This window comes from Copidosoma floridanum, unplaced genomic scaffold (assembly GCF_036245765.1).
Source record: "Copidosoma floridanum isolate Cflo_tuat_1 unplaced genomic scaffold, Cflo_Japanese_pri ptg000013l, whole genome shotgun sequence".
Taxonomy (NCBI): domain Eukaryota; kingdom Metazoa; phylum Arthropoda; class Insecta; order Hymenoptera; family Encyrtidae; genus Copidosoma; species Copidosoma floridanum.
The window spans coordinates 35,249,513-35,393,691 of record NW_028321890.1 but is presented as its reverse complement, the minus strand read 5'-3'; the positions used below and the strand labels follow the sequence as shown (position 1 = coordinate 35,393,691).

At 43.2% G+C, this 144,179-nt stretch overlaps 4 protein-coding genes across 5 annotated transcripts; 2 read left to right on the top strand and 2 right to left on the bottom strand.

Moving 5' to 3' along the window:
• Nucleotides 1–37,226: 37,226 nt before the first annotated feature.
• LOC106646908 (Sodium/solute co-transporter-like 5A11) lies at nt 37,227–42,181 on the bottom strand. 2 transcript variants are annotated; one of them, XM_014363121.3, is made up of 15 exons: nt 41,748–42,181; nt 40,454–40,675; nt 40,047–40,206; nt 39,894–39,959; nt 39,611–39,662; nt 39,467–39,534; nt 39,244–39,398; nt 39,017–39,157; nt 38,725–38,949; nt 38,467–38,650; nt 38,257–38,343; nt 37,918–38,087; nt 37,679–37,837; nt 37,481–37,619; nt 37,227–37,402 (listed from the first exon to the last, which is right to left on the bottom strand). In XM_014363121.3, exons 2-15 carry the CDS (start codon nt 40,642–40,644, stop codon nt 37,373–37,375), a joined length of 1,827 nt encoding a protein of 608 aa, XP_014218607.2. In that variant the 5' UTR covers nt 40,645–40,675; nt 41,748–42,181; the 3' UTR covers nt 37,227–37,372. The 2 variants fall into 2 exon arrangements, with proteins under 2 accessions (XP_014218607.2, XP_089446828.1); XM_089590702.1 differs by having other exon boundaries at nt 40,454–40,647.
• Nucleotides 42,182–43,152: 971 nt separating this feature from the next.
• LOC106646907 (endoplasmic reticulum transmembrane helix translocase) lies at nt 43,153–49,228 on the bottom strand. Its single transcript, XM_014363120.2, has 17 exons — nt 48,619–49,228; nt 48,217–48,482; nt 47,913–48,141; nt 47,696–47,849; nt 47,461–47,625; nt 47,207–47,389; nt 46,858–47,116; nt 46,626–46,783; nt 46,378–46,553; nt 46,062–46,301; nt 45,786–45,992; nt 45,516–45,705; nt 45,197–45,445; nt 44,788–45,124; nt 44,514–44,676; nt 44,289–44,432; nt 43,153–44,207 (listed from the first exon to the last, which is right to left on the bottom strand). The coding sequence occupies exons 1-17, from the start codon at nt 48,889–48,891 to the stop codon at nt 44,100–44,102; spliced, it is 3,501 nt and encodes a 1,166-aa protein (XP_014218606.2). The 5' UTR covers nt 48,892–49,228; the 3' UTR covers nt 43,153–44,099.
• Nucleotides 49,229–52,384: 3,156 nt separating this feature from the next.
• Nucleotides 52,385–57,173, top strand: spz5 (spatzle 5 Toll-1 receptor). The gene is made up of 7 exons (XM_089590840.1): nt 52,385–52,462; nt 53,869–54,029; nt 55,838–55,921; nt 56,145–56,291; nt 56,452–56,610; nt 56,686–56,922; nt 57,002–57,173. Exons 1-7 carry the CDS (start codon nt 52,427–52,429, stop codon nt 57,171–57,173), a joined length of 996 nt encoding a protein of 331 aa, XP_089446966.1. The 5' UTR covers nt 52,385–52,426.
• Nucleotides 57,174–78,930: 21,757 nt separating this feature from the next.
• Tet (tet methylcytosine dioxygenase-like) lies at nt 78,931–142,003 on the top strand. Its single transcript, XM_089591588.1, has 13 exons — nt 78,931–78,973; nt 85,782–88,241; nt 120,353–120,427; nt 126,268–126,600; nt 132,865–133,102; nt 133,180–133,442; nt 134,553–137,094; nt 137,331–137,506; nt 137,598–137,951; nt 138,035–138,262; nt 138,339–138,493; nt 138,583–140,333; nt 140,414–142,003. The coding sequence occupies exons 2-13, from the start codon at nt 86,730–86,732 to the stop codon at nt 141,397–141,399; spliced, it is 8,613 nt and encodes a 2,870-aa protein (XP_089447714.1). The 5' UTR covers nt 78,931–78,973; nt 85,782–86,729; the 3' UTR covers nt 141,400–142,003.
• The last annotated feature ends 2,176 nt before the right edge of the window (nt 142,004–144,179 follow it).

Below are 144,179 nucleotides of genomic sequence, written 5' to 3'. Positions count from 1 at the left end.
CTAATCCTGGCGTTCTTTCAGGGCTTGGAAAACCTGTAGGAATCGTGTATAGAAGTGATAAAAACATATTTCATCAATTTCCAAGGTGGCACCAAAGCCCAAAAAAAAGGTATAAATTTTTTTCTGATTTTTTTCGTACACGCGTATTCGCGTATACACGGAAAACTGACTGTTTTCCGATTCTTGCGGCCTTTCAAGGCTTGGAAAACTAATTGGGATTATGTATAGTAGTAATAGAAATATATTTTATTAATTTTTGAGGTGGCACAAAGGCCCAAAAAAAAGTTATAAATTTTTTACTGATTTTTTTCGTTTACCCGTACTTGCGTATAGGCGGGAAATTTACTGTTTTCTAATCCAGGCGTTCTTTCAGGGCTTGGAAAACCTGTAGGAATCGTGTATAGAAGTGATAAAAACATATTTCATCAATTTCCAAGATGGCTCAAAAGCCCAAACAAAGTTATAAATTTTTTTCGGATTCTTTTCGTATACGCGTATTTGCGTATAGGCGGAAAACTCTTTGTTTTCCAAGTATGGCGACTTTTCACGGCTTTAAATAGTTGCAAGGATTGTGAATGGGAGAATCGCAACTCCATATAGCGTTTTTCTAATGGATCAGGAAAAAAAAATTTTAAGCCACGGGGCCCCTTAAGTCTGATTCGTCTCTTATCTAGTGAGGCTACTCCGGCGTGGGGCTAGTTTCAGCTACATCGTACGAACGAGCATGTGATAAACGGAAAGACACATAAAACGAAATAACAAATTTTTTAAGCACCAAAGTCTACAAGAGCAATAATATGTACGTATGTACATATATGTGTTATAAAAGTATACTTATTTTACGTAAATACATAGAAATGGTATTAATTACGTATACATAAAAAATGTTGCATCTTAAAAAAAAATATTACTATGTTTTTAATTGTAAAATCCTTTTTTTACGTAAGCTTACTCGCGCCACCTGAACAAACACAAGCACAGTGCATTTAATATACTTAGATTTTATTACATTTTTACATGATTATTCAGCCGCGCTGATGAACTTTTAAACCACGGAACTACTTTCAAAAAAAATTTTTCATACATTAATAATTTAACGGTACTAACATTTTTTTCCCAAACTCAAAAAGGTGTTACATCGTATTTGCAAAAAATAAACGTATTTACAAAAATCGACACCAGTACACCAAGACTCTTCAATGATTGCTTATGACATAAATTGATTAATATAATTACAATAATAAGTAAAAAATGTCTATAAGTATGGGATTAAAAAATAATTAAAGATAGTGAAATTCTGAGGCTATAGAACATTTTACTTTATTTTAATACAAATAAAAAAATTAAATACTTCTTTGTCATTCCGTATTTTAACATAATATGAATCGTAAATATTTACATCCCGTGGATAGCTGGGTGATGTTTTACATAAACAATAATCTTTGGTCTAACTTTCAGGCTTTTGTGCACTTCTACTTCAGCACTGCGGAGGTCATCGTACAACACCCATTTATTACCTCGAAGACATACGGCCTGATAATGCCCAATTTCTTCAAATACTGTATTTTCAGAACCCTTATAAACAACCAACCCAGACAAGTTGAAAATTGTGGTCCCATCCATCAATTTCTTGGGCAGGCTTTTTAACGTGCATGAGGAAGACTGCTTTCCTACAGCATGTAACTCGAGGTTTACCAAATTACCTATAATATTTTTAAAAATGTTGTGAATTAATTTCTTCATTTTTATACAAAATATACTTGCTCACTTGGATATAAATACTTTTTCAATTATTGTACAATATTATTATTATTTTTTTTTTTTTTCATGAAATATTTATGTGAAATAATTTTTTTTCAGTTTCAACGCATACCACTATGCGTTCCTTTTTTTCGTAGCAATATTTAATCGTCGTAATTAACGACTAAAAAAAGTTACAATAATTGAAGAAGTATTAAATTTTATCGCTTCAAATAATCAACAATCCACTTTAATATCAATAACTGATTGTACTTATGCAATAAACAAAAAAATTTTTCTAAAAAATATTATTAGTAGTATGCACAAAATTTTTTTCAGCAAGCACAATAAAATCCATACAGAAATATAATTATCTTTTCAAGTAATAAAAACTCATCCAAGTAAGTCATGAGAAAATAACATGTATAAAACTATTACGTTTTCAAGTTTACTACTTACCAAATTGTATGTTCACCTTCCCAGAGCATGCAGCACATTTTTTATTTAATTGGTCCTTAATAAAATTTAACAAATGCCTGTTGTGAAGCATGTTCAACTGAACGATGTGTGCAGGAAAATTTGTTATGTCACTACAACTTATACATGTTTTAATGAAACTCGGCATATCGCTGAAAATGTACTGCTGGACATCATTTATAGCAGTGTGACATTGTACTTGTATAGTTGTATTTGATTGGACAGTTTCTATTTTTTTATATTTCAGAAAAAATGATCCCCTCAAAATATAAGCATATGATGTTACTCCATTGGTTAAAATGTGAGTAACTAATTCAAAAATTCATTCCTGCTTGAAAGGTGTTCAAATTTCTTTCTCAATAAAGGATTGTCTGTGGCTGCAGCCATACATATTTGTAGGAGGCTATCCACTCCACATGTCAATGTGAATTGAAACCGAACATTTTTTATAGTAATGTACGGTGGAATCATCCCTGTTCCATTTCTCATGACTGGTAGTTGTAAAGGTTCTGTAAAAATTGGTAAAAATGAAACCATATTGTTTTGTACAATACGGCAACCACAGTTACAATCTCAAAAATATGACAATATTGTGTAATGCTAAATATTATAGAATTGACTGATTTTTTCGTTGATGGAGCTGGAACTAGCCTCACGCCGAAGTAGCCTTACCAGGGACGAATCGGGCCTAGGGGGGCCCTGGGGTTAAAAATTGTTTTTATAAGCGTATCTCAGCGAAAATAAAATAGATATTGCTGCACTTCTTGCACAGATAACTTCTATACTTTTTTTGAGCCGCGAAAGGCCGCTAGATTCTGCTTCTATCTTAGCAGCAAGAGTATGGTCGATGAATTGATAATAAATGAAACTAAAATTACCGTAGGTAACACAATATTGCCAATAAGGCCTCTAAATTCTAAATCTGTAAGAATAGTTATTTCAAATGTTCAACTCTGTATACCAAATTCAGCGATTGAAAATGAACTGAAAAGGTTAAACATCAAAACTGTTTCAAACCTCCAGCATGTAAATCCGGTATCAATATTCCAGGATTTTCACACTGGCTAAGTTGTTAATGTTAGCAATAACATAGCTCTTAATGTTAAAAATAATTACAATTTATACTGGTACGACTATCCAGTAGTTTACTCTTCTATTCCAATAAATACTTCTATAGGGTGTACAATTAAAAAATCGAAAACGCCAGACCAAGACTTATTAAACTTTATACTCGAGACAAACTCTATTGACATTTACACGGATGGGAGAAAAGTCAAAGATTCTCCCTATGTGGGATATGCCTTTTTCTGCCCCTCCACTATTACATGCAAAAAATGAACAGCCTAGTAAAACAGACATCTGTATCTACGGCAGAATGTGCAGCTATCAATGATGCCCTAGACTATATTTTGGAATTTAGAGGCCAAAACTTCACAACTCTATGCGACTCTCTCAGCGTTTTGTTAAGTTTAAACTCAATAAAATCAAACATCAAGACCAACCAATTTATATATGATAGAAAAAAAAAATATCTTCTATACATAGATAATAATCCAAACAACTTCATCAATTTTGTTTGGATTCCATCGCATATTGGAATATACGGCAATGAACATGTAGACTCCGTCGCAAAACAAGCTACAATTATCCTTCCCAGTTGTCCTCTTGTATCTTTCACTGACTTATTTGAAATGTTCAAATCAGCATCTTCTGTGGATACAGATTTAAGGAACAAATTGGCTGGACTGTCTAAAGGCAAAATTTATTTCAATTTATATTATAACGATAACAAACATCCATGGTTCCATTGTAAGAATCTTTTAAGGGAGGTGATAGTCACCATCAATAGGATGCGATCAAACCATTTCAGCTTAGCTGAATCCTTGCATCGCAATAATATGATAAATGATCCTAAATGTAAGTGCGGATTCGACTCAGAAGATCTGAACCATGTAATTTGGAATTGCAATCTTTATGATGATCAAAGATCCCTTTTGTACAGAAAATTGCAAAGAATTAATTTACATCCTCCTCTCAATATTGAAAGTCTGATTGCAACCCCAAATATAAAAGCTTGCATAAAAATTTGTAATTTTTTTTTAAATCCTGTAATTTACGAATCTGATTGTTAACTAAACAGTTTAAAAAATAGTATGATAGATAAGTTTCTTTTTGTGTGTGTGTGTGTGTGTAACAAGGCTACTTTCGAAAATAACCACTAGTTTTAAGCATACAATTTTCAATAACTTTCAAAAGTATGTAATATTCATGAAGGCTCTCATGTATTTTTCTCAAATAAAGTAAGTGTAAATACCTCTTATGAGGTGACTACACTATAATATAAAAAAAAACACACACATATATATATGCGTTAGCTGTAAGGTGAAGTCGACTCCGCGGGCTAACTTAATTATCATTATATCGAGACACACTTCCCTTCAATTATAATTTATATCCTTTTTTAAGATCAGCTGTAAACCTCCATGGAAGTTTATAGGTAGGGCTGACCTTGCGACCAATGAGAATAAATTGTCTTTTGGCAAACGGAAAAAAAACGTACGAAAAGTCGGTACTTGTGTATTTAGCCAAAAAGCGCGAGGGTTGCGGCGAGGCCACAGACGTATATATGTATACACCACGAGTTCATATTCGATCCGATACTTTTGTGTGTATAATATATAGGAGCAGAGCATGTGTGTATGAAGGAGGGAGTCGAGCGAGGGGTAACAAGCTCATCTAAAGGGAATTGAGGAGGGCTCGGACGCGTCGAGGAGGGAAGGAAGGGGGGGCCAGTTTAATATCGGATAATTGAATCCGAGCTAGACCCACACCCCCCTCCTTTTCTGGCTCTATATACATGTATATACGCTCCTTTCCTTCCTCTCTTCCGATGCTGCGTCTGGGCAGGAAAGGAGAGGATCCTTTGCTTGCTTTGGCAACGAAACCTAAAGAAGAGGACCAAATCGGAGCTTCTCAAGCTACATATTAGGTACACATACATACATTGCCATTCTTTCTGACGCCGATGTGCGAACCGATCGAATCGCTGATCGGTCCTTACTATCGACGATTTTCCACCGAAACTTACACCGGATACACGCGTCAGCCAATAAATCCAATAAATCGTCAAAAGCTCCCCTCGGATCATCCATATGTATATATAGGGTCGCTCTAGCTGTCAGACACGTATATATACACACGCGTCCGTCAGGAGGTTTATTAATTTCGCGTAATGCGCCCATACACGCACGCGAGAGCAAACAGGGGTAACCGGACGCTATTGAAATTAGCATGATACGGCTGTGTACGCGTGAGTGTGTGTGCACCCGGTGATGTAGCTACGGGCGATTTTCATTATTTGACGCGACACACGGGGGAACACACACACACAACCGTTTTCACGCGGCCGAGTGCCCGTGTATGTATATCCGTATACATGCGCTCGTGGGTTTTATTAAAATATGAAAGATGAAAAAGAAAAAAAATGGACGGGCAACAGATGAGGGGATTTTTGCCTGTAAAGCGCGCAAATAAAACGGGCGTTATTAACACCCTCCCCCTCCAACTTTTTTTTCTGTTCCTTTCATCCCGTAAATTGGGGGTGAAAATGGGCACGAATTAATTATACATCTGCCCGATGGGACTGTATTTACATATTATAGTCTTTGCGGTTCGATTTGCGGGGAAAAACACGTGTACTTACGTACGTTGTATCATCATAATGGATACACGAGGAAGCGATTTAACGTTACGAGCAGGCGTATTATACCTACGTAAGGAGAGAGAGAGAGAGAGAGGTACCCCATAGGTGGTGCATGTATATACATACGTATAGGGTTGAAAAAAAGGAGGAGAAGGAAAGAAGGAGCCCGGCGCTCGCGGCTGGGTGAGATGGGGGTTGGGAGGGGGGTAGAGATATGGAACACTTTTATTAAACGAAAAATTGAAAACGCTCTGTTGTCGGAATGCAATATCTCGCCGGATTCATTTGGCGGAAACATTTCCTCGCCTCGTGTATATACATATATATATATATATACATATAAAACATCGTATGTATACCCCATACTACTTCGGGAGAGAGGAGGAAATTCAATCGAATCTGGAAAAGGTGAGAGAAACTAGCTCTCGGGGATACTGCGTGTGATACATGGAAGGGAGAATGAAGGAGGACGGAAGGGGAGGAGGGGGTGTAGGCAACAGGAGTAAGAAGAGAGAGATGGAGTGCGGGGATGCATTTAATCGTAGGCGTCAGAACAGAAGGGAAAACGCGGTGATTGCAGGAGGAAGGAGGAGGTGACAACTGGACTGGAAAAGTGATGTCTTTTTTGGGAGATTTTTCATTTTTTCGCTGTGTTTGTACAACATGCAAGTATTGCGAGGGCGAAAAAATAGAGAAACACAGCAACAATGGTGGTGAAGCTTCGAATCTGCGGCACATCTGAGATGAAAATGCAACCAAGAATGTATATATATATACCCAAACGCCGGACATGTCCTCCGGCTGTTTCTCCCAGTTCACGCGTTTGTTTTCACACTGCGGTGTTTTTGGAAAAAGTTTTCCCGAAACGGGTTCAATGCTGCGAGCTTTTTGATTCTCAAAAAAAATTTCTGCTGAACAATACCCGAGCACTTGCCAAGCAATACGGGGTTCTTTTGTTGTTACATGTATGGTAGAGGGAACGCATTAAATACATATATCTACCACCAGAAAGCTAATCATTTTTTTTTTTTTTTTTTTTTTCAAAAGTATGGATTTAATAAAAAAGAAAAGAAAAATGAAATATGGAAATACGCGAAAAATGTACGGTCAACGAGGGCGTGTTGGCTTATTCATTTATATATTTATATAACATCAATTGCTTTGGCGGTACGGAAATATTATGCCTCGAGCTGATTTGCCATTTCCTTCTTTAAGCCTCGCAAGTGAAAGCCTTTCACGGGAATGTGTGCAACATCGGGTCGAATGGTGGGGCGCAGCACGTCTAATTAGATAGACAGGAATTTCAATGCACGGGCGCCGAGAAAAGCTCGCGTGAATTTTTGAAAAGGACGAGAAAGAGGGGGGGGGCGAGGGGGACACGCTCACATTGCCGTGTATCGCGAAAATTCTATATACCTCCACCTATACCCGTGCCTGCTATGTACACCCCCGCGTTCCTTGAAAGCTCGTACAGAGACACATTTCTACTAAAATATAAAGTGGCTCCGAGAATGGAGGAGGAGGGATGTACGTACGGCCCCCACCCACATATATAAAGCTCTGGTAAGTGGAAGGTGCACGAGCTGCGGCAACGCGAGAGAGGAGAGCTAGGTCCTCGTTGCCCGTGGCGTGCATTTAAAGCCAGGCAAGGGGAAAGAGAGGCACGACGCAGGTCTACTTACTTGTACTACGGCACAAAGAGATACATCTCAAAGGTGGTATTGATCGATTTGTCAAAGAGAGTTGATGCACACACACACACATGTATAATGGAGCTTATCTCGCTTGTGTACCCGCGAAGGTGTTGGCCCATCGCTTTTTTCGTCACTTTTAGGTAAGAGTATTTGTTAAAAAAAGGAAGGCAAAAACACCCGTTTCTTCGACCGGATCTTGAAATTATACTTTCATCTCGAAAGGTCGGCAAAGGGGGGAAGTGCAGATTCAACGCACCGGAAAACCCGTGGCCTTTTCAAGCCGTCGCCGCTATAAAAACGCAATCAAAGCCGTTCCGGGTCGAGATAATTAATTAAGCGTCGCGTTTTTTAATTCGAAGCTGTCGTCCTCCTCGGGGCTCTCTCTTATCTCTCCGAGACTGCACCGGCGCTGATCTTTTTCGGGACGCGCGCCCACGTTATATTACACTCTTGTTTTTTTTTTTTTTTTTTTTTTTTTTCCCCTACCAAAGTTGATGGCTCGAAATTGCACTCGTCTCGCGCGCGCGATATTTAATATTAATTTTCTCTCGGCGTGGTATTACGAAAAAAAAAAAAAAAAAAAAAAAAAAAAAAAAAAAAAAAAAAGAAAACCGGAGAAGAGCCATTAATCTAATAAATTTTACAACACATCGGGCCCGGTTATGAATTCGCGATTATTGAAAGTGAGCTCGTGAGGTTCACGGTATATATATGGGGGTACGAATGGGTTTTTCTGCAATTTGCAAATCCGACATTGACGTATATCAAAGCTACCCCCCCCCCCATGATAATAATGAATCGCGGGATAATATTTCGATGAGCGCCGGCGCTCGGGGGAGAACTTTTTCAGAGAGCCATCGATGTTTCATTAATAAATGTCGAAATGTCGATTGAAAAGTAATAAAATGCTCGCCGAGGGGGAGGGGGGTGGATTATCGTCCCACGCGCGCGGTTGCCAAGCGAGCGGTGGCACAAAAAACGCGCGGTATCAATTTCGTGAAAGCCTGAAATTTTAATGAGATCCGTGCTCAGAGACCTTTTTTTTTTCCTTTTGCGTGCTTTGCACCGATCTGTGTTATACGTTTGAGTGTCTCGTTTTGCCCCTTTTGGTTTTTTTTTTTTGCTGGCAAATATGCCGATCTTCCGTAAAACTCAATAATGTACTATTTACTACTACTAATGTGCTTATTGTGATGCCATTTTAATACACTTTTTTTGTTGTTTTTAACTTAAAATTCATTTAACTTGGTACGTTCACAAAAGCGTGAAAAAAAAAAAATAATAAATAAAAGTTATTGAAATCAATGTCTTGGGTGATTTATTCGATTTACAAATTGAGAGCGCATGGGTTTATTCAATTACAAATAGTACGTATATGTAGGCTTTGCTCGCGTGAATTTAATATTCAAGAGGTGAGCGGTCAGTGTAGCATACAGCCACTCGCTCGTCCTGTCCTTCGAGATTTGCACGAATATAGAATACACACGTTTACACACATACAGCTATATTTGTTGCTGGTATCGGTGGTCATGTATACACACACATACACGTATCCATCGTGTATAGCACTGACCGAGTGAGAGGCGATCGAGCACCCGTGGAGTTGGTCTCTCTTCGGAGCTCTCCTACGCCACGTAGCTCTTCTTCTCCCCCTCCTGTAGCCCCTTTTGCACGCCCCTTCTATATTAGCTAGCGGACTGGACTTTGGCTTGAGTGTGCATATATATATGTACACGGATAGTCCTGTGCCACCTTTGCACGCGAGCTGCGCTCCTGATACCGCCAGGACTCTCTACCGATCGAAAAAGGACATGCTCGGAGGGGGTGGGTGGGCTCGTTTTTAGCGCTCGCTCGTATACATACATACATAGTGTTACATGTAGCGCCTATAGTGAACGGTGCGGTGAGATTTTTTGAGGCGTGATAAATCGAGCAAGAGCATTGATTTAATACATAACTTTTTTAAATTTTCTACTTTACATGAATTATTAATTTATCGGCAAAAATAAGGTGTCGTGATTTGCAATGAATGGACGTTCGACCGTGTAGGGCGCTCATATCGACACTACAAGGGTGTGCCTTTAAATAATATAATGTGTGGTCGCTTGTTCGACAATTTATATACATATTTAATGCTACGAAATGCACATGCTCGCATCAGTATTGAGATTGATTTCTTTTTTTTTTTTTCACAACACTGCCATTTAGTTATCCACAAATTTAGCATTACTCGAATTATAACTGATGATTGATGCCTTTGGGTGCAGGTTTATTTGCGTAGTGGGCATTTATGTCTCACTGTTAAGGCCAACGACATGTTAACCTTTAATTTCAAAGCCATGTAGAATTTTATTGAAAATTGACCAATTGTAAATTCATCAAAAGAAAAAAAACCGTAAATTAATAAACCATGTAAATGTAACTGAATAATGCTCGAACAAAAAATATTTCTTCAATTATTCGTCGTTTGTATACACGTCATTTTCATTTTCAAGGGTATAACTATGCAGTAAGTTTGGTAGTAGTACATAGCAAGATATTGTTTTTTTAAAGAAAGATCTTCAAGTTACATGACGCGTTTCTTGCTCAGGACGTAGGAAGACGTAAACAAGGTGTTATTTTCAGATCGCTGTACAAGTAAACCGAACGAACAATCGTTTATTCTACAATTTTTTTTTTTATGTGTATAGATGTACAGTACACCTATTACGAGTTTACTTCTGTTAATTTTCTGATTATCGCATACACCAGACTGAAGTACCCAATGTTGCTCTGCACTGAAAGATATTGTGCTGAAATTTTTCCAGTGATTCGAAGTTGAATCTTATATAGGGAACGAAATTCATAAATTGTCTAGTTTAGTCTCGCTTTTTTCTGATTTCCCCCCCTTAATTTAACAATATTGTCAACAATATTGAAGTGGAAAAATATACGCATACAAGATTTGAAAAAAGTAAATAATGTATGTTGTGTTTGAAAGAGGCTAATGTTAGTGTTTTCTCATCGATTACAAGAAGTATTCTGACGTACATAGGCTATTACAAGATATTGTGACTCTATTACTTACTGTTTCCTATACTCTCATGCTAGTGATGATTTTTTTCTTCTTTTTCAATTAAAATACCGCCTATTTCGTTAAATTTCAACGCGAGCTCCCTTAGATTTTCCATCGACGTGTTTGAGATAAATATTTTTTTTCCCCAAGACGATGAAAGTTCCTCCCGATGTAAAAAGTGTCACCTCTTGAAATATAATGAACGCCGCGGCTCATGTTTACTCGGGCTAAAATAATTAAAAGCCCCCAAAGTATCGAAACAGCTTTAATAAGTCGGGAGGGAGAGAGAGAGTGGATGGGAGGGGGTAGGAAGGAAAAAAAGTCTGGTACAACACAAAGAGTAAGTAGAACGAAAGAGAAAAGAGTCGCGGTGGCGGGGGAGGTGCAGTGGAAAAAGGAGTAAAAAAGAGGGAGAGAAGCAGGCGAGCGAGATAAAAAGGAAGGAAGGAAGGAAGCAAGAAAATAAAGTTAAACCTTTTTTTTTTATCGCCCCTCAGTGGGGGGGTGGTGGACTACCACCACCGGTGCAAGGAAGCGGCGTTGTCGGTGGCGACGGCCGCGGCGCCGGCGAGTTTTACGAGGCCGTTCGCCGGCACGACTTATTAGATTAATTAACGTAATCCTAATAGGATCTCATCTTGAGTCACAATACAAGCCGCTCCCCCCCCCTTTCTTTCTCTCGCCCGTGGTCTTGAAAGCCTTTATTGTGAAGTAAAGGAGAACGAGAGGGTGTGTATACGTAGAATGAGACGAAGCGGAAGAAAGAGAGAGAGAGAGAGACTAGCTTATACTCAATGGTAGATGTATACGCGTATGCAGTATCTCCGGGAGTATCGAGCCGAGAGGAGCGGTACACGTGTACCTCGTCCTCGTGCACCACAATGTGCACACGTGGCCCCCGTGTATCTGCACTCACACCGATACGTCCAAGTATACGAAGACGAGATGGCTTCCTCCCCCAAAAACAATACCTTCCATCAAGGGGCATGGACTAGCTCTCTCTCTCTCTTGTCTCTGGTTAATGGGCAAATGGTGCGCCAAGTCGCTTGAATGCCCAAACTTGTACTCGAGCTTTCCGAGGCAGCTCTGACTCTCTCTTCCCCTCGCGTCAAAAATATGCAACCACTCTTTGCTCCTAATGTGCGTTAAAATTTAACTTTGAATCTTTGTAGCACCGATTATTTTACTAATTCAAAATGAATCAGCTCAAGTTGAAATTAGCGGGCCATCGGTTAATCGAAGAGTATATATTAAATGGGTATACAACTTACGAATCCGTCGGCTCTGTTTGGCTGGTCCGGAGTTGCCCGGTGAGCACGCCGGGTGGAGCGTGACAGGTGTGCTGGCGCTCGCCACGTGCGTTTAGTTGTCGCAGCTGCACAACCACAACAACATATACAGTTGTTCGACGAAAACACTGACTCTTCTTTTTCGATAAGAATCATCAACAGATTTGCGTGGTCATTTTTATGAGAATACGCGTACACGTATAGATTCTTTGGTTTCAAGAGGACAGCAATTCTTTATCACGACCCAATCGAATGTTTAAGTATTTGTAACGGTTACAACAAGAGGGTGTTTGAGGTTATAAAAACGAATTGTTCACGTGATCATTTGACGATAACATCAAGTCTATTGCACTTGCGCGTTTGGCGAACGACTGAGCATGTCACGAGAGGATTGTCGCAACCAATGCAATATAAGTAATAGGTATAAGTGTACCGCGAGATAAAATAGAGATGTGTACGCACAGCAGCGGTGGACGCGCGACGCTTGCCGGCGGCAGACTGGACTCTAGAGTCCCGCGACTGGCGGCTGGGCCGCGCGGGAGTTTGGCGGGCGTGCGCGAGGGTTGCAGCGTCCCTACACCGCTCTCGCCTCCCCTTTGCCGAATCGAGTGGAGTGGTGGCTTTTTCTAACTCGTTAGTGTGTTGGTGCGTCATTGTTTCTACTCGACGTTAAATTTGAATTTTGCATAAAAATGGAAATCAGCGTTATGGTTTTTCTCTCATGTTGCTGGTCCAATTGTAATTATGATATTGGATACTGTACTCGGAAAAACAAAAATACTCCCATGACTTTAGATTTTTTTTTTTTAATCGAAAACATTTTTTTTCGTAGCCTTGACAAAAATTATAAAATCGTTTAGCATTACATCGTATTATTGAAAAATTACGGAGCTACTTTGCAAAATTCAACTTACGTGAGGTATCTCTAACAACAATTTATCTTTATGCGGTACATTTTGATTCTTGTAAATTGACCAGATCAGATTACATCATTTTTTTTATACATAGCTGCTTTTTAATGTGAGAAAACCCCCGGCTGGTGGTGGTTTTTCTTAAATTCTATTTGTTTTAAGGGAAGTACTGAAAAATATTGATAATTAAATTTTCCTCTGGAAAGTCTTTATGTACCCTCAATTTTTCTCAAAAATAGTGCTATATCGTACTTTTCAAAAAAACCGATTTTTTAGCCTGAGATCTGAGTCATCAATTTCAATACTTCTCACAAATTTCGTTGAATTTAGTTTTCTCGTTAAAAATTTTTTTGATTTTATCTAAACCTGTAGGTGCTTACCATTTTTGTTCATTTCATCAATGTACATCGTATTTCGAAAAAAAATTTATGAAATGATTGAAATTTTTTTTTGTACAAATACAAAACCGTACATTAGCCACAACTGTATAATAATTTTTTAAATTAGCAGAGTCAGTCCGTGAAGGGTAGAGAACATTTGAATTCAAAAAAATTCAGTAAAACGAGCCCTATAACATTTGTTATTATCGAAAGCTCCTCTGTACCTTATTGTATTTATTTATTTTTCTATTACTGATACGTTGCGCTATGATTTTGGGCATATGTTTTACAAAAATATTTTAATGATAAATTATTTATTAGAAAGCTACAATTACTAGTGTTATGTCAATTAATCGATCCTAAAAACATTAACAAGGGGTTACAAAACAGTGGATTGTTTTTACTTCGTCCAAAGTGTGAAATTTTTCGTTTTATACAAAATATCCAATTTTGTAAATTTTTTATATCGTGACGACCTTTATGTTAATTATTAAGTTTAAATTTGAAAAATGATCACGTATAACTGATTGTTGTTGATAAAAATTCATTTAAATTTAATATTCTACTTACTACATGTTGTGTACTCCTTACTCTTGAGTGACGGGCCTTGTTCTAGTGGGCACCTGCAATAATTACAATGTGTATTACAAATTATTGTCTAGTAATATTCATTCGAACGAGTGAGTAGTTAACAACGAAAATTCACGATTAAATGTTAAAGGTAAGATGAATAGTATCAAATGTAATTAATAGTAGTGACTGGTGTAACTCAAAGATTTAATGAAGAGCAATTTACGTATAAGTGAAATACTCAGAAAAAACGAGTTCTTGAAATCTACGCGTCATCGTATCACCTGCCCTCTAAATTTAAATTAGTAGAGTTTTCATATTCAGATGTAGACAGTTGATAAAATTGCAACATCGTATAAAATGTTGATTGAGTTGCTCTCGATAAAGATTACTCGCCAACGAAACGAATTAAGAGTACTTTATTCGTTAACGTACATGTAGTATTGATATCAGAAAAATAAATTAAAATTATAACAATTTCTGTGGTTTCTTGATCAATGTTGACATTTAAAAACTTATTCGCCCCCTTCAAAATTATCTAACAAGCTGATTTTTTAAACATATTTGGGGTGCAAAAAGCTAGCTCTAGTTATTTCTGTGTACACAATACGTGGACGAAAAATCCAGAAGGTAATCTTGCGACAAGCAAAATAAAGATCAAAAGAACGACAATTTAATGTTAATAAATTAAATTAATGAGGAACAATGTACATACATGATAGGTGTACTTGGTTATAATTATCCACGTCTGCAAAATGATTGCCAAGATGATGATTGCTACGAGAGTGAGAGAGAAAAGCAAGCGAGTGTATAAACATATAGAGAGAAAGAGAGAGAGAGATGGTATACTCGACTCGTTGCACAAAAGGCGCAGGCGCACTTTGAGTACGCCACGCCCTCGCAAGCTCCCGTGAGGAGGAGCGAACCGCGAACGAGCCATTCTCTTTCACCTGCGCGCTTGACCCCTTCCCCCATCTCACCTACACAATTTCATACACCTCTCTCTTGGGCCACAGCACACGATGTCCTTCTGCCAGTGCACGTATGCAACGTCAGTAAAATAAACGTTCGAGAACCCCCCACCCACCTATTCCTCTCTTTCTTCGCTACGTGCAAACATATGCACTTTATATGGGTATACCAATCTTCACACCTTTGTTTTCTCTCTCTGGTACCTATGATGATCCCAGCCAAATATATTGGCACCCGCCGCGACTACTACCCCCTGTTTTTTTTAAGTGCTTATCCTCATTTCGGCCCTTTTATTTCCTCCCACACTTGACGATTTTAATCCTCGCCTCCAACAATGTAACGAGAGCGAAAAAGGCTTACACGCCAGCTGGATATGTATTTCGAAGATCTTTCGAGCGTTATTTTCTCGACCAGCTCCACTTCATTTTATTCCTCTGGAACAAGTCGATCGGCTTAGTACAGCTAAACAGCCCTCGGAACTTGTGATGGATTAATACTTCGTCGGAGCTTTTTTTGGGAAAATGTATAAAAATCCTCGTTAAATTTATTCGAGTTTTAATCCGGTTACACCTCAAAAATAATCCTCTCGGCTGCGAATCTCGAAGGGTGCAAAATGATGATTTTTTTTTTTTTTTTTTAGAAAATGTATCGTATCAAAGGAAACATTATGTGGGAAGATCGCCAACATAATGATTTTTCGTTGAAAATCACTTAACTAAATCGATTGTGGATTAGTTAGTGGTGCTGTGTAAAAACGCGTGTTCGAAGAAATGTATAGAGTTACACGAGGTAAGGATTAACTATTAAATAAAAAAGAAAGAAAAAAAAAAAAAACATTTTCCAAAGAGTCCCCGAAGCTAGTGGTTCCGTATCAACCGGTCAGAGTTTCGAAATCTATTGTATCCGCGGCGAGAATTAATTACGAGGACGACGGAGAAGGAAGCCCTGCCGAGGGAGCAGAGAGCAGTACTTTGATGTCCGGCCGAGGGCTTCCCAACCGCCAGCACGTAAGGTCCAATGCCATCGACTAGTCTGTCCTCCCAGGAGTTAATGTCGTCTTCTGGTCGCTGCTTTATTACCACCTTCGATCGCTACCCAAACCTCAATGGTTTCAGCTAATGTAAATTTAATCAGATTATGTGTATACCATATACATACACAGACGATGTTGCCTTCCAACTCGGAGTAATTGCGTTGCCGCGGGGCAAACTAGAAGAAAAAACAACAGCCGAGTGGATGATTTCTCAATCCACCCGCGCGTGGACACGGTGGAGAGTAATTTTTGTTTCGTTCCAACGTGTATATGACACGGTGTTTCGCTAGAAAAAGAGATGTAAAAACCATCGGAGTGTACACAGATAGAAAGCCGGAGTTAGGCGGTTCTGTTGTTTTAAGAGAAAAAAAATGATTGATGGTTATGCCGCGGGACAAGGGCCGTATACCTGTGCCCGAGAGATCCCAATCTAGGGGGGGAGGAGGGCAGAAAAGGGGCCTCCGGAGCGCGCAGATGCGAGAGAGATAGGCCGTAATGATATGCCGCCACGAAAGAGTATATATATTATATATGGACACGACGAGGGCCGGCTCACTCGCCCGCTGTTTTTCAAATCAATAAAACAAATATAGCCGGTGCGCCGTGTCGTATATACATACATATATTACACAGTCGTGTGTATATGAAACATCTGAACTGTGTTTACCGAGTTAACATTGGCCAAGTCTCGAATGGGACGCCCATCACGGGCTCGTCTCGTGTTTGTGTAGGTGTATACAAATATATATATATACATGCACGCAGGACACCCACAACACAACTTAAGGGGTTGAAGCGAGCGATTTGCGAAATAACGCACCTGCCCCGTACCCATGGGATCCACCTATATATATATGGTTCGCATTCATTTTCTATGCAAGACAAATGGACGATAGCATCTTTGTTGCGCGTCTGGACTCTACGACGAAGGTTGTTTTTTTTTCTTTCTTCCGCCGTACGCAATTGCCGACAATTTCCAATGCAAGCATTTCCTCAACGTTTTTGAGTGAAAATCTCGTTCATGGAGCATGGAATTAAAAAAAAAAAATAATAATAAAAGTCGAGGGCGTACGAATCCTCGGTAAAAGGGCTAATGCAAAGGAGGAAGGGAGGGAGCTGGTCTCGGCTCTTGACTCAAAACTGTAAAATACGTTGCCGAATGCCTTTGTTCGGCAAAACAAAAGGCACACTTGCGCATCGCTTGGCTTCCGCCCGGGAAATCCTAACTGCCGAGCTCCGCGTGTCCGTATTATACATGAATGTGCAGAGGAGGGCACAAATATATACATACATGTAACGTACGTACGTATTTCATTGCGAATTTTCGGAGCCCTTGGTGACTCTGATGCAGGTCGAGCCGGTACACAATCCGCTCTTAATTTAGAGCTGTACATAAAAAAAAGTAGCTTGGGTCGAAATGACATGTGTTGATCGAGTTTGGCCATTTGTGACATTTTTCTTTTTTTAAGGAAAGACGTATATTTGCACCTGTTTGGGTCCATCGTTCAGTATTGACCATTTGTTTAGTAATGGAAAGTAAAAACGGCACATTTGGCCATTTTTTGACAACGTGAATGTATGTACATTTCTGGGCAATTGTCCAAAGAATAATGCGTCTCGATGCGCATGGGGACATACGAAAAGTGACCAAATGAGCGCGTAGTAAAAGATTTATGCGCACAAGAGGTAAAGAAGGAGGAGCACATGGGTGGAGGTTTTCGGCCGTAGAAGAGAGGAAAAAGGAACAATGGCATTCATAAAGGGGGAGATAAGGGTGCGCGCTCAGGATGAACCGAGCGACGTATCGTCCGCGGGGAAAATCCTCCGCGCAAGGCTTCCTCCTTCCAAGTGACCGGGGCCGGGCACGTATAATGTAATGTATGGCCCGGGAAAATAATTACCTACCCCCTGTATAACTCGGTCGAGATTTGCATGATAATGACCGGCTCCCCCCTTGAAAAAATCATTTTTCAAACAATTACCACACCTTTCCCTCCCCCCCCTCTCTTTATCTCCGGGCTTTTAAAGCCGGGAAAGTTCCTTTGAATGTCTCTGCGCCGAGTCGTACGTATTATGCGCGCCGGCCTTAATCTCAGCCTAAAGAAAAACCCAGACTGAGGGTGTACGTATATAGTCCGACGTCCATTATCATATTCCAGTCATTGTAAGACTTACTTTGGCTATATTATACGCATATAATTATATTGGGGTGTACGTCCTCCGTGAGGCACACGGCAAATGTTGATTTATCAAACGAACATGATACGTGCCTCTGTACGTTACTTTTGTCGGCTAAACTATTGCTGAATCGTGGTTAAAATACAGCCAAATGATGTCGAAAATTCGGAGTCGACCCATTGGGGTTTAAGCCGGAACAATATAACGAGAGCGCTTCCACTGTCGTATAAATGTAAATTGAATAAATCAACATGAATAAGATGAAAGTGTTGATTAAAAACTTCTTTTTTTTATTATTATTAAATAACTATGTAGATTCGTGGTTTACTGATTTTTTTTTTCCTAAGAGAAGAATTTCATTGTATAAAATTTGGATATCCAACTCGTATATTACTTGTAGATAACAGATGATGATTTTCTATTTTTATTTTTTTTGCCCCAAGTAGATCAGAGTATAGTCGGTCAGAGTATCATGGGTATACAATATGTAGAAAATACCGATGTCAGGCTCACCATCGAATACTCCGTAAACTCCGTTAAACGTTGTAAAACAAAAACTTATTCTTTTGTCATTTGATATCATACACGTAAACCCGTAAAACAAAAATGTACATTTTGCAGCGAGGTATTTATGGTCCGTTTGAAAAATTTCCAGACTTTTAACCCGTCACTGGTTTCGAATAAAGATGGATGGATGTGCAACACGAAAGAAGACAACAATAATCCAGCAAGAAAGAATAACAAAACGCACGACGAGCGACACACCGACAGTTTATATACCTTATGCCCCGTGGTTTACACTCTTTACGCGTATTTTTGCAGTTCGAGCTCCACTGGCCGAGAACAATAAGCCTCTCCTGCATATACTCCTCTGCGACTCTCAGTTTCCTTTTTTTTTTTTTTTCCTTCAAGGGAGGGTTGACGCTCATTGGCTTCATCCGCAGGACGCGAAACTATGTCGCGCTCCCCATCCGCGACTTGTGCACGACCGGCAGCGGAACAACAGGGATGCCCCAGTGGGAAGAAACGCGAATAATCCTTACGGGCGGAATCGTCAAACCGAGCGGGAACACCACCGGCAGAAAGAGAGAGCTGTGCAGCCCTCGAAAAAGTAAAATTGAAAAAAAAAAAAACAAAAAATGAGGCTCGGGGATTCGAAAAAATGCGCTCGAGCTGCCGAAGGCTCGGGAGAAAAAAGTCGGCCGCTCCGGGAAAAATAATATCGCTCCGTCGAGTTAAACACACAGACACGCCGACTCGAGTCGCGGGAGAAAAGCCGTCGCGAATTTCTACATTTAATTCGCCCGTCCGATCCCCCAGGATACAGAGGGAAAGAAAAAAGGAGTAGGGGAGGGATTACCCCTTGTGTCCGAACTATGCTGGGCAAATGTGTATAAACGCGTAGAGTATCGAGAGAGAGAGAGAGGTGCGCTAGGTAAATCGGCCGAGCCACTTGTTCGACGTGCACGTATACATGTGGAGTGCGAGTGGACTCGAGGAGAGGATAATCAGCTCGAAAAGTCCGAACGGCCGAGCGAAAAATATCCTCCGCCGGAGAGCCCCTCGCTCGAGTGTGCTTACCCACACATATACTTCGGGCTTATGTACCTACTCGCTGATAATCCTACGGGCAGTGTATTTTTCCCAACATTGTATTCCTATTTCGTGCACAATATTTTCTTTTTTTTTGGGGCGGGGGGGGGAAATATTGTTTATAATCGCAGGTGAAATGTATTTTTTTTTTTTTCCCTCGAGTCAATAAGGGAAAAAATAAAAACGAGAGCTTACAGCAATAACGCACTCGGTGCAGCGCGGCTCGAGCACGCGTATAAAAAAGAGCAAAAATAATCCAGCTACACCTGTAGGTAGTCGTAACAGTGCCCGGAATAACGGCGTAACGAGGGGCTCCGCGCGCGAATGAGCAGCCGGAAAATCTCGCTCGTCCGACTGGAGTACCCGTACATGTTACATTATATCGCTGTGTATATAGGTAGGTTTGTACACGGTGTACGCGCTATATTGCCGGTACATACCCCCCCGTTTGCTGCGCATAATGCGCCCACATTATAATTCCACGCGTCCGCGCGCGCTTGGCTAATATTACCGGGATAAGTAAGGGAATAACACCATCACCAACCAGCTTTTATTTCATTTACATTTGGTGCCAAAATGCCTCGCGTGTGGGTATACGTACATATGGCGGAGATTCTAAAACCCGGCCCTCCCCATTGTTCTTTCACGGCGATATCTCGGGGGGGGGGGGGAATTTTAAAAGTGACAATAAAAGGCGCGAATAGAGATCTACAAACTCGCCTGAAAATTACCTCCTGTATCTTCTCGGGTGTGTGCAATGGTGAACATTTATCCGCTCGTCCCTCGACTTTTACATGATGTACGCGCGCAACAAATGGGCGTTTGAATAAAGTACTCGCAAGTAATTCCTGCGCAATGTAATTTAGAAACGCAAGAATAAAAACCATCTTTTCCGATGTCGCGCGAGGGGTGAACCAGAGATCGAAATCAGGTGTCGATGGGGCTGATTTTTTTTTAGTTCGAGTCGTCCAACCGTCCCCTCATAGGTGTACGTGTTTATCGCGATCAGAGTGAACTTTCGGCAATAGCAGGGGATGATATTTTTATCGCAACGTTACATCATAATATAAACTGGAGTTTTGGTATCGTTTTGCATTCAGTCATTATATTCCTATGACGGTTAATTTCCAAATCCGTTCTCCGAGCGGTAAAATGCAAAATATATCAGCCGACGGAGGCCGGTGTAATAACGTTCAAGAAGAGACGCACGAGAGCGTGCGGGGCTGGGATTAGCATAGCTGGCACAATAAAATCCACCGCGGAGGAGGCGTTTCCCGAAGACACGGCCGTTAATGTCAGCCGTCGTACATGTTTATGCCGAGCCCCACCCCCCTCCTCCTCCTCTTCCCTTCGAGTGGCTGTGTGAGTGTATGGTTTCACGTGAATATGTGTATATAGGTGTACTCGTACAAACGAGAGAGAGAGAGAGGGATCGGTATGCCGGTATATTATACGTGTATATACACATAGCGCAGTCTTGCCGGTGAAGACAATAGTCGCCCCGGGCCCTTCCTCTCCTCCGCCCCATCATCTTTTTTTTTCCGTCCCGGCTCGGTGCAACGTGAAGCATATCTCCCTCCTCGAAACTATACGGGGATATGTGCCTCGGTATATTCGTCGTAATGTATACTTGACGGTGATGATCACGATGACGATTTTATTGCACCTCCATTACCCTCGTTAGGGCTATGTATATGTACGTACAATTGCAGCAAACTCATTTAATATGCACAGTGTAAAAGTGGGCGATTACATGGCGACGAATAACCAGAGGAAAAGATGAGCTGTGAGGAGGGGGGGGGGGATCCTGGGGAAACTTTATTGGAAGGAAAAAAATCGAAATCTAATCGGAGGTGGTTCCTGCGAGTAAGGGATTGGGGGGTGTGGTCCCGAACTTCTCTCTAATCGGTGGTGCATGCGAGCCCGCAGCCACCACGATCGCCGGGCCCGATATCATCGATATAGTCTGGCGAGAAAGAGCCGGGGCTTTTGCAAGAGCGGACGACCCCCCCGAGGCGGAGTACATATATACACACACGTACCGCGCGGGTGTGCGCCGCGCATCACCTTTTCCTCCCGGATGCTCCGCCGGCTAATAGCCACCTGCCCGCGACGCGCACCGAAGAGGGACTCTTGATTCATTTCGAGGTAAGTAGAGAGCGCGCTCCGTTACGTGTGGGTATGTATGTATAGGTACGCGTGCATATTATGCCCTCGCGGGCTTTTTCAGCGGGAAGGAGAGAGGGGGGGTGGCCATCGGGCCGAGGTCCCGACAACAATGCAGTGAGAAGAAAAAGAACACCTTGGTATGCGAATTGTTTCGGTCCTGTGGCCATGTGTATACGTATTATTATACCACAGTTTAGTGTTGCATGTGTCGGCTATCGGGAGATTTTTTTTTTTTTTTTTGGGTTAGTGCTTTTTATACTGATCTGAAATACTCGTCTGATTTTGGCTACATGCACACTGTTTTTTTTTTTTTTATCCTGAACAATAGTCTGAGTAAGTCTTGGAAAGGTGAACAAGTATAGCTACAAATTTACAGATACAAAAAAAAAGGTGCTATCAAATGGTTTTTTTTTTTTTAACAAATTCCAAATGAATATTAGATAGGTGAAATGAAACTCCACAGTGAGAAAAATGAACGTATGTTTATCATTTCTTTTATGTTTGAGGCTTGTCGGTGAGTGTTGAGTGTCAATTTTGTTTTTCAATATAGTTTCAAGACAAAGATGCAATACATGTACAATTTAAATTAAACAAATAATATAAATTTAGCCAAAATTTTCTCTCAAACATCATACCTTGCTGTTTCGAGGAAATAATCAACCCTTGAAATCTGATTACTTCGATTGTTGATATATTTGCTTAGGTTTTGTGTGTTGCGCATTCGAGCATCTAGAGATCATACGGAAAAAAAGCCATTCGCCAAGAATGCAAGTACAAATTTTTTTTACCCGTACCCATGAGTAAAACATCACAGGTCGAGGATTTCACGGGTAGGGATGTAAACCGTACATACGTACAACAGTTAAATTGACGCGAAACGCGAAATGGTATACCAATAAACCGAAAGTTCGGGCGCTTCGGGTTCGAGTTGGATAGACAAGAGCTGTCCATGAATTACTGATGAACCCCCGCTCACTATTTGGACTAGACCGCGTACTATACAGAAGCGAGTTTTCTCGCGAGCGCTTTACTTTTCCAAGCACCCCCGTGTATTTTGGACAAACCGACACCTGCACGCGCATCACTTGCCGAATTTGCCCGCGATCAATGTTTCATTGGATTTTCCAATCCTATATACATATATATATATATAAGTACAGCACAACCGCGCAGTTTTCGTATATTATACCCTTATTTTCAAGATCGCGCACGCGTCACTCGCATACTCTAAAATTCACGCAAAAGCATACATATACCTGTAGCAATGCAAAGTCTCGCGGATGATATTTCGCGATACATATATACATAAATATATACATAAAATCTTGACGCGAACACAACTCTCGGGAGGAAACATGCCGCTCGGATCGTTAAATCTTCAACTCTGGCGTAAATCATGCAGGATACGCTCATGTCCTTGTTATATCCCCTCTTGGAGCTGGCAAGAAAAAAGAAAGGGGGAGGGAAAAAAAAAAAAAAATTGATTTCGCACAAAGCGGGTATACGCGTGAGAGAGTACGAAAAAAAAAAAAAAAATAAAAATAAAATTTGAGGAGCGCGCGAAGGTGGGTATTATCCACCCTACCCTCCATCGGTTGAAGTGGCGCTTGGGCCGAAAAGCTCCGTACCAGCTGAAACAGACGGAGAAAATATCCACGACCATGCACGAAATATATTAAGTGCTCGGGTTGCGTGTGTATACCACAACAGAAGCCGGGAGAACGAGGTGAGGTTGTACACGACTCGGCGTTATTTTACGCGGAGGTATAAGGAGAGCGAAATTTCACCGGCTGGGCGCCCGTGGCTTTAAAACATTGGGGTTAAATGTTCCGTGGGCCCGCGATAGCGCAAAAATACGTGTAGGTATACATACAAAAACACGCGTTTATATACAAACAAAAAGAGAGAGAGAGAGAGAGTTGTACGCGCGGCGTTTTATTCGAGCAATAAACTTCCGATTAGACGCGTGGTACATGCGAGCTAAGAGCGAGTGGTAGGGGTGTATATTATATAGCGCAATAATACGGGAACGCAGCGATGTTGCGCGTCGTTAAAAGCGCCCGCGCGGCTTTTCGTTCTTGCGTATACGTCGGGGTATAACATTCGCGAGAAATTCTCTCGTCTCGGGTTGTTTCCGGTTGTATCGCGCGATTGTGCTGAAACCCCTGTACGTTTGATTGACGACGACGCTCGAACAACAATTTTTCGAGCCGCCCCTCGGAATCGCCAAATGTAATTACAAAAAGGTGAAATTTCTATCAATTTACTACTGCGCGCATCCTTGCTCGGATCATCATTTCGCGTTTCGCTCGTTTCGTCCGGGCAGGTTATAAACCGTACACACGGCGCGCATTTTGAAAAATACAGCCGATGATGGATCAAACAAACGCGGCTACGTACACGGGCATATGCGCGGGATTGGATTATTTTTATCGGTGTTAATGCCGGCAGGGCAGTGGGAAACGCACCGGGGCTCGGCCGAAATCAATTTCGCCGCTGAATCCCCCCGCGCGCATACCCGGACTCTTTCGGCTCTTTGTTGTACATACCGATCGAACAATTTGATATCCCTCTCTCGTCTCTTCGCTTTTTCCGCACGTGCGTAGGCTTGTGGATCTGGGACCCGGTGGAGTCTGAAATTTTTTTTTTTTTATTTCAAACGGACGTGAAAAATTACCAAACATTTTTCGAATCGTTCGTCACTGTGTAGCCCTCGCCCATGGAGCGGACAAACGAATTTAAGTTGTGGAATTTCGGTCGAAAGGGAAAATCGAGAATCGAAAAAGTGCCCGTTTACGCGGGATCTGGATTATATATACGTATGTGCTTTGACGTAGGAATGGCTGCTTGCACAACACAAAGGAGATTGTACGCGGTACAACATAATAATATATATGTTTTAGTAAGGTGGAAAAAAAGCTCAGACAGCAAGTTTACGTTAGTTTGTTTATGACCTTTTAATGGACATATCCATTTATTGTGGTAATATTTATGTAACTGCAGCATTGTATGTTTGGTAAATAAAATAAACTCCCGCTATTGTTAATAGCTGCGAAATTTGAAAGGACAATAAATAGTATAAATTGAAGCAAAGGTATTTTTTTTAACAGTGGCTAAATTTCAAGGTGTATTGATCAGAAAAAATATATCATTTAAAAGGTAACACAGAGTTGGCCTTCTTTGTGGGTATTTTGCCGTATTTACAGAACAACGGTATCTCGAGTCTTTGTCTATGTGGATGCACCCAAAAATCGCACATTACTCGTACGACTTTTTTATAATCCACTCAAACAGGATGATACTGCTAGCACCGTGAAATCCAAGATAAAAACTATCACCTTTTCCTGCCCTGCACATAAATCGTCGAACATGGTATTTTTAGTGAATTCGAAACGCCCACGATAAGAAAGTAAGTGCACATTATACACATGACACGTAGAAATGCCATCGTCACGTCTCCAAAGGGAACAGAGGCCGCGAGCACACAAGTGCCTGCAACGTGCATCAGCCAAAGGAAAAAGAAGAGGCCAACGTCTCCGCGCCAGCCAAGCAGACCTCCTTATATCGCATCCAACGCGCAAACGAGCGGACGAGAATACGAGTATATAATATACACATTATAGTCCATCTCCGCCGCGCAGCACACACCGGCCGGGCACTTGGAGGCACTTAACTTGTTTGCCGAAAATACATTGAGCATCTACCGATGTATCATACACCGGGCAAATATCACGCAAAGTACACTCGGGCGCGCGTGTACATATATGTATATTATGTATTCGTTTCAAGTGAGTTTGCGGCGATAAGGGCACATAAATAGTACATTCTCCGCGTTATGTATATATATATATACCTATACCCGTACTCGCGTTCTCCTTCATTTGTACTTACTTTTGCGTGTGTGCACGTACAACACACATTACATCCTCTTTTTCTCCTGTGTGAAAAAAAAGTTTCCGCCCTCGTCCCATCTCTTTCCGCAGTTTAAACCTTTTATGCGCGTATACCCACGCTCCGTGTATCACATATGTAGGTATAATTCGATAACGGTGTCCAGAGGGGGAGTGACGGTAAAAGAGAGTATTTGTAAAAACACGATGTATTCAGCGAAATTCGGCATGCGAAGGATGGAAGGCGTTGGTGTATGGTGTACCACGGGCACTCGTATACACCTAATCCGGCCTTTCTGCATGAAGCTCGCGACAGTACACTCTCGAGAACCCCCCCCCGCACACACATATATATACAATGTATAACATAAGCCGCTTAGCCGCGTCGCTGTATTGACATATAATATTCCTCTTAAGAACACGCGGTGACAGGGACTATCACTTGTGATTGCGCCGCTGCTATAATGTGTGTGTACGGTACAATGTAAACCGCGCCCACACCACGCCGACTTACACTTTGGGCCGGGTGTGTCTGCGGTGTAGCCCTGTATGAGCGAGCTAAGCATATTCCGAGTTTATTTAAAGTATCATCCGCGGTTTTACGCGTGTGTGTGTGTGTGTCTCTGAACACCTCACCCACACCATACCGCTCGTAATCTCGAGTGTCTATGGCCCTACTCTCCAAGTCCTGTGTAAGCTTTAACGTTTGACCGAGCTTTTTTTTTTTTTTTTTTTTTCTATGCTGCACCATGATGGTTCACGTAATGTATAGCTACCGTCAGTCTGTCTACTTTAAAAAGGTAAATTGGTAAATAACACAATGTGTTTGGTTTCTCGCGGAATTAAATTAAAATTGGCGCGTACGGGTGCTCCTGTGGAAAATATATGAAATGAATCTCACAAATTCGACAATACCTCGTCGCCACCGCGATTAAAATTAATAAAGCAAACTTAATTATTCCGAATGTAATATATTACGACCGATTCTTTTGATATTTGTGCATTGGGATCATCGATATCAATCACGTATACGGGAAATATTGAAATGTACTATCTTTGGTAAATTTGAATAAAATAAGAATTCCTGATTGAAGCACACGAATTTTTAAAGGAAACAAAATAAAAGAATTCATCAGACTATAGTTGTACTTTAGTAATTGGAAGAGAACATATACTTTGAAGAATCAATGAAAAAAAATAAAATAAAACTCGAGTGTCAAATAAACACGTAGGTGTGCTCGCATTGGAGGGCAGTTAATTTTCCGGACCGATGAGTCGCAAAAAAAGCCAAGGGCCAATGCGCGATCGAATCAATGAATTAGTTAATAAAACGCACTCTGAGCTCCTTTGTAGCAACAACAGACGAATTTTTCCCTCAACAAAAAAAAAAAAAAGTGTTGTACAAAGCCAATAAAGAGAAAAAAAATGTACACGGTCGGGGATCAAAGAGAGAGATCCTTCGGAAATTTTTTTCCCCGTACCGCAGCGGCGCACGCACGATGATTAAAAGCCAATCGAGCCCATTATGCTTCGCGCGGTCGAGCGTACAACTGCTCTCTTTTCGCTAGATTTCACAAATATTCCGGCGAATGCTGAAAAACATCGAATTTTCTTTTTGACTCGTGCCGCTGGTATATTCACGTGCACCAGCTGTATCAAACTAATAATTTCCGACTCTGTGCTCGTGCAAACGCGAAAAATGAGGAAAAAAAAAAAAAAAAAAAAAAAAAAAAATGGAATCCTCATCGCCAGAATCCATCTGCAGGAGTGCGCGTGGAAATAACACATCGATAAAAGTATGTACAATATTTTTCCGATTATCCCGCGACTGATGCTGCATCAGCCAAGGAAAAAAAGAAAGAAAAAAAAAGGGGGAAAAGTGGCTACTCGGCGTGATTGGGAATAAATCAAAAAAAGGCCAATTAGTTATTCAACGGGTCGTATACGAAGGGGCGAGGCTTTGAAAGCGCGACGACGGAATCCTTTCGTTCGCGAGCCATTAGAGTAATTGCAATTTATTTAGCAATTACTTTAATTAGCAAGTAGTCGAGCTTAATGAGGTTGGCCAGAGCGGGTGTAGCGCCCTGTTATCCGCTATTTGGCGAAAAAGGGTTGAGCTGGTGCACCGAGGGGTGGGGCGGAAGGGGGGTAATAAGTGTACAGTAAAATGTAAGTGGAGAAAGAAGAAGAAGAAGAAGAAGGAGCACGGTATAAGTAACGAAATTAAGTAATGAATTAGCCTTGGGGGATAAAGCGGAAAAACAAGTGGATGCAAGCGCGAGGCTATAGGGGGGGGGGGCGTTGGGTGTCGAGCGGCCAGCAATTAAACTAAGTGGAGCAAGAACATAAGTAAGTAACTAACAAAGTGAGAAGTACAAGCGAACGATCGAGAGATTTTTCTTTTTTCTTTCTTTTTTTTCCATCTTACTCTCGGGCAAAAAGAAATGCTGTGTGTCGGCACTGGTAGAAGGGTGCGATTGCCAAGGCAATTTATCGGCTTGATCGATTACAAGTACCGTGTCAAATTGTACCTAATAAAATTGGAAAAAAAAAAAAAATTTCCTTTGGAGGCTGAAAACTGTTTTAAAACAAACGTTTGAAGCGTGTAGTTGAAATTCGTGTTCTTCATAAAAAAACATTGCGGTTGCATTGATAATAATTTGAAGGACAACCAAATCTACGGTGCACCAAGAAGTTGACCAGTTTTACTAAACTGTAAACTGAAAAAAAAAACTAATCTAAAAAGGCTGTCAGCGTAGAGTGAGATTTTTTAACAAGTTTACGTAAAATCTATTGCAGAATTGTTTTTACCCTCTACAGGCTCCCCATATAAGTCGTTGAAAAAGAAAAAAATGGTTTAGTTCGATGTACTTATTTTGTAAAAAAACACAAATTTCGACTACACCCTTTAAACGCGTGCTCTAAAGCACTTGAAGTAACTGTAGTGAAAACGAGAAAAAGAACACAACGGATGATCGATCATTTATTTTGTAGAAGCTATCAATGAAGGGTACAGGCAGAAAGGGAGGACGGAAAAAACTGAGGAAAATCCCGCGCATCAAATCTACATCCAAAACGAGCCCGAGACATTCAGCGTAAGCTGGCGTCTACATCTCGAGTCGTAATTTTCTTTTTTTTCCTTCTCCTTATCCCTATAGTATAGCCGTGTTACGACACTCGAGGATGCGTAAACAAGACCGAGGTGCAAAATACATTTGCCGTCGATTAAACGCGCGAGCGTATACGTATCCGCATGAGAAAATTCGGGCAAAGCCAACGCGAATAACTCGATTCGGTCGCCCTCGGGAGAACACAATTGACAATAATTAAAGAGAGGAGGGGGGGGGGAGGGATGGACACGGAAGAGGGAAATTAAGTTGGGACCCCTCGGCTCTCGAGAAGACAAGAGTGTCCGGCTAACCGACGTCGCGCGAATTTTCCCTCTTTCTTGCTGTACCGCCTTTACAGCCACTGGCCAAACTACACACCCGCGCTTCCCCCACCGGTTCTTGCTGCTTTTATACGTATAATACCGGCTCGGCGAATTTGCATGTGGAACAACTTGACGCAACGCGCCCTGTCGCGCAAATTCTCGCAAATTGTTTCCGCTACGAGAGAAAATCATCAACGTCCCCTTGCGCATAAGTACAACCCTGTACTGCCTTATCACGTCAACAGCTCCGAAGCTAATTACCGCCGTCACACCCATTTTACCCGCGTAGTCATAGAAATCACTTGTTTCTTTTCGGATGCGAGGAATAGATATAATATCATTGTGCGTTCACCGATTGATGAACATCTGTATAAATCACGGGACGTAATTATAATAAAATGCAGATAAGAAAAGAGGGTAAACAGAGTAGGGGGAGGGGTGGGTGGGGGTGGGTTTATACATGAACGGAGTGCCGGGAGTGGATGGAATCCGAGTGGGTGGAGGTAATTAGTGAGGAAATTTGCTTCATAACGCAGGCATCTGCATGATGGGATTGGATCGAATGGGCGCCGCAGCAGCGGCACACAATCAGCCGCGCGATTACGGCTCGTATATATAGGTACGTGTGTGTGTGCGTGTCGGTGTTTGATTAAGACGTCAGTCAGCCGTGTGTGTTGACTGATAGATCCATTAACACGTTGACGCACTATCAGTGCGCTTATATATATATACCGGCGCATATATACATTGTACGCTTAAGCCTCGCTTGGGGTATGAATGTATACTTACGTACGTGTATACCCACACTGCAACAATTGCATAAGAGTTGCAGGTTATACGGGTGTATAGCTTCGAGTCCTGCCCCCGCTGGGAGCGTAATAAGAAAATTGAGAAAGCAGCTATGTAAGTACCCACACGCTCCGGGGTGTATTATATATATATATACATAAGTGTACGGAAGATTGCAATCAAACTATATGCGCGCGGCAATCGAGAGTATTATACACGTGAGCGGGGGCCCCTTGATTATACTTTGAGAAATTGCTCATTATGTGATTAATTCCTCGTCTCGTTTTTAAAATACGTTATTACCATTATGATGCTCAAAGATCGAGTTTTATGTATATATATATATATATGTATACTTTGAAAAATCCCGAAATTAAATGTCCATGGGTCGGAATCGCGTGTGTTACATTACAGAGGTGTAACTATATATATACATATATAAAAAAGGAAAAAAAGGAAAAAAAAAATACAGGTGGCGCGAATAAAGTCGAATCAATCCGGCATTTGTACATATATATATGTGTGGCAATTACCACGAGCAACATCACAAAGGTGCGCGCACGTATCAGCCGAATAAAATAATTCGCTCCCTCTCTCCGACGTTGCGGTACACGACAAAGAGAGCTGGTTGGCGGCCGAATGCCAATTAACAATCAATCACACGCGCGCGCGTCTCACTTTTACAAAAGTTGTATATGTATATATATATATATATATATATATATATGTATAAAATATATACAAGCGGTACACAGCTCTCGCGGGCGCTTCATTGATATGACAAGCGGTCAAACGTTCAAACATTGTGTGTTTCGTGTAATTGTCCGTTTATTTCCGACAAGCCGGGGCTTACCGAGCCGTGTTGGCGTAGCACAGTTTTACCCCCCTGTCAATCGGCCCAAACGAATCGTCGCTCCCTGCCTTCTGGTTATATTAATTAGCGGCCGCTTCTGTTGGACGCTCTCACGGGCGCGGGCCGACTGCCTGCCAGGATCCCCTCCGGGGAATCGTTATCGTTAATTGCGACTGTCTAGCTCATGATCGCCACACGCTGGGGACTCACCTATACCTACTCCTCCTCCTCCTCCTCCCGCTCATGTGCCGTATGTATCCGAGTATGTTATGTATCCTACAGCTGTGTGTAAACAAGCATACAATCATATATATACATGTTTATGTAGACGTTTAAACCTGTGCAGTTGGCTGTGTGTATTTATATGTAGAGACGGAAAGGTTTCGGCGAGTCCGACTCAGTTTTCGCTAATTGGATGACTGGTGGACGTACGTGGGTAGGTATATGTGTGATTCGAATTTCACGCAAATCGTTCAAACTTTACACGCTTTTTCACGCATTTTTTTTAATAACACGCGTCGTAAGAGTCACGGTATTTTTTAGGGGAGGATACAATACGTTATGTTTCGAGTGATAAAAATGTGAATGGCACACGTGTTTTACAGTGATTCATAAGGATTTATGGATGCAGGGGGTATACAGTATATTTAAATAGTTTATTACGCATCACAATCAAGGAGCGTTGATTTTGTAAAACCATAAAAGTATCGTTTTTGCTGCACCTACCTTATCTCGATGGAAAAAAGTAATGTTTTTATTTCACCCGTGTGTTTGGCTCGGGAGAAGATGTTCAAATACTTTTCTGACGAGTTAAACAAGTAAATTGATTTTTTACCAGAGAGGTGGTGATGTTTTGCATTGTTACCCTGTAATTGTATAGAAAAAAAAAAACATAAAGTCTTTGATTTTTTCAGAATTTTCTTACCCTTACCTTCGTCTACGGAATATATAGTTTCTCGGTCGATGTAATTTTTTCAAGTCCGTCTACACTGTACATGGATATATTATCGTGGCAATATAAACTGATGTGCAACACGCGATAGTTACAACTATAGGTGGGTTATACGCATATATTATGTACGAAGGTAAATGACGTACATCGTCGTCAATATTAGGTCATTATAAAATCGAACGAGGGTGTATACAATACCTGTATATAATATATATATACATATACATGCGATGAAAAGTATACGGGGCAAGTCGTGTGATGGGCGCGGTTTCGCATATACATACCTACTATACGTACATATACATGTATAGGTACACAGTAGCACTTACCATACCATCCACGCACGATTGCCATTGCCCCAACGATCGATACGATGCGCGTAAATTAGCATAAACTGCTGAGCGCACGAAAGCAATTCGCAGTCCAATAATTATCCGTTTTATGTTTGCATTGTTCTGAAGAACACGCGCGTCCGCGCGCCCCATGGCCCCGTTAATTTCACGAAATTTGCATAATGAGCCCCATTATATATTATATATACATCCTATAGCCAGTCACTCAGTCAGTAAGTGAGCCACTTTTCAGAAAAGGGTATATACCATAGGTAAGGGAGGTAATGGGAAAACGAGTGGTGGAAATGAAAGATGAGGCGCATAATATCATCGGTATACTGAACGAGTGTGTCGCACGAAACGCTTGAGATCGGTGATACGACAACTTGTCGCCACGGCTATATTATGTCGACAAGGCTATCATTACCATATGCATATATTCCCCCTTCCTCTAGAGCAGCTGTCTTCGTACATTTTTCTACGATTCGTTCAAAAAGGAAAAAAAAAAAAAAAAAAAAAAAAAAAAAGCATCGAGATACTCATCGCGCGCGTTTGATGTATACGCGCATAAACGCTTTCGCTTAAATTGCATCATCATAATTTCGCGGAAAGTAGTCCGAGATACACATCTCCCCGGGTTTTTGACGTATATACCCACTTATTACGGGAAAAATAAAAATGCAGCATTTATTGGCGTCAAAAATTACACCGAGTAATAATACAACAACACGCGCCAATTACACGGCAAGCGCTCACAAGCAGCCAGCGAAAAGGAGAGATACGCACACACGTATGTATATAATATACCCTAATAGAATTTGCAGGTGCACTGGGCAAGTATTAAGCCGTTTATCTGGGATGAGGGAGGGAGATAGTACGAGTAGCAAATTATATTTGTAATGACGTACCTATCTGTTAAGCTGCGCGGTAATCGATTGCGTGTATGGGTGGAGTGCGCAGACACACGGAGATAGTATAAACACACAGCTGAATCGTAATGAGCTCTATTGGGGGGAGGGCCAGGCTCGGATCGTTACAATAGCGTATAATACCGGGTTAATCGAAATTTTATTAATATATATATATAACGCGCCATTCGAATCGTTGCATCAGGTAATCAGTTTAGCGCCGTTGTAAGCTCCTAGTGCAACGGGTTTCAAAAATACGATTTGCCATCAAAAGGGCTCGCGGGGAATCTTAAGTACTTCCGTGACACGTATATAAGTATATGTATAAATGTGTGTGCACACGCTCGGCTGCTCTCGTTCTCTCGTCGTCTCGGGAACAACGGTGGAGAGCCCGGCAAGTGCGAATCCTTAATTCTCGTTCTCCTCGCGAGAATACGTATACGGCCAAAGCCAATGTAAATTTCAAAGTCGCGCCGTGTGTGCGCGCGGAAACCAAAAGCTGGAAAAGCACCGCGTGCGTATATATTCTCGCACGGGGGGGCTTTTCACGCGGGAAATTCGCAAATTCGGTTGGTTGCGGTGTCAATGTTTGTCTAAGTGGCGTGTATTATTATTATCATCATCGGTATACGCTCTCGAGGGGGCACGGGTGGGTGTACATTGCCGGGGCGGATTAGGGCTCCTTTTGCGCGCGCATGATTACACATTGTTCTTGGATCCGATTGTCTCGGCGCGGGAACTCGATGTTGTTTTAATTTTACGGAGGAGTTCCTTGAATCGCTGAATTGCAAATGAACGGGGGAGAGAAAGAGAGGGAGCCTCATTTATTGAATAGTACAACTCTCTCGAGTTATCGCGTGAACTTCGAACACCGCACACGTCGCTCGAATCAATGTTTCACTTGTCACTTAATATGTGAGCGAGATTTTTTACAACTAAATATTCTTTCAAAATCAAGGTTCCAGAGTTCCTCAACCATTTCAAATCAAAAAAGGTTAACAACAAATGGATACACTTTTTACAATCTTCATCTCCAATTCAAATTATTTCAACCAAGAGTTACACTTTATTTACTACAGAATGGATTAATCGAAAAATCGATTGTAATTCCCAATTGAACTGCAATCGAATGAAAATGTAATTGAATAATTGTTTGAACCCTGGCCAAGATCGGACGAAATACGTAACTGTACTTGAGACACAAAATTTGGACGCGAGACGAAAAAAATCGTGTATGTTTCCTTGAAACGCGTGAGCTGTCTATTCATTTAATGCCATAATTCTTTACTTTTGTCCACAATAAAATTGACCTTAAGCTTCATTGGGGTAACGAATACACAAGGCCAACCTGAAAATTGCATCTTCGTTAGAGATCGACCAACCCTCCTATGCGTACAATAAACACGGACAGGAGAGAACGAGAGCTGATAAAATATTTCACGCAGCTCCGAGGAAAGGGCGGTGTACCTGCGCGCGGGATCGCGATCGCTCGACCGAAAATAATTTAGGATCGGTGTGTGTATATACATACATGTATGGGTAGAACGAGGTGAAAACCGCCGAGCAGCGAAGCGGGTGGAAAAGCCGGCAATCAGGAGTCGCGGCTGGGAAAAGTCGGCGCGTATCGGCATCGATGCCCAGCGGAGGCGCTTGTGCAGTGTTTGCGCGGGTACCAACCGGACCGAAGAATTGATAAATTAGTTATTCCGTTGGACGCGCGCTCCCCGAAGCTCCTCTCCTCCGTTTGGCCCAAGGACGCGTATTTGATCTGCGAGCTCGCTGTCGTCCCTGTGCGTACACCGGGTACACCTATACATACCCCCACCCCTTTTAGCTGCTGTACCCACTGATGGCTGATGGCATCAATCTTTGACTTTGCTCCCCCACCCTCCACCCACCTTCAGCCCTTACCAACCCTATATAGCGAACGATCGCCGAGTATGTACTCGGTTTGTACGTGTGTATACGTACCTGCAAATATTGGCTGGGCTCGTTTGGAGAAAGTACAATTTTGCGAAAGTAAATCGCAGGAATTGACGGTAAAGTTTTTATTCATCCTTTTTTTTTACTGTTAAATCACCAGATTTTCATACGAAAATGATAAAATCCATCCGGGCCCAATGATAAAAATTGTCATGTAAAAAATACATGGCTTTTACTATACGTATAAAGTTACGCCACAGGGGGGTATTATTAAAATTCTCTCGAGCGAATAGCGCTCGTTTATAAACTTGGGGGGGGCCGTTAGCAATTGCTTCCCCTCGCAAGCTTTGACTTCCTAATAGCTGCAAGGATGATTCTAAGATAGTGCCGAGCAGCTTTGGGGAGGGCAAAACTTGCCGAGTGTTTGTCTCGAAAGTTGTCCAACACCTGGGATCTCTGCGCCCCCATACAACCCTCTCCTTATACCGTGCGTGCATTGGGCACGTTTCCGCGTGGGGCATAAATTTCACAATGATCAGGATTACCCGGGATCCTTTCCAACCAGCTCAATTAAGTTTACAAGAACTCTATACATTCGACGACTTGAAAGTGGATTCGAGTAGCATCAGATAACGCAACGACTAACGCAAATGTGGACTATTTTTGATTCCTCGGGACGGAACGTGCCTGATTACTCCCCGCTCATCCGAAAAATGACAATACGCAAAATTACCGGAGGATCGGGAACAAGCTCAGCGTGAAAAAAAAACGAGCCCATAATATCCGCGCACAATAGTCCATTAATCGAGATGTAGGTGTGTACGCGTTCGTACACGGACACTGGGTATGTACACGTATAGTCAAGCGCGACAATGAAGATGAAAAAAAAAAAAGAAAAAAACTACTCGCACACCCAAATGTATACATATACATATATACGTATAAAAAAAAACGCACGTACGTATATGTATGCATGTAAGCGTCCGTGAAAGCCGGCTAAACGAATCGCGAAATAAAATTGCTCGCAGCACGTTTCATTTAAGCAACATTTGCTCTGCTACAACGAGACACGCACACGCACACACATACACTGTATATGTATGTATATATATACATGCAATGCTGCTGCCAAAGGTAATAGACGTATAATCCGCGCACTGTGTGTGATTGTAGGCACGGCACCACGGCAATCGCGGCCCGATTGTAGCTCTCGTGAAGGCCCGCTAACTATCTCTCAAACTAACCCCATTCAAACCGCCATCTAGACCCTCCCCCTCCGTCGCTATATTATAGTCACTTTATATCTATATATACTGCACACGGAGTAGGCATACGTATGTGTGTGAAATACATGATTCCGGGATTCAGCCACCCTCGTACACGTGCATACCTGTACGAGAGCTTTTACTTATGATTCAACGCTAAATGTGTCCCAACTGTTGATATTATGTAGTAAGTACTCGATTATTGATTGTTGGACGTGAACTTTTGTTCAAACTCGGTGCAAAAGCTTGGAAAATGAAATTTCACAGCGAGGCACGGGAAGAGCCGCGAGGGGTGCGCGACGTGTTTGTCTCGGGCAAGGGTGGGTGGGGGGGGCACGTTAACAAACCAGGTAATGTCCGGAGGGCAGCAAACTCGCGTCTTCGGTGCTTCCGCCGGGGCCATCAAAGCTGGGAAAACCGAACAAACTCGGTTAGGCGGCCGTTACAGGGCTGTGTGTTCTCTTGCGCGTATGGTCCGCAGTTTCGCACAATATCCTCCGTCTTCGCACTCTCATCTGCTCTTGTTTGATCTATCCTCTTCTCTTTGTCTTTCATTCTCCCTCTCTCTCTCTCTCTCTCCCGTTCTCTTGGAATATTTCGAACTTGCCGTTGCGGAAGACCGTTTTCACGCCTCGACGCGAACGAGGCTGATTCAGGACATCACTTGGGTTTTTCGTATTTAAGTTTCAGAGACTATAGTTACGCGGTCAATCTTATTCATCCCAAATACTAGTATTTTTTTTTTTTTTTTTTTTTTTTTCTTTTTTCTTTTCCAGTTGATGGCTCCATCGGTACGTGAAGTGTTGCGTAAATACGACGACACTATAATTATATTACGTGGGTATGTTGTACACAAGAAGGTTAAAAGTGAAAATTGGAATAGACTCGTGTTTCGTTTCGAAAGATCCAATTCATCCAATGTAGAGACAATCGATGGTTTGTCAACAGTTTTATTTAAAAAGCGCGAGTAGAGCTAATACAAAATTACATAACGTTTGCTTACTTCTAAAAAAAAAAAAAAAAAAAAAAAAAACAAGAAGAACTGTCTGGTAAAATGACGATTGTCGTTGATAACAAAAGAGGTACAAGAACTGAGTGAATATTCCAGTCTTTGCGTAAAACAATAAGTATAAATATACCTGTGTACCTTGGACCATCTCCCCTGCCGGTTAAGTACATACTAAGTTTAAACGTAAACACGTGCGTATGAAAAAAAAAAATAGACGTTTGGCATTTTGTCATCTCTCCCCAACCGAATTTGGACTAAACATCGGTGGAAACATGTCGCGTGGCCTGCAAGCATGTAAAATCCAAGGTCAAAAGCCCATAGAGAGATATAATATACGAGTTGGAAATAATCGTTCAAATTACGGTTGTTCGTGAAATACTGTTGCTCGGGGATCTGTCCGCGAGACCAGCGCCTGCGGAAACACTCGGACCTAGTCGATCGGGCAAATCCTCGCGGTTCCACGTGCACACCTCGTCGTATATCCTCCGCTCCGGGAGCCACCTTGAAACGAAGCATCGAGTCACCAACTTGAAACACCAACAACGGATGCTATACAGTACCTGTAAATCACGGGCGACAGTAGGTCTTTGTTGATGGTCGACGGGTCGAGCGGCTTGGTCATCCACGAGACTAAGCTGCCCACCGCCATGACAATGACGATGCCTATGCCGGAAAAACAGTGGTAAGACAGCCGGTAGAGGGGAAAAACGTCATCCTCACTGGAAATGAAAATTTGCGTGACGTAAGCGTGTACGATAAATGAAAAAAACAAACAAACAAAAAAAAGAAAAACACTCACTTCGGATACTCGAACTGTTTCAAGAAGCTCTCGGTCACGTTGGCTGGACAGTGGTCCGTGGGAACGGGCAGTTTTTTCGGAACGATCGAGCCAGAGCTGATGGCCGCGTTGGCACCGAGACACGCCCAGCCGGATACCAAAAATCCCGCGACGGCGCCCACGAAGGCACCCTACACCCCATACACAGAGAACAGAAGAAAATTTGGCATGCTTTTAGTTTCGCTAGTTTGTGTGGGTTTTTGTTGCCGATTCAGAATCTGAAAGTAATTCAACGACGATTCCGATTTAATGCGGACGAGTCAACCTTACAATATACAACAATGAACAACATGCGCTCACCTTCGAATTCGTCCAAGGAACCAACATGCCGAGAGTGAAAACTCCAAAGGACACACCAGCTGCGACAGCGGCCAGGCTATTGGTCACCTGGAACGACGAGTACAGCATGATTGGTCACATAGCTTGGCTTATTGTCGGAGCTGCATCTATGTATCACAACAAGCGTCAAACCGAACAAGAGCAGAAAAGAAAAAGAAAAGAAGCAATTACAGACAAAACTCCTCCCAACTTCTCGACGATAAATATCAAGGACAGAGCAACTAAGCCTAGAATCACAACGACACTCTTAACGAAAATAGTGGCCCACTTCTCGTTGGGTTTCAGCTTGAAGCAGCCCTTGACGAAATCCTCGAGAAGCACGACGGACGTAGAGTTCAGTCCGACGGACAGGGAGCTAAACAAAAACACCCGTATCACCGATATTGCAGGGGACACCTCCTGCGAAATAAAAAAAAAACGCTCGTTTACCTGAGTGCCGCTCCAAAGATGCCGGCAATGAAGAGCCCGGGAACGCCGTGCAGTTTCCCGGCTATTTCCATGACGAAGGCAGGCAGTAGCTGATCGTCGGCGACTAGGGCACCCGTAGCTCGGGGATCGCACTTTGGGGGTGACCACCACGCGAGCAGCACCAATCCGCACCAGCAGCACAACGAAATGAAGAGAATCGTACCGGCGATGAACCAGCCAACTGCCCTGGGAAGGAGCACGCCCTGGTAAGTGAGTTACAATAAAGAAAAAGGATAAAAGAGAGTCAACTCACTGTTTGCAAACTTTCGTGCTGGAGAGCGAGGAGTAGCGCTGGACCATCGTCTGGTTGACGGCTATGTACGCGGTGCAGTAGAGCCCCGAGCCGAAAAACACCGTCCAGACCGTGTGCCTCGTGTACGGCGATGGCTCGAAGCTGAGCGATCATAAGACAAAAAAAAAAGGGACATTTTCAAGTGCGCGTGTGACACATTGTGATAATAGGTACGTCGAGCAACTGACTTGAAAAACTCGATGCGGCCCGCGTCCTGGGCCTTTTGCCAGACCGCCGACGGGCCGCCGACCTCGTAGGTCCCCAGACCCGTGACCACCAGCACCGCCGTCACCATTACACCTACTTGGAGGGCGTCCGTCCACACCACGGCTCTCAAACCTCCCTGGAGAAAAACCACGCTCGGATCATTATTTGCAATGCACGAGTGCAATGTTATAGCTCTCGTCTTACCAAAACAGTGTAGAAAACACACGTCAGGCACACCATGCACCCGATCAGATGGATGTCGATGCCGCTCACTGAAAATTCGTCAACACATACGTATATAATCATCATCCGATCGCTTGTGTCGGTAGAGAAACAAAGTATTACTACCTTGGCTCAGTGCCAGCGCCGGGACGTAAACAACGATCGATTGGTACATCACCTGTGTCGAGTTTAATAAGTCAATTTTTGTCGTCTGAATTGTGTGTGCCATGCATTTCAATGCACAACAGTGCAAACTAATATTAATTATGCGTGTATATATGGGCAGTGTCATTGGGATGGCTGTCATTGGTGTTGGGGATGATTAATCGTTGTTAGTTTTGTGTCATGTTATTACGTTGATTGCAATTTTATTCAATGAGTATAGGTATGACTATAAAATCAACTTTACCACGTCAACGACGAAGATCAGGGATATTAGTATTCTCACGCTTCTATTGAATCGCAGCTCGAGGTACTGAAAAATCGAAAGGCGAGATGAATCACGTGCAATTAAAAATTCTCAGCGAGTGCAAAAAAAAACAAAAAACAAACGATGACAAACCTCGTAGGCCGAGTTTAATTTCAAAGTCGTGAAAACGGGCAAGTAAACGTTCACAACGATGATGCCCGAAAACACCAAGGAAATCACCGTGATCCAGTATTGGGTGCCGAAATTGTATACCTCCGAGGGCGTGCCGAGAATCGTCACTCCGGAAATGAAGCTAAATCGAGGGGGGGGGGAGGGAAAGAAACTGATAAATAAAAGACCATAACTCTGGAAGTTGAATCAATTATTCAACTGCATCAGGATTAAAATATTCATTGAAAACTCGATCGAATAAACAAGCGAGTGTACGTATACGCTGTCGAATCGAACTCCCGTTCGGTTGAAAAGAAAAGAAAAGAAGAGGGGGGGAAAAAAAAAAAAACTGGTCTCTGGTCGCGGGCAGTATAAACATTTTCATTTACCTCGCCACCAAAGAGGCGGAGACGGGGAAGAGTTTCAGGTCTTTGCCTCCGAGCAAATAATCCTCCGTGTTTGCGTTTCGGGCTTTTTTGTGGTGCCAGAGCCCGGCTCCCACCGATACCGTCAGCATACCCACGAATAACGTCCAGTCGATCCAATGAAAATACCATCGCTCCGCGCTTCTCGGATCCATTTTCTATTGTACCCAGGAACTCGTTTTGCCTCTATAAAATCACCTCGTACTATATACTTTTATATCCTATAGTTTAAAAGCACAAAACACTCGTATAGTTACTCTTAAAATTATATTTCCAAAAACCTTGTATTTTTAGGTGGAATGGCCGTTTCGAAGTTAAATAATACAGAATCGCTTTCTCGGAGAAAAAAATCGTGTTAACGTGATGAAGCGACTTGGACAGGCCAAAAAACTGGATAATTTATGTGACTCCGAGATGCCTGAATTTAAAAAAAAAAAAAGAACACAACAAGGTTTTTGACACCGCACGCCGTAAAATGTGGCTCTTGCAGCGTTAAAAGCACCGCGTACGCGAGCACAAAGATAAAACGCGCAAGGAATGCGCCTGTGTCTATTACACGCGCTTCGGTTCGTCAATTGAACTCCGTTTGTTCCGCCAACTAAGCAGAATTAAAAACAATCGCTGATGCTGTTGTTGTGTTATACCGATCACGGTTCGATTAGCGCAGCCGATCGCGTTTTCCATAGTCGCGGTACAAACTGGCAGAGTCGAAGAGTCCCTCGAGCGTTGATCAATTTTCCGACATGGCCAGAGAAAGATAGAAAATAAAAGGCGATGGTGAAAGGGATGCTGCGATGTATGCTCCGTCGCGCGTTTTGGACCACCAGCGTCAATTTACACCTATAAATAGGGCGTGCTTTTTTTTTCATTTATATTTATAGTCACTGCGCGCGCCACGCGAATAATATTACACATGTTATACACCTACGCGTGCACGTGCGCGAAGAGAAGTTTTGTTTCTGATGGCTCTTGGAAAATCATAAACAAAGCAATGAAATAAAGTGAGGGCCCTCGTTAAAAGTCCAAACTGGGGCTAAGTTGGTATACATGTTTGGAGCGCGGGGATAAACTCGTATATATATACACACATAAACGATCGAGATCGAAATAATTGCTGTAGCCTTGATCCTCATCGATCTCTCGTCGAGTCGCGCGAAAGAGATCGTCGGAATGGCTTGCGCGCGCAATTTCGGGACCTTGACCGTTTTGAGTTTTCACGCCGACTGCGCGGAGAAGAGAGAAAATTTTTGCGCCTTACCTTCGGCGAGTTAGGGTGGGCTGAGCTTCAGTCGATGAACTGCGAGAGCCGGCACTGTGGTATATATAGTATACACAACTGTTGCACGAGACACTTATTATCACAACAACATCATTCACTGGCAATTGATGTCTTGCGCGCGAAGAATGAGTATGTAATACTTGGGAGGGAGATGAAACGTTTGTCTTTCTTCTGAAGATGGGCTGGTGGTACTGTGCCGATGTTGTTTTCGAGCAGCCGGCCCGGCTTGTCACGTTGATGCAACGGGTACGACTTGAATACCTCACGGTTAATGTGATTTCGTGCGGATTGGGAGACGATGACGATGCATGGCCGGTGATCGTATTTATTTTTCTACACGTGTGGAGCTGTCGTCGAGATCGGCGCGTCTAGCGTGTGGGTATTTACAATCTTTGTGGTCTGTCCGATTTGTCTTTGACTACTGGCTCGCTGCGCGTCGCTCCGCTTCTCTTTATATATATTTGCACATCCCACGTAGGCTCGATTTATACTCCCGAGACCAAAGTGGGGCTTTTTTTTTTTTTTTTTTCTATGCTCGCTGTACACTTTATCTCTATCTCTCTTTAGGACCGAACAGCTGGTCACTTGTCTTATCGCTTTTTTCTGCATCTACTGCCGTGTCTGTTGGTTTTTGAATTTCATTGGCACAACGGGGGAAAAGGGGACGAGTTGTTCGAAAAATTTGCATCGTAATTTAACTATTCGCTTCCTTCTGAAATTGACAATTTTATAATATTGTTGCTAAAAGCTGCGTCCACTCGCACCGTTCATTTGTGTTTTTACGTACAACGAGTGACGATTTTCAATACAAAAGAAAAGAAACATTGAAAAAATAAAATAAAATAAAACATGCTAAACAGCAAATTTCCAAGTCAATTTGTTTTTTCTTTACCAAACCAGTTTACTGTGACGGTGGAAAATTTTTGTGTTTTAAAAGTTTCAACTAGTACACGCAATAAAAAATGAATTTGAAGTGAGGATGGAGCATGACTTTATTTATTCAATCAAAAGCCAATGTTTTGGGACTCTTTCTAGTATCAAAGATAGTTACATCACGATAGAAAATATTGGTCGTCGCAAAAGTAATCAAAATATTTTACGAAAACAAAGATAACGGCTTTTCTGAAAGTGGAAATTAGAAGCCAGAGGTAAGGCTTGTTACCTAGGAAGATTATAAAAAAATTAAAGTAATTGCTTTCTGAGGTATTAACCCTTATCTCTGGCTTTTAATTTTCACTTTCAGAAAAGCTGTTATCATTGTTTCTGTAAAAAGTTTTTTTTTGCAACTACTGAAAGAGATCCACGAAATATTTGACAATAAGTTTTTTTTTTTTTTTTCGTGTGCAGTTATTATTCAAAAAATAAGCAAGGATTTTTTTTATGGTTTTAAAGGTTTTATTTTGATTTGACAGTTTTTTTTTTGGTCATCCCACACACTTGGTATTTTAAATTCTATTTCACATTTTAAATCACTCAATGTTGCTTATATATGAATACTTACAGTATATAATATTTAGAATCGATACTTCTGGTACAATAACGATATACAAGAAAAATTACATAGAATAAAAAACCCTGTCAACACATGATTTTTATTAAAAGTTAAATTACTTTAGAAATATAACTTTTAGCACTTGATTTCTTCATGTTATTCTTATAGCTATAAAAAAATGTATCTTTTTATAATTTATCTCTAGTTCAAACTTAATTTCAACAAACACAAACCGTATACGTTTTTTTTTTCAACGTTGGCACAATAAACAAGTATAAAATATTATCAAAAGAATTAATAATATACCTTAAGGATATTATGTCTTGAAAATCATACTTCACTCCAAAGAGAAGATGTTATTTTGCAGTCAACATATTTTATAAAGCACAAGTGAAAGCACATACATACATTAATGAAAAAACATGAGTTTACTATTACTATATAACATGTTTAAAAGAAAATTAAATTTATCATTAATATCATTAATAGTCTATGAAAAATTTATTACACCTTCCCATTTTTTATACGCCTCTGGCTGCTGTGTACAAAATAACACCACACAAAAAATTCTGATTAATCATTCTTTTGCGGAATGTGTAATTTTCTGATCATTCATACACTGTTTGCATAAAATTGATCCAAACATACACTTTTCTATAATTACCTATATATTTAAATGTACCAGACTTATTTTCAAAGAATCGGCACATCAAATCACTTACTCTTCGGTGTTGATTCACCATTTAGAAGCTATCTATTCCAGACAATAGTCATTAATATATTTGCACTTGCACTTAATAATACAACACAGTTCTTTAAATGCCTCGATTATAGACTAATCACAGTTTTCGATGTTTTCCTTCGCCAAACAACCATCGACAAGTCCTATCTACTAAAAATGCCAACACAAAATCGGCGACTAGTACTTGGACTAGGATAGTTCGAAACTGTAAAAAATTATCACTCGATGTAAATTTAGATTCAATTCCTTAAATTCTAAGGTATAATATTTGCTCGTAACAACTTACATCGCTTGGAAAATCAACGATTTCAAACTGCAAGGCAATGTCTGGTACCACTCCCAAAGCCAGCGCGAAAATGACTGCTGTACTACCCGCTAAACAGTATAACAGTAGTTTGTTCTCCAACAAACTCTCCATAAATGGTCGTCCCTACAAAAAATATAAATTACATTGAATCACGCAATTTTTATTGCGCATCATCAGATGAAAAAAAAAAAAAAATTTGCTCACCCTGTAATTAATTGCAAATGTTGAAACTTGAAGAGTCATGGAAATTATATAAACTGTACTATTTATAAGATTCATTTCAAAAGGCTCGTCTTCACTATCCGAGTCAGATATACTTGTTGTTGTATTTGATTTTGTAGACAAAATTTCAGATAGTTTGTCATCTCTGCAATATCAAGAAACAAGAAAAGATAATTTTGTGTATAACGCTGTACCTAAGATAAAATTTTATAGAAATTACATGGAATTTTTTTTTCAAATACAAACTATTACGTACTTGGGAGAACGAGCAACAGCTTCTCTGACAAGGAAAATTAAGCAGCAAAAATGTACAGCAAATTGAAGTAGGACCGTTAATACGGTGTACAGATTAAAAATATTTGGCAGTGGTCGCTGTTTAGACAGTGATTTTAGAGGTTTAGAGCGCGATATGAATAAGAAGCAAATGGCAAGTAAAATGCCCTGCAATGTTGCTTGTGCATCGCTCAATTTAATATTGTCCAAATAAAGGACGGATTGACTGTACGCTAAGATCAAGGCATTCAACGCCAAAATTTTGAACATCTGAAGAGTAGTAACAAGCGTACAGCGTCCTTGCTTGATAATATGGCAAACTATAAACAAAATATGTCAATCTAGATTGATTGTAAAAAGTAAAATCAAAACAAAAATACAATTATAATTACTGCATTGGATAGAAGAAAATTTGCTAGTGAATGGTGCAGCGATTGATGCATCGCCAAGTTTTACAACAACAGATTCTTCTTGCTCTTCAAGATCTTTCATTAACTTTTCGATTTTGCTTCTAGTTCTGTTTAATTGTTGCTGACGAGGATTCAACCTAGCAATATTATTTATTGGTACAGGCGACTCAGTTGGAGGAGGGGAACTTGGTAGCGCTTCGCGTTTTGGTGGACTGGAAAGAATTGCAACACCTAGAAAGATTTTGCATTAGATAATTTGCAAAAAAGGTGTCGGCAAAAGCACAAAATTTTAATAACTTACCAACTTGGGCGTGTTTTAATGCTCCTACATCATTAGTTCCATCGCCACACATAAGGGTAACAAATCCTACATGTTGCAAGGCCGTGATTATGTATTCCTTTTGTTTTGGAGCGCATCTAGCGAAAATAACCACGTGTGATATTATTTTGTAAAGGTAGCTCTTTTCATTATCTCTCAAGTAACTGAAGCCCTAAAATGAAATTTTCTGATTAATATTAGAAATTCACAAAGTTAGAAAAATATTGACAAACCAATGGAAAAAAAACCAACCTCTCCAGTAATGCATAAAGCATATTCTTGCCAGATTTTCTTTTTCTTTGCATCTTCCAACGGAATTTGCAATGTTTCATCAACACTCTGCCAAACCCACTGGCCTTTCAAGTAAGTAAAAATTAACACTACACTTTTTTTTGTAAAGTGTAGCTCACGTGCAACGTGACAGGCTGTCAGTGGATTGTCGCCAGTTATCATTACAACCTTGAAAATAAAACGTTATTACATTGATACATTCTTGTTTTGAAAGAAAAAATTAATTAAAGTAATTACAGAATGCGAGGCATTAAGAATTTCTCTAATGACGATCTTTGAGTCAGTTTTGAGCGGACAGCTGATGATAACAAAACCAACGAATTCAAGTTCACGTTCGAGATCTTCGCGAGTACAGTCTCGCAGGCCTGCTACTGTCATTGAACTTGAGAGTTCGCGGTATCCTAGAGCGAGAACCCTGGCACCTCGACGAGCCAAAGTTAAATACATCTCGTCGTAATTGTCCGGCACAGAGGAGAACTAAAAACAATTTTTATCTAAAATTTAGGGTCATCAACTTTTAAGTTTCAAAGTGAAGTGGTGTGGTGAATCTTACCATGTCTTTCAATGTTTCAGGAGCACCTTTAACGCTGACTATTAATGTCTTGTTCAATGATGTACCAGAATTGTAGCCAGCAACTACTGACATTCTTTTTAAAGACGATGAGAAATGATACCTTTGGAAAATTTTGAAACCCGGCGATTTACGTTTTACTGGTACAACAGCATCACCTGAAAATGTTTAGGTAAATATTTAAAAAGTTATTTGATTATTTCTACGTTAATTGAGCAATGAATATTAACTTTTTGTAAGATTCCAATTAACTGCTTTTAATGTTGCTTTTTCTAAAGGATCTCCAACAATATTGTTGTTTTCTAACTGTACTAATGAGTGACAAGTTGCTAACACTTGAACACTTTTTAGTGGTGCTTCTGTTAACTGTACCACGTCCGAGTTACCACTAAAAATTTTTTATCCATTAAAACTTAGTTCATAACATGGATATTTCTCAGGAAAAAATACTGATATACTCACTTGACACCAGCTACACCCTCGACAACTAAATTATCACTAGTCAAAGTACCAGTCTTATCGAAGCAGCAAATTTCAATTTTTCCAGCGAAAGGGATTCTAAATGGTTCTGTGCAAAATACTCCTAACTTTGACAATGCCAACAGTGAAGTATTTACTGCCAGTGACAATTCTATTGGCAACTCAGGTGGTACAACTGACGTCAAAATTAATGTACATTCCAAAAACAATTTGTATTTATTCCTATTTGGATCTTCGCTTCCTGTCATGATAATTTTATTCATTTTTTAGTTCTTGCTAGCTTATTGTTATTATTTTTCAATTTATTAATATTTAGATGTTTTTAATGTACCTTTGACCCATACGTATGCAGCTGCAGCAATGGCAAAAATAAGAAGGAACAAGATAAATCCAAAAGTTTCCAAATTATTAGCCGTTACTCGTTTAACACCAAAAAGAATAGTTCTCAAGAGCTTTCCTTGAGACGTAGAAAAACCTGTTCTCAGTACATATGCAACACAGCCATTGTCATTTGCTAAAATTAAATAAATAAATAAGTTTGTCTTGTAAAAAAGTTAAACTCATAAGCTGAGAATAATTGGTTACCTTTCGGTCCCGAAAAATATTTCGTTGGAGATGTGTGTTGAACTACTTTAGTACCACCATAGAGTACATGAAGTTTCTCATCTCCTTGAATGTCTATAACTCTACTTCCATCAAGATCCTTCAACTCAGATTTTATTGGTTCTTTCATTTGTGGCACAGATTCACCTGGAACCGAACAAAAATGTATTTTAAATGAATCAATGACAAAAGGCACATCTTCATCACGGATGATTACCTGTTAACATGCTTTCATCTACGATGCATGATCCACTCAAAAGAAGCATATCGCAGGGAACAAGATTATCATGCTGGGACCTTGTTATAGAAACAATGTCACCAGGAACTAGTTGATCGCTGAATACTAATTTCCAATGTCTGCATCTATAAACCTGGAGAGATAATTTTTGAAAATCAAACCTGAAGGTAATTGAAATCTAAAATAGCCAACCAACCATTATCATGTATGGTTTGTTTCCCATTTTCCTGATTTCAGCCATATTTTTAAGCTGCTGTTGAACCAATGTACACTCAAACAAGACCAACATAACAAGAGTGAAAATGCTATAGTACCAATATCTATCTAGACACCAAAGAGCCATACAAAAAACTTGAAATACAAAGAAGGGTGCGATCGCTCGTTCCTTAAAAAGCTCCCAAAACTCAGGAACCACCATGTCAAGACTATAAAAAAACGATTCATTAAAATTATATTCAACTAAAATTAAAGAACGATAAATCAATTGAAAACAATCATACTTGTTGGTACCGTATTTCTGTTCTGCATCTTTGATTTCCTTATCATCTGCGTATCCCTTCCACTGTAGGTAATATCCCACCGAATTATTAACCGGAAACATAAGGCCACAAAACTCCTTTTTGTCGGGGTCCCATATATACTTGGTTTTCTGAAAGATGAACCAGGGCTCGTGACTGTTGTTCCTCTGTATCCTGACAAGCTCTGTGCTGCCATTGTTCGGCATAGGCACAACCTTGGCAAGTGCTGCAGTGTAGGGATCATTGGTCTATAAGAAAAAGTAGGCAAGTATATAATGGGCATCGCATCGTCATGTGTGGGGAAAGCCCCCACAACAGCTGTGCAGCAGTAGTGCCACGTGAACTCGTTGACGAGTCATAGATAAATACTTGGAGACGACTTACAGAGCTGCAGTTGAGGAAGGTGTGCACGTGAACGGACCACTGGCAACAGAGACAGACGAAGATCTGGAGCACAGCGATGAAGACGATACCGGCGAGGCCGGGCTCGTAGTAGTCTTCGAGGCCGTAAACAAAGATCCAGGCGTAGATCCAGAGAAACTCGGTAAGAACGAAGGGCAGCACGTAGCCGTTGAAAACGAGTTTGCGTGGGTTGTGCAGACTCACGCTCTGGACGAGCTCGTCGCCGGCTGCTGACATACGCGCGCTGCTCGCCATCGTTATACGTCTCGTCTCTCCCAGTAACTTGATTGTGGACGCACTTGATGCACACCTTATGTGGTTTCCTCGCGACCCAAATTTACCATTGATTCCGACAGCTGCAGCAGCGTTAACCGATGACACTACGACGGCCCGGAGCGCAGGTTACTGCTGCAGCAGCAACAGCCGGCCATCCCCCTTCCTCGAAAAACTCTCGAGCAGAAGACTCCAACCTCAAACTGTGAGCATTATAATGTATCTCTCTCCCTCTCGCATACACTGCACTATTACACAATAGGACAGAGGAATATAAAAGAGTTGATCTAGGGTATATTCTTCCTTCTATATATTGAGCTTGATACTTTTGTTTTTTTTTCCTCAATGGTTATTAGGCATACGAGAATTTCCTGTGTATAGCTGTCTGCAGAGTCTAAATAGCAGCCCATACCATACGACAACACACACACAGTACACATATATACATCCACCAAACATCAGCCAATGGCGTAGGGCTGAGTGTAGACGACAGTTGGGCGCGAAAAATTTGAACGTAACTATTTATAATTATTCTGGCTTTTTTTCCAAACACGGAACTTTGTTAACTAATTGACTAAAACTGGTTATATCTATTTATCTTTCGGAGCGCGCATCAACATTAGCTAAAACTGCGTACATGTCCAATGAAAGTAAGTATATGTAATGGCAAACGCGCTCTCTTGTACTCTGCGTTGGTAGATCACGTACACGAAGGTGAATATGTAATTACACTTTATGAGTTTGCGACCCCATATATGTAAAAAAGCAGAGACCGCTGCATCGGTATCGGTACTTACGTTTTGGTCCTACGTGTACACTTTTATTTGTTAGAAAGAAAGAAATGTTTTATCAATTAAATAAAATAACGATTATATAATATCGTAATTACGAATATTATTTTTTAACGATTATCTATGCTATTTTTATTAAAACGTTTCAAAAATACAAAACCAAAGTTTTTGAATCTAAATATTTTGTTTCAGATGCAATAAATAAAGTAAAATATTTTAAGTACAATTGTATTTGTTCAAATGATGTATTTCATATACAAATGTAACCAATAAAAGTATTTTAAGTTACTTGTTGAATAAAAATGTTTTTGTAAAATACTATTTTTTTTTTTTTTTTTTAAATACTCGACTTGATACATCTGTATTTGATTTAAGTATTTAAAATACTCTAAAATCAAATACAAATATAATTCGTCAGCGTGTTTGCTTTTTTTAAATGGTAAATATAGTTCGTAGCCGAGTGGTTACACATATACCCAGCATGTACATTTAGCAAGTGAGGAATAAAAGAGCGTTACGTCCTGCTGTCAACCCACACGGTGATGAGGACAGCAGTAGACAGGTATGGGTAATAGAAACAACTAGTGCAAATAAAATCACGAGCACGAGTGACTTTTTTTTTTCATTCAACGTCCTACAGATTTGAAATCCGTCATAAATGCGAAATTAAATATGATTCAAACGGATTCGTTAGTCACCGCTTTTCATATATTTAAAAGTGAATTATTTTTTATGAAAACTGTAATTTTCTTTATAAAAGTATTTGACTGGGCAAGGATGCACTAAAAATTTTTAGAAGTAATTATATCCCAAGACATGTTTACCGGTTTATGTTATTTGTTGTTGTTTTCAATTTAAAGTAACTTTATTTCATTCGGACATTTAGTAATCATCAATTAGGTTGTAATCATTTGTACTGGGACATTATTTTAGTACCTATTAAAAAAAAAATTAAATAACCGTATGTAATTTAATGGCAATAAAACGCATGTTACGTGCTGGTATAAGTATCGTGCGTAAGTTTTTTTACTAATAATGTGAAATAAATATCGATGAGATAATAAATTCATTGGAAATGGATATAATTTAAAAAAAAAAATTAATATACTTACGGTTTAAGCGACTTAACGGTCAAAGTAGCAGAAAGTTTTTCCCATAGCCAGAGGCGATCATTAAATTTTAAACATCGCCTGAACTGATTTTCTACCCCAAGCCTTTAGTTGAATACGGAGAGAAAAGAACTTTCGGATAAACTACAGTATAATTTGCCAAAAAACACCACGATAGATTTTTTTCTTCCTCCAATCGAAACCTCGTAAAAATTTTTCCATAACCGCATCGACCCAAAAATGAAACTCCAAATCGGAGTGTAGGTACCACAACACTATATTTTCCTTGTATAATAATAAACTTTCGATAAACAATCAAATCGTTAATTCGTCAATTATTTCTTTAAAACAATCGGTATACTATAGCTGCTGTTAATGTCCAGCTCGTCTTTTTTTTTCAAATTGATTAAATCATAAATGTAATTGACAATAACAGACTCATTTGAATATCTCTAAAACGCTTGATAAACTTGTTGCCATATTTTTTCACAAGCGTACACGTAAAATTAAACGGTAAATACAAGTAACACCGTAGTGGTAGATGAGCAAAAAAAAAAAAAAAAAAAAAAAAAATTAAAGAATGTCCAAGGACAGCCTCGATTAGGTGGAAAGTCCAGTTTTCGACCCGCTCGGTGTTTTTGTCGCTTCTAGCCAGCTAGTAAGTCGCCCAGCAAGTGCCCTTGCAACGTATACACTTGGCGCGGCGTTTCGCAAGGTTTTCATCGAATATGGGTGTATACCTCACACACACGTCATAGGTGAGCACGTTTGCTCAGCTGTCCGCCCATCCGCGTTGATCCCGTACACCGCGTGGACGATGCGTAGGTGGTGCGCGACATAATTATGCTCGACGGTCGCGGTAATCGCGGAATCGAGATCTATTCTCTCTATGGTAAAAGGCCGGTATACGTGTGAGTTGGCAGAGCAGCAACTGTCCCAGCCGCGACGACGGCACTCTCGGGTAGGTATATTGTGATGTGTAATAGTCGCCCTGGGGCTCTCCTTTTTTTTTCCCTCTCCCTCTCTCCTGAGCACATTCGTGTTCCGCAAGCAACGACGCGCGTCTATGTAGTGAAAGTGTAAAAGCCCCTCCCTCTTGGGCGCGTAACAGATCGCGGATCGGTTGGCCGTTACCGGCTCGCGCTGCACTTGTTAGCGGCTCGTGGAGGAAGAGCGCCGAGTTTGATTCCCATCGGCCGAGCGAGTGTGCAAGCGCGCGCTCTTTCATACGCTCCTCTCGCTTGATAATCTCGGGTGTCGTGTACATATATATACCTCGTGGTGTTGCGACTTGTAGTACTTGGTACGTGCGAGGGTATTCATCCAAATTCGTTCCCAAGCGCTGTGCCATCGGAGTGTACTTTGGCCACTTTTTTGGTCCGTATAACACAGGCGATCGATCGGCCGATCGCGCGTTGGCGAGCCTCGGATTTGTCGTTGTGTTTTGGTGATCCTCGGAAGTTTATCATGAAGCTCCGGGCGCCACCGATGGGACACCGCGGGGGGGAAACCCGAAACTGAGTTGCGCGAAAAAAGCTCGCGAGTGGTTTTTCTCTTTTTGGCTTCGTTGGAAAAGGTGTCGTGTCCTTCCACAGGCACCTCCACGAATCTCTCGCCATGTGGCGGACGTGTGTGTTTATTTCGACGTTGGTGGTAAGTAAAAATATAAAAAAAAAAAAAAAAAAACCATGTATCGAAACAAATAGTAAGAGTATAGATCGAAAGAGAGAGAGAGAGACAAGCTATTTAGGGGCACATTGGTTATCCAGGTCGAGTACGCAAAGGACGGAGAATCCGGATTGGTCGAAGAAAAAACTCGCCCATGTTTAGCATTTATACAAGCAGGGAAGGCGGGTCGCGGATGACGGATGATTTCATTTCTCGAATATCAAATCCCCGCACGCGCGTGAAAGTTTTTGCTTTTCGCTTATTTAGACGTCGACGGGCTCACGCACCGAATGCGACTCGGATTGAAATTATACGAAATCGAGAGTCCGAGATAGCGTGCGGTCCTTTTCCACATACGCCATTGAATAAAACAATTACACGGGCGCACGTGGACTTTTTTTTTTTTTTTTCATCAAGTAGGTATATTATCATTCATTGCACCGCGAGTGAAAGAAAAGAAAAAAAAGAAAGAAAAAAAGAAACAAGAGAGAAATCTCTCGGGCCATAAATTACGTTTGCCTCGAAAAGAGCAGGACTTTTTCGTGTCTTCTTCGTCGTTAAAGCGCCCAGCAATAGCACCCATCCGCCGAATAAGAAATAGTCAGTCCCAAACTTTCTCGTCTGTCTTTGCTCTCATGTGCTTTACTATTTCATCTGCGAACGCGGTAGCGACCCGAATTTCGACGATGACGAGTAGAAAAAAAAAAATATGATGTGTATATGGATGAATGATGAGCCTACGATACCTTTTGGCATCAACACACTGCTACATATGAAATACACACGTGTCGTGCGCTTTGCTCGTTTGAAGCGGGTGAATTTCTCTTTTCAAGATTCTTCGACCAAAAATTCGACAAAGACAAATAAATGGCGAATGTATAGAGGTGCACTTAAACACACGCTGAAAGAACTCTTTCTTCGGACGCCCGAGCGAGAGAGCTACTCCTTCCCCGTTGATGTAGTCAAAGGAGCTGAAATTTCTCTCTTTTTTTCGGATTCTTTGACTACATTAACAAAATATTTCAGCACTTTTCGCTTACTTACCCTCTCACAAAAAGTAAAAAAAAAAAAAAAATGTACGCATCATACAGTAAAGTATTTCCCGAGTGATTGTAATTGAGAAAAGTTGATGCTCCAAACGGTAATAGACAGGGCTGTCGAAATATCTGTTCCGTCAAATTGTTAATATGATCCCCACGAAGGTTCTACCTGCGTCAACAATGGCAAAGAAATTATTTATGTAACATGTACCAATGGAATTCTGCATAAATTTGCATACGTATAGTTATGCATGCATGCCCGAATATTTATTTCGTAAGCATAACCGCATAGCGTAACGGTGGATACGCGTATGATGAGAAAGAAAAAAAAAAAAAATTTACTTTTTACAGATTTCAGCGAGCGGCTACTACGGCGAGCCCTGCACCACGTACGGCTGTTCACTCGCACCCCCGATACACTCTCAGCCGTTTAGACCGGCGCCACCCGGTCAAACGCCGAAATGTGCAAGAGCCGGATCGACGTTTTGCGAATCTCTCGACGAATATCCACAGTAATATACTTTTTTCCCCTTTTTTATACTTCCTGTGTACTCCTAGTGTATAGCGTGTTTTTATCGTAAGCCAATCGTGACGTTTTAACTCTTGACGAGTGGTTTTTTTGTACACTAGGTTATACGTAATTTAAAACGAGAGTACGATGTGAAATATTGATATAAGCGTACCATTAATAATGTAACATGTTTTTTTTTTTTTTTTATCTTTGGTAATGGAGCACAAATTCGCCCACAACAATGAGAAAGAGAAAAAAATTGATCGAGATCGATCGAAGGAAACAAGTTTTTCGATATTAGAGCGCAGTTTCGAACACGTCGAGGCTAACAATTGACAGACACGTGATCTATTTGTTAGAAATATTCGTGCGATAATATTGAATTTCTGTTCGTAGAAGATAAAAATTTTAAACAAAGTGTACGTCTGTACACTTTTAATCAAGTTCGAATTTTGTCAAGTCACGTCAAGATAAAAAAAAAAACCTACGATCGTTAGCTATAAATCTTATAATAACAACGACGTAATTACCTGGCAGTCGTACATATTACCATACTATACATGCCATGGTAACATGATGTATATGGTAACCTATGTAAAAAAAAAAAAAAAAAAAAAAAAATGATTACGCATATTTATAATTAATTTTGTTGAACCCATAATAGACGTATCTGAAATTGCGTATGTACATAAACTTCCCAATGTCGGTTTGAAGAGAGCGTTGTTTCTTTCGTCACTGCGCAATTTGAATTATCAAATTGGTAAACAGAGTTCTTTTCACGACATTTGAATGGCAAAAGCAAATCTCGCGTACCGCGCCCGAAACAATAGATTATTTTAATAGCGCATTTGCACAAGGCTCTGTATGTTAAAAGGACATCAGTCTCTCCGAGCCGTTCGCCAGTGGGCCATTGTCCAGACTTGGAAACGAAAAGGAAATGATGCTTCGGGAGTAGCCTATTGAATTAAACATCGCGGCAGGTTTCATGAGTTCTCTTTTTTTTTTTTTTTTTTTTTTTTTTTTTTTTTTTTTTTTTTTTCCTACTCGGTTACGGTGAAAGTTTTGGGACTCGCGGAAATGCTGTTTTTATTTATTTTTTTATTTTTATGGTGCCGAAATTTAACAAATGAACATGAAGAAGACTCATAAATCGTAATTAATTATAATATAAAAAGTTGAAGCTTGATCATTATTATTATTATTTTTTTTTTTTGTTGGCGCTTATGTTTTTGACAGTTGAAAAAAAAATCTTACAGTCAAGTGTTTTAATATTGAAATTAATAAAATTAGATCTTTTTTTTTTTATTTTATTTTTTTTTATTTTTGGCACCACATTTAACGCAGGATGTATTAAAAAAAGTCTATGATTTTGCAAATTACATGGAAGTCAATCTTTTTTGATAGAACGGTGAACTCAATCCGAGTAACGTACGAATTCTAATTCTACCGCTTCTATATTTACATAATTTTGGAGCCTATCGATTTGGAGACATTTATTATTCATTCAAATTGCTTTTTGCATCTTTTCTAAAAAGGAAAATAAAGATAAAAAATGCCTCGTCTGTTAAAAGCATACATGTATACAAATATAAAAAAAAAAATAAAAAATAAAAAACGATGCATGCTCGCAACATAGTCCGTAGGATTAGCATATTAAATTATGATCTGACAACGATATCCGTCCTCTTACTGGCGCTATAAAAACGTTAGAATTACCGTTGGAGTCACTCACGATCACGCTGATTTATTCAAATGTACTTTCCATAAATCAAATGAAATTTCGTTTATTTTTTTTTTTTTTATTCTCAGAAAACAAATCAAGTTCCTGATTGAGAACCGCAACATCGAGAAATTTCTCCGGGACGAATCCATGGAGAATTTCAATTCTCTAAGGTAACGCGATCCCAATATCTATAATTTCTACAAACGAAAAAAAGGGCATTCAGTACCTACTTATCCCGTATCGCTTTTTTTTTTTCACTTTTACACACACCTTAAAAATTCATAAAATAAAACAAGAGAGCCAAGGTTACGGGACTTGTAATGCGTACCGAATGCCCCGTAGTGTCGTTAGTACAGTAAATTCATGATTTTACAATGATTTCCACTATTTCAGACAAATACCCGATTACGACGACTACGGTTACGATTACCCCAAGCCGAAAGTCCCCTCGGAGCTGTACCCGCAACCTGTACCGTTCATCCCCCATGCGCAGTCGGCCACTTTTGTTTACAACGTGCCATTAAATGTCACTACCAACAGGTACGTTGTACTTGCATTGATTGAACGCAAATGGTAAAGAGACCGGCTGGAAAATCCCCGATGACATATCACACTTAATCCCAACACGTACAGTATAAATATAGAGTCAATCATTGTTTTTTTTTTTCTTCTTTCTTCTCGAATGCGCGTGTTGTTTCAGACACGTATCGTCGACGAATCCGTTCTTCTCGCAAAGTGCATCGATAAGCACGAGCTATCACAGCTTCAGTTACCAGCATCAGGGCAGCCAGCGGTTGCGGCCTCAGTACCAGGCCCCCGTATTTTTCAATCCCAACCAGCCGAACCCTTGGCCGCAAAGGTTGGAAAACAAGTTTACAACAAAGTATTAATAATTTGACGGGTGCATACCTTTTCTTCTCCTTATTTTGTTTAGGAATCCTGCGGAAGTTGCGGGCCACACGCGCAACCAGAATCCACTATTGGAGTTTGGCGCGAACCCCAGGAACCGAGCCAAGAGACAGTCGGACGTCAACGGCGTCTCAATTTGTCCGACGAAGACGGTGTCGGTTTTGCCAAAGGCCGCGGTCAACAACCAGGGAAATTGGATGTACATCGTCAACTTCGAGGACCAGAAAAAGTATTCGCAACTCGTTAGGAGTGAAATTTGCATGTGAGCAATCCTACAAACGAATGACCAACACGAATTACAATTTGTCATCAATGACTCGAATTTCCTTGTTTCCTTCCAGGAGTGACACCTGCGATGGACTGTGCTCACTGCCGCTCGGTTATTCGAGCAAGTGCAAGCAACAGTACGTACAGAAGAGGTTGATTGCCCTGGGAGGCAGCGGCGAGGACCTGTACAACGACGTTTTCTGGTTCCCGAGCGGGTGCGCGTGCCAGGTGTCGCTGGATTACTAAAACTGCGCGTGGATTGTTTTTTTTTTTTTTTTTTCCTAGTTAGAAAAATAAAATAGTATACGGCACCAAAAAGATGCGCCTTTGTTGAGCGCCGAGGAGAAAGAGAGAGGCGATAAGTATAGCTTTTTTTTTTTTTATTTATTGTAATTCATCGTCGAATGAATCCATTATCATTTCGTAGAAACTGCACTATCACGAGATTATTGTACCTACACTACGATCATTGCTACATGTGATCAAATCTCGTTTTTATAATTGTTTACTCAACCGAGAGGAGATAAAAGTGCTCATGTAAATCTGTATAGCTATAATCTTTGTTGAACGGCGAGTCTAATATACACGTATATAATATATACAGTTTTGCGCTCGAGACTGTATCATCGTACTTTGTACTTTAGATATTAGGATGTGTCGGTATAGCTCGAAAGGTTGTGCCGGTGATTCAAAGAGAAAACGTATACGTTGCGTGCGCTTACGAGAACCGACCTTGTTGCGGATGCTAGAAGCGTCGCGGTGTCGCTGATGGGCTTTGAATACTCAATGGGCCTACGCGTCGAAAATGGCACGAGAGATGGAAAAAAAAAAAAAAGAAGAAGAGGAAGAGACGAAACAAATGTTGAACAGTGTTACAGGGAAACGGGACAGGCTCCTTCGGGAGTTGATGATAGGGGTAATTGACGGTTACCAAAACGAGGAGCCGAGGAGTATAAACCGTTGTCCTTTGTTAATTTTTTATTGTAGGTCTCGCCAGAGGTGTCTTTTTGCTACCCACGATTGGACGCATGTATTTATTTTTAATAATTTTTAATAAACGATTCGAATCGTATGGCAAAAGTTGTTTGTTGCTGTGCATAGGAGGTTTTTCAGTTGGCAAGCAAAGATACCGATAAGTCAACGAATAAACAAAGTTTCTCGAAGGTAAACAAGAAGATTCTACTCTCATCGGTATATCGCGCGAACGCAACGTGACAAAACTAAGTATATTATGAGGAATTACCGTCCGCGCAAAGTGAAACTCTGGCTGCGCGCGGTAGATGTCGGTGTGCGTTTGCTATTGTTGAAATATACTTTCGCTCGTTTGACGAAACAAAGAGGGAGAACCGCGTGTGATTTACGTTAGTGGATTTCGAAAATTCCGTATGGGAAGAGCCACAATTGTTTTTTTTTTTTTTTTTTTTCATCGTAAAAGTCGAACGAAAAAATCATTCGCATCGGGAGAAATCAATGCCGACACTATAGCCTGGGTGGTTTTGCCTGACCTTTACCAAGTTTATCACCAAAGCGCATTGAAATTCATTTATTTTTCAATTAAAGTAAAAACCTCTTCCTGTGACGAGCAAAAAAAAAAAACCACCCCGTAGGAAACACCAAGACCATCGTCGTGCGTAGAAAAAAGAAAAAAAAAAAAAAGCTGAACACGCATCTCGACGCACCCGCGCATATATATGCCAGTGTACGCTCAAGTAGCGCAATGTATGTATATACGCACTATTCTCGGTGCAGGAGCCCGTATACAGCCAGCACCCCTTCACGGTACATGTACGCGCAGAGAGGATATTGCACAGAGCAGTCGGAGAGCGGGGCAAAAAGGAGCGTATAGACCGCGCACTTGTACGTATCGCGCTATACGTGTCGCGTTGACTCGAGCATCCCTCCCCCACCTGTGCGCGTATACATGTATATAATATACAAATGGGGGGATGGGGTGGTAGAAGAAGAAGAGAGAGGGAAAAAGAGCGAAAAGTAGCAGGGGGACGGGGTGAAGGAAGGCAGGAAGGAAGGAAGGAAGGAAGGCAAGGGGTGGGTTTCTAGGCACGTACGAGTCCAGGGCCTGCATCAGTCACGTATATGTACATACAACATATACTAGGAGGAGTAGATATGTATGTATATATATACATATACAGTAAGTATAGGTTGGAGGAGAGAGAGAGAGAAAAAGCTCCTGCTGCCCCCGACTGGCTTCATCAAAGCCCCATCAGAGCGAGAGGAGGCGAAACAAAGACGGCCTCGGCGGGTCGGGGGTGCGGGTCTTGGAAATTGAAAAAGCAGAGACGCCATAGAAATGGCGAAGGAGGAGGAGGAGGAGGTGGAGCAGAGCGAGAAAGTCGGCAAACGAGCGTAAAAGTGGTAAGGAGCCGTGACGGGGATGCCTGTGTATCACATATATGTATACACGCTGTACTTATACAGTACATGCATGGTGCGCGAGCTAGGAGGAAAACACCGGCTATAATGTGAGGAGATGTGAGCGCGAGGCATCAGAGAAAGAGTACGTATATACGCAAACTACCCATCTCCTTTCGCGGTGCATACATTACGTGAACCGTATGTGTATATGTACCTACGCGCGGAAAGAGAAAGAGATGTGCACGCGCAACGGGGGCTGCACTTGAAGGGGTTTCCGTTGCATTACACGCGTGCACGCACCGTATCGCTGTATATGGTATACAAAATAACAATAATATTACACACGGCACGTTATATTATATACACTTACAGGTGATGCAACAGCCTGGAATTACGTGTGTGTGTGTGTGTACGGACTCTGATGAAGATAAGTGTATTATTGTAATGGCGAGCTGGTACTTATGTATGTATATATTATATGGGTAACTTATAGGTCTCGCGGGATTCGAAACTTAAATTTCTATTTATACCAGCAGTATATGACTTGAACGTTCAAAAATGCATTCCAGACATACCAAGTAATATTGATCGAATAGTGATTTTTATGACAAGTACAATCAAAAGTATATTGTTACAAACAAAAACGAGCTAAATTTTGTCATCGTGTATTTTTACACGTACACCTTTGTACGTAGCACGTAGAGGGTTGTAAAAAGCAGTAACCATCACCTAGCATATACTATACACAGGAGGCATGGAATATCTGCGTATACAGCCCCAATAGGCCAACACGTACACGAGTACTTGGGAAGAGAAAAATAAGTAGTGTACGTGATGTACACACACCTGCATGGCCGAGGCAATTATAAATACACGTTTCGCGTCGTCGTCACTCGTCACTTGTATATTATTCGTATATACATGTACGTATACATGTATTCCTATGCGTATGTAACATACTTCAAGTATCGCCACTTGTACGCCAGACAAATTTTTCAAGAGCTATATAGGAGCACGGCTAGCTCTCTTGCTTGTGTAATATATATACATGTATATAACATTCCTCCTTCGCTTGACTCGCGTTCCTTCCTTAATTTTGTACTCCATAGGTACTGCACATGACTACGTTTTTGCGTCCAAGGACTTTGCGAGAAAATAAAAAAGTAATATAAATTAAAAATAATTCGCTGTATTCCAAGTTACGAACTTTGCTTAAGATTTTTAGTTTATATACCACAGCCAGCGGAGAAGCAACCAATTTTTTTTTTTTTTTTTTTTTTTTTGCACTCTACTGCAGACACGCAGACTCATCTCCGTACTCATGTACAGTGTGTACGCGTAATAGACGTTATGCGTCACTTAGTTTATACCTACACACGTACATATATATATACAATCGACGAGCAGTAATTATGAGCGATACATGTATACAAGAGCAGGGGTATATATATGGAGGGAGAGTGACGGGGAGACACGGGCGAGACGAGAGGAGGGCAGGCACAGATGACTTCCTTTTAATCTCCACGGACGTCCATTTCGGTGACGCTACGACTGATGTTAACTACCGTATCTATACGTAGGTATACGCGCTCTGCTCTCACCCAAAACACCTTTCTTCCGATCGATCCATTGGTTTTTAATTCTGCAATTTGACCAATTTTCACGGTTTCCCGTTCGCGACTCGATAAATGTGGTTTGGTGATATTTTACTCGGGTGCTTGAAAAATTGTTGCCGATGAGTGGAAAAAAAAAATTAGTTTTTTTTTTCTTTTTCATGATGAGTAGCTCCTTCATTTGTTACTTCACTTAAAAATCACTGCTGTTTCATTTACAAGCCACCGAATCATCTTCTTTTTTTTTTTTTTTTTTCGTTCACCGCGCACAAAAAGTGCATCCATAAGTCCAACTTGATAAGATATTTGACCCATTTTCGTTATGGGGTTGGCTTCGAGCGAGCAGTCGGACGGACAGTGGGCGATGACGACGCTATACAGATAATACCCATACAGCAGAGCCCGCAGGGAGAGAGGCAAGTTAACCTCGCGTCCCTGATTTTCGCCAAACCCTTCCTTTCGGCTTATAGCGGGATTTTCGGCCACCAACCTCGTCCTCTCTTCTAATTTTTTTTTTTTTTTTTTTTTTTCTTTCCCCTCTCATCACCCGCCCTCGGTTCCTCCCTTCTCTCCCCATATTCGCGCGGTCCTACATGCCCTTTTCGCTCCGGGGGACTCCTGCCGCGCGCAGCCATTAGCGCGTGCAAGACTTTACCCCGCCGGCGGCGCACACGGAGGTGAAGGAGAAAAAGACCGGCTACTGACCTCTGCTTCCGCACGATCGGTCCGAACTCTGTAATACACGTTACGCGTACATATACCATGTATATTTATATACACGGTACCGGGAGAGCCTCTAATTGTCCGCATTTATAATTCAACGGATCGTCATTACCCCTAATTGAAAGCCCTGTCTTGCTGCACACAATATAATTATGTGTACATACCTACATGTCGCACCACCTTTTCACGACTCCGTAACAACTGTGTATTGTTGGGTATTATTTTTTAACCATCTCTCTCCTTTTTAATCATCGCGCAGGGCGCTTATTATCCGCACCTTCGGATCGAACTCTACGCAACGAGGCATTAATTTGCAAAGTACACACGGGTATACAGGAGGTGATTGACTTGTCGAGGAGCGGGGCGAGAAAGGAAAAAAAAAAAAAAAAAAATACCATCACCAACAGAGATATGCAGGGGTAGGTGTACAGAATATGAGGCAAGAAGTGCCGTGCATATACACGGAACATGGGTATATCGGGCAAATGGGAAAGGCAGTCGTTTGTGAAAATGATCGTTCGAGAGGATCAATCGAAGCGCGACCCCCTTTTTTTTTCTGTGTATATTATACCCTCCGGCACGGCGATGTGCATGCACGCGAGCCCACAGCTTTGTTGCGCTCAACCTGTTGACCCGGTGAGGGAGAGGGAGGAGTACAAGCAATATCACGGGAGAGCCGGTGATTTCCTCCGCCCCCATCGAGCTTTTCACGCGGGGCACGCGCCCTCCTCGCGTTGACGCACGACCACGAGGGAGGATTTCTTTCCCTCGCCCGAGTGTTTTCACGAGGGCGCGTGCCGATCTTCCCTCCTCCTTCGCGCACTTGTAACACCGAGCGGGCGCTCCCCCTCGGTTCTTTTTTTTTTTTTCCCCCTCCTGCTGCACTCGTAAAGGACCCGCACTTGCCCCGGGAACTCTTGGCTTCTTTTTCTCCCGCAAAGCATCGCCCATAGGTATATCATATCATATACATGTACATGGACGCCCAGCCCACCCTCCCATCAGGAGCGATAATCGTGTACGCATTGCTCGGCTGTGCCGTTCGCAGTTTAACCCAAATATTCGAACGCCGAGATTTCCACCTTGTTTCGCGGGGCGACCCTCTTTGCATGTGTGTTATACCCTTGTACCCCCTCGAGTCCGTCACCCTATACATTACATGCAAGCTATATAATATGTCTATCGGCGACGTTGAGCCTGATGCACCTGATGAGTGCAGTGGTGGTTACCGGCGTGTACGTCCCTTCGGCTCCTGCGTTATGTATATGTAGTTTGTAGGAACGCGACCGCGTCGCAAAATACGTCGAGCGACGGGATATATAGTCATATAGCTCCGGTATGGGTCACGTATACTTTTCTGTTGACCAAACAAAAGCTTTCGTTCAAAAGAAAGAAAAAGAAAAAAGTGCGTAAAACTAGAGAAATAAAAAACTTTTTCAGAATAAAATCAAAGTACCTATACGTACCCTGGCGGGGCTGCGGAGCGAGGGAAAATAAAAAAAAAAAAAAAAAAAACACGTAGCTCTCTCTTACTCCGGTGTATAAACGTGTGTGGGTATGTATATAATGTATATTCACGTCCTGGGCGTTACTTTCTACGACTACGTATGTATATATGTATATGTATATATATACGTTTGGGTGGTACAGTGACGATGGTTGGTGCGTGTGCAAGTTCTGCGGGGCATATCGATCGATGCCGCGCTCTCTTCTTTTGCTTCCCGAGGCCTATACTCTTTCTACGCGTTGTACGCACACCGGCGTGGCGCTCATTTTCCGTCTTCTTCGGCCTCATCGAGATACTGCAGGGAACCACAGCAGCCCCCTTGCCCTCCCTCGCGCGCAACACGTCCAAGGACGTCGTTAGCGTGGAATAAGTTAGGCCTTTTCCGTGAACCGGCGCTCTTTCAACTCTCGCTGATTGGAGAGGGTGAAACGAGGGGGGGGGGAGAGAAAAAAAAAATTAAATGAGAGATCGGCCAATTAAAAGACTTTAATGAAAACAAATCACCACCGGATCGAAAGAGAACTTTCGCGGATGCGGGGGAGGGAACAAATTTTTAGTAGGGCTGAAAATTGCGAACTCGCGTGGTGTGTAATGGGTGTAAAAAAAAAAAAAAAAAGCGAGAGTAGGTGGCGAAAGAGCTGCACGGCACGCGCGAAAAGAGTAAAAATAAAATGTATATACGTGCTGGGCTGGGTGTCAGGGATAGGGAGGGCATGCACGCACGCAGCAAACGAGGGGTGGTGGGGACCAAGGGAGTAAAAAAAAAAAAAAAAAAAAAAAAGTATGAAATGCGTGCGTACGCATACGCACACACGCGTACATAAATATACATGGGGGTAGGTAAGTAGTGGCGGCACCGGCAGTCACAGTACACATATATATTATAGTGTAGCTCCACGGAAAAAAGAGAGAAAGAGAGAGAGAGAGAGAGAGATAGGTTTAGGGGACGCACAAGAGCACGAGGTGGAAGAAGCGGGACGTGGCGCGGTATACATAGGTATAAGTGAAGGTACTGCAAAAGGGGAGGGTAAAAAGAGAGAGAGAGAGGAAAAAAGAGCTCGGCTGCTCGACGATTATCAAGGCGGATCGCTCGTTCGCTTTCTCTGTGCGTATATGGTGCGTTAATATACATATATATATATATATATATATATATATATATATATATATATATATATATATATATATATATATATATATATATATATATATATATATATATATATATATATATATATATATATATATATATATATATATATATATATATATATACACGTTTATTATATTATGTAGGTAGGCGTATACATATATATACATGTGTATTTGTATATGTACCTACGTGCGTAGCTACTCCGATGGCTAGCTCTCGTTCGCTCGCACCGTTGCCATAGCGACGCGTAGGCTGGCAAGTAGGTACGGGCGGCTGCAGAGTAGGTAGTAGTCAGTGTTACGCGCATTGATCGCAGACTCCTGGGCTTAGGTTGTGGAGAGGTACCACTGTATCTTACACGCATATATACCCATACATCTCGTATACACCGAGTCAGAGAAACGGAGAGATGCGTAGTATGCGTGTAGAAATGGAGCCGCCCGCCACCATCGCTACTATACCACTACAAACGCACAGAAACCTATAGCTATATATATGTATACCGCGCTATACTCTATATACACACTCTGTCCCTATTTTACGAAGGAAAGAGAAAAAGAGAGGAGTAAAAAGGAAGCGAGTGTCGAGTGGCTCCCACCCCCTCCGGGAGCCCCGCAGTTTTGCAAGATCGCGAGAGAGAGAGAGAGAGACAGCTTGGCTGCCCACTTCTTTTTACTTGCACTATACCCTTGATTTTGATGCTGCTGCGATTTTTCCCGGCTTTCCGCCACCCATGCACCCGCTCACCCCCTGGCTCTATTCGTTCGCATGCGGGGATACAGTGTACTGATTTTATTTTATTTTATTTTTTTTCATTTCTTTCGACAAAGTATACAACAAAGTATACCGTTTCAAAAATCTATGCATCGCTTTTAAATAAAGAGTTGATTCGAGTAAAAAGTGGTGATTATGAATAGAGCGTGATTTTTTTCTTTTTTTTTTTCCTCATTCGAAATCGATTACAGAGAATTAAAAGCGAGAGAGAGAGAGAGAGAGGAGCAACCCCTAGGTGCGCGATGTTACAGCCAAGCCCAGTCGGGCAAGTAATGACTTTTCGCGCACCACCCACGGGCGCTCGTTTTCATTTTAATTTCAATTTCACGCGTTTCGAAATAGCTAACCAAATTTCTTTTTTTTTTTTTCACCCCCGGGGGGGAAGGAATAATGCCCCGTGCACACGTGGTACAGACACACGAGATGTTAAGCAGGCAGCTTCCAACATTCCATCGGTACCTACTGTCTTACCTCTCCTGGCCTTGCCTCGTTTGTATATATATACGTACACGTACACGGATAATATACACGCGCGGCAAAAGTGTCATCGTAAATCGTCCACGACTTCGAAGGCGGCCCCGAAATTCGGCATTCGAAATCCGGTCTCGAATTCGCCACAATAGCCTCTTCTTTTCTCCCCGAATCCTGTGGGACGCTGCAGGATACGCACGCATAATATACATATACACATTATACACACAATCGCTCCTTCTCTCGCACGTATACCTGCACCATCATCTATATTATATATATATATACACGTACGCTTACTTTCTTCGCGTGTAACTGCGCGCGTTAATGTTGTTTGACCAGCGGCTCCGCAATCGTATAAGGATACATGCATGTATACAGTATCATATTATACGTGTACCTAGGACACCGATGACGCTGCTCTGCTTTAGTTTGCTCATCCTCTTTGAGCGTGTGTATATTATATACATTGTTGTTGCCATCGCGTTGGGACCTACCTATATTATATACTATATTGTATCTGCTCTCATTTTTTCTCCTTCTTCTTCTTCTTCTTGTCTCTGCTCATGGGAAAAACGAATTTTGTAGGAAAGAAAAAAAAAAAAAAAACAGGCCAACCGTATTGGCTGTCGCGTGCGTCGTGTATTATACACTCTCGCATAAATCAAACGACGTCCCGAGTGTCAAATGACTCGGGCCTTGCGCTGTACCTACGTATATATACACCGTTTGGATGATCCACTGCAGAGCGCTCTTATATACGGTCATCCATCTCTTCTCTTTTCTCTGCTCGTGTATATATGTATATACGTTTAATTATACGAAAAATCTCGGAACCATTTAAAACGCAACAAACGGGAGGGATTCATAAATTTTCCTTTCTTTTTTTCCTATATTGTGCTTCCCTTGGCTATATATATATGCTTAATAATCACTTGATTCCTCCACTCGAGTTCTCAAAAGCTTTCCCGGCCATCTGCAATTACACGCGATGGCGACTCTTGTAGGACACGATTTCAAGCTGCACGGCATAAAATAGGGCTACACGTGCACACTCCCAAATCCGCCTCGACGAAATAATGGAAAAGGGAAATAAAAAAAAACAGGGCACCCGACGATTCAAATCTCGTGGTATAAGTACACGGCGTGTGTAATTTCAGCTAGTTTTCGCAACGATCACGTATACGTACACACACGCCTAGCTGTACTATTGCCACGGTGGCAGCTACACACGTGCATAACGTTACACCCGACAGCCCCATATAAGCCGAGCTTGGAAGTTATAGGGTGCAATAATTTTCAATTTGGTTCGGCGGTCGGACAATTAATATCGCGCGCACTCGTTACCACGTATATATATATATGTATGTACGCGTGCACGTCACGGGGACACTAACACGCACGAGAGGCCTGACGCATTAGTCGCGCGTCCTCTCGATCCATATATATATAGTATATACTCCTGTGCAGCATCACTCACGTCGCGACGTCATCGTTACATATTACAGCTGATGTGTGTGTGTGTGTGTATACATGGTACACAGTTTGGTAGAGCGAGCGAGGCCCCGAAATGGGCCAAATGGCAAGCGTTTCCGTGGGAGCGATAATTCACCGCCTAACTTCCTCTGCATCTGCGCCTCTTCTCTCTCTCTGGTGTGCGTGTGTGGATGTCGTACACAGGGACACACGCTCTAAGCTCTTTTCTAACGCCTTTTTTTTTTTTTTTTTTTTTTTTCTTCCTCCATCTCGACGCGCCGTGAAATGGGCCGCATCCAGTAGCGCCGAGGGAAACCAAACGCGTCGCCCGATCGTTCTGTATTTCACGGGAGCGTCCAATCATGCGCACCTATTAATTTACCCTCGCGTAGCCAAACTACTTTTATTTCTCAAAGTTGATCGTCTCGCGCGTATTTTGCATCCAAAGTATAACGAACGCTCGGGCGGAAACAATGACGCGGCCTTGAAAGGGATGCCACCCGATTGTCTCCCTCGAGCGTTTCGCATCTGTTGAAATGGAAAGAATAAAAAAAAAAAAAAAAAAAAAAAAAAAGAAGGAGCTAGAGGGAGAAAAAAAAAAAACCAGACAGAGGGACGTAGAAGACCACCGTAGAGGTGCGCGTATCGCGGCTTAGTCGTCGCTTATTTATCGAAAGACTATGAGGTACACATGATGTATATATATATTACGTGCCAATGGTGTTGCAGCCGTTTTCTCAATACATGTAGTTTTGGGCGGGAAATTCTGTGAGGCGCAAAAAAAACCCAAGGGAGAAAAAGGGCCGCCTCGAAATTTTCACGCAGGCTGTGTTATTCTTGTTGCCGCCCATACAGTGTATGCACCGGTGTGCGCATTAGCGACGCTGCGTATAACAACCTATTATGTATATATACAAGAGTCACTGGCCTCCCATTTTTTTTTTCCTCTGCCTTTTTCCGTCTCCTTTTCCAGGGTTTTTGTGCCGCAGAGTTGCCAGGCCGAGGGAGAAGGAAAAAAAAAAAAAAAAAAAAAAAAAATGCAGCCAAGTGAGCATCAAAAGGCTCGTGAAATGTGCGAATTTTCGGGGGTGGAGCCGTCGTACACGCCAAGGGAAGACCGCTCGAGTGGATCGCTGCGTAACTTGCCCTTTGGGAATATTCAGCTGGTACCTATATACAAGTCGGCGATGGGACGCGTGCCTTTGCCCGTGATCTGCGACGCTTGATTTACTCAATGGGCGATGCATATACATATAATATATATACATACATTTTTTGGTCCCTGTCCCGGAGCACCTCGCCGTTGGGGTTGTATATGAATACACATTCTTTAATGTTTTTTAATAAAATTTCAAGCCATGTGCCCCCTCCCCTGGGCAATAATCAAAAGGAGAGAGCCTCACACAATATACATAATATATTGGACGGTGTATAGAAAATAGTACCTTATATAATATGCAGTTGTTAGTGCCACCTCCCCCTTTTGTAATGGTACACAAGCCCGATGTTCGAGGTGAGGAAGGGAAAGACCGAAATCACGACATCTAGTATCCATCCTGTCGCGCATACCTACTTTCCTCGCAGGTTTTTCTGTGCGTGTACGAGTACGAGCTCGAGAGAGAAAAAAAAAAAAAAAAAAAAATTTCTCGTCGCACCGAGCGAGTCGAGGGAGTGTACGCGTACAAGTATACAATATATGTGCATAGGTCGTGGAAGTAGGAGGAAAAGGCTGCAGCGCGAGAAAAGGCAGTTGTTGCCGCGGGTGCAGAGAAGGGAGAAGGAAATAAGGAGCTGCCGATGTACATGGAGGTAGGTATAGGTAGGTGGGTACACACACCGCCGCCTTTGGACACAATAGCCGCGCGGCTGTCCGATTGGTGCGTGGCCACGCGTCGGTGCAACCTATAGTTATACCGGGGACCCTAGAGACGGCAGATGTTTCTAACGACCGCGGCGGCGGCTACATACAACGCAGCGTGTTGGCACATATAGGTATATATATATATATATATATATATATATATATATATATATATATATATTATACTGGTACGCACGTATGCAGCTTTAAAAATATACCTACTGCACGCATCGACCAAAGTTCGTATTGGTGATACTTATATACGTGTATAGGTAGTACATACATTCGTGTACAGAAGCTGATGACTATACTTGGCTGTGCAACTGTACCGCCCAACGTGTACGTTTGCTTCCATAGGAATATTGATCGCGATAAGCTGATCGTTACTTACAGGCACATATATATATATATATATGTCATATCTTTACCGCTTGACTCTCAAAGATAAGCTCTCGCCTCGACTCCATCCCTGCATCTAAAACATAATTGGGTTGAAAACTCTGGAAAATCACGAACTGCCGTATTTTCAAATACTTTTTGCGATTGACACCAACTTTTTTTTTCACCGAAACAAGATAGGCGAACAAGAAAAGTGCCCAAAATTTATTGGTTTCGATGGAAATTCGGCTTTGGCTATTTTGGTTGTAACTCGACTCACTGCCCAAACGATGGTAACAATATCCGCAATGAAAAAGCACTTGCGAAACCAACTTTGTACCGAGCACCGGCCCGTATCTTTCATCAGATCGTAAGTTTTGTCGACAGTTACTTATACACGAACGGGCGACCAGTTTTATTTTTCCTTTTTTTTTTTTCACCCCCTTAAACGTGGCACAGTTTATAATATTTGCTCACAACTCGTCCAGCAGTACCGGCACCATCCAAAAAATTCACTTTTCTTCTTGAAAAATTGGAATAAATGGCTACTCGTCCCATCGAAATAGCCCGAGTGAAAAAATTCTCACTATTTTTTTACCGGATTTCGAAACCCACTACCCCTCGCTAGTAGGCCAATCAATAAACTACCTAAGCTCTCCAAGCATCCCTACTTGATTATAAAATTACGAGTTTTGGTATCGTGATAGATTTAGATAATCGTCACGTAACAACGTAGCGTGGTTTTTTGTCATCGAATCAGTCGTCATAACATCCGGAAAGTGCACCAAAATGTGTGTCACTCGTTCTTCTCGTTTATAAAACGCAAAACTATTCGAGAGAAAAAAAAAGTCGATACATCGTACGTACGATAAAAATCAAGAAAAAGGGTGTTAAAGGGTTTCATCGTAACGAAAAAAAAAAAAAAAAAAAAAAAATGATCATCAACACCATACCATCATCAAGTGGGGGGTCGAAAAATTGAGTCCAACATACATGTATGTAGATGATGAAAGAGGAGCCGATGAAAATACACGGTGCACCTTACAACACCCAACCTATCATACCACAATAACCCAGCTATATATATGTATATGATGTTGTGAGCTCGAGTGGCCCACGCTTTGCAAGACTGCATATGTACGGTCGACCAGCAAGTAGGTATAATGGCAAGTATTATTAGCAAGAGCAACCATCAAGAGGGTAACGTTTAGTGAAGAGAGAGAGAGAGAGAGAGAGAGCTATGTACCCTATATACTGCTGTCGTTGCTGCGGCATCCCCCGGCGTTTACATGCTTTTTACACCGCCGGCGCATGGTGTTGTAATAGAGTAGGGTTTGGTCGAACGTGCAGTGTGTGTTGCACGGGGGCACAAGGAAGTCAGAACAACAGAGAGAAGCCGCCGTCAGGAGCGAGGCAAAGCCGTATACAAGCCGTATAGGGAGAGAGAGGCGAGGGTGCGGGCACTTTTTCGGGCACTGCACCACAACCACCATCGGCAACCACCGCACGAGCAAAGGGGGAAAGAGTGGGCTTCCACTAGGTGTTACTTGGGCCAATATTTCGAAGAGAGAGAGAGAGAGAGAGAGAGAAAAAGAGCCACGTGGGGTCGGTGCACCCCCAGATTCGGGGCGAACGCGTGGCCTCTTCAAATGGAGTATATACACATACAGCGCACAGTCCCACATAGTCGCGCTCCCGATTCCCCAGACGACCGACGCGCGCTTTGGAATCGAGGAAAGGGCTGCCGCCGCGCGTATATTATATAGGGGCCATACGCTGCGGCCCGATGCTCTTTTCGTGCGATTGCACCTCTCGTTCCTTTGCACTTCCACCACCACCACCCCTTGGCTGTGCCCCCCTCATCGACTGCTGCTCTAACGCAAACTGACTCGACCCAACCCTTTATGGAGTCGCCCTTTTGTTTCAACGACTCGGATCTACTTGTCGTCATTGTTTTCGCGCCATCGCTTCCTCCTCCCGCGAATGCAATACGATGGAAGTCGGGCAAACAGGTGAGAGAATGGCACCAAGAAACGTCATAAGTATATTATTGTACAAGGCAAGTAAATAATATTCGTGATTGTCCGTGTAAAATCATCGTCCACGCGCAGCTGAGGTTTACCTTGTAATACACGCAACGAAGAGAGATGCTGCAGCTTGCGACGGGGAGGAGGAGAATTGTTTTTTTTTTTTTTTCCAACTTCGCTTCTTACGTGTATGTAGGATTATATAGATGTATGCCCTGGCGACTGAGAGAAAAGAAAAAAAAAAAAAAAAAACGAAGAGCGTCCACGTAAGCATAAATTAATGGAGATGGACGGAGCGCTAGTGTGGATGAATACCCGTAAGCGCGTATCCGTATGACGTGTGCTCGGCGAAGAAAAAAAAAAAAAAAAAAAAAAAAAAAAATGTTCCCTTGGCGAAATATATAACATGTGAAGGAAGGAGGATTTCGGTGCGCCGAACGATGGATGGATGGACGCGAGAGAGAAGGAAAAGGAGCGGAGGCGACGAATGTATAAGGACGAGTGCGCGGAGAGCGAGAAAAAGAAAAGAGGGTGGGTTGTAGAGTCCAGGTGAACGGCCTAACGACTGGGAGGACGATTTTTCATTTTTCGACGCCACGAGACCCCCGACAATGGACGCGTGTCACGAGCTCTCTCTCTCTCTCTCTCTCTCTTTGGCTGCTGCAGCTGCTCTCTCCTCCACCACTGTTTGTCGCGCATGGCGCCCCCGAAACTCTTATACTACTTACTCTTCTCGTACAACTGTACATGTACTTACTGTGTATATGTATACATACCAACGAGAGATCGCCGCGCGAGATCAAAAAGCACTCGCTCGACGCGTACATACGCCGCGCTCCGGCTATACATGGGCACCGGTCCTCCGATTCGATGATACGCGCACACCTCTTTATTCCTGTCCGCGCATAGGTATATTATACCTCGTGCACTATCTCTTTTCGCGAGCTTCTCAACCATCTCTCGCTGTGTCAGTGCTGAAATTCATTTTTTCATTTTCATCACTCGAGCCGTATGTTCTATGAAACATTAAAAGTGGCTGAAAAGAAACAAGGTGATTTTTTTTTTTTTTTCTCCACGGTTCGTCACAAATTACGTGGAGTCATTAATGTAGGGAAAAAAAAAAAAAAAAAAAAAACAATAATGATAACAAGCAACATAATAATGCAGTGTAAAGAAACAAATGAAGGGAATAGAGAGAGAGAGAGAAAAAAAAAGGAAAAAGCTTTTTTTTTTTTCCTTTCTCTTCTCCAACATATCCATCAAGCGAAAGAATCGTTAAGAAAATTAAATCGTATTTTTTCATTAAATAGGAACAGCTGCATCCACATGGACCGCTCGGCGAGGCCGACAGCGGCTGAGGGATCGATATAGTATACAATGTATACATATATGTATCCGAAAGGATCCGAATGGAGTATTGGTGTAGTGTGTGTACACATGCACGGATGAAAGTATATATATACTGCAGGACGACAGATAATATCTTTGCCCGAAGCCGAACGAACTCTATATATGTGTGTACCTACGTCCGGAGTATAGGTATATACGTATGTTATACTTGCTCTCGTTCGGTTCTGCTGACGTGTGTGTATATATATCTATATACTTCCCGAGCGTGTACAAATCCATATATATGTATATGTAATCCCTCGCTCTGTTTCTCATCTGCTGGCTGTTGGTGGCTGCTCTTTCCCAAAGCCAAAACGTCAGGTATACACGGCGCAAGGGCGATGCTCCCAAAAAGAAAGTTCCGAAATGACTATCACCCCGAGGAGCTGCAGGGGGACAGTTCTCAGCTTCCGTGCAGCTTTGTTTCTTTTTTTTTTTTTTTTTTTTTTTTTTTTTTTTTTTCCTACAGATAAAAGCACCCTTCGCTTTACGAGTGTTTTTTTTCCATCGACGCGATTTCAACTCGACGATGGGCTACGATTTTTTTTTTTTTTTGCCCCGTCGTCCTTTACAGCAAAAATAATCGACTGCCGCTAGCATACTCCACTGTGTGGAGGGAACGGATCCATCGCGCTCCGTTGGCCAATCGTGTATTAATATTACATCGAATCTTTGTCTCCTTCGCAGAGACAATGGTCCCCTTTTTGACGCTCGTGATTCAAAGGGAGAGCCAAACCATATCAATTTTGTAAATCGACCTTTGAACGCTTGTAGTTGCGTGTGACCAAGTTGCCTCTCCGATCCTACTTTGGTCGCGTTCATTCAAGCTATAGTCGCAAGACGGTGGTGATTCAGGTCCACCTGAACGATGATTTTTTTAAATATATCAGATAAAAAAAAATGGAAAAATAAGCAGCCTTTTAACTGTATACGCCCAAAATGAAATCACTGAATCCCAAAGCTGCACGTGCGACAGCCCAAAGTTTAAAGGTCACGGGGGTTTTTCGGTGGGAAGACATATTATATATATATAATTATAGTGGTGGCGATGATGAGATCCCCTGCGCGAGGCCACGAGCGAGCCATAGAGTTCACGAAACACAATGGCCTCTGCGGCGGGGACCCATGGGCCCAGCAACGGAGCAGCTTCAAGGTATACACACGTATACCTCAGCCCCCCCTCTCTCTCTCTCTTTCGATAAACTGATTTATTTCCACGTTGCATTGTGTCTTCCTGCATCTGTCCGGATTTCGTTGCAGAAGATCCGTCACCTTTCGCTCGCGCGTCGTATAGGCTCAAGCAGGACACGCACACGTGTCTATGCACGTAACGTAATATAAGTATGACGCAACGAAATCGAGGATCCCATAGCCTGTGTACAGGAAATTTGGCGTTCCAACGCTATGGGTATTTGGGTATAAAAACCCGCACATACACAGTGACACGGAATCGAAATTGTGGAGATTCCGCGCAGGTTGGGCTAGAAAGTGAAGCGAAAGCCGTTCGGACGTGCCCTCTTAATTTTTCGAATTTTATGGATCTATGCCGCGGGCGTATTTATTGTAGAAAAAGGGAGAAAACTCGATCAGCTCGAGATTGGATATGTGTCTTTACAGCTCCCGTGAGGTGTTTTGCGTGTGCACCTTTACCAAATTCATATAGTGGAATATTTGGTTCATGAATTTAAGAAATAAAAGGAAATCAATGCTATGGACTTCATTTGATGAGCGCGTGAGATTTTACGAGGAAAAAAAAAAGGAAGAAATTATAATGCCGTATAAACGTGAGAAAAACTCGCTAGACCATCGCAATCCACGCGCACAGTATCGTTTGGGACAGGGTCAGCGCATTCAAGTCTCTCTCTAGTTCGCGATGTTTATCGACGGGTATATAATATATTCGCAAGTAGAATACTGACATACCCTGAAACGAGGACAATGAAAAACAAATGACAAGTACGCAGATGCTTTGTTTCTGTGCTTTTTCCTATATGTATTTTCCTCCCGTTTTGAGGGACACTTGTTGACTCGACATGGGTTTATCGGTGTTGACTTCTTACCATGCTCATATCAATATGTTTGAAAGTTGTACCAGTGGGATAAGAAATCTCAGCTCAGTCTTGGTTAAAGTCTCTGTGAAAGTTGTATTAAAAAAAGACAACAATTTTTAAATTCACTTATGTTTATTAAACTGATCGTTCCCTGCATCTACATTCTTTCAAGTATGTGATTTTCATTTTGATGGCTAAAAAATACACACCATCTCGATTTTTAAAACAAGACGATTATTTTTTTTATTGGGTTAGTGGTGAATGGATTATTTTTCGAAATTCGAAAGGTTTTTTTTTTTTTTTTTTGTCAAAGGAAAGTTGTTATTCATGGTAAAAATTATTTTCCAATTATTGGTGTAGAAAATCAGTGAAATCATGATTTAAAGGGGTATCACCTCAATTTTTGAGTGGAAAAATTCTGCCTTGATATTTACCAGAAAAGCTACTATATACCAAAAGAAAATAAAAGAGAAAAGAAACGTGGAGATGACACCGTTTTTTTCCGACACCAAAAATCTAAATAATACCATTTTAAATTAAAATTCGCCCAACGACTCTTTACCACCGAGGCGTCGATGCGCGCTCGGTAACACCAATCACAATAAATACATCACCATTTTCTCATTTGAGCTTCATCCCGCTTTGAAAAAAAAAAAAAAAAAAAAAAAAAAAAAAAAGTAGCCAACGGCATCCTCTTTATTTAAATAGATAAACACACGCAGTTGGGCACCCTCCCAAAAAAAAGGGCAAATAACGAAAGCGAATGTAAGAAAAAAAAAAAAAAGAAAAAAACGAGCAAAAGAAACGAAAGAGGAATGGCAGAAAAGTTGCTCGCTCGTCCAGAAGAAGATCATTAATGCCCCGTACCGCTGCCACCACTGCCGTCTATCTCTCCTTTTCGACGTATGTACATATACTCACGCACATACGTCACAAAATAAGCAAAGGACTATACGGAACGTGATGCATCTCCTGTCATCCGGCTACTACCTTACACACACCCTCTCTCTCTCTCTAGTCAACCCTCGGCCGTATACGCACATATATATACACACACAGTGCACACACCACAGCGGAGAGAAAAAGAATGCGCATTAATTTATACATATATCTGCATATACGCGCGCGCCATTGTCATGATAATGAGTCCGGAGAGCCAACCATCGGCTAGACTACTTATACGGCCGTATACAGTTTTGCCGCGCGTGCTCAGAGTCTCTGCTCTGCTTTTCATATGTTATATTATAATTATAGTGCCTTACACACCTTTCTCGCATCCTGCACAGTGCACAGCATATCACGAGCCAACGCTATATATACGTCCTGCACCTATACATGTACATGTATGGTAATATCATCGCTCGTGTGTACGTACAAAAATGTATTGTCGAGCGAGCTGCCTTTATCTTTCTCTGGTATCCTCCTTTATAATATGTACAGCCCCCGAAAAACCGGCAAGTAGATACATGTATATATATATATATATATATATAATCAGTGATGTAGAGCAAATACGCATTCACAACATCGCGAAACAATGCCCGTCGCGTATCAAGCCTCGTTCCTTCTCTCGGTGTCTGATATTCGCGCAAGAGATTGGATGAAAAAAAAAAAAAAAAAAAAAACAATCCTATTCGCATGTGTGTAGGTACAAGTACATTATGTGCACATTAGGTATTTTAATGCGCTCAGAACCGAAAATGCTCTTCTCACAACCGAATAAACTCGCTTATACCCTATACGGTTGTTGGTCTCTTTTCGAGGGTGGCAAATCTACTTGTATATATATATATTGTTACGTATTGTTTAGTACATAATACAATTGAAATGGGTATAATTAGCATCAGTGGCACGTGATAAAAAATATCCTTCAAGGGTTTGGTTGTTTTTTTTGATGAAAGGTATGGATAGGTATGTAATTTACGAAAGTATAGTGGAACCACCTACTTGTGTACGTATGGATGGATTTGAATAAATGGTCTTGTGTTTTATAAGGAGAGCACCAGAGCTCACCAATGATAAAAGCGAGGATGCACGGGTGCGTGTCGAATTGAGTATACGCAGCGAGGAAAACTCGGGTATACCTACATACCTATGGGAAAATCAAGAGCTAAGACTTGGGCTTACTTACTTCACGCAACTCCCCTTAGAGAGAGAGAGAGAGACATAAAGTTTCTCGCTGGCAACGCGTAATTACCCCCAGGGAACAAAACGTGTATGCACAACTTGTGCACGTATATATATGCAGAAGCAAATGCTCTTATATATTATTACAATGGGTACCTTGGATTATTCCGTCTTTTTTTGTTTCTACTCTATACTTAAACGGTGAATCCTTTTTTTCCCCCCTTTTCCCTCCTCTCGCGCTTGTTTATCCTGGGCGTCATTTCGAGGCTCACGTATACGTATGACACTTTTCTTCATATTTTTTGTCCGCGTAAAACGCAAGCTGTTGCTACAAACCATTTTTTTTTTTTTTTTTTTTTTGTTCCAGCCTAACGGGATACACGGTGTGCAGCGATGAGCGGGCGCTAAGGGACTCTTTTTTTCAGTAGGAAAGAAAAAAAAAAAAAGAAAAAAAAGAAACTCCCCGTCAGCTTCACGATATGGGCGAGGAGCGTGTGTTTTTTGGAAATCAAAGAATGAGCCCGCATGTCAGATTTTACGCTTTCGTGTGTACGGAGGCACAAAAAATCACACGTAATCGCGCGAGGTGTCAACGTCTTCGATACGTATCAGCAGCCCTTACCCATGCAGCCGTATACATATAGGTACACCCCTATGAAAAACACTTTTCACCGACTGATGAGTGGCGCAGCTGCGCTATACACTACAGTTGTCTTATACACTTTTTATATACTGTGTATGTACATGCATCGGAAGCTCCGCACGAAGACATCACCGTTTGATCTGTCGACGTCGAGATTTAACTTCATTCAGCCGTCCTTTCGGTTACTTCTCGTCTACAATTATGTAGATCCAGATTTTTACTCCTTTTTTTATTTTTGTTTTTATTTTCAGTACACCCCCCGTTTAGTCTTGAAAGTTTATTGTCCCCAGAAACAAAATAGCCGCACAAAATAAAGCAATTCATAGAAAAAACCCAGTCCGAGGAGAAATGGCCTTTCTTTTTTCGTATACATCCCCGAAGCAGGCTTAGCTCCGATTTTCCCAAGAGTAGTAATAATAATAATAAAAAAAGAAAAAACCAATCCGAGAAACAGTACGACATATAGAACACGTATATATATATATATGTATAGCGAGAGAAAAACCCATCCGAATAAACGAGGGCGATAAAAAGGACGCGTATCGCTCGTCCCCTTGGCCCCGAAAATTGCGATCGACGAGTTTTAAAGCTCAAAGCTCGAGCCAGCTCGGCCGGGGTGAAAAAAAAAAAAAAAAAAAGTATTTTCGAGAGATCGATGCGAGAGCTAGAATGTACGTATACGTAAGACAGGGGGTGGGGGGCAGCGCAGCATCCCTCTCTCCCGCGCGCGCGCGAGAGCCATATATACACAATATATGTACACGGGGTGCGTTCCCCGAGCTCTCGCGCGTCGAGAAGAAAAAGCATCAGCCAAACATGGAGAACTAATACATAGCGCATAAAACGTAAGTATAATATATATGTACACCTATATAGAAGAAGAAGAAGAAGAAGAAGAAGACGATGAGAGAAGCAAGGAGGAGAGACGAGCGCGCACGCACACAGTGAGGCGCGAGGGGTTGCAGGCGGCTGGCTGCTGCAGGGGCGGTCTATCTACCGATGGAGGGTTTCTCCTTCCTTTTCTCTCTCCTCCCGTGCACGCTCTATTATAATGCTCTCTCGGTGTGTTTGCGCGTGCGCTCCGTATGGTACACCCGGTTATTGCGGCTCTATCTCTCTCTCCGCTCCTCCCTGGGACGGCTGCTGCGTGTGTGTGTATACGTGAGTGCGTCCTGGGTTCCCGCCACTGTACGTTCATGCACGTATAAAATAATACACATGCAGACGGGATGACACCCGAGCGCACCCGAGTCGCGCCGAGCGGCCCCGAGGCGGAAACGCGGGCAGCTGCGAGGGAGAAAGACGGAGAGGGAAGCTTTACGCCACTGCCGAGAGAGAGAGAGGGGGAGAGTTTGTGTAGCGAGTGAGCGCCACGGGACAAAGAATATACTGCTCTCGCGAGTTCTGAGTGAGAGCGCGTGCACAGTCAGCGCGCGGCGAGCACGCTCAGCACCACCGGGTCAGCCCGCAACCAAAGGTATATCGACGTATATATACCTATCGCACACATATCCACGAATCTGCTCCAAAACTTTGTTTTTTTTTTTTCTTTTTCTTTTTCATTTTAATTTAATTTAAAAATCGGTTATAAAAAAAAAAAAAAATAATAATAATAATAATATATGTATGTGTCCAAATTTGCATACAAAAAGTTACCTCGGAGCAACCCCCTCCTGCCTCGAAGGACCCCGTGCACGGTGTCACCCCTCGAGTGGTATGTACCGCCGGTTACCGTAAAACACCCCTCGCGTGTCTTTCCTTCCCGCTGATCCCTCCTTCGGGGATGGGGGGGACCATAAAGTGCCGGTCCCTCGCTATGCACGCCTCCCCCGCATCGTCCAGAATAATCCCGGCAGTCGCGTGGACGGCGGCCTGCGGAGCTGCTCGCGTTGCGCTCCGATTAGAACACAATCTTATACCTTATACCTATACTACCTGTGATCATCGCACGCATATAGTTTTGTATGCTTGAGCGCGATACGGATAAGATGCAGCAATAGGTATACTTACTTGCTCGTATATATATACTTACGATTTTTAATAACCGGCACAAGTGCGCGAGACCACGACGACGACGACGACGACGACGATTATTGTGTGTGCGCGTCTTTTGTGTACATATGCAGTAAAAATCTACGTGCCCCGGAGCAATATAGTGTGGTTTTTTTTTTTTTTTTTTTTTTTTTTTTTTTTTTTCTACTCACGATTAATTTCAATCCTACAATCCTGTGTGCCGTTTTTGCGGGAAACCAAAGAATCTAAAAGTGTTGTCCTGTAGTGCGGTGCTCGTAGCACCGAGATCGTTAGTATATCATATAATTATACATGTATAATACTTATTATACAGTACAATTGTATATATATATATATATATCCAGGTGCAAGGGAGTATCGTCCTTATACGGACAACTGTATCAAAAGTAATAGGAAAAAAAAGTGGTGATGTTGGTGATGTTGGTGGTGGTGGTGGTGGTGGTGTTGATCATGCATATAGGCAGGCACGTACTTAGCGCGCGATCGCGTCCTGTGTGCGGATACGTATATGTGTATAAGGATTGTAAGGACCAAGACGCATGTATAGGTATATATATGATGGTGTATACAGATGCAGGGGAGGAAAAAACGGCGTGGATATATTGTATACGAGTGCAGCGCAAGTGAGATTTCGGAGCTCGGGAGATCGCGAGCCGTCGATAAGGTTGCTGGCTCCGCTGATGCTGTGTGTTTTGTTGCAGTGCCTGATGCGATGTATACCTACACACACACACACACACACACACACACACACAAACACAAACACAGCTACATTATTATTATTATTAAGTGTGCAGCAACGTTCGCAGGAAAACACAACTGCTGCTGTACAGCACTTTCGCTTTCGTTTTCGCTCGAACGCGACCTTCCACCCGTATCTCTTTCTCTCTCTCTCTCTCTCTCTCTCTTTCTGTCTGTCTGTCTGTTGTTCTGCAGCGCTGCCAGATTTTCTTCTGCCGCTGTGTTCTGCGTCTCTCCTCCGTGTCTTACGTTCTGTACGTGTGTATATTATACGATGCCTCTTAAATCTTCTTATTACTCGGTTGTTGTACCCCACTATATACATATATTTGTATGTGTATATATGTGTACACACAGTTTGGGGTGCATCTCGGATTTTCTCAAAAATTTTTCCCGTTTGTTCGGACTTTCCCCGTTACTCCACGCCTCCGGGGCCTTTGTTGCGTCAATTTTGCTTGGAAGCCACGCTCGGGTTTTATTGTCATACGGCCTTCCGAAATTACGGCTATGTACATTGTAAATATTGGCTCTCCCACGGTTTTCGGGGAAACAAACGGTTCCCGAACGAAATCACCTCCGAGCAAGTATCCGTCCACAGGGACACGCAGGTGCAGCGAAAAGTCCCCGGGGGACCGATTGTAATGTGCGTATCTACGTTGCACTCTCTTGCGGCTTATCATCTCTCGTTTCGGATACGTCTACCATCCAGGAGGGAAAACATGTAGCGCGACATTTTACAGCCGGTAAAACAATGAAAGCATCATCACCGGGGCCAAATGTAATTAACGGGAAGGAAAAAGGGCTAATTAACGAAAAGACCGAGAGAGGAAAAGCAAGAAGAACCACACGCGGATAACGATCGCGTCGAGCGAGGAGAGGCAGCCCGAGATCCGCGTGGGATAGCCGATGGACGTGGGGCATCGCGCTCGCGCGTCTAAATCTTGCGGGTTTAAATTATTCCCTCGGCAGCAGCGGTACAGGGCCCGTTTTTGCTTCGATTTTTTTTATCTCCTCACCCTCCTCTCGGCTACTTTTTTTTTTCCCCCCCTCCGCTCTTCTTATCCGGCGCGACACAAGGGAGCCGCGACTGCAGCGTTTCGGCCGGTTTGTTCCTCTGCCGGTGCTCCGGAACAGATCGAAGAAACCTGCTGCACGTATATACATATAGGCTTGGGTCGCGGTCCGCGAGGAGAGAGGCAACAGCGACAGATTTACGGGCAACGCGCACAGAGAGGAGCCCTTAGGGCCCCGAATGCTATATACACCCCCGCTCCCTTCTTTTTTTTTTTCCTTTCGCTCGCCTCCCCCCTCTCTCTCTCTCTCTCTATGCTCCTCGCCTTTGTTTTTGCCCGTTTCTTGTGCCGCCTCCTTAATTTTTCTTTTTTTTTTTTTCCCCTTGGCCTCTCTCTCTCTCTCTCTCTCTCGCTTCTTTTCTTCTAAAACTCCGCCGGTGCCTTCCATCCTTCCGAGGCTGCTCGCGTCCGATGCCTCCGATACCGAGTCAATTTAATCGAATACGCCGTTCGGTACGGATAATTGTTCGTTCATATGCATGTTATTCAAGTTCGAAAAATCTTTGAAGCCGAATGGCTTATGAGCTTGAGAGAGAAGAAAGAAAAAAATAAATCTCGGTTGGTTTTTTTTTTTTTTTTTTTTTTTCCAACGCTGCACCAGCGTTGTATTTAACGTTACGTCGGGGTACATGTACACGAACGATGCGTGTAGAGAGAGACGAGGTGGAGGAGGAGGCAGACGCGGGCCGAAGAAGAGGCCGCATTAATACGTGGTTTAGCGAACCAATTTAAATATCAGCGGCGCGCACGCAATTTTATATCATTTCCGATACGCGCTCTCTGCCGTTGCGATGGGCTTATTCGTGCTCTCTGTGGTGGTTTTTCTAAGGCTACGTGCCACCACTGACGCGTATACGTTGTATTCGTTCGTCACTTACATTACGGGTAATCGTTGTTTTTATTTTTTTATTTTTATTTTTTTTTTTTTTTCGCTCCACTTTACCTTTCCGGCAAAGCTTCGTGCTCAATGCATGCGACTTTTGGGGGTTCGGGGTGAAAGCTTCGAAAACGCTCGCGAGCTTTTGAGTACATTCGGTAGGGCGTATAAGCGTACACACCCACGTGTTTCTAAACAACTCGCTCACACTTGCACACCTTGTATCGTATACCGGTACACCGTACAAAAAACCAGTATGTATAGGAGCAAAAGGGATATCACGGGTTTCTTGTATATACCCCATTATACGGAGAGAAATGTACATGTATAGCAGTAGAGATGCGAAGATTGCGAAGCTCACGAAAACGCGAAACGAAATTACAAGTGTGTATATGGGAAGACCCGCAGAGAGAAAAAGAGCGGGTGTGTGTGTTGGCGCATGCGCAAGAATGTGTGAGCGTTGCCGTGGTGTTGGTTGTATGAGGTCGTGTGCGTGTGGGACCTTGAATCAAGCCATGGCATCAGGCCTTTGTCGCGAGCACCACCACCACGAGGCCGGCGAAAGTGTACCCGAAGCTTTTTTGCTCCCATAGTGGAGAGCGCACGCGGTCTCTTTCTCTCTTTTTTATTCCTTCCCTTTTTTTTTTTTTTTTTTTTTTTTTCACTCCTTTTTCTTACTTTTTTCGCGCTCTCTCTTTCCATCTTTCCTTTCTCTTCTTTATTTATTTTTTTTTTTTTTTACTCCTTTCTTACTGCCAGTATAAGTATATTTTGCTCACGGATGCATGCGCGCGCGCGTGTGTTTCTCCTCCCACCCTCTATGTATGGAGCTCCTTTTCGAGGGCACGAGCTCGCTTGCATGCATATATATGTACACACCTCCACCCATAACACATCAGCGTCTCCGTTGTTTCTTGCGATTTTTACTTGCGCGCATAACTGCGGAATTAACGGCTCTGACTCTGCTTGCATTTTTGGTACACTTATAGAATAGCTCTATACATATGTATATTTATATATGTGCACTCAGCGCGGGGGGAGGAGCGTGTACATACAGCCACGATTTTGGGAAGGAGGGACGCACATGTTCGCCACTGATTTCCATGTTTTTTCTCATTTTCTTTTCTTTTTTTTTTTTTTTTTTTTCCAAACACCCGTTGTCGTTGACACTCGACGATAATTCTTTCGGATTATCGTACACTCCAACTCTACCCGTATAACAACTACGTAATTTCAAGACTTTTTCTAATCTTTCGCTTTTTTTTTTTTTTTTTTTTTTTTTTTCCCGAGTAGCATTTAATTCGACGATAAGAAAACAGAGAATATTCACATTGCTGAGATAACGCGTGAGAGGGGGAGGGGGAGGGACTCGAGAAATGCAGAACATTTATCGGAAAGCTCTTGGAGATATTTCAATAATCGGGATACCTCGGGAAACGCTATAGCGCCTTTGCCTATATTTACCACCCCAGGGACGGGAATATTCGAGTTTTCCCGCATAATTATATACGAATAACAAAATAGCGACGATGATTTTTCCACCCCTCTTTCTCGGACAAACATTTAACAAAACGCAACCCCCTTTGTTTAATCGAAAAAAAAAAAAAATAAATAAATAAATAACAATCAACCCCTCGCTCTTTTACGCAGCGTTTCATCATGAGCATGTGGAACATTCGATACGCATCAATGCAAATGTATATTATCTCTATTATTGTTGACGTTATCTCGCAGTATGTAACCACCACCATCGCGCATCGCACAAAATAAGTTCATGCATTTTCTTTATACGGGATTTATAATATTATATGGAGCTTATCGGCACTCGTCTCTGCCGATATCAATTCCCATTGTTAGCGAGCGCTATCGAGGCGACGAAAGCGCAAGATTGTGCATAATATATATACGTACGAGCGGGAGCGAAGAAGGGAGAGTTCGTGCTGTATGTAATAATATAACGTAGAGCATGTTGTATATCCCTCCCGCGGACACGCGGAAAGAGGGAAAAGAGAGAGAGAGAGCGTGCGATACGCGGCGCGCGACCTTGTGGCCGTGAAGACCGAGCACGTGGAAAGCGGGACGAAAGTATATACATACATGTGCGTGGCTTTCCAGCGATAGCGAAAGCTCCGGGCCCAGCTGCTGCGGAGCCATTGTATAGCGCTGCGCGTATATATGTATGTACCATCACCCCGCGAGACTTTCCGGCGGTGCCGCGCAGCCTCCGCATGTATACTCATCCACATGTGTACGCGCTGTGTATGGGTGTAGTGTAGCTGCACACACCGACGTCCGTGCATAGCGTGTACCTTATATACGCAGTGTCTCTCTCTCTCGCGGGTTGGGCGGCCTCCAACCCCCGCTCGGCCGAAGAAAGCGAGAGTCGAGCTTGCACGCGCGCTGTACAGCCTCCCGTTCGATCGATATTTTATACCCACCAGCTCCATCCTCCCTTGGCTCGTGCATGTATTTCATACGCACGCACAATATATATTATACACTGCGATTCCACGGCGACTCCGAGTTGCAGTGCACACGGCCGCGCGTACATATATATGTGTATACATGGTGTGAAAAATTGTATCGTGTCGAGCTCGGGTTTTTTTCCTTTATTTTCTGGAATCGACGCCACTCGCATGGTTTCAAACGGGGGGGGGGGGACAAAAAATTACTTGTTTACTAGAGTGTAATATATGAATCGACGCACGAAAAAAGGAAGAAAAAAAAATTAATCCCGAATTCCGCCGGCGTTTGGACTTATCAATGAGAGTATTCGGCTCGTGTAGCGTCACCCGTCTTATCGCGCTGCGTGGCTTTTCATTTACATAAACATTGGACTCGTGTACGATGCGTGTACACCTATTATATAGCCTTGGCGTATACGGAGATAACTCATTACAGCGTGTCCACTTTTATGGGTATTTTGTCATGATGCTTTGTTGTACTTACCCTTTAACAGATAGTAATATAAATATACCAATACGTGAACGCGCGGTATCTCTGACGAGCTTATGTATCTACCCTCGGGCAGGTCTACAGTGACGTTTGATTTTATGACGAGTAGGCCTGTTCAGTTTTGTACCTGAATATTTGCCGACAAACCTTTTCTAAATTCAAATTGCGTCACGTTCGTTATTCTTATATTAAAGTTGAAGTAATTTTCCGATCATACGCCTTTATCATCGCGTACATTTGCAATGCCCAAGAGACCGTTTTACCTTTACTCTTGTACCTTTATTTATCAATGTACTAGAATTTCTACTTTAACTTTTGTCTCTATAAATATTGCTCTGCGAGCATAGTATGTTAGTTAGCGCGCCGCGGCGGCAGAGAAAGCTTCTCTCCGCTTGCCTTTACTTGAGCACATTTTCATAACTTAAGCACTGTAAATATATTGTATATATTTTTATTGCACATTTGCGTTACATTTATTTTCCGCCGTAAACCACTTCCACCTCTACACGACTGAACTGGATTGGGAGCAGCATAAAACCCCTTCCCTCGTGAACAAGGCCCATTTACCTTTTTTTAATGAAAAATTTCTTTTTCTTGTGTTTCAGATCGTACAAATCAACCGCCTTCAAACAAGCCACATTAACCACAAGTGATTTATATTTTCTTACGAAGAGCGCCAGAGAGATAGAGAGTGAGAGGAAAAAAAAAAAAAAAAGTGTGTGTTTGTATAATAAAAACAAATAAAAATAATAATAATAATAATAATAATAATAATAATAATTGCCACAAAGAGCTTACACGTTTACGGCAGAGAGAAGCTATAGAGTATAATCAATCGACTTAGCAACTGAATGTACAAAAAGATTTTGCGAACAAGTCCGTTAGTGCCAAACCGGAGGAACGAGAGAGAAAAAGTGAGTTTTATTGTTGATATAAGTGAAAGTTGTGTTGTTGGTAATCAGAGCAAAAAAAAGAAAAGGACGAGCACTCAAGTGTCATTTACACCCCAAGCCAAAGAATTTTGCCATTTTTCTTACTAACCCCCTCCCCCCCCCGCCTCGGTCAGCTCCGCCTATCTCCGTTGATGCGATTTTTGATCGACGCCAAGGACTGTTGTTTCCCGCGAAGCAAGTGCAAAATTCTTGATGAAAAAATAATACGGATCAACTTCACTTTGTAGCCTAAACCTGTTGAGTACAAACGAGAGACAAAAGGAGGGATAATAAGTGTACCGCCGCGAGAAATCCATGTGATAGTGAGAAAAAAGTGGAAAACAGAAAAAGCGACGGAGAGGCGGGCGTTCTCCGTATAAACATACACAAAGACTGTACAGCGAAGAATAAGAAGAAGCTAAGATGATTCGCAACTGCAACCAGTGAGGCCATTGGTAGAGTGAACTAGCCCCTGTCGAGGAGGAGAGCAACACTGACGGCGACGACGACGACGTCGAGGGTAGCAGGTACGACGCCTGGCGGCTCTTCTGGGAGCGGCCAGAGCAGCCGCAGCCCGTGGCCTACCAGGGCTGCGCGGCTCGCCAAGATGAGACGCGGAAGATGAGCATCGAGCAGAAGCGGGAGTCCCCGGTCTCCCCCGAGAGGAAGCAGCCCCCGGCCGACGGCGACAGTAGCCCTCCCCGGGTGGCGGCGGCAGTGGCCACGAGCTCCTCCCCGGGCCGGCAAGGGGAGGCCGCGCGCCACCTGCCCCCCTTCGGAGCTGCCTTTGCCCACGGCGAGCTCGACCACCATAACCACCACCACCAACAACAACAGCAACAACAGCACCAGCAGCAGCATTCCCCGAGCAGTATGGACGGAGTTGGGGGTGGCGGGGTCGGCGGTGGCTTTGGTAGCTTCGCCACCAGCCACGAGCAGCTCGGCCCGCCCATATACGAGGCCTTTTGCTACGAGGGCCTGGGCGGCCGGATCATCGACGATCGGTTGCGCGAGATCGCCGGCTACACCCGGCCCTGGGAGAGCAAACACGACGGCCTGCCCAGTTTCGCGACCCTCAGCGCTACGCCGCAGTACGCGAGCGCGGCCACCACGGCGGGGGGCCAGGACGGCAGTACCGAGCCCCAGCTGACGATCCTCCAGCCCTTGACGCCCCACTCGCCGTCCCCGCTGACGCAGTCGCCGCCGGTCACCGCGACCGGTGTACTGCCCAGCTTTCACACGCTAGGGCCCGCCGGTGGCGTACAACAGATCGCGACCGCGGTGCCCGTCGTGCCCCGTGGCCCACCCCCGGGCCTCGGTTACGCGTCCCTCGGCCACGTCATGGTCCAGCAACCACAGCAGCAACCGACGTCTCTGCAGGGCGCCCAGCAGCAACACCAACAGCACCAGCAGCAGCAGCAGCAGCAGCAGCAGCAACAGCAACAGCAACAGCAACAGCAACAGCAACAGCAGCAGTCACAGCAGCAGTTGCAGGTGGACGAGCGCCACCTGGTGGCCGCGGCGGCGATGCAGGGGTACCACCCGACGGTGGTGGCGGGTCCGGGTTTGGTGCAGCATCCGCACCACGCGGCGGCGGCCGCGGCGGCGGCCCATCATCACGCGGCGGTGCTCGCGGGCGTCGTCAAGCAGCAAGAGTTCGTGGCGAGCATAAAGCAGGAGTACCCGCAGTTGCACCACGCGAATTTTCAAAACCCGATGTCGACGGTCCTGGTGGAGTCATCGCCGAGTTCGCGGCCCGCGGCGGTGCTCGCGGGGCCGGACGGGCGGAAAAAGGAGCGGCGGAAAATACGAGCCGGCTCGATGGACTCGGAGGACGGCCGGCCCGGATCCGGCCCGGGCGTCGAGAGCTCGGGCCAAGTGGCCGCGGTGTCGTCGACGGCGGCGGGCCGGGGTGGCCATCACATGGGCAGCGGCACCGGCGCCGGTATGCAGGACGGGGACGCCGACGGGGGCGTGATGGGCGACAAACCGGCCAAGAAGAAGCGCAAGCGTTGCGGCGAGTGCATCGGCTGCCAGCGCAAGGACAATTGCCAGGACTGCGCGCCCTGCAGGAACGACAAGAGCCACCAGATCTGCAAGATGCGACGCTGCGAAAAACTCACCGAGAAGAAGGTTAGTGACATGCCCCTATATACTTTGATTTTGTACGCATGTCCAAGGTATACATGCACCCCCCGTGATTTTAAAGCTGTATCCATACATACCGTTTGAGGGTCTCGCGACGGGGAAACACGTGGGATGCACCCCGTGACGGGGGGTCGCGGACCTCTCCTACGTATAAATATATATACACAAGTCCACACAATCAACGTGACCCGCGCATCATATCGTTATGACAGCCGTAGGACGGTCAGTCACGCGAGGATCGTCCAGCCAAACAAACGAGACCCTATACTACTCCCTCGACTCATTGCTACAGCGATTTAGCGACGCTTTATGGGTATATATTATATAGTTATACGCAGTCGGGTATACACGGGGGGTTGTAGTATATATATATATGTGTATATACCTACTCGTATATCGTGGGTTTATATACACCGTAGGTATATATATGGGTGCGCACGCGACTCGTCGCGGCTATGTATAGCCTGAACTTGGCCCCGATGTGCCGGGATGTGCGCCGATTCCAGAGGGAAAGACAGAAAGCAACAGTAGTAGTAGAAGAAGAAGAAGAAGAAGATAACCGAGCGGGAGGGCGACCGAGACCCAATCCTCCTCTCCCTCCCTGCGTGTATACTATATTGCAGTGACGTCGAAATGGAGGGTAAGTCAGCGGGCGCCTGCACTACAAGAGGAGGAGGAGGAGGCAAATACACACTGCCCGGGTTTTCGGGCTTAGCGATCAGTACCTGCGGTATTTAGGTATACATTGGGGCATCGGTCGATGCCGTGCGACTGCCTCTTCGGAGCCTTACTTACGTAAATGTATTTGTACTGCAAAAGATAATCACTCTCTGGGTTCAATGCACCACTCGAAGGTTCTTTTCTTTCTTTATTTCTTCCTTTCTTTCTTTCATTTTTTTTTCTCCCCCTTGGCGATGATAATGCGGCAACACTTTACGTCACTCTGCACCGATGGCCTTTTCACGCGCTCCGAGATGTATTTCAAAATGTCGCGATCGTTTTTGTTTTCATCTATTTTGTTTTGTACCTTTATATACGATACTCATCATATTCTTATGTACAAAAAAAACACAGTATTTTCGTTTTTACGTAACGCTTACGTTGTTCTCGCTGTTTTTTTTTTTCATACAACTTGTGCACAATATATTTTCAGCGACACGTATCAATTGCTCCCGAAAGCGTCAACAAATGATTCATCGATATCGTATAGTAGCGACACTCGTCATTATTCATCCAATTTTTTAATTTTTTTTTTACCATTCGACGGAAACGACTTTTACATCTAATTGTACATTAACCGATGCAGAGCCAAAACTCTACAGTCGACCCCTCCAAATTAAACTTTTCACCCAACGACTGCGGGGGGTTGGTAAAACTGTATTTTTTTTTTTTTTTTTTAGTTTTATTTTCTTGGTTAAAAAAAAGCAGAGTAGAAAATTTTCAGCAATTAAAAGCGGCAAGGGAGGAGAAATCCTGTGGCAGCCCAAAGAGAGAGCGAGTCATTAAAACTCTTTGCTCGGCTTGGCAGAGGAGCCCAAAAAGCAGCGGTGGGGAAAAGTTGCAGAGAGCGAGCGAGAGTCTTCTCTCCTGGCGGACAGTTAGAAGGGCTCGATTATTGATCGGAGGCTCTGGCCCGCGCAACACATCACAAACGCACGTTGCTCTACATATATATACACACATTGGTTCTGCGTACATCTTCTTAGCTCCGCACTGTATCAGTTACGTGCTACGCTGTTTTTTTTTTTTTTTTTTTTTTTTTTTTTTTTTTTTTTTTTTTTTTTTTTTTTTTTTTTATATTATATCGTAGTGCAAGTTCAAGGCAAATATGACGGGTCGCAATAAGTGCGCCGAATTTATGTTTATTCACTCAATCCCAACTTTTTTCCCTCTCATCTCGGCACTTACTCGCGCAACAGTGCATGGGTTTGTACCTATTCGTACGATCATCGCGCGATCGCGTGGATCTCACGGTAATACATTAGTTTTTTCCCAACGATGTACATAGGTAATTATTGTATTACAGTTACATTCATTGACGATCGATTCGATTGCGCGGCCACACCGTGACTGTACAATATATATGTATACGTACGGCTGCGAGTGATTTTTGCGAACAAACAAATCAATTGTGCTCTCGCAGTGGTGCGTCTCTGCTCCTATACACATGTATACATGCACACACTCGGTCGATTCGGTTTTTATGACTCACGTAATAATCCGGCCAACGGTCGGCCGGAGCTCTCGGAGAGCCGTGACTCGCGACGGATCGCACGGTCGGGACCGAAATTTCGGAGGAAAAAAAAAAAAAAAAAAAAAAATCCCACTCGCTCTCTGCGCGTTGGAACGGGACTGCACGTAATAACACGGACCAATGTCCTTTTTTCTTTATCCTCCCGAGCGGCCGGTTCGCACGTAACTCTCTGGGTGTCATCTGTGCATTATGCAACTGCTCGCTCTCTCGATTGAGATAAAAAAAAAAAAAAATCACAACAGTAACCACACGGCTGCTGCACTATAGCTCTTGTTTATTCGGCTCTACATTTATACCTATGTATAAAATATATGTATATCCTCTTTTATAATGGGATTGTAATTTTTTTGAACATGGAAAACAAACAGGAGAGCAAACACGCGGAGAGGAGCAGATGTTGCGGCAGTGCAAATATATACCATAGAATTTGTATTGGTATACATACATATATGTATTTATGTACAGCTATGGAGCATTGGGTGTGTGTGCTTGCATATGTATGTTTATACCCTTCGATAAATATACAGTAGACGACAAATGAAATTCGTCAAAGACGCCGGAGCGTCACCTCGTATTACCAATAATCGATAAGCAGAATGGCACTTTTCAAACGTAACAGCCCCTCCGTGAGTGTATATACTATGTACTTACGTTATATATACATGTATACACGATTTGGAATGACAATAACAGTACAGCTGCCTCCAGAGCAAACATCTTTATTTTCCTTTCATCTCGTTTTCACGAATCAAACTCGTCATGCGTACAGTTTCGTTTGTTTAAAAAATATACGAGCATGACATAAATAAAAAATATATATATATTTAAATTTATGTCGTAAACATCACTTTGTATATATTATGTAGTCCGAAATTCGCAACAAGTCGACGAAACCCTGGATAACAAATGGGGGATATTGGCCAAGGGATTTGGATAAAAAGAAAAACGAATCGATATAGCTCGGAGTATGTAGGTGCACTATGATGACGGATTTCCTCCGATGTCCGAAGAAAAGGAAGTCGATGTAGCCCAGACTTGTATACGACCCATGCGGGGTCCGCTCGTGAGCCGTCACAACAAACCACCCCTGCACTACGGGCAGTAGTACAGCTTCACCCTCCTCCTCATCCCGAGGGAAGATTATCGCTCATCCTGCCGGGATGTATATATATATTTTCTCTCCCTCCTCCTTTGTGTAGGTATCTATACATATATATGTACGTACTCCCTCGCTCCCACATTATCTCGCCAAAATAATAACACGACGAAGCTGCGGGGAAGTCGGGCGCCGGTCGTGCACCCCATCCACTATATATGTATACGTGTATACACGCGGACACCTGGTTAACCAGGTACACACTGTCGAGAGGGCCCACCCACTCTTGTTCCGATGAACGAACGGTGGCGCTCTTGTGTGTACTATACTCCCTCCCCCATCCCCCTCTTTGCCGTGCTCCGATTTTATCAACCGGCTCTCGGGTGTACACCATTTTTCTTCGCTCTCATTACGATAATTGTTACCCGATGCAACTGTAATTTTCATCCTTATCTGATTTTTATTTTTCTCTCCTCAAGCCGCGCTCCTCGGGGCTCCACCTTTGGACCTTCCTCTTGGATCTTGTTTACTCAAGATGCGTACACATGCGCTATCGCCTTGTCTTTTGTATACGTATACCTTTTACACGCGAGATTTATATCTCTCTTTGGTACAAGATCATGAAAGGCTCTTGGTTTTTTTTTTTTTTTTATTTGATCCTCCTTTTTTTAGTCGTTTAACATTATTTAATGCGTTGTAGGGTACCAAAAGTACTTCAGTGGTGATTGGGTCTTTTGAGTAAATTATACCCATTACTTCGCTGATACTTCATTTTAGCGCCACGCAACGAATGTTGTGACGCGTGCGATGCAATTTCTTACTGTTTACAGCATATTTTTATCCGTATCCACGAGCAGTAAATTAAAAGGGTACTCAAAGATTACTCGTAACTGGAAAAATGCAGTCTCTTATATCGAATCCAAGATGAAAATAGACTCAATCTCGGCATATTTTTCTTGAAGCCTTTTACTGTACGCCAATCGCGTGTATAGAGAAAGAAATCATCGGATCGTCATTGTAAAATCTCGAAAGAAAAAGGAGCTCCTGGAGCTCGTGTGCTGCGTAGGATAATAAAGTAATCGTGGTCGCGGTGATGAATGTGCTCACATGGTGTCAATGAAATTTTCTCCCTTGAATTTTGCACAGTAATTCTTCGATCGAAAAAATTCGCGATAAAATAGCACACTCGAACAAGTCGAAACACAGACATTGAATTTCCCAACGACGGACGATAACGCGCACACGTACACACTATCGGGGTGAGCTTTTCTGTTTTTTCCCCCCGCGCTGCTCATTGTTTCTCGGCGAGTCGGATGAAAAAGTTTTCTCTCGATGGTATACATATATACATACAAACAACATCACACGCGCTCGAGATAAAAGCACACAACGCAAATGTCATCGCACCGCGGAAAACGCAACGGAGCCTCCGCGCACGTGTACTCCTACGTGCGTGCCAATGAATATATATACTTAGGTACACGCTAGCGCCAACAACAGCAGCAACGAGAGAGAGTTGGTTGGCCTTTTCTCGAGATAACCCTGAAGAACTTGGAATGAGCGAAAAAGCCCGGCATCGCGACCGTCTATCGTTTTATTCTTATCGGCCGCTTCTGATACGGCACAACATTATACATACCCATACGCGTAATACACACACGCGCGAGCACAAGTTTTTTTTTTTAACGCAAATAATGTTCTTGTATACTCACGTCTAATACTCATCGAGGAAAAAAAAATTCATCCCGATTCGTACAAGTGACGGGAATCCGCGATGACATAAGAGTCACGGTCGCCGTCGTCCGGGTGGTGGTGGCGTAGCTGTGCGGATACATAATATACATATATTATATATACACACACACACACACATACCGCGGTAATCGACACTCGCGACTTTCTCGGGGTCTCCACGACGGTATATATATACGTCTATACGTGTACAACGCCGTGGTGCCCAGATCCTCTTTCTCATTGCATTTTCACGGGCTTCCTGCTGCACGTTTCGATTTATCGAGAAACCGAAACCTCCGAAAGCCCTCTGAAACGCCCACAGATCATCCAATAAGAGACAACCGAGTATCATCTTTCACTTCGGTTTACACACACACACGCTCGCTCTCTTTTGTTTAAACAAAGCGCCCACTCTGAGCCACCCGCTATTATATTAATTTAGTTTTTTTTTTTTTTTTTTTCCTCTTTGTTACAAAAATTCACAATGTCCCTCGTTATCGGTCGAGTTCGGTAACAAACGATCCACACAACCATACGATTGCCAGGAAAACGAGTATAGGCATATATATACCTGAAAGTGCGATTAGTACGGAATAGATTGGGTTATTGGGTGGCGAATGTATATGTACAATATCGACGCGGGAAATCGAAAGGATAGCGGCGCTCGTGATTTCGTTACGTGCCCTCGAACGGAATATCCTCCCCCCCCCTCTCTCTCTGTCTCTCACAGCCGAGCGGTTTTCGATTTGACGCCAGTTAGACGATTATTATCCCACGCACGAATCGCACACCCAACAACCCCCTCCTATACATTTACGTTTCTTTATCCATCTCGCACGCGTATAATATATATACCTAGCATCTCGAATCGAGCGGGATGATGATTTCTCATCGATCGATAGATGCGTGTGTGTGTGTGTACCCAAGGATAATTAAACATTCGGCATCACTGCCCTGCAAATGCCATTAGTTGTAGGATTATGTCAACTCTGCACGTTGCACGTGCATATATATATATATTACATACGATTATATGTTACTATTTATTATACCTCCACAGATTGCCGTGAGCGTGCGAGTTTGGGTAAATAACGATTATTCCTGCTGCAGCTTTTTTTTTGTTTGGGTACATACTTACGTTTATGGGTACACTCTCTTAATTTTTACCGACAGATGAGGAATTAATATATATGTATATGTAGAGACGCAGCAAGCAAGCGTGTGTATATAAATATATGCATGAATGTAAAGAGGCAGTGACGAGAGATTACTGTAGAGTTTCGAGCCGACTATACGACGCGAGAGTAATTTACCCACCTGTACCCGAAACGTGAAAACTACAATAACGCGGGAGTTTGCTAGTAATGTGGACAATATTCTATTTTATGTATCGTACGAATGGTGTTCACGTACAGGTAAAGATAGAAATTACATGAAACTTGACTCACCGTCTTGCTTCGTCTTTGATTTTTTTTCCATCGCGTGAGCGCGTTAACGTATAGATCGAGCACTCCTGGACCTGAAAAATGAAAATTAATTTGTCAGTTGAGTGTGCACTACATCGTCCTCTTGGTTACATCTATTGCGCAAAGGACCCCCGCTTACACTCTCACCAAATGTACAATGAATATACATGTAACTATACCCTTTAATCGTATATTGTCTCGTATAACTTGAAAAAGTCAAGTATATCGTGAGTCCAATGGTGTACGCGGTATATGTTCGTACGCAATTGACTCGGTAATGTCCTTACTAATATATTAGTTACGGAAGTGAAAAATATTATTTCGATCGGGCGTATCAGGGATGAGACATGCGATGGACCCACACTTGGAAGTTGACAATAATCTTGAAGTATAGCAGGAGGAGCGAATTGTTCATGGTTAAAATTGAATGCGTTTAGAAATTCCATAGGAAAAAAAAAGAGTAAAAAACTCCTGAAAACATTGGTTGAGGGAGTGTCAAAAAGTTAATGGTATGGACGTCGCACCCATCGAGGTTCGCGTGAGCTTGCGCCGTATAGAGCCCCATAACGGCATAGCGCGCACTTTCTGGTATATATAATTATACTCTGGTGCGGTGCGTCGTAAGCACAGCGCGAGAGAGAAAGCGCTTGCGTTTCTCAGTCGATATATCGATCCTCGCCCCCACTCGGGTTGCTGCTGCTTCCTGCCACGGAAACCAGGACTACTCGCAGCCGACTCTGGCCTTCTCTCCCTGCAGTAGGATGAGTCACGCAGCGGCACACAGCCTCCCCTAAAGCTAGCTATTACCAACGCCGGCTCGACGAATTCACTCTCTCTCTCTCTCGGTTCTTTTTACGCGCGACCATTGGCGCACGTGCGAGCCACACAAGCGCTCCGCTTCCTTTCTCTCCCACCCCCCCAACCGGGCTCCGGAGAGAGCTTACATACACACGGGCGCGCGCGCACTCTTTCGGCACTCGACTCGCCCGAGACGCAACGCGAGAGATATACAGGACTCTCCCTCCCACCCCTGATAATTCTGCACGCGCACTCGATCGACCCGACTCCCCCGCCCTGCGTACACGCCGCACGAAATTCCACGTATACATATATAGGTGCCACTGGCAGCATCCCTCCGATGTATCTCTCATCCTTTTTCTCCCTTCGGCTCCTTATTTTCCTCTCGCGCTTATGCCTTCGACGTCCCGTAGTATATTCATTATCGCTTCGTCCTCTGGCCCCTATATAGGTATATTATACGTACCGATCTGTTAGATGTTATACGGTGAACCGCGCATTGGAAATTTCTCTGACATTTTTCATTTTTCATGTTCACGGTTAGATGAACCGTCTTTCTCCCGCTTCGTTGTCGCGACCGCTAACTCGTATTTTCACGTGTATTTCAATGACCAAGGTTGAATTTTTTTTTTCCCCCTATCTCTCTTTGTTCAGCGGTATGGATGCATGCACGCATCGTATGGGTGTACAATTACCATTAAAAAATGCACAACCGGTGTGCAATATGTCGCGTTGTACGTCATGTGCGAGCAAAATGCCACACGTATATATATATGCATATGTAAAGTGTAATGTGGTGTCCGAACGATGCGTATAGTTTGCTTCTTTGACGTGAAAAATTATCGCTGATAAAGTACGTTGAGCGTTTAAAAATGCTCCCTCGTTGCAAGGATACAACATCGAGTGGTGAATATGCGCTGCCATTGGATGTTCTGTCTACAATATTGAAACCGCATATCGATTCTCAAATGGCTACGACATATGCGTCGCGTTTGAAACTTCGTATGTATCTCGTGGTATATATACGTTTGTTATTGTGAAATTTTTTTTTTTTTTTATGTCCTCCCTCTTTTGTTATTCAAACACTGGACGCATGGGAATACAATAAAATTACTGAGTTAACGGCTCTGTCTCGTGTACTTGAATTTTTATACTTTTTAAAAGTTACAAATACCATGTAGTGAATACATTTTTTATGCGATTAATAAAAGGTAATTGAACAAAGCATCTCAATAAAAATTTGATCCTTCTAGGCTTGGATTTATACTTCTTCAAGGATTTCACACAGGGTCTTTTCCAGTATAGAGTTTCTCAATAGGGGTGAAATGAGCTATTGCTATTAAAAGGTGCACCCGAGAATTTCTGGGTGGTTCCATCCACCTTTTTTTTTTCGTATGTGCTATAAAGTCTCGAAAAGAATGTTCAAGAGTTAAAACTTTGAAAATATTTTTATTCAGAGGTGCCAAAAACATCCACCCTTTGAAGATACGACACTTGCTGGTTTTAAGTCCGATGAAGCCCCTCAATGGGGTCGAATCATTACTCCCATTATTTCTATAAAATTAATTGTTAAACCCTCAGTGAGAAACGCGTGTAAAAACGTCGTCAAACTCGAAAATCCACGGCTTACCTGATGGTAAAACGCCCGCTCGTATAGCACATGGCAAGGAAAACAAATGGGAAAAAAAGCAGCCGCGCTCGTATATAGCGATCCGAATCACAAATTGCGAGCACGAGGTTTATCACTCGTGGGATTACTAGTATCGTGGGAAGCCCCGAGAGGGGGGATATACCTACGCATGTAATCTGGCTAGATTTGCCCTATCGATTTTTAGGTGCAGCTGAGCGTAGCCGTACGTAGGTATAGGTATATATTATACCACCGACGACTGGTTGGTTGTCGGCGCGGGTGCGTGACGTATGTTATATACAGTGTATTTACGTGTATATAACATGTGCACTGGCTACGGCCCTCTGACTCACGATCCGAGCGCGAATAGTTGTGCGGGTTTTTGCGCATGTGATACACGCTTTACCTGAAACGTGTCCTTTCTCTTGACTCTTTGGTTTTTTAAATCGAAAAAACTTTTTTTGTCAAAAATATTTCGGCACTCAACTGCATCTATTGTTTTTTTTTTTTTTTCTTTTTTTTTTTTTTTCAAACGAGTACAAACCAACAGTGAAAAATCACCGAGATGACGATACGTGGGCATAAGTATGAAAAGAAAAGAAAATGAAAGAAAGAAAGGAGGACAATCACTGTGTAAAGAAAGTCAACGTCGCGTGAAATGTAAGCGGGACAAGTCACATTGACAAAAATCCTCTTGATCTCTGCCTCCTCCTCCTTTATACTATTGGAGAAAGAGAGACACCGCAGGAATCTTTTTCGGATGTTTTTGAAATGGATCTCTTTTCTGAAAATCCACGGAAATCGACGCCCATAGATGCATGTACATATATAGGTGTATAACTTTAGTCGACTAGTCGTGTATCCTCAGTTCGACTTTCACGTCTTTTGACCTATTATACTATCAGAGTTCGAGACTGGGTCCATTTACGTAAGAAAAAAAAAAAAAAAAAAAAAAAAAAAAACTATCGTGTCTCTTTTAGATTCATGCCAATAGTATAGGATAACAGAGAGAAACGAGCAGGTACATCCCGATGACGTGCAAGAGGAGAAAAAGGAGACGGAAAAAACGGACGATGGAGAGGAGGATTCGCCAAGGACGCGCTGAAGAACGGAAATTGACGCACTTGCCGTTATGGCAAGCAAAGAGAGCGAGCGCAAGTGGAGCATACCATGTAACATATATATATATGCGATGCAATACAGAGGACGAGGAGGAATACTTATACGAGGGAGAACGAGAGTGAAGTGAGGAATGAAAAGGAGCGAGAGAAGAAGAAAAAAAAAAAAAAAAGAGAGAATAGGAAGAAGAAGAAGAAGAAGGCAGATGCATATATATACGATATGTGTAAGCACGTGCTGCTTTGTTACATGTATATATGTACTTATATTATACATGGTGGCAGTATACAAGTTATACTCTGCACCGTCAATCCAACCGTTCTTTCGACTCCTCTCTCTTCCGTTTTGCCGCTGCTTCTGTACTTACACCGAGGCATACGTATATATACTGTATATTATGTAGGGTAGAGGTGCTTTTTACTTACTGGCCAGCGGTCGCTTCGTCGTTCTCCTACGTACGCGCGTCCGTCCGTCTCTGTCCAACTCGCGTATACCTATACATACGTACATACGCGCTCGGGGCGAAATGCACTTGGTGGACGCGCTTTGCTGCACGCACGTATAACATTATATATATATATATATGTATATATATACATACATACATATATACACCTTACCTATATATTATGCGGAAGATATTATATGGAGGATGGATGTGGAGAGCGCAGGTAAAAAGGGCTCTCTCTCTCTCTCACTCTTTACAGCTGTCTGACAGCTGCTCCCCTGTCCTACATACATGTGCGTCCGTGAAAGCTCTACGCGCGTATATCCATCTATATATATATATATATATATATATATCTGTACGTACGCGTGATTAACCACTCGCTATGTTAAATTTATATACGTGCCGTCTCAATGTATCCCTATGTCTGTCCGTATCTTCTTCGCTTCATCCCTGCAACATACATTATATACATACGGACTTTTTTTTCCCCCTCATCACTGTACTTTCCTCTTATGTATTATGTTATCCGCTTTCTTATAATATATGCACACAAGAGTATTTATATATTTATATACCTATTCCACTACATTGTAAGCACTGATGGCCAGTGTGTACGAAAATTGTTGGCGTAAAAAGCAACTATCTCCAAAAGGGATGTTTTATTTTTCAGTCCGAAAATGCCCACTTTTGGCTAATCGAAAATAAAATAATCCTCGGAGGCTCCAAAAATTTTTTTCCAACGCCAACAGCAGTACCGAATTGCGAAATTTGTGGGAAAAGATATATAACTCATGAAGGTATCGTTTAATCGGACCCCCCCTCAATTTCCGTACCATCTTTTTTTTCATGAAAAGCCAGCGACCATTGTGCCATTGTGTTCGACCTATTTCGACGTATAACTTGTACATACAGGTATGTAGGTACTCTCGCATTTAGAGCTACACCGCAGTGACATTTCGCATCTATTTAGGTGCACATCCATACAATACACGCGTACCATTGTCATCTTCAGCTCCTCCACCGCCAAGTGCCATTTACGTATACACACATAGGTTATACAGATGTACACGGGGTAGGATCCAAGCAGCCCCTTTAGGACGATTCGCTCGCTGTATATACATAAGGTACTTACGCGCGGAGCGTCTATTTAGTCCTGTTGCATCTATATGCGCTCTTTCGAGCGTGAAGGTTATCGCTGCCCGTACAATTCGGCAAAACCCTTTTTTTTCCCCCGTACCCCCCTATACCTCTACTTTGGATCTTCCTGTACAACAATGTACGTGTATATAAATACATCCGCAGAGCTTCGAGTGGCTCTGTACAGCCTCGGCCATTCACCGGCAGTTGGGCGATGATAATGACGATGATAGATCCTCGTCTCTCGATAAGTGGGACAGGGCTCATCGATGCGAATGCGCGCATCGCCGAGAGAAATGCTCTGCTGCTTACGTAAGAGGACCCGGGGAGCTCTGGACGTGGATAAATAATATATATATATGTATCATCGATCGGGGCTTATGTGCATATATATATAGGTATGGCGCTTACGTAAAAATGGCGATTTCTTTCCCGAGAGCAAGGGTTCGTAATTTCGTTGAGGAGCAGCTGGCGTAAATCACCGTATGCAGGACGCGTCGAAAAAAGCGGAAGAAGACGAAGGGGACAGGTCAGAGAAGAGGAGCAGGGGGACACGCATTAATCATACGGCTTTTCGAATAACATAACGTTATATACGTATAATGCGTCTGATGCGTACAGGTTACATTTATATATTATACGCGGAGGAAAGGAAGAAATGACGCGTTTAAACAATGGAGGTGCAGCGCCAGCGGGCATACGCGGCAGCGGATCGTGAATTATGTCGACCATGCCACTGATTGCCCCCTTCGCTGTTACGTCTAGATGTAGCGTGTGTGTATAATATGTCGTATACGCGGATCGCATGCGATAAAGGATACATATAATATATGCTACACATATAGATATGCGCCTCTGGAGGTTACAGTGCGTATGCATTATCAGGTACGTGATGATGCGCTTTGGTGTCAAAGTATCGGCTCATCCAAATAGTTGGACACGACGAATTATGTACATAGTTGCAAATGGGGCAATCAACGCTATAAATCTATGATTTCTCGACGATGAAAAGAAAGACAGCGATGGCAAGTATACAACCATAGGAAGGCCGATCTTTGTATATATATATATAGGTATCGCAAAGCTTCCTTGATTTATTTCCGTTTTACGGCTTTCCCCGGTCTCCTCGGTATTATATAACACGGCAGCTGCAGCTTTTCTCTCTTCCCCATGTGTGTGTGTGTGTTTCTGAGAGCGCAAGGGACTTTGAAGTTTAATCGACGGAAAAATCAGTATGGCGGAATTAAGTCGAGAGCCCAACATGTACGGGGCGGCTGCTTTTGCCGGAGCGATATTGTACCTAATTATCACCACCCCTACCTCCAATTTAAAATTAGGGACAGTTATTTGGGTACAATGCACCTCGATGAGATGACGGGGCAGGAAGAGGCGAGGGCGTTGGCCGAACTTTGCACACGTTATTTTTTTTTCATTATTTTCGTTGTTTAAACAATTATTGTCCGCTTGAATCCATCGCAATGAACATGCGTAATGTTTACGAGCTGATTGTTTACACGGGTAAGCATATTTACGGTATCAAAATTATTGGTATCTGTAAGAAAAAAAAGGCAATGATTAATTACACGGGGTGACAGTGGTCTCGCATTAAATTGACACAGCAGCGTATTGATGTAACAGGAGAGATGCCCCGTGTACAAACGAACCTCCCTCCATACGTACCTTGAAAGGTAATGAAACTAGTATCGGCGACATCGCGGCTAATGCGGAAAAGCTGCGACAGCCAGCCTCCGCAGATGCACGTACATAAAAAAAGAAGAAAAAAAAAGTCGTATAGAATGCGTCGCAGTAACGCATGGAGCTCGTGTGCCTGCATTATCGCATTGGCGGCGCACATGTGTCCGTACACTATAGGTATATATATCCAACGTTAGTCGGGGTCACAATGGCGTAATTCTAAATCTAATGGCCGCGAGATCGTGCACGGGGCACCCCTGACGCGTAGGGGCGTATATTATATAGATATAGGTACACGTATATAAAGCGCACGCGGGGCGGCTAATCCCAATTACGAATGGCCATTAGTTTTATTCGTAAAGGAAAATCGGCTTCCAGCCCTTCGACGACGTCGCCGCTGCTACATTCACCCCGAGTTCCGTTTCGTTTCATTCCGCGCTTATATATATATACATCCTCACTGCACACACACAAATATATATATATGTACACGTATGCACAATTTATGGTATTAAATTGCGATGTCGCTGCACGTATATCTACTGCATATACATGTATAGCTTGGAGCCGCTAATCGATCCGATCGTTCGAGCTGCCGGCTTGATTTATGCCCCAAACTAATTACGCCTATTTACATAGGGCGAAAGAACGAGTCGCTGCAATTAAACCGGGGACCATTGGGTGAAGCTTCGACATAAAAAAAAAAAAAAAAAAAAAAAAAAATTGAGGGCAGTGAACGAAAAGTATAACAGTGTAGACGTGATCTCAGGAAAGATTGTAAAAGATTGTAACTAAAAAAAACAATAGAAAAATTGTATTTATTATATTCCTGAAGGAAACGGCGGGGGAGGGGGGGAAAGAGAGGGACTCGATTTTCGGATGTTGGTCCTTCACATCGAACCATTTCCAATATTTTCTATACATCCATTCGTCCGTGGATGCACTAAAGCACATACACATAGGACCACACGTACAGTGCACTGTACATCAAATGCCAGTTCACACACACACACACACATGTGCGCGAGGCGAAGGCCCAAAAAGCCTGTAAGTATAGAGGTATACTCGCACACGCACGAGAGAAACTAGATCCGTGGCAGCTGTCGGCGGCTCCGAGCCGAGAAACCGGAAGCTGATCGGCCATCTTGTTTGTACAGTTGCCATAGCTACTAATACACGATGTATATTATACCGTGGCCTACTGAATGTACATGTGTGTTGTACACCCATACGTGTACAAAAAAAACCCGCTCGAAGGATCCTTTCTACGTAACTTTTCAAGAAACAACAGAGAGCCCTTTGGCGCGTGTGTGTGTGTGTGCGCATCTCACGAGCTATATGGGAATATAAGGACCCATCAAAAGGCACGCCAGCCGCCCCGTGATGCTGCACCTTAATCATTTTTCGGCCGTTCATATATATATATATATATATATATATAAAAGTGTACCCATCACCGTGAGCACGCACTTTCCCATCATCCCTTTGGAGGAGCACGTTGCGGTCCATATAGCTGCGTCTTTGGCATACTCGATACGCTGGAACTATATACCTGCTCTCTATGGAGTGGATCGATGAGCATGCACTTTTCCGGATGTACGATTCGGATTTTTCTCTATACAGCGTTACCAGAAAATATCATCCATACGGACCAAAAATACATTTTTTTGGTTCTCATTTTTTTTTTTTCCTCTCTTTCTTGTATAAACGATTTATCTTCATTTCGTTTGTGACGTTATGGCCCATCGACGCTCAGGAGCGCTGATTTTAGATTTTTGGAATCTAGGATTTCGTAGCGCTAGGTGTACGTTCACAGGTACGCGGTGGCGTAAAGGGCCCGCCTTTTCTCGTTCTAGCCGCAACTTTCGTCCCCCTCCCCCGGGCGAGACACACACACACACGCAAAGAGAGAGAGAGAGAGAGAGAAACTCGGCAGATGGCACGGGAGGTGATTTCGTTTTTTTTTCCCTTCACATTTCGATTAATCGGATCAGCCGAGTCCCCTGCTCTCTGAACTTTCTAATTCGCCCCGAAACGGGGTTACACGCCGTCGTGCGGTGCAATGGCCCGGGGTCCCCGTGTTTACCCGAAGCGGCCGAAAATTGTCAGCGGATCGGGCGGTGATTTGAAAATGAAGTTTGCCCGTAGGAGTTAAGAGAGAGAAGAGGAAAGGAGCCAAGCAAATGTAATGTATAAGTTGTCGGTGGCGGGGAGTGTGCGCAAGTCACATATGAAGCTTTTTGACAGATGTGGCCTTAACTGTTGGAAACAATCTGGAGGGAAACGAGACGCACGTGTGGAGGAAGCACACTTCCTTTTAACGAGAGGAGGACCGCGGTTCTCCAAGAGCGTCGCATAATATACTTACGGTAAAAAGGAGAGCAGCGGAGCCGAGAGCGAGAAGGTATATATATGGGAAACAGCTGCCAGAAGGACCGCAGCGAGAGTTAAAAAGAGAATGGATGAGCTTCAGCGTCGAGTTGCCTCCTGATCCTTGGACCATGTATCCCATACTGGGTGCCCCATTTCTTTTCAGATTCAATCAGGCCCCTGCGCCTATATACGTGTATTTAACCAGTTCAACGTTTCGCAAAAAAAAAAAAAAAAAAAAAAGAAAAAGATACATACACGTGCACGGGTTTATGGGGGCCTAATCATAACCTGTCCAAAGGTGCTCTCTCTCTCTCTTTCTCTGAAAATACCACTCGGTCGAACCTATACTCTGTAAAACGTATAAATCCGTGCCGCGTCTGCTGTTATTACGATTATTATTACACGTTGCCAAGTTCCGATGATTGCATTGTGTGTGATTAGCGTTCGGTTCGACATGGTTTTTTAACGGATATGTTTTTGCACAACATATATATACACGTACGCAGTATACATATAGAGATACGCGCGTGTGTTAAATACTTTCGTTTCCTGGAAAAGGGGTTTGTTTTATTTTTAGACCACGACCGTTTCACTGGAGTGATGCCCTTATATTTATTACCAAAAGTGTGGGACCACACGTGAAACGACCATTTGGTCGGGGAAACGAAGTTTGATCCTTAAAGAAGTGCGACGCGAGATATTTACGTGAAATATTTCGCAACATGATTCGTCGATGAGAAAAACTGCCTACAGTTGTTTTTTTTTTTTTTTTCTCTACAACTTGGCCAATTAACGTTTTGCACGTGCAATTGTGTTTTGGGATGGAATTTAAATTCAATACTAACTATATCCTTTTCGGATGGTAATTTATAGCGTAATGGACTTTTCAATGATACCGTTGTCTCTCAAGGAACACTCGGGTAAAACGTCCCTTTATTTGCAGAGTTACGGTAAAAAATGGCACTTTGTCTCTTCTCGGTTAAAAAGTAAAAGTACAGTGGGAATTTTTTGTTTCCCCCCCCCCCTTGGATGAAACCATCACGTTGCGACGTGAACACCAAGTGATGTGCGAAAGTAAATATGTATTATTACATAAAAACGCATTTGTAATATTTGCACGATTTGCTGTGATAAACCACCTCGGAAGATTTAATTCTAAGCTGATGTCAAAGGACGACTGTTTCCCCATTGTCCGGCGGCAGCTGTCCCTCTGCAATAACCATTTCACCTATAAGCACCACCATCCCCGTCTGTATCGTGCAAGTGAACTCTGAAGTACAATAATGTATACGCGACGCGTGCACTTACTTGTATCTGAAAAAAAAAAAAAAAAAAAAAAAAAATTATTTTTCTCCCATGTACCCGATGGTGCGTATCGAAGGAGGGGAGATCGTCACGTAACACGAGAGCCTCGGTCGCGCAATTTAAAAAAAAAAAAAAAAAAAAAAACCTCAACACACTATACACGGGCATTGTACTTTGAGCAAAAAGAAGCTATCTGTCTGTCTCGTTCGTACGTACGGTTTTTACGGCCCCAATCGACGATGGAACGAGCCGAGACGAAACACACCTGGCCGATTTTTAATGATCGTCCCCTCGCTCATCCTCTTCTCTCACTCGCGATGAGACTCAATGGGTGCGTATATATATATATACATGTGCGCCGGATAAATCTTACATTAATGCATGTAAAGCCACACAAAGGCGGATCAGACGCGCGAGAGAGAGATAAGTGCGCGAAACGAGTTTTCGCACGCCGTCATCGGTGTATATACGTACACCTATAACCGCGTATTGTACACGTCTCGAGCGAATTTGCGCTCCGATAACCAAATTTTGTGAAAAAAAGGGAGAAACAACAACAATGTATACACTCGATGAAAGAAAAAAAAAAAAAAAGAAAAAAAAAAAAATTAAGGTTCGGGTTGAATGGGCGACGACCTTGCTCTTTTTCTCTCCGCGGCGTTCAACATCCGACCGTTACGGGAGCAGCAGCCTCACACATAATGCCGGATACATACAATATATTTTTATAGCGATTCGCGACGCCAGCTACATCAACACGACCGGTTTTTCACTTAATACGCACACACGAGCGCGCTCATCATTGGACATCTGCCGCTACACACTGCTATACATGACGCCCGTACTTGTTTGCTACACCTATATGTACTTTATACACGTTTTGAGGGAGATATGCTCGTGTGAGTGCGACGACACGGATGATGGTCCTTCGCCTCGCAGATTCATCATCTCTACGGGCAAAGGTATATAAATACCTTCTTATCAAGCATCATATGGGGTGTGAACCAAAGTGTCGAGCTGAGATACGGAGAGAATGGGAATTAAAAAAAAAAAATTGAAGACTCGTAGCTCGATGATTGCGCGTTTGCCTGTGTATTAGATATACTTAAATCACGAGCGCGCGACATCGCACCGTATACGTACATGTGTATGGGCGCAGGGAGAGAAAGATGGATCTATAAGCAGCTGATCCGAGGATTGAAACAAAAGGAGAGACGGAGCGAGCCAATCAATCAATTTCGCGGCGCGTGTTACTCGCGCAATGGGACCCGAGAGTGAATTGCATTAACCTACAGACATACATCGGGTTCGGTTCGTACATAGATATCACAGCGGCACTTGCGCTCTCGACGCTCCCAAAGCTGCCGGGCGTATATATATATTCTATATGTATATAGATACGTGCACTTATCGGCACACGCGTTCGCATGGTAAGATGCTCGTGAGATACTCGCCGTCACGTGAGGACAACCTTTCGAGAATCTCTTTATTTTTTTTTCCTCTGCCCAATTTTCCGCAAATGGTGCGTATATATATATATATATATACATGTACATAAGAAACAGAGAGGAGCCCACAGACGTAATAAATTAGAAATTTGTCACTCGCAGAGAAAGAGCGCGGCTGAAAGCGTGGCTCTGGCAGGGCCGAAGGGAACACAACATACATGTATACGTCCTACAGGGGATAAAGGGAGCCCACCACCAGAGGCGGAACATCAATTGCACGGCGCATTTTTTTCAATTTGTCAAATTCTGCGCGCATATCCACGCGTGTACGTGTTATTTATGCAAGGCGCAACAGTGTTGTTGTTGTTTTTTTTTTTTTTGCTTGCAACCATCTGTCCAATTATACGTACGATTAAAGTACACGTATACGTATATATGTGCTCGCTACGTGACGCCCAATCTCCATAAATGCGATTCGCGACGCTCTCCGTCGGATGGGCTCCTGTTTTACATGCCCGCGTACGGTCCTCCCTTTGGGTGAATTAGAGAGTAAGTGTACACCGATAAGCCACGCGTGCACTTATGCATCGGCACGTCCACACGAGGAGGGGCTCCCGGGCGCGCATACGCTCAGGAGATCACGACCGTGTCTACATTTTAGATTTGTTTTTTTTTTTTTTTGCCCCAAAGCCACATAAATTGCGCCACTCGAGGCAATCATTGTTACTTTGAGTCACTCGCGTATATAGGCAATGTAATACTTGTAGGCGCGTATTTCGGTATAAGTACGGCGTTCACATGTATATATATTACAGTATCAGTATCTACTTGTAATCGTGATGGAATGAGCAGAGACGCGCTACACCCCATATTTATACACGTATCCCAATACCGTTTCTCGTAAAGTACGTTTGCACCACCCCTCCCTGAGAGACGACGCTAAGATGCCAAGGAGGAGAAAGGCCCGAGGCTTTGGAATTTACTTAACGATAGAGGAAGATTTAAGGCTCTCGGGATTTATACCACCGTCGCGTTATCTGCCGCTTTGAATTCGTCCCGCGCGTCTTTACGGGGGTACATACCTATAAATACATCCGTGTAATTACAGTTGTCTTTGATTTCATACATTACACACAAGTACGAGTCTCGCATGCACGAGCTTTTTTTTGTACGGGGGGGGGGGGGGGATTTAATTGAAATGACCAAAAAGTCAGTGTATATGGTATAAAGTGCCAGTATTACATAGCTGTGCGAGCAAATAAACGCACGAGGCGCTCGTTTGTTCTTACATACGTATGATGAGGTATATAAATTGAAAAATAAAGCGCGGGCCGTGTTGTATACCTACAATTTATACCTATATGCACAAACCGCGAGAGCCCGTCGTTTGCGGGCCACGCACGACATGTAAGTGTCATCAAAGGGAGCGCGGCTGCCGCAAGCTCTGCTTTACAGTGTGACGATGTAATATACAACGTGTATATATATATATGCGTGTTGTCCCGCGCGGGCATAATCAACCGCTGCCACGCTAAATATATATACGTGTGTACACGCACAGCGGGTTAACAGGTTTTATGAACCTGTAGCGTGGAACGACGGAAGCCGCACTCAAGTAGTTGCGGACGAGGAGAACTGCTGACCGTGCCAATTTGCCGTTGTCTCCTCCTCCTCCTCCTCTTCTGTACGCGTATCGGTACATTATGACTCTTTTTTTTTTTTTTTTCTCTCTTCTTCCCCTATCCCCTCCTAGTTATCCCTCGAGTGTTTTTTCGAGCTCCTCGTTTTGTCCTTTCCACACCATTTTGCGAGTAAAATGCACCTACCACCCAACGTTACGTGTGTGCGTACGGAGAGACATGTCTGTAGTTTGTGTATGTGTACGCGATGTGATCGAGCCAGAGAGCATCGGACGCGGAGAGCGAGGGAATCGGGGAGGACGACAATTGGCCGCGGATGGAAAAATCCTGGGAACGAGAGGGCCCCACGAGCCGGGCGCATTTACGAATGAACCAACGAGCCAATGAAAATAAAAAGGATGTCAGATTGCCGCGGCGTCGGAAGTTACGGATTAAGTTAGGAAGTAGACAGTTAGCGTCACTCGGTAAAGAGAGAGAGAGAGAGAGACGCGCTTATGTTTTTATACATACACACGTACACATATACATGTGCACACGCTCTCTACAGGCGATCGGATAGAGACGGAGAGCCGATGATGATGATGATGATGATGATGATGCTTGGGAGAGACGAACGAAAGAAGTGAGCTCGTATACTCTCGTGTGCGTGCGTAACCGTTTGAGAGGGCATAATATATATATGTATGTATTCCGCTCGGCAAAAAATATATACGAATAAGCCTCGCCGTCATCGTCGTGTCCCGTCACTGATTTCGCTGATTCACGCGTCGCTCGTCACATACACTGTACTCCTAACTCACCCTCCCGACTCGTCTTTTTTTTTTTTTTTTTTTTACATCTAGTACAACATCCGATGCGAGTGCTTGCAACAGCTTTCAATCTTCTTCTGTGTACCCCACACTTAAAATGTCACGGCAGTAAATTCGCACGGGTCCGGCACGATATACATACCTAAATATACATGTGTCGAGAGAAGAGCAAAAAAAGGACTCTCTCTTATTGGGTCTACACTTGGGTGTTCGTATAATATACCTGTAGTTCCAAAGGGCAGCCTTACATGCTACTATCACGAGAATATAAGATTCACAACGCGCTGGCATGTTTGTATATACATACAAGAAGGTGGTGTGTCCTATTAAGAGAAAAATACTGTATTTACGGGGTATACGTTATGTGCGAATTATAAATCGGTATACATCACTATTTATACATACCAACGCGGTCATCGCTCGCGTGTGCGCACGCTACATCAGCCCCCGAGCACGTGGTCGTGTAAATCTCCTCCTCCTGGTCTTTCCCTCTTTCCGCTACTACTCCTCCTCCTCCTCCTCTTTTTCTTTTTTTTGCTGCCCTTGGCGGTGTCGGCGCGTGCAGCGGGTGCGCGCTGCCATCGGGACCTTGACCCTCCCTCGTCAACCCCTCCCCTTCCCCCACCTTCTCCTGGGGAGCAGCAGCCCCGCGAGAGGTTGTCCCATCCCGCGTGTGCCAAAACGGGAGAAACGCTATGTGGGTATACATGTATATATTTACGTCGTAGTGCGAAGGGAGGGCGAAAGAGGGACGGAGAGAAAAAGCCAGCATCCATACCCACGAATTCACTTTTACGAGTGTTGCGCGGTATATACCCTCGGGATCCCTTCTGTCCGGGGGATTAGATCGCGCCTCTATTACTCGCGAGAAACTTTCTTTCTTTCTTTCTTTCTCGTTTTTTGCTCGAATCAAACGTTTGACATACACAGTAACAGATATATATATATATAGTCCAACGCAATCAACTTTGGAGCAAAAAAAAAAACAATACGTCAGAGTGTTCATTGTATACTGCGTGCAGGAGCGTTAATATAGCAGCACTCGAGATTCGTGTAAACGGAGAATCTGGCGATTAATAAAAATGTATTGGGCGTTGCCTTTGGCCTCGAGTGCAAGATGCTCCCTTTCCTCAACAATCCACGGCTAACGCGTACACAAGCTTGCCAGCTGTTGCACATACATCGGTCACTATCTCCCGGAATCCGCGACGTATCGAGGGCAATTACATATATACGCGCCTCTACATCACGCACGACGTGCAAGTATATCTGGGTCGTTTTCACTCAACACCCCCTTTGTACATATATACATGAGATTCCCCGATCGGGCCGAAGACAAAGATGACACTTTTGGCCCCGTGTCGTATACAAGTCGCAGCAAAAGACACGTCGATCCTCGTGTTGTTACGGGGCCAATTAACAGCCCCGCAGCGCGTATAGAAACGAGAGAGGGGTCGGACCCTCGAAGCGCTCCGACCCTCCACGGCGGTGTGTTTTTCGTGCGGCTGATGGGCTCCCGATCCCTCACCGCTCCTGCGATAAAATGTAAACCAGTGTGGCATCCGAGCTCACTCGTGTGTGTGTATTGTGTCGTGGCTGCTCCTCCCCCCTCCTTCCGTGTATAGATAATACCTAACGCCGGCGCCTAAAAGGGAGAGACAAACCGTGGGGCAAGTGTAGACAGACAGACGCAAAGTTGGGTAGGTGTGTACGAGGTATATTATGTACTGGCGGCGCTAAGCCATAAGCGCCGTTGTTATGAGCGTTGCTCGGGGTCAGGGTCAGGGTCGTCGTCGTATACGGCAAGTGCGAGTCTTTTAGACACATATACACCACCGTGTCCCTCATCTCTCCCCCACGCATCGAAGCTCTGCCCTCTTCCCCGTTATTGTCATTGTCATGTGTACGGGGGGGAGGGGTCGTTTTATTTCGTTTCCCCCGATACGGAGGAAAACACACACGACCCCCTCTCCCCTCCTCCTCGCCCAATTACAATCCCATTCATACCGCGATAACTTTGTTTCTCCGTACCGTATATAATTATATATAGGTGCAATAAGGGCTGCTATATGTGCGAAGTGTTATACGCACAAGGAGAGGATGATGATGGAAACGAGTTCGATTAGAAATGGTTCCATCACGCGTATATCTTTGGGCATTGTTAACGATACACCAATGCATCGGAAAGCCATATAGCGAGTAAATGGTACTTTGGTGGGACTCTCGTTTCTCTAGCCATCGCCCTCGTACGGTTGCCCGCAGCTAAAGAAAAGGAGCAAAGAGAGAGAGGGAGCATGGGGTTCTTAAATATCGGTTGCCGAACGAGGTGGAGACGGAAGAGCCGCCGTTGCATAATATACCTATCACACGGCCGACTCTGCTGCAGGGCTCCAGAGAGACCTTCTCCCTCCTTTTCTGCTCTCGATGGCTCGTGCCGGGCACGAGTATAGATTTCGAATCTCGTGGGAGAGAAGGAGACGAACAAGTTGAGCGAGAGTGGCCCCAGCGTGTGGCGCGCGCCGAATATCCGAGGGGTTTCGCCAAGGGGGGAGAGAGAGCCCTCGATATTATGTATATGCTCTCGTGCCTAATTATGTGGAAACGCGTGCGGCCACACCCTCGCCCCTCTAAGGATCGTCTACGAGACGAGGATGAAAGGGGGAATCGGCCAGTCGATGTCCTCGAGACACCTGGTCCCCCCCTCCTGCCCTGTATGCTAGACGCACCTTTGCCGAAAATCTGTCCTATACGCGTGTGTAGATCCTCCTCCACCCTATACCTTTTTTTTTTTTTTTTTTTTTTTTTTCGTTTTATTTGACGATGGGTTGCGAACGTTGAACTCGGTTCCCATATACTCTCCTCTTCCCTCGAGATCTTTCGACTTGGGTGTGTTAAACATCACGTGTCATTGATAATCTGGACGACTCTGGTGAATTTCTCTCGGAATTTCTTGTTTTATCAACCATCGCTAAATTGGTGCAGCGAAACTTGTACATCATTACATTCGGGGATCGACAGTACGTGACATATTAGGTACAGTGACCGAGGTAGACAAATCCATTGTATGGACTCGAACCAGTAATCCGCAAGCTCAGCTCCACCGACTCATACGTTATACTCAAGTACGAAAAAAAAAAAAAAAAAATTAGCAGTTCAGTCACGGTGTATACAGTTATTACCACGACCGGATGTGTATAAGCAAGTCGTGATTTTTAGCGTGTCAGGAGGAAAACAGCCCGGTATATAATATATTATATAGAGTGCGCATCAGTCAAGGGATAGGGAGGCGAAAAGCCCGAAAGAGGGAAAGCACGACAAACACCAGCGAGGGTCGATCGAAGCACTGGTAGAGAGGAGGAGACGGGGGGGAGTCTTGGCTCCATTACCGCTGCGGGGACGTGAATGAAATCCCTCCTGGAGGGTCGCTCCGAGGGGGGGGAGCACGCCTGACCCTCCAAAATCCTGCCTCTCTCTAGGCCATCGAGTTCTCCCTCCCTTTGGCTCCGTGTTTGTCTGCAGGCCCATCAGGACACGCCGTACCGTTAGCAAAACAATAACACGACCACGTGCGAGGCTTCACTTTTCTGCTTGGTGCTTGTACCACGTGATGCCTTATCAACGTCGGCGCTTATCCCACATGTATATACACGTTCGCTGTATGGTCGGATTATTCATCAGCTTCTACTACTTGAAAATCCGCTCTGCACCGTTGCGTCTCTATACAGTCGACAATTTTTTATTTTCTTCGACAAATCATTTGTAGTGCACCTATACTCTTTAAGTTTTACGTTAAAAATAAGAAATAATTTTTTTTTTTTATCAGAACACATCTCGCATTTTTCGAAAATGCACTAGAAAAAAAAAAGCGGAAGGGAAGGAGATAACCAGGAGACAGCTCGTGTATAGGTATAACAATTTGTTGTATATAGCGAGAACTCTTCCGGGCAGCCCCAGTATATAAGCATCTGTCGATTGGTATATATACGTGCACAGTTCCGTTCCAGCATAGTGCGCCATCATTTTTCACACGCGCGCGTATAAATATATATACCCGCTCCGATGCGTATCAATCCGTGGCGACGGCCATATAGTGACTCAACTCGGAACTCCTATACTTATATATATCATAATACATTAGCGCGGAGGTGGTGGTATACATGTGGATTTTAATCGGGGCCTCGCGAACGTGACTTTAAGCCCGAGCCATACCTATAAGTATACCCATTGAGCTATCGACCGCCGTGTACTTGACTATTCCCGTGTTCTTTTTCTCGCATGAGCGAGTGATACGTATCTCCCTCTCGGCTGTACAATGTATACTAATACGCACGAGGCATATATTTATGTTAAATTAACGCGTTATTTTTTAGTCTGATTGTGTGGTACGTGAAATGTGTGCCTCCGTGTGCCTGTAACCATGTATATATATATATACGTGTAGCGCTGTAAAAACGTATGATACCCCAGGAGGAGGGGTAAGGTTTGTGGATATGTATACTTACGAGCTTATATATGTATACATAGGGACGGTCATAAAAACTTTAGTGTACATATGAGCTACCGAATGCGTGTCTCGTCGTTGGGTTTTGACGTTCGACAAAGTATAGTGGGAACCGAGGATTTTCGGGGCCTATACACATATATGTACCGAGTATGGAAAATACGGCAGAAGAGAAATAATCCAAGGGATTGGGAGATACATGTGTATCGCATTATTTCCAAAAATACGTACATCTCTGATGCTGAACAATAATTTCCTCTTTTTTTTTAACAGTTTAAAAATTCTATGCAAATGCGCTGGAACAAAATACTATGAAAATCATGCAGGAGAAAAGTAAAACGTGCCATTAAAATTTCATCTGATAATATAGTAAATAAACTAAAAGTTGGAGAGGAAAAAAAAAAAAAAAAAATTATAGCGTAAAGTGAAGCGAGAAGCCTTTTTTTCTCGAAATGGGGAAAAAGCGTGCATCCTGCGGCCTCGACGTCTGTTCGCATGTGTATATACAGTATACATCACATGCATAGCACCGGTAGCGGCAGTACGTATATATACAGGGACGCCCTTATGTCACGGGGTTGGAACGAGAGCCGCCAGCTGCAAGGCGCCCAAGCGAGACCGCCGCCGCCGAGGAACGCTCATCGCCTGTACTCGGAAACGTTGTAAAAATAATTATTAAAGCCGTTAGGCCGGCCGGTAGCCTTACAATAAGCGTACACCGACTCCTCCGTGCTCTCTGTCGTGTGTGTGTATATATACATACATTTTTTTTTTTTTTTTTTTAATGATAACTATGGTACCTTTTTTTTTTCTCCTTTCTCCATCTTTTTCTTTTTTTTACCCAACCTCGTTCCATGTATACTACATCGTGTGGACGGGGATTAAGATAAATATTCCGAAATTGTGACTCGACGCTTTAGGCATATCTATACTGTGGGTTGTGGTGGGAATTTCGCGCTTTTCTAATAGGTACGTTTAACATAAGTTGGAACGCAGTTTGAAGCTGGTGAGGTACTTTTTGCTCTATACCATCCGACCCAAAGGCGGTTGAGTACGTCGAATACGTGAGCGCATATCGATTGCATGGGTAATCGTCATCGAAAAACAAAGGAAAGTGTCAAGCAAACTGTAACTAACGCGAGCTCAACTGTACACCCAAGGCAGCCATCAATTTCGATCTCCGATACGGGGGTAATCCAAAATTATTATTCTCCGTCTTTTCCCCTCCTCCCCGAGCACGTTTATCCGCGCACCCGAGCTCCACGCGCGTCAAATCGATTCGATGCAACCCCAACCCCCTTGTCACTGCGTTCCACCAAATTTGACTTTTGACGTCCATCCATATACCTACTTATACGTATAGGTATCGACTGTGGCATGTTACGCCCAACTTTTGTGTGACTCGATATCGAAACTTTGATGCGGGCATTGTTTCGGTGATGCGAAATATATATATTATATGTATATTGCGTGTTTACTAATATTATCATTTATTCTTACATTTGACAGCACATAGTAATACAGTACCTTCTTAAACACCCAGCGGTTGTATTGTTGCGTGATCGATACTCCACTTTAATCGCGTGCAAGTCGTGGCAGAAAAATAGTTACATCTGTATAGGAAAAAGAAAAAAAAAAAAAAAAAAAAAAAAAAATGCTAATGCAGCCCCTGCATAACAATAGACCGTAATGATTATTCATTAGACGCGCAATAATGTTATACTCTCAATTCATTTAACAGTCCGTATTTTATAATCAACCCTATGTAATATGTATTGTGATATCGTTGCATGAATTTTATAAAATTCCAATTGGCCATGGCAGAGAGAACAACCTGTTGTTTTTTTTTTTTTTTTTTTTTTTTTTTTTTTTCGTGTACAACAGCCGATCGCGTGCGTGCTCTCATATACGTATACGTATACACACAGTCACTTTCTAATGGGAGCAACGGCTCTTTACGTCCGCCAGCCATCTGTCGCGTTCACTGTATATGTACGTATACCTGTAGCCCCGCAAACACACACACACACAATATACACACATGTGCGTAAGTATAGGTAAACCAACACAGGTAAAGAGCGAATTGGTTTGTTGAAATTAAAGTCAGCTGAGTCTTCGTGCAAAAAATATATAGATATCGCTACCGCGTATCTGTTGCCTGCCGCTCTCTTGTATACTTAAGTACATAAGTAGGCTGTATAATGTGGTATGGGTATATGGTTTTGGCTCGCATGTGTATATATATATATATATATATATTATATACTCTCCCAGCTGTTCTTTCGCACCGCTACAACCGTTGGAGTTTGACCTCCGACTCGGAACAATGCCGGGTCCGTTGTATATATATACCTATACTCGCATCGGATTCACCTTTTTCAAACATTACCAGTAGTGATGATCGCCTTATCTACAATCCGTAAGGGACGCCTCGTAAAAGTCTAATGTCCTCCGTGGCATCATTGTTCTCCGACTCCGTCGCATCGTACGGGGCCCCCGGGAAGTCTCGATTTTGTCACGTGCAGTATACCCATACAGACGTTCGCTCCTGAACAAATCCTCGGTATTGTTGTAATGCAGAGGGACACGGGAATTGATGGATGTGTCGTATATGCGAGTGCCCCAAGGTTCGCTGTTGCATTTCAGTTACCGATCATCGATCCCGTGGAAAAACGTGAATTCACCCGTGGACGGAGGATCGACGACGATCGAGAAAACCATAGGCGACAGATCGCGAGTTGGATACGCGCTACCTTTAAGGGGGTAGGGGGGGGGGATAAATCTCAGGGTGTAAAGAGCGTTGCTTTTTTTTCCTTTTTCTTATTCCCTCAACAGATGTTATTTAGGTGGTAAGGAACGGACAGCTCCCGGGAGGCGATCGGGCCGCTCGGTTCTTCGGCAGCTGCGCCGCGCAATCGCTCGCTCCTGCGTGTTTTTGGCTGTTGCGCGCCGTTGCAGCCGTCGTCGTTGGCGCGCCCGGGCTTTTGAGTGCTACTTTTAAAAAATATGACTCAGCTGCTGTGGCGTCGACGCCGCGGAAATTGACCGAAAACTCTAGCTGTCTCGTTCAATTGGGTGGAATGTACAGTTTTTGTCCTCTTTGACATCACAAACTCCTCTTTTACAAACATACAATTGGAATAAATATCGTTGAACGCTCGATTTTTCCCTTTTTTTTCCTCAACCAAACAACACACGCTTACTCGTCAGATTTCAAACGTAGACTAAACACATTACAAACGCACAACTTCCAAATAACGACGTAAAAGAAACATCGGCAGCAACACCCGAACCTCTTGTGTCCGCCACGCGCTCCAAGTATACCACAAGAAGAGGATCGAGCCACTGCCGCCAAAGTGATGAGCGACATTTAACCGCGACTAGTGGAACCTAAGCAATTTGTCTTCTGTATGGAAAAAAAAAAAAAAATATATATGTTTCTCCAAACAAAAGTTGCATTTGGTAAATTCGGTACTGTGATGCTCCTCGCGTATACCTCGGTACAGCTAAACAAAATTAATACGTTGATCGCCAAAGCTCCAATGAAAAATGGACTATATATTTATATATTGAGAGGACAACTTGTGTAATACCCATCACACTAGCAAGATCGAGTTTGCCCATAGCAGCAACTCATCAACAATGGACACGTGTACACGTATAGCCACGGAATGAAAGTCAAAATAGCTGTGAAGAGAGTAAAGGAAATTCCGATAAACACACCCCGAGCGCGAACGTATATAATTGCGATCGCCGGTCAAGTCCACGCAGCGGCCCCGGCTTATCGTACGAGGCGCATCTGCTCGCGAGAAACGCGCTCGGCGTGTATCCACGAAATAAAATATTTTAATTAGCTTATCCGATTCGACGCGAGCGCGTGGCAGCTGCTCTTCGCCTTTCTCTCTCTCTGCGTGAGCGAGTGCGCGCGTGCTTCTAATTGCCCTCCACCCAAAACACGGGGCCCTTTCTTTCCTCCTCGACGCGCACCACCTACTCTTCTTTCGATCGCGTCTTTTTTGTCCTCGTACGCAACTGCTATACGTGTGCTTATCGGAGGACTCTCTGCCCGCTACTGTATCCTTCGGAAATCACCTCGGCGGCAAACGGCTCGATTTTTTCCCCAGGAGACGATAAGCGAAGACACTTTAGTAGGCACGGCACGCAGCATTGTTTTTTGTTTTTTTTTTTAATATTCCGCGTGTACCAAGTATATAATATACATACATTCGACACGCCCGTGCCGAAAAATTAAAGCGAGCCGCGCCGACGATGCAACGAGACGCCTCTTTGTATTCCAATCGGCTGGCCGATGTGTGCATGGATCCGAGAATCGGCACAGCGCGTCGATACCAAATTTATAGCGCGTTCCCTTTCTCCGACCCTGACAATGGGTTCTTTTTTTTCGTGCGGCATATAATGTACATTGTGATGGTGGATTGTAGCGTGTATATTTATACCTCTTGCGTATACGTTTCAGGGAATCCGCCGCTCTCTGTCCTCCGGGACTGCTGTTTTTTCGTCCTTCCTGCAAACGTATACGTAGATAAGTCAACTCGTGGTTAAAGAAATAAAGGAAAATCAGAAAAATCGCCCGCCACCGAGAGAACAAGGGAATTTTGAAAATGTGCGCTCCGGAGCGGGTGTAAGGATAACCGGACAAGAGAGACCAAGGGAAAAGGGGCATCGGGTTAGTCGCCCTTTTTCGCCCCTTTGTGCAATATTGCACACCCAAACACCCAACAACAGCATAATATACACCGAAGCCTGTCAACGCGGCTGATCGTTTGACGATCGTGGGGGACGCCTCCCCTCGCGGCGAAAACCCACTTTCCTTCATTAATTACGCCCCCGTTCGCACCCGTGCACCCCCTTAGTGCATCTATACTACATACACCATACAAATACGTAAAACTGCCTCGTCTATTTCGATGCAACCGCCGATGTATCAGCAATGGCGTCCCCTGTAGCCCCCTGGCCCTCGTATAAACCCCCGCTTTGTGCGCGTCAAGTGGATGATGCCGAGGAGGGAAGAAGGTGACGACGGGAAGAGAGCCCGAACCGCAAGGTGTACGAAGGGGGGGAGGAAAAAAAAATTGAAAAGATGAAACAATAGGTGGTTAAGGTGTTTGTTAATGGTCCAAGGGAGGTGGGCACTGAGGAAAGAACCAACACCCCTGTCTGTCGAGCGTGCGCTCATTGGCTATAATATGCGCTGCTGTACGAGCATCGGCGCATATTCGTATCGTGCACAGATACGTACATGCATAGGGAGTAAAAGAGGGCCGCGTGTGCATCGGGGAGGTGTGCGACGACAGGTAGAGAGAAAGAAAGGATGAGTTTGTACACGGATGGGTGGGTGGGTAGGTAGGTTGGTAGGTAGGTAGGTCGCCCGGTAGTTCGCGCTCTCTAGTCGCCAATGGACGCATCGGCGGGAGGAGACGCGATCGTTGCGGTGCGTTAGGGTCGCTGGACCGCGTGGTGCGCTGGACGAGCGCGACGTATATATATATATGTATATTGTGTGTGTGTACACGAGGGAGCAACTCTTCCCTTGGTTTTTATAGTGCGTACGCACACGCGCGACTTATCGATTTCCCCCCCCCCCCCCCCGCAATGCGTTCCCTTTGCGCTGCTCTTTTCTATAACATTATGTACCCCTTTGCTCTCAATGTGCTGCAGCGGCTCGCTGCATCTTTGTTTTAATCATTTCTAATTATTTTTTCAGAGCCACTTGATTGCCGATCGAAGCTTTTTAGCTGAAACGATCACTAACAACCTTATTGAAATACCTTTTTTTTCTGCAAACACGTCTAAACGCTTATAAAAAAAAAAAAAAAAAAAAAAATCGTTTTTACTCGAGTGAGTGTATACACGCATTGTCGGTAAAGGCAGTTCGAAGAGCGGCCGGGGAGCGCCACCCTCCGTGCTTTCGACGCAGTTCGCAGTCGCTCCCGTTCCCAACTAAACACTGCAGGTCCCTGCAGCACGTCTCGGTTGGTACGACTTTCTCGCGTCGGTACCTGCCGTTTTTTCCCTCGCCTCGCTGATGATAAGAGTATTTCTTACGACGATCGATTTTTACTACACCATACATCGCAATTTCTTTTTTGCGTACAAAAAGTACTTGTCTGATGTTACTACCAAGTGAGGATATTAAATAACAAGTTGTTTCCTCGCGTCTCGAAAACAATGTAAACGAGGTGTTATTAAAAGATTCGTCCCCCGACGGGGGGCGATGATCATGGAATTATAAAAAATGACGTTTTGACATGTTTTAAATCGTAATTACTTTCAATGTGAAGTTATCGTTCTGCCTCAACTATGATAATGCGTCGTGAAAGTCGTGGAAGGTTATATACTTTTATTGCGGCTCCTATTAAAGCTAACAAGGGCAATTGGGATAATACGGGAGCCTTGATTTTACTATAGAATGCAATCGGCTCGGTAATGATAGCTGAACTTCCTTGCTTGTCTTTTTTTTTTTTTTTTTTTTTTTTTTTTTTTTCTCTCCATCCCATCCCATCAGGATACGAAGAGTTAATGTATATAATATTTAACATGACGTAATGACAGTACTTGTCGTCTGATGAGTTTATTACGGTTTTTTTTTTAACGTCAATCTTTTCTCTTTTCATTTCAGCATCTTTATCATCTGCAAACAGGAGAAGGAGCGTTCAGAGAACGGGGAAGAGGTCGGGGCAAAGGTTCAACGAGGGTATGTATTTTTTTTTTTTTCCATACGACCAAAATAAAACGCATCATCGATATTATGTGTTTTTAAATACAAAAGTAATTATAAACACGTTTGAGATACCGGTTCATGTATTTTTATTTTAAAATTGATACTTTTCGCACTGTTTGTAAATACAAAAAATAACTGTATCTACGAGGAGTTTGTCTTTTTACGCTTGCGACATGTTTGGAAGGAAAAAAACCAATCTCTACCATTTCACGTGTCCCCGGATAGGTAGATCGACGAAAAACTTTTCCGAAGCATCTTCGGGAAGCACTTGGTTTTACTTTTACACGAGTCCCGCGCGTTTCTATTAAAACTTTCGAATTAAAAGTTCAATGTCGAACGGAATCCCGTGCAACTTTGCCGAAAAGATCAAATTGAAAGTTCCCCCGGGACAGGGGAAAAAGAAAAAAAAGTAGTCAAATTTCAATTTTAACCGATCATCCCTGGATCGTTGAAAAATATAGAAAAAAAAAAAAAAAAAAAAAAAAAAAGCTCTAAATGAGCTCTTTCCGTTCGATCTTGGGGGCTGTGCACCGAGTTTGAGAAGTGATATTAAACAAGGCGTTATTGATCGACGCGTGTGCCGCGCCGGGGCAGTCTGTCCGTGCTTGTACCGCCATGTTTAAAATTTTCCCACCCTCCATCCCCTCTAGGAGCGTACATTATGTGTGTTACGCCTATAGCTCCTTCGCCCTCCTGACGTCGACTAGTTGTCATTTTTGCTCGTTTGGAAAAAAATCTATCAAACCAACAGAAAAAACTTGTCTCATCTCCAATCTCGCCTACTCCGGTATACAGGCAAAATCGCCAGAGAAGGGGTGGTAGACGCATCGCTCCCTCGTAGCGCGTAAAATCGTTTATCGCTCGATTAATCTGCCGGGCTACACCGAAATGGAATTCACCACGTCGATTAACCCATAGCGCTGCCGTCCTATGTATATAAGTGCATTTAACGTTACAACCCGATCATGCGCGTACATTATCTAATCGATGTTTGTGCCAAAATCGTCGTAGAGAATAAGCATCCAAACATACGTGTATTAATAGTCCCGCGAGTTTATCGACTTTGGGGTATATGTAATATATATATATCTTGTCGTTGGTTCTCTCGACGCTATAATATCTAATCCACGTCTTCCTGGGGATAAGATACATAGTACAACTTTGTACGAGCATTCAAGATAAGCTCGTGTAAACAGCTCGTTACTCATAATAGTTTCGTCATTTTCGTCGATACGCGTAGAGCCATCGTATCGAAATTATCACACACACGATTGCAGGTCACACATTTATCTTTCACCGCGTTGGTATACTGAAAATTCGGTCAAGTGTACCTTGTTGCCCCAAAAATGTCGGGCCGCGATAGAGGCAAAAAACACAGGGAGATCTGCTCGACAAAGGTGCCAAGAAAAGGGGTCAGAAATCCTTTACTTGGGACGACAGAGTCGGGCTATATACGTATACACGGTCTCGATGCTACTTAACGCGTTCGGCAACTTGTTGCGGATTCGCGAGGCTCTCCTCGCTGATAAACGACCCTCCGCTCGTATTCTACCGAGATCCCGCGAATCCCTCGGCATCTTCCGTCAAGTGGGGAAAAAAAAAAAAAAAAAAACAATGAAAAGAAAGAAGCAACTGCAAAGTCGTGCTCGGTGGGGCGGTGCATCTTCGAGGAGGTAAGGAAAAAGCTCCCCCGAGACCTCCCCCGTAATGGAATATCGATTCCCCCAAAGTCGTACTATCGGAGCTTTTTTTTTTTTTTAATTGTCATCAACGCTGCAAAAAGCACATCCGTTCGAGTCTTTGGAAAGTTTGGCGAAAAGCCGTGAAGAAGAAGGAAAGAAAAAAAAAAAAAAATCAAATAATGCACAACGACTGAGCCGGTGTACAGCGAGGGAGTATCATCGGGGGTATACCGTAAGCTCGCGCATCGCCATGGCTACCCGAAGACGACCAAAAGACGGGGGTTGGCGGAGCGAACGACGGAGAAAGCGGAGAGGCTACGAAAGAGAGAACCGGGGGTAGCGGCGCCGAGGAGACGTGTACACGCCAGGCGGGGCGCAATTGCACTCCTCGCCACCCCCCCCGGACCTATACTCGTATGGAGACCACGGCGGCGTCTCGAGTGGCGCTTTCGAGAAATTTGGAAATCCAACGCTATATATGTACATGTAACGTATACACCCGTAGGGCCGTGTATTGGCGCGCACACAGATGGGAGTTCGGAGGGGAAGCTTTCGCGTGGGAGGAGAAGAAGAAGAAGATAGGGAATCCGCGGAAAGGAAGTCGACGCGGAGGAGCGAACGAGCGCGAAGAGGCACGAGAACGGCCGAGAAAGAGCAAAATAGTCCGAGTTTGCTCCCGCGGCCAGTGGAAGCGACCAACCGCGAGCACGGGACGCCGGTTATGTTGTTGTACGTGTGCACACATTTTAATCCACGCTCCGGTGCCTCCGCATAAAAAAAACGTTGCCCGTGCACGTACGACCAGTGGATTTATATATATATATACCTACTCATGCTGGCGATCGAGCTCGATTTTTGAGCAATCTAGTCGACCTGTACAATGGCCACGGGAACACCATATGTAGCTGCTTAGGTGGTATCGACCGGTGCCCGAGTGCACGATACTTTCGCGGAGGAGTAGCACATATAGTACACAACGTGTACCCACTGCATATACATATGCACGAGGAGATAAGAAGAGGAGAAGTGGGATAAAAATACCCGCGACCGTAGACGCTCGGGGTCGAGGAGGAGGACCACCGCCTGCACCGTGGAAAAGGACCTCCTGCAGCCGCTTGTACGTACCTATGCGCTCTCGGAGCCGAAAGCCGTGTGCGGTGGATGATCATCTGTAAATACATATATACATATATATATGTGTGTGTGGGTGTATTATATATCGGAGTGAGAGAGAGAGAGAGAGCGCGCTCGCGCAAACGAACGAACCTCCGCGCGAGCTTACGGAGGGGAATTCTCGGTTGGATGTCGCGCCTCACGAGGCAGTCAGCTCCGTCGATCCCGGCCACGACGTTGTCAGAGCGCGACGCGAAAAATATTTATATATATACACATATACACACATACCCCGCGCACTACAAACCCGATATATAAATAATACGGCAAATACATTACAGCAACGGAGCGTCGAGCTTGCATGTTTTTTTTTTTTTTTTTCTTTTTTTTTTTCTTCTTTTTCTTTTCCCCGTTGCTCGCTGAGCCGTGATATACCATTGTTCGATCGGGGAGGATACTACAAAGTCGGTGAATCGTGTGTTTTGTGATAAAACTTGCTGTGCTGGAATTGTCCGTACGCGACTGATCCACGAGAGTGCTGTACGACGGTGGTGTGTACGAGGTGTCGATGATACCGATCGATTCGAGAAATAAATCGAGAAGCACGACAATTTCACGGGCAAAGCAGCCGCATGAGCGTCGATATACTTACTTTGGACAGATAATGAACGAGGACGAGTCGAGCGCGTTCATCCCAAAGTATCGTCTCACGTGAGTACATCTCGCCGATTCGAGCAAACTCTCGCTCCCTTTGTTTTTGGTTTTTTTCCGCAATATTTCGTATCGGCGATCCTCGGAGTAGTTGTGTACAGTGTGGTGTATGGAATGTGGCTTGCGCGGCGACAAAAGATAGCGGGTGACGATGCGTGGCTGCACGCCGAACTTTCCAAACTATCGAAAAGAGCCGGGGCAGCCGAGCAAAGGGTTATTTAACCGGTTCTCCGTCTCTCGCTTTCTCTCTCTCTCTCTCAACCAGTCGGAGCAGCGATAATAGCTTCGACTCCGGGCGCTCCGCTGACAATACTCTATTGCTCGGCTCAAAGTTCCAGCGAGCCACTGCATGTACCATTGCTTTTTTTTTTTTTTTTTTTTTTTTTTGTTTTTACTTCCGTGGTTCTATTTGTAGGCTCGTGGCTTGCTTTATCCGGAAAATTGTGCAAACTCATCCACACCTACGAACCTTGTAACTCGTCGACTCGAGTACACAACAAATACGACGAGACGCACATAATATGAGATAACGTAGTCGCGCGTGTTATGTATGTACAGAGTCGAATCAACAGCTGAGAGTAAACACGAAAACGAGCCGGTATGTATACGTGTATATAGGGTTACAGGGATGGTATACAACGAAGGCGCGAATAACGCATATCGAGAGTGTCCGATGCCACTGTACACCTATCTATATATTCGTGTTGGTACCAAGCATCGCTCGGTTGCGCAATTCCTCCGTCTATATCGAAGAATTCAGGTCACGCGTTGTACATTATGTACGGGCTTCCATACTGTCCTGTGCCATTACCAACTATAGCCTGATATAATTATATGCTCGATTTTTGGTTGTTTGTATACGGCACGATTGCATCCAATTTCATTGCCAGGGTTGAAAATTGAACGAGAGTACCGCGAATCGCGTCGAATCAGCCAAAAAAACAAAGACTCGGCGTTTCGGAAACAAGGAGAGATAAATATAATACCTACCTCCCATCGAGGCTTGCTTGCCATCGAGCACGTACATATAGGTGTAGCATTGTATTTTCGCAAAAGTTGTGGCTGGACGAAGAAACGAAGAAGAAGTAGAAGAGAGAGAGAAAAAAAAAAGAGCAAACGAGAGAGAGAGAGAGAGACAAGAGTTTGAAATTCAGAGCAAACACCAAGCGTGTATAGAAGAGGAGAGGAGAGATAGCGCGGGGAGAGGTATAAACATATATAAGTAGGCAGACTGGAGGGATCGTGGCGCGAGTGAAATGACCGCTCCGAGGCCATGCGCCCGCGGTCCTTGGTGCTCGCTCGTCTTTACATGTATACACACACACATACACGTATAGTACGAACAAACTCGGTAGCCTCCTCTCCTCTTTCTCCGGGGGTCTCTCTCCTCTTTTCTTTTCTTCCCGTGTATACGTTATGCTTATATAATATATATATATGTAGGCTTGCGCTAACCATACGTCCCGTGGACGGACAAGAGATGGTTTAAGGGCCTAATAACCGAAGAAAAAAACGTATGATCGTTAGAAACGCTTCCGCAATTTTTGAGGGGCGATTGACGTCTCAAAAGATACACCGCTCATATTTTTCTCCCCTCCGCTCGAGAGCTCGTCTAATTTTTTTTTTTCTTCTTCGGGATGCACCCGTCAGCCGAGAAAAATAATTCGGGGATGATCGGTGCTTTTGTAAATTACCGGTTTGTTGTTGTACGACCAGATACACGATCATGTTTCATTGTACGAAAATTCGTGAGTTCCTCCATATAAATTTACTTCAGTATTTTCTTCGGTCGTTCAACCGGTCGGATGGGCGCATTGATTATCTCCTCGATACGGGTGTGTTGCTTAATTGCGTTTTACTCTAAAAATTTGATCGCTATCTGGTACCGATTACACCGTCGCGACCATTAATATGTATAACTTTTCACGTATCTTGCCGTTTGTCTTCGATGATTCAAGAGCCCGCGACGCACTCCTAAATATTATACAATCACATAAATCTCCCTCGTCTTCGTCATCTTCTTCACGTGTGTTCCCAGCCTGTGCTTTGAATTCCGTCTATTTATAAACCCACTGCGTAAATATACAAACGGGAACACGTGCGCCCCTCGACGTACGCATACATTGTACCTATACGCACATGGGACAATTCCCTCGTAAACCCACATGATCGTAAATATAACGAGCCCGAAAGCGAGTCCAAATATTTAACGATACTATTACCCGTCAAAACCATAAATGAATGAATAAATAAATAAATAAACAATCCACCGAGATGGTATACGAGTAACACTGTTTTGTTGTGCAGAGCTATCGAAAAATCGCTCGGCAAGTGAGCACGCCCGACAATAGCGCGCCAGTGGGTCTCGGCAGTCCGCAGGCAACGATCGCGCTTCCCGGTGGCATTCAGCAGCAAAACCAACAACCACCCACGCCACAGCAGCAACAACAGCAAACGGCACCACAACAACAACAACAGCAGCAGCAGCAGCAGCAACAACAGCCACCGCAACAGCAGACGCCGCAGCCTAGCTTACACACGGACCAGATGCAGCAGACCAAGGACAGTCTCGGTTCCGCGGTTGCACAGCAGCCCGGAGCTCTGAGGAACGGACAGCCTGCGCCACCGGTCGTGTCGATGGTGCGTTCATTTTTCTCTATACTTTTTAGTTTTAATTTATACAAGTACAATCGTTATTGCAAGGCTTACGAAAAACAAAAACAAAAAAGTACTTACACATCAACAACTGATGTTCGATATAGAGATGTTATGATGCCTTTGATGATACAGACAGGGCGTGTAGGAAGGCTTGATAAAAGTCGATCGCGGGTTGTGCAGAATCCGATATACACTGTGGGGGTTTGACAGGAGGTGCACGCTATGTGTGTTCCCAGCATTCGAAAGGCTTGTCGGAGCTCTACGAGCGATTCCACAAAAAGTATCTCTATTTATAGTCAGTCGTCTTCGACTTAGGTTGAAAAAAAAAGAAAAAGTATATTTTCAGGTACACCTCTGAGACAAAGATTTTCTGCGTGCCTTTATGAACTTGTAAAAGTTTGTGAGCGTGCCCTCAACTTTATATGACATGCTTTTTCGGAGTGTTGTATACGGTTCACTGCGAGTAAATTTTTTTTTGTTTTAATACTTCTAAAGATAGAAAATAAAAAATTTTCATCCCTGTAAAAAATGAGTACAACATAAATATATACATTTTTGTTTGAGTTTTGAAGTATCCCAAACTGTTTTTGGTGGAATCGCTCATATGTCGACGCTTGTACGAATTTTTATCTACGCGTATCGTTGCTTATCAGTCACCAAGCGAGTACTTACGAGTTCGTATACGTGCACATGGATAATGTCACAAGAAGTTCACCATCTATCACTTATATAATCATTTAAAACAATACATGAACTTACAAGTATGTTATTTGAAAACTCTTTTTTAACTAATAGGTGCACATGGGAGAGCTTTTGTAAAGTCGAAAATATGTACGTGATCAAGCTTTTATATAGGCTTACTCTAAAAGGTGTAAAATGTTACGACATGCATAATTTATTCCTTTCAATTAATTTTTAACGTGTTTTTTTTTTTATTTATCATTTCAATATTCGTTTATCCATTTTTAACGATACTTGCGTAATTTTTAAAATATATTTTATTGTCATGAAACTTGAATTTACAAAATTCAAAGACATAGTAAACAATTAAGGTATAGTCAAATATTGCGATATTTATAAATAGATACTTCACTTTCTGTTAAGGGGGCTCCTTCACGAAAGTCCCCAAACAGAGATATATTATTTCTTGTAAATAAAAGTCTACTGAATTTAATGGTGGTCTAAATTATATTTCGAATGGGTCAAAATTTTGAGAAATCCGAGCTCAAAGTTGTAACTATTAGCACGTGTTCCTATGGGGCAGCGTGAAAAACAATTTGTTTTCGTTTATAATAAACCTAAATTAAAAGTCCCAGCAGACTGAATATATACGTTTTGTAGATGAAGTCTTCCTCTGTAATATGCTGTATTAAAAATTGTGGATAAAGGACCATTTTAGCGAGATATTTGTGATGGAAATAAATAAATAGTGTCCGGGAGGTCAGTAGCAGACGTACTTGTTCACGACACATATATACCATATACCTATATATTACATCGCTATACTACACCAACGCAGGTGGTCTGGTCTGGTGGTGTACCCTCGTATGCACTAGACTGGTCAAAACAATAATTAATTTTTCGTACAAAGTTAAACTGCACACATAAATATCATTTTTCCCACTTCATACGTTATTAAAAATATCATAATGATTTTCAGACACATTTGTTTATTGAAAAACAAAACTTTATTTTTTGTTTGTCTTTGACCTCAGCAGTAGTCGTAGGAGCCCCCTTAAATGACACCAATATACGACCGCATAAACGTAGCAGGTATATTATAGTACCCACGCGCTCAAGTGTCTCCTCCGCAAGTGCAGGCGTGTCCTCGTAAAATCGCGACTCGAAACAATTGCCCTCGCACACTGCGTACAAAATCCACGCAGGTAAACGGGAGATCGCGGCTTTGCGGCTTCCCCCGACAGCCAAACCGCGAAAGAGCCGATTCGCCCCGCTTCTTCCGCACCCACCGAACACACGCGTTTTTGCTGCCAACTCGAGGAGCTTTTCTCTGTGGGTCTCCCCTATCGGTGAGAGCCAGCAGCCCCGGCATTCACTCTTCCATTGTACCCGTTCGCGATGAACTTGGCAAAGTCGAGAGGGCGGGCTTTCCCTTTCGCGGCTACTCTGCAACGCTCGCGCTGGCACCATCCAGGGACTCCGAGGTACACAAAGAGGGAAAGCGAGGATGATATTCCGTACACCTATACGTGCATGTATATTACACCTTTCGGAAAGCTCTTGCGCCAACGCGAGCGCTCAAACTTCCAGAGATATATCCTCCTCCTCTCGTATCTTCTCGAGAACACTCTTGCCGACAACTTTGCTCGGCATCCCCTGGTATATATCTCATGCACACGCAGGTGAGCTGCGTCAGTTTGTTGGTACATAATTATATACATATACATGGATGCTATAAGAGTGAAAGTATATATGTATAGAGAGAGAGAGAGCGATAAAACAAGAGCAAAAGGGAGGGACGCCAGGGGGAGTACTCGAGGCTCGAGAGCCGCACTCGTTTATAGTACACACGCGCGCTCGCTCTCGAGAGGAATGTCGCGACGTAATTCCCAATCCCGCCGAGGTTACTGGGCGAACCAGTCTCTCTTTTTTTTTTCTTTCTTTCTTTCTTTCCTTCCTCGCTGGTATATATATATGCGCGTTGTATCGAGCGGCATTTTTTCTTCTTTTTTCCCTTTGACGCCGGACAACTTTGTCCCCGTGAAAAAAGTCACGCCGGGGGTGCAAAGAGAAACAGCGAAATGCGAAGCGCCTGGTCAAGTGTATATAGAGCGGTGCACGTCACACGAGAGCGAGCAATTGAGCTTGAAGGACCCACGAGGTGCCAGATTCGCGAGTGGGTATATAAAAGTAGCGCGACGGCGCGTGGTTGGAGCACTCGCGAAAAATCGGGGGTTGGGGGAGGAAGGGAGGCCGCTTTGCAAGCACCATTTTCCAGCTGCAAGCCGTGTCGAGAGAGCTCTTTCTATACGTGTGCCTGTACCTACGTCGAAAAGAGGGGCTGTCAAAGGCAATTTTTTTTTTTTCTTTTTCCTTTACCTCCCCTACACGTTATACGTATACACATCCTCCGCGGACAGTATACAGTCTTTGGACTCGGGTCTTGCTCCTTGTATACATACAATATGTATATACATACGGTCCCGTCCCTTTTTCCCTCGGCGGCGCGGCGGCGGTGGTTCCTGTTCCTGCGGGGTATTGATTCGCGTTGGCGGGCGCTGCAAGCGAGCGAGGCCGGTCACCGCCCCCGCAGCCTGCCGGCGTCTGCCGGCGGTCTATATACCCCTTCCGCGTCTCTCCACCGCTCTTTCTCCGTGTACCACCCGCTGATGGGCTCCGCGCGGCCATTTCAACGACGAGGGCTCTCATCTCCTTCGAGACCCTCTCTCGTATATATACTTATACTCGCTTCTTTTCGATTCTCTTTCTATGTGCATCTGATGGCTGTGCTCCTTCTATACCAGCTTATACTATCGTAGTTGTCGTTGACTGGGTTACATGCCGGTCAGGGTCGCCGGGTGCAATGACACGCGGCTGTTAATACATAGCCCCCCCCCCTCTGTGGGAATTCGTTGGGTATAGGTGGTGTATATTGTGTACACGATGTCGGGACCCGTTCTTTCCGGGGGATCGTGCCGGCTCTCGGTGTACGTATATATACATGTACGGTACAACCAGCTCGAGGTATCGATCGCAACTTCCTCGCGAGGGCCTCTGCACCCGGACGTGACTTTCTTTGGCTCGCTTCCGTCGATCGGCACGTTTTCCATCCCCCCCCCCTCCCCGCCACTCTTCATTCTTCTATTCTATAATTGTCGCGCATTTTCTTTGACTAGGCGTACGTGATTGGGTGCTTTTTAAAAATTGATAAGATCATGGAATTTTTTTTTTTTTTGCTCACGCGTATCGCCGACTCCTTTGTGTATACGTACATGCTTGGATGCCGTCATCTATATGTACGAGCGAGAGCCGTCCGGCGTCTCTTCGATTTTCCAGCCCCTCCGGGTTCTCCGCTCTTTCTCTGTCCGCTCTTGCGCATACATTACTTCACCTATACGTACGTGCACTCACAGTGTACCTATATCGCGTAATTTCAAGAATACATTGCTTCACGGGGAAAATTCAATTTATTTTAAATAATCAGTCGACCTTCGTCGTGAATGAAAAATACATAAATCATGGCGGTAAAAATAGATACGTGTACCTGTCCGGTGATGCTCAACCTGACAATTCAAAAGAGCAGAATGAACCCCGCGAGAGGGTGGCTTTTCGACCATTGGCTCGTGCAAATATAAGCGATTAACCAGCTGTATTTACACGTTACATACACACGCATTTATGTATAGGCAAGTGCGCGCGTGTGCTCCACTATCCTGTCTCAGTCTCATACACGCGAACAATATTTACCAGCAGCATCGATAAATACACGTATTGCACGAACTCCATCGCCCCCCGGTTTTACTTTACATACGCGCGACTAGCGTGTATATACGCCACACACACTCACAGTATGTGTATGTATAGTAGTGGAGTTTCGTGGCTTCGGACGCCCGTCCGTTTATAATTGCACCCTTCCCGGCTTGTGTACGCTATACTGCTCGCCGATTTCTTCACCCCCTTCCCCGACATATTGCCAATTCCGTCCATTTGCTGAGCAATAGCGGCAGCCGCGCCCTCCGACGCGTATAACAGGTTAATTCGTCCCGACAGTCACCCCCCACCCGCCCCTCGAGCTTTTGTCCGGCTGTATTTTTTGTTAACCGCTCGAACAGACAGCCCCTCGTCGGGGGGGAAGAATCCGTCCCGTCCGCTCCGGAACTCCCCCGAGAAATACATCCGGTAGCGTGGGTAAGGTCAGGGTGCCAGCAGGGCCACGCCGGGACATGCGGAAGGATTTTTCCACCCCAACCCTCGCGGGGCTACACTCGACTTGGCGGCGTTTAAAGGGAGAGATTTGCCGACAAGTTGGGCGAAGGGTTGGTTGGCCCCGATCCTACATCGGCCGCAAACGCCGGCTCTTGCGGCTACTTTGACACCGAGGCGCCCACCCCTCCCTCTCCCGGGGGAGGCTATGCCGCATCGAGTGCTACTTTGGGCTGATTTCCCCCTCTCCTCCGTAAATGACTTTTCAGAGGTAAATTAAGCCGTGAAATTGGAAAAAAGGGGGTTAGAGGCTTCTAACTGTGCAATATGTACATGGTAGGTGTATGTACCAAAATAAGGTGCAGCAGTTTCTTGCATTCCGAGTATACCTATTGCATCTCGGATTGCTCGTTAGAGGCAGCACACTGTGATTCTCGTTTAACACATACGCAAGATAAGCCTACGATTGTTATTTCGACCAAACGTAAAATGGTCGTCGGGTTGTTTTCCTGGGGGTCGCACATGTGACGTGCCTGCCGGACGGGGCTGATGAAATTTGAAGCTCAGCATTTAGGAAAAAATCGTGTAGAAAAGAAAAAGAAATAAAAGGGAGCCTGTTTTAACGAGACATCCGGGTGATGTCGTTTTTTTTTTCCCCATGAAATTGCCGTTCGATCGCGGAGATGAGGTTCGCGACGAATATTCGCTGGAGAGCCGCGGCAATTTCCGCGCCAGGGCGGGGCGTTCGGGGAGAAATTTCACTTCCTTCCGCAACTCTCCTCCCACGCTCTACACGTCGGAAGGGATACACCGCCACCGTGTAGCCATTACCTTCGCAATTTAATCCCAGCGTAATTGGAACACGACCGTATAGGTCGGACAGCTTTTTCAATTAATACGGGACGGATAAGGGGAGAGTGGGGAGACCTAAGAGTAATAACTTTTTTTCACTCCGGGAATTTCGTGCATCGGCGCTGCATAAACGCGAGAAAAGACGCGCGGTGCGCGGTAAAAGAGCAAAAACTTATTTTCTGCATATTACACTGGCGAGGCGGGGGGAGGGGGGAGGTTCTCTTTTCATTCGGCGAGCGCCCATAAATTTTCACGGGGCTTTTCAGCTTCGCTCGAGAGGCTGCAAAGGACCGCAGAGGAAAGAAAGCGTCGGCTGGACATAAATTTAATTTAACGGCGTCGTTGCATCACGTGCCAAGGACGGGCTCTCGCGAGAGAAAAAACACAACCGCGAGAACGTAATCGAATGATGGCCCGGGGCGACTTTGGCATTTGCGCTCAAAAGTAGAAAAAAAAAATAAAAAAAATAATCCGAAAAAAGGGAATAACGTAGAATTGTCCTCGTTGCAGTCGGCGGGCGTGATGCCGTTCTACGGCGACGCTGGGGCCGGGTTCCGGCCGGCAGCTGGCTTCGGAAACGCGGTGTGGCACCAGGGCGTCTCCCCGGTGAGCGCAGTCACGGTCGAGCCGACGCCTTCGGCCTGGCCGCCCCAGCAGTTCATCCAGCAGCTGCCCGGACCCAACCAGTTGGAGGAGCTGAGGTACCACACCCAGTACACGACGGCCACGCCGTACCATCCCCAGACAGGTAAGCACGCGACGCCGAGTCGAGCTTTGAGCTCCTCGTGTACGATGCGTGTACGTTCATTGGTGTGGTTTTTCCAGTGACGTACCAGCAGCAGGCCTTCATCACGGCTGATCAGTCGGCGTTTCAGCGTGCCGGGGCGACGGGGCAGTACGCAATAGCGGGTGGACAGCCGTCGCCCCTGACCCCCGTGGCGGCGGCCCCGCCGCAGCAGAGTGGGCCCGCGACTACGGCCCAGAGGCCCCTCAATGGTCAATTCATCGATCCTGCCGGTACGGCGGCCCAGACCGTTCAGTCCTACGAGAGACAGGACACGTATGTCAATGGCTACCAGCAGCAGCAGGTTAGCTGCCGAACAATCAATCTCTCTGACTTCTAAGTTAATATTTAATTATCATTCGTTTTTTGTCGTAGTCATTTTGCAGTTGGTTTTGTCATTGATGTGTTTGCTCAGTTAGCTAGTACTCATTTGTCATTTTACTCTCATCACAAATGATGACTTGTCCTTCAGTTTTTTTACTCACAAGGGGATCTGTTGATCTTTGCAGGAAGAATTTGGATTTTGAAATTTTAAGAGCTGTTTGAAATGAAAATCCAAGTGTGCCTTTTTTTTTTTTTTTTTTTTTTTTAATCGATATTAAAAGTTTAATTTATACAGTCGTTTAAAAAAACCCGCATTGCAACTGAATTATAAAATTACATTTAATTTATGTAAAAATACCAATGAACAATAGGTTTTGTATCGGGTATTAATTGTATGCTACTCCAAATATTTTTAACATTTTTTATTTTATTTTATTTTATTTTAGAGCAGCTCCTTAAAATTTTATCTAGATTAAAGTTCTGAAGATCAACTAGGCTCTTTGTCAGTTTTTCTATCAAGTATTGTTAGTTTTTTGCATTACGCATTATTATAACGTTGGTAGTTAATTTTACGTTGCTTCTTGTTGTAATTTTTTATATTACTTTGTAGAAATTAATTTTTTATTTCTTTTACTGTTCCAATTTTTATCAAGAAAAATTTCTAAAATATTATTTCGTTGATTATCATAAAAGCACATATTGTTTTTTTAAATTTACTTCGCTGAAATGTACTCGATGAAATTCGAATGTTTACTAACACGATGCGAAATAAACAAATTTCGAATGTTCTTAAATCTGTATGATTATGAGAAATAAGCACGTTTATAAAATTACTAATTGTTATTTCTCAAAAAAGTAAGTTATATTCGAAAATATTGTTTCTCTAAGAATATTATTAAGCAATGAATTCAACAGTGCCATATATAACATTTTATTAAGTTAAAAATACAAGTTTGAATCATTGAAATGTATAAAAACTAAGTTCTTTCCAAGAAATCATAAGCTATCGATTGGCATGATGGAAATGTTAAAAATTTAAAACAAAAGTTGTAAGGATGCATTTCATTTTTGTTTAATCATATTTTTTCAGGATATAACAATGGCTCCACCAGCATCGACGACTCCCAACAGTCGCAGTAGTTCGGTTCACGTGGAGACCCAATCCCAAACTCAAAATCAACAGACAACGCAAGTTTCGCAATCCAGCGATACCCAAGTCAAGGGTTTCGCAACGATAGCTGCAAACAATGTGTCGGGAAACGAGATGCCTGGGTATCCACTTCAACCGGGTCAACAGAGCTTACACCACTCTAACGGATATCCAGGCTACGTTGATTTGGCCCAACCACAACAGCAACAACAGCAATCACAGTCTCAGCCAGCACCACAGCATCAGTGGCAGCAGCAGCAGGTCTCGGATGCTAATCACCAGCAACACGTTTGGACCGAAACCAATAGCAATGTCAAGATGAGGACTGTCAACAACACCATGTCGTGGTCTGACGTAAATATGCAACAGCAGCAACAACAACAGCAGCAGCAGCAGCAGCAGCAGCAGCAACACAATAGTATAAAACAGACGAATGAGCAACAACAAAACATGCAAATGCAGACGCAGCAGGATTTATCGAGGCCTGCTAGTCACGCGAGCCATATGAGCTGGGAAAACGGTAGCGTCAAGGATCAAGCACCTCCGACTCCTCAGTCGTGGTCCGAGAACATGGACAATCAGCAAACGCCGCAGTCTCAGGGAAACTGGCCGCAGCATAGTCCTAGCCAGAATCGTCTGACTCCATCGGCCCAGCAGCAGCAAGCGCAACAGGGTTGGCCGCAGCACTCGCCAAAGATGGTTGACCAGAAGAGTCCTAGAATGACGCCAGGCCCTGTACAGCACAACTGGCCCCAAACTAGTCCAGAGATGCAACAAAATTCTTCTCAGCAGAACTCGAGGCTGACACCTTCTAACCAGCAGTGGCAGCAACAAACGAAAATCGAGCAAAATCCTAGACTTACTCCCTCTAATCAAATGTCGTGGCCCGACACGCCAACTAGTCAACCAAATTGGTCCCCGAGTAGTATGAAGAGTGACGGAAACCAACAGCAATCTCAGCAACAGCAGCAGCAGCAACAACAGTGGCCAGATTCACAGCCTAGTCCGAGGCACACGCCTAGCCATCAGCCAGCAGCTTGGCAAAATCAAAATGTCCAGGAAAAGATGGATAGCCAAATGAACTGGTCCCCAAAGTCTGACAATCAGCAAAGCTGGGTTCAGCAAAACATGAAGCAGGATATGCAAAATTCTGGTGAAAGATTGTGGCAGCAGCAACAACAACAACAACAGCAGCAGCAGCAGCAGCAGCAGCAACAGCAGCAGCAGCAGCAGCAGCAGCAGCAGCAGCAGCAGAACACTGAAAATAACAAACAGAACGGTTATCTATCCGAGAATCAAGAGGCACAAGACGGCATGTACTCTCAGTCGAACCGTGTCAATTTGAATAGCCGGTTAAAATCAATGATATTGAATAAACAACAACAACAGCAGCAGCAACAACAGCAGATGCAAAATCAAATAAAACAAGAGCACGGTCAGGTTCAAAATCAAATAACATCTCAGCATGCTAACAATGAGGATGGATCTAATGGAGACATGGCGGAAAATCGGTTACGGGAGTCACACGAGAATTCCGAAAAACCGCAAGGAAAGCGAAACGAGCAGTTTATGAATCAGAGCGGACTCATGTCCATGAACCAAAGCAACGAAACCGTGACCGGTAATTTTTTATTGCATAGCCACCACCATCGGGCCAATAGTTTGCCCGAAGGTGGTGGCTTATGGGAGTGGTCGGATGCAGGAACAAGTACGGGCATGAGTTCCAATTCAATGTCCAGTGGAGGATTGCTCAGCATTGATTCTTTGATGAATTTCACACCAGACGACAAGTTGGTTGACAAAAACTCTAATATTGAAAGCAATAACACGATGCTAAACGAGGAGAGTAGGAATAGGTGGAACACAAGCGATAATCGAGAAAGTCAAAGTATCGTCGACGACAAGAGTTTTCAGCAAAGATTGTGCATCAATGCAGATGAAAACAAAAATAGCTTTCTTTGCAGCGATGCGAGTGTAGTCGACGAAACTGCGAATCTTTCAACTAATTTAACGAATCAAGAAAAGGCATCGACTGAAAGCGCGTTTTCCGAAACGCAATACGACTCGAACCAAAAAATCAAACAAGAATACTGCGCGGAATCTTCCTTAAACGAGAGTCATCAATCACCGCACGACGCGGAAATCGATACTAAAAACGGAGACCTCGAGGAATCGTCTTACAAGTTTCAAGGCGACGGTGGCCCAGCCAAAGTGCCAACTGGAGTGGGTTCTTGGTGCTGCCGGAGAGGAGGTACCGAACAACCGACCCCAGAGCACTTGCGCGACGGCTCCTGCCAAGGCCTCCAGACGCGCGACGAGTTCTCCGAAGACTCGGCTCAAAAGTCCGAACTAAAAAGCGAAGATACCACCAGTCCAAAGACCGGTAACACCGCGGGCAACAAGTTGCAAGAGCATTTGGATAAGCTGAAGAATAACGTGAGGACCGAAGTGCCGGACTGCGATTGCTTTACTGCCGACAAATGTGAGTTGTCAAACGTTGTACTCTAACACACCAAAAGCTATTACACTGTAACCACGCGGATGCATTATACGTTAGAAAACCAAACTCCATTAAAAAAAAAAAAAAAAAAAAAAAAAAAACCAACACACATCACGCTTGAGTAAACGTTTGTGCATCAGGGTGATGTGTAGTAACGCTTACACGCTTCGCTTGTATCGAAGTGAAATTTTTAAATAAACGTAAAAATAAACCACAAGGTCCGCCCGAGCCTGGTTCGTACTACACTCACCTCAGTGCGGCAGCTACTCTACCCGATCTTCGAAACGATTTAGAGAGAAGAACTGGTCTCAAGGGCAACGCTATTAGATTCGAGAAGGTCATCTACACGGGAAAAGAAGGAAAGACGACACAAGGTTGTCCGATGGCCAAGTGGGTACGTACAAAACAATGATTAATTGCAAATTGATTTTTTTTTTGCAACCCTTGATAATTTATTAAAGAGTATATTAACGTATATTTTACAGATAATTCGTCGAGGGAGTCTGGAAGAAAAAATTTTAGCAGTGGTCAAGCATCGTCAAGGACACAAATGTCCAACCGCGTGGATCGTCGTGGCTATGGTGGCGTGGGAAGGAGTTCCAGGGCACGAGGCTGACCGAATCTATTCCCTGTTAACTCACAAGCTCAATCGTTTTGGCTTGCCAACTACAAGAAGATGCGGAACCAATGAGCCGAGAACATGCGCTTGCCAAGGCCTCGACCCGGACTCTTGTGGTGCCAGTTATTCGTTTGGATGCTCGTGGTCCATGTATTATAATGGTTGTAAATACGCGCGAAGCAAGACTGTCAGAAAGTTTAGATTATCAGTTAGGTCAGAGGTGAGTGTTTGTGCAAATGGCATCGTTATTTTTTAAATACAACTATGAGCTTGCTGTGATGATTTTTCTCTTTTTTTTTTTAGGAACAAGAAGTTGAAGAGAGAATGCACGTTTTGGCGACGTTATTGTCCCCGTTGTATTTAAGTCTTGCGCCAGAGGCTTTTAATAATCAAACGCAGTTTGAAAGAGAAGCTAGTGAGTGTCGATTAGGTTTTAAGCCTGGCAGGCCATTTTCCGGGGTAACGGCATGCTTAGACTTTTGTGCCCATTCCCACAGAGATCTGCATAATATGAATAATGGGTGTACAGTGGTAAGTTGTATAAACACGTAAATTTGTAATTTTGGTAAAGATAAATTACGTAAATTTTTTACAAATGCGTGTTTAGGTTGTAAGTTTGACAAGGCATAGATCACTCGCTAAACCCGATGATGAACAATTACACGTGCTCCCGTTGTATGTCATGGATGATACCGATGAATTTGGATCTAAAGAAGGCCAAGAGGAAAAAATAAAAACTGGCGCTTTAGAAGTTCTTAAAAAGTGAGTATTTTTGTTTTCAACCCATACTTCATTAACCATTTACGTAAAACGTGTGTGAAAATATGTATTAAAATTTGATATTACGTTAGATATCCGTGCGAAGTGAGAGTTAGATCGGTGCCACTGCAGCCATGTCGACGACATGGAAAAAAGAGAAAAGAGGATGAACCGGACGTGGCTAGTAATAAAAAGGACACAAAAAATTCTAACGAAAAAATAGTTGAAACAAACAGACCATCTCTGTATCCAGATCCTTCAAGAGTTCCATCGCTCAGGGATCCTCAGTTACCTCTTGAAATGGCTTCAATGTTGGACAGTATGGATGCACAACTCCAGAGCTCTCAAGTTTCTTCGACCGTACTTGACAGCCCTGTATCACTATATCAGGGGTGGAACTATCAAAACGAACAGCAGTGGAGCCGATCCGGCTGGATGGACCAAAGAAAGAATCATTGGATGAATCCTTGGAGCGAGTACGGATCTTTCGGTGGATTGGATCGAGAGGTGAGGGTTGATCCTGACAGTACTAGTTTGGATGACACGAGACCGAAGAGTACGGTATCGCAAGATGATTATAGACCAGCGTCTAGAAACTTGCAAGGTGCTGGCACAGAAATATCTCGAGCTAATTACAACTACTCTCCCCGAGGTCATGCTATTTCGCCTAGAGGTTCACTATGCAACACACCTCTCGACAATTACTCGACGCCACCTCGAACGTGCCCATCAACATCTCACGATCAAAGAATCATCTCACCCCGAAGTTCTGGTTATTCGTCGGCTGCTAGTGATTTCAATATTTCGACACCGTCGCCCAGAAATTATCAAAATCCAATGGATAGTCGGCAAAACAGCACATCTCCTCGTGCTGGTTATCAAAATCCGTCATTTAATTTTGATAGCCCTCAACGTACTACACCGTCTAGGAATAGCCAGCACACGACTGCCATTGGTTCTGAAACTTTTAGAAGGAATCAATCACCAAGTATGAATCAACTTCGAAGTCCTAGCTTGAATACGTCAACCGACAACCTTTTATTTAACGCAGCATCTCCAAAGTATCCGAACGAGCAAATTCAAAATCAAAAGTATTCTGGAACTGTGTCTCAAAATTATTCCGATGCCCAAGATGATAAATCTCTATCGGTATCAAAATCTCCGAATCTCTTTTCACCTCAAGGAGAACAGCTCAGTAGGAATACGAGTTTTTTCAATCAAGTCGGTTCGATACATGGCTCGCAAATAACGCCTGGGCCTATTCATTCCGACTATTTGTTGCAAAATCCACTTCATGGGTATCCCCTTTCTCATCCAAACCACATTCACCGAAATGAAAGTGTGTCAAACCCTGCTGACCCAAAGAAAAATGATTCTAAAGGAACATCCAACACAAGCTATCCAGTTACAAGCGAACAATCGAATTGGAGCTCCCTAAGTTCGTGGGGTAGCGGTGAAAGTATGAAAAAATATTCGCAACCAACATCGCATAATCCGCAACAAAATACGCTACCCAAATTTGAGTACGGAAATGTTCCTAAAACATCGATATGGGATGAGAGATCACATTCCGACTCGATGAAAGCCACGTGGGAAGCTGCGCCAACGGAATCACCGTCACCATTTAGGGTTCCAAAGGGCCGACCACCTTCAAGGACCACCCCTAATCATGGCTCAAGTTCGGAATCGAGTAATCAAAATTCCACGTCAAAGCCGTTTTTAAGACCACACGAGCCCACGAAAAGTAACTCATCCGTCGAATGTCCGAGCAATAACGGCAGATCTTCGTTGACACCAAATTATCCACGAAAATCCGATTGGCAACAAGACAAATTGAAAGAAGGTACGTTTGGTATACACCAATGGAAAAATGTATATACAATCGGAGATAAGCGTATGATTAATTATTGTTTCGATTCACAGGTTTTCACGAAGGTTTACGCCAAGAGCCGCCTAATCAAAATCCCAGCCTAAGTTGGCCGGAGCCCGACATCAAGTCGGTCCAACCAGATTTCCACGCGATGACCGGACTGGGCCATCCACCAACATTTCCCCAGTATCCAGGCTATCCGAGTTACTCCATGTTCGACAAACCATACCCAAATACCTGGGACGCAGCAGCGGGTTACGGCTACAACCACGCGTATCATCATCCAGCTGCGCCACCGCCCGACTACCCGGCGGCTCAGTATTACCAACAGCCCAAGCGGGAGCCTTGCTTCCCAACCGGCCAGTACCCCTTCCAGAATATACCACCTGGAGCCTACCAGGGCCTGAACCCAGCCCTAGGTCCCCCCGGCTGGCCTCGCTGGGAACTCTACGGCCCCGCGTCCTACTTCCCGGTCCTGGCTGAGCCGCCACCGAAGGCCGAACCCATCGGAGAGGTCGCCGACTACTCGGACAACGAGGAGTGCTTCAAGGACTCCCAGATGGGTGGGGTGGGCATCGCTCTGGGCCACGGTAGCGTCCTGTTCGAGTGCGCGAAGCACGAGATGCACGCGACCACGGCGCTCAAGCGGCCGAATCGGCTGAACCCGTCGCGCATCAGCCTCGTCTTCTACCAGCACCGCAACCTCAATCGGCCCAAGCACGGCTGGGACGAGTGGGAGGAAAAAATGCGGCTGCGGAAGCTCGGCGTGACCACCTCAAGCGCCTCGGGGTCCAGCAGTGCTCAGCCGCCTGGGACGAACAACGCACAGAGCAACCAAGCCTCGGGGGCGCAGTCCGGCACCACGGGAGCCAACAACGACGCGGGACCAGCCACGCCCCTACCCTACGTACCCAACGTGCCGAGTTCGCAGTTCATGATGCGCTCGCCCACGTACACCACCATGACCTGGACGACCCTGTTTCCCATGCATCCGTGCATGATAACCGGCCCTTACCAAGAGGGTGGGGCCATTGGATGACTGGCGGGCGAGGCCCCGAGACCCAGCTAGCCGTGACAGTCGGTGCATCGAACACTCGGTGCGGCTCCGAGGAGCTCCTGCTTCGAGCTTCCTCGGCGAATTTTGCTATGATTATCTGTAAAGATAAAGAGGGAGTCGAGAACATTAGTGTTCTATGTGCTTTCGTTGAAAAAGAAATTTTCTTTTCTTTTCTTTTTTTTTTTTTTTTTAATGCCACGGCAAAACGTATATATGTACACAGTTGGGAGCGAATAGGGTTGTAGATTTTTCGCGTGATCAAGTGTAGCCGCATTTCATTGTATGTCCCATTCGGTTTTTAGCGTTAATAAAATTACATTTGAGAATGGCCACACGTGCGTGAAACTTGTTATGAAAAATGCTAATGAGAATGAAATTTGACGAAAATTTTACTTCTTTGCGATTTTAGCGTTAAACAAGGGAAGCAGTTTACCGTTCTCTGGTGAAAATTCAACTTGTATTATTTGAATGTTTGTACATACTAGGAGAGATTTCTTCCAAACATATTGGGACTCTTATTTTGTATTTTTTACGTGAAAAGTGAAACTTTTTCATCGTTTTCGTTTTTCTTTTTTTTTTTTTTTTTTTTTTTTTTCATTTAGCGGGTAAAGATGCGTAAAAGTGGACTTGGCCAAAAAATGAATAACAATGTAAAGAAAGATCCATTAACTATTTATTTATTTTTTTTTGTTTTTTCTGTCTTCTTACTAGATCCCACTAGACTTTAAGATTTTAGAAAATTTTATTATCATTTAAATTACTCATTGATATACGATTGACAACCGTAGGTACTGATCATTGCGCGTACTGTGTGAGTTGACTGTATAAAAACTTTTATATTTGTATGTTTGAGTGCATGTGGGTCAAAAAAGGCCACGTGAATTTAATTGCGTATAGAGGACTAGAAGAAACTGTAAAGAGGCAAAAATGACTAAAAATAATAAAAGTAAAATTGTCTGCATCGTCCCAATTCGAGAGTACTCTAAGAATCATATATCATTCATTATTATCAATAAATACAACATACAATAATTAGTAACGTAATGTAATTTAACTGATTATTTATTACCTAAGTTTCGAAAAAGTGTTACGTATACTATGATTGTGGTTGCTTGTGAAATGTCAGCAATTTTAAGTTTAGTTGGAGTGCGAAAACAATGAAAATTGCGAGTGTAACTGACACTTTGCAAATTTCACGAGGTTCAAGGCCCAATATTTCTGCTGCGAAAAGGACGATGACTGATGTGTGACGTCCCAAAGTAATATTATAGAAATTAGAGCCCATTCCACAATGCTGTCATGCGACGTCTTCTCTTTTGTATCCTTATTTTACGAAACAAAGTTTGTCACTTGCATCTCCATCATTTTTATATGCGTAAGAAACGTGTACTGAATTTATGCTGTGCACTACGTGAGTTGAAACTTTTATTCTTGTTAAAATAATTTTGCTCACACATTGTATACTTTCGTTTAATCCATAAATTTTTAACCTTGATCTGTATCCTCGATACATGTATTTACGATATATCAGATTGTAAAAAATATAAATATATACATACACATATATATTTTTCCTGAAAAAGAACGTCTGATAGAATCACTGGTACAAGTATATTTAACTAATATTTAAATATCTTTTTATGACAAAAATAAAAGTAATTTTTTTAAAATATTGCTGTGCAGTAAAAATTTATTTTGTAAGTTCCATCGACGTACAAAACTGGATGAATTTAAAAAAAAATCGAAATGTTCCTTCTTTTCAAAGTAATAGTGTTTCTATTAGATCTTTCAACAAAGGAAAAGCAACCCACAGTACAACTATGACCATCAATCGCATTTGCGTTATCATTGCCTCGTTATTAAAACATCAAATCATACAAGAATAGTAATAAATATAACGAGGCAACAACATTACATTCTATTTTTTCAATATAATTCATTTTTATGAGGTAAAAAAACAACCAATGGCTCGAGAAGAATTTTAAATGTTGTCTTGATTTGTTTGTTTTTCTTTTTTATTTTGTATTATTTAAAAGTATCTATAGCTGTTTTGTAATGTGTGTTACTCGGTTTCTTGATCTTAACTTTAAATTCTTCTGAGTATTTAATTATTATAAATATTGTTATTGGTTCACAAATTTTTTTTTTTTTTTTTACATCAAATTTTGACTAAAAGTGCACTGCCATTATTAAAAACAAGAGCAAATGCATCTGATTCTAATGGTATTTAATGAAAGCAAGAAAAATGTAATGAACAAGAAAAAAAAACAATGAAACTGATATTAAGAGCGATGATGCCAAAATAGAGTTAAAGTTAATATTTAGGGAGTGACTATAATATTAAAATATTTGTAATAATTATAGCGAATCTATTGAAACTAAAAATGAAAAAATATATAAAAGTGAGAAAATTTTTGAAAAAAAATTATATTGAAACAAATGACTGGAGGGTAACATAATAAAAGAAACTAAAAAGGTTACGATTACATAAAACGAATGGAGTAAATGGTAAAGAGAGACAACGTTGAAAAATGTATTTTTTCTTCCAAAGCCAAAAAGATGCCATTTTGTTTTGTACGAAAACTTTGAGGAAAAGCTGCAAAAAAAAAAAAAAAAAAAAACGTAGCGTGTAGAGAACGTGTGTAAGTGTAATAAAAAACATTCGATATTTATGTCCGTAAAATAAACTTGTCCGCCTTACAATGAAATAGAAAACAAGATAACTGTAACAAGTGAAAAATCATAAATTCATTTAAAAATCA

Excerpts from the sequence above, each read along its gene's own strand:
- Tet (XM_089591588.1), top strand. The coding sequence starts at position 86,730 with ATGAGCATCGAGCAGAAGCGGGAGTCCCCGGTCTCCCCCGAGAGGAAG. Across the intron at positions 137,095-137,330 it reads TTGCTTTACTGCCGACAAAT|GTCCGCCCGAGCCTGGTTCG; the intron begins GTGAGTTGTCAA and ends ATAAACCACAAG. Across the intron at positions 137,507-137,597 it reads GTTGTCCGATGGCCAAGTGG|ATAATTCGTCGAGGGAGTCT; the intron begins GTACGTACAAAA and ends TATATTTTACAG.
- LOC106646907 (XM_014363120.2), bottom strand. The coding sequence starts at position 48,891 with ATGGCGAGCAGCGCGCGTATGTCAGCAGCCGGCGACGAGCTCGTCCAG. Across the intron at positions 47,850-47,912 it reads ACAAACCATACATGATAATG|GTTTATAGATGCAGACATTG; the intron begins GTTGGTTGGCTA and ends TTATCTCTCCAG. Across the intron at positions 44,208-44,288 it reads TCGTTGATTTTCCAAGCGAT|TTTCGAACTATCCTAGTCCA; the intron begins GTAAGTTGTTAC and ends AATTTTTTACAG.
- LOC106646908 (XM_014363121.3), bottom strand. The coding sequence starts at position 40,644 with ATGGATCCGAGAAGCGCGGAGCGATGGTATTTTCATTGGATCGACTGG. Across the intron at positions 38,344-38,466 it reads AGTTGGGAGGAGTTTTGTCT|GTGACCAATAGCCTGGCCGC; the intron begins GTAATTGCTTCT and ends TCGTCGTTCCAG. Across the intron at positions 37,838-37,917 it reads AAACAGTTCGAGTATCCGAA|TGAGGATGACGTTTTTCCCC; the intron begins GTGAGTGTTTTT and ends TTTCATTTCCAG.
- spz5 (XM_089590840.1), top strand. The coding sequence starts at position 52,427 with ATGTGGCGGACGTGTGTGTTTATTTCGACGTTGGTG. Across the intron at positions 52,463-53,868 it reads TGTTTATTTCGACGTTGGTG|ATTTCAGCGAGCGGCTACTA; the intron begins GTAAGTAAAAAT and ends TACTTTTTACAG. Across the intron at positions 56,611-56,685 it reads CCGAACCCTTGGCCGCAAAG|GAATCCTGCGGAAGTTGCGG; the intron begins GTTGGAAAACAA and ends TATTTTGTTTAG.